General features: G+C 38.6%; 10 protein-coding genes and 2 long non-coding RNA genes across 17 annotated transcripts; 5 read left to right on the top strand and 7 right to left on the bottom strand.

Annotated features, from left to right (window-relative positions):
- Positions 1-353: 353 nt before the first annotated feature.
- LOC122653698 (kinesin-like protein KIN-14C) lies at positions 354-31,710 on the bottom strand. The gene is made up of 23 exons (XM_043847633.1): positions 31,506-31,710; positions 31,333-31,385; positions 26,720-26,976; positions 26,478-26,635; positions 26,257-26,367; positions 25,584-25,866; positions 23,553-23,680; positions 23,374-23,457; positions 23,174-23,251; positions 22,996-23,088; positions 22,841-22,870; positions 19,796-20,137; positions 19,392-19,473; positions 19,208-19,303; positions 18,945-19,124; positions 14,902-15,008; positions 14,577-14,755; positions 14,067-14,231; positions 13,733-13,986; positions 13,449-13,612; positions 7,435-7,970; positions 764-867; positions 354-620 (listed from the first exon to the last, which is right to left on the bottom strand). Exons 3-23 carry the CDS (start codon positions 26,811-26,813, stop codon positions 556-558), a joined length of 3,333 nt encoding a protein of 1,110 aa, XP_043703568.1. The 5' UTR covers positions 26,814-26,976; positions 31,333-31,385; positions 31,506-31,710; the 3' UTR covers positions 354-555.
- A 5,964-nt stretch (positions 31,711-37,674) lies between these two features.
- On the bottom strand, positions 37,675-38,192 carry LOC122653701. The gene is made up of 2 exons (XR_006331847.1): positions 38,012-38,192; positions 37,675-37,971 (listed from the first exon to the last, which is right to left on the bottom strand). It is a non-coding gene; the product is annotated as an uncharacterized LOC122653701 (long non-coding RNA).
- On the top strand, positions 38,054-41,488 carry LOC122653700 (inorganic phosphate transporter 2-1, chloroplastic-like). The gene is made up of 3 exons (XM_043847635.1): positions 38,054-38,821; positions 40,222-40,413; positions 40,555-41,488. The coding sequence occupies exons 1-3, from the start codon at positions 38,084-38,086 to the stop codon at positions 41,374-41,376; spliced, it is 1,752 nt and encodes a 583-aa protein (XP_043703570.1). The 5' UTR covers positions 38,054-38,083; the 3' UTR covers positions 41,377-41,488.
- Positions 41,489-44,970: 3,482 nt separating this feature from the next.
- LOC122654062 lies at positions 44,971-68,379 on the bottom strand. The gene is made up of 17 exons (XM_043848031.1): positions 67,850-68,379; positions 67,382-67,430; positions 63,228-63,683; positions 58,298-58,674; positions 58,018-58,218; positions 57,579-57,776; positions 57,288-57,362; positions 57,134-57,200; positions 55,891-57,022; positions 55,749-55,805; positions 53,512-53,586; positions 53,318-53,357; positions 50,480-50,820; positions 48,002-48,251; positions 47,146-47,919; positions 45,823-46,069; positions 44,971-45,448 (listed from the first exon to the last, which is right to left on the bottom strand). Exons 1-17 carry the CDS (start codon positions 68,249-68,251, stop codon positions 44,979-44,981), a joined length of 5,211 nt encoding a protein of 1,736 aa, XP_043703966.1. The 5' UTR covers positions 68,252-68,379; the 3' UTR covers positions 44,971-44,978.
- LOC122655789 lies at positions 62,269-62,737 on the top strand. Its single transcript, XR_006332005.1, has 2 exons — positions 62,269-62,520; positions 62,641-62,737. It is a non-coding gene; the product is annotated as an uncharacterized LOC122655789 (long non-coding RNA).
- Positions 68,380-70,718: 2,339 nt separating the features above from the next.
- Positions 70,719-81,317, bottom strand: LOC122655788. The gene is made up of 5 exons (XM_043850123.1): positions 80,903-81,317; positions 80,689-80,774; positions 80,271-80,576; positions 79,994-80,077; positions 70,719-71,326 (listed from the first exon to the last, which is right to left on the bottom strand). The coding sequence occupies exons 1-5, from the start codon at positions 81,305-81,307 to the stop codon at positions 70,939-70,941; spliced, it is 1,269 nt and encodes a 422-aa protein (XP_043706058.1). The 5' UTR covers positions 81,308-81,317; the 3' UTR covers positions 70,719-70,938.
- A 6,174-nt stretch (positions 81,318-87,491) lies between these two features.
- LOC122656138 (U-box domain-containing protein 52-like) lies at positions 87,492-88,824 on the top strand. Of its 4 annotated transcripts, none has more exons than XR_006332049.1 (5): positions 87,492-87,814; positions 88,000-88,118; positions 88,210-88,328; positions 88,460-88,747; positions 88,800-88,814. XR_006332049.1 is itself a non-coding variant. In XM_043850588.1 (5 exons), exons 1-4 carry the CDS (start codon positions 87,553-87,555, stop codon positions 88,683-88,685), a joined length of 726 nt encoding a protein of 241 aa, XP_043706523.1. In that variant the 5' UTR covers positions 87,492-87,552; the 3' UTR covers positions 88,686-88,692; positions 88,800-88,824. The 4 variants fall into 4 exon arrangements, 3 of the variants coding, with proteins under 3 accessions (XP_043706523.1, XP_043706522.1, XP_043706524.1); XM_043850588.1 differs by having other exon boundaries at positions 88,460-88,692; positions 88,800-88,824; XM_043850589.1 differs by lacking the exon at positions 88,800-88,814 and having other exon boundaries at positions 87,528-87,573; positions 87,619-87,814; positions 88,460-88,771.
- A 1,701-nt stretch (positions 88,825-90,525) lies between these two features.
- LOC122655877 (serine/threonine-protein kinase D6PK-like) lies at positions 90,526-94,821 on the bottom strand. The gene is made up of 3 exons (XM_043850252.1): positions 94,430-94,821; positions 92,787-94,020; positions 90,526-91,518 (listed from the first exon to the last, which is right to left on the bottom strand). The coding sequence occupies exons 2-3, from the start codon at positions 93,962-93,964 to the stop codon at positions 90,642-90,644; spliced, it is 2,055 nt and encodes a 684-aa protein (XP_043706187.1). The 5' UTR covers positions 93,965-94,020; positions 94,430-94,821; the 3' UTR covers positions 90,526-90,641.
- A 1,488-nt stretch (positions 94,822-96,309) lies between these two features.
- LOC122653869 lies at positions 96,310-100,307 on the bottom strand. The gene is made up of 3 exons (XM_043847824.1): positions 100,224-100,307; positions 99,979-100,095; positions 96,310-96,629 (listed from the first exon to the last, which is right to left on the bottom strand). Exons 1-3 carry the CDS (start codon positions 100,257-100,259, stop codon positions 96,450-96,452), a joined length of 333 nt encoding a protein of 110 aa, XP_043703759.1. The 5' UTR covers positions 100,260-100,307; the 3' UTR covers positions 96,310-96,449.
- A 1,936-nt stretch (positions 100,308-102,243) lies between these two features.
- Positions 102,244-106,076, top strand: LOC122656231 (heterogeneous nuclear ribonucleoprotein 1-like). The gene is made up of 6 exons (XM_043850708.1): positions 102,244-102,393; positions 102,920-102,960; positions 103,058-103,221; positions 103,453-103,552; positions 104,688-104,857; positions 105,232-106,076. The coding sequence occupies exons 1-6, from the start codon at positions 102,272-102,274 to the stop codon at positions 105,748-105,750; spliced, it is 1,116 nt and encodes a 371-aa protein (XP_043706643.1). The 5' UTR covers positions 102,244-102,271; the 3' UTR covers positions 105,751-106,076.
- Positions 106,077-110,575: 4,499 nt separating this feature from the next.
- On the top strand, positions 110,576-118,630 carry LOC122656795 (DEAD-box ATP-dependent RNA helicase 20-like). 2 transcript variants are annotated; one of them, XM_043851447.1, is made up of 11 exons: positions 110,576-110,772; positions 110,876-111,081; positions 111,118-111,522; positions 111,621-111,800; positions 111,895-112,056; positions 112,156-112,310; positions 116,515-116,607; positions 116,738-116,823; positions 116,909-117,135; positions 117,936-118,169; positions 118,381-118,630. In XM_043851447.1, the coding sequence occupies exons 1-11, from the start codon at positions 110,705-110,707 to the stop codon at positions 118,431-118,433; spliced, it is 1,869 nt and encodes a 622-aa protein (XP_043707382.1). In that variant the 5' UTR covers positions 110,576-110,704; the 3' UTR covers positions 118,434-118,630. The 2 variants fall into 2 exon arrangements, with proteins under 2 accessions (XP_043707382.1, XP_043707383.1); XM_043851448.1 differs by having other exon boundaries at positions 117,936-118,151.
- Positions 118,631-120,039: 1,409 nt separating this feature from the next.
- Positions 120,040-137,573, bottom strand: LOC122656090 (ABC transporter B family member 26, chloroplastic). 2 transcript variants are annotated; one of them, XM_043850524.1, is made up of 19 exons: positions 136,878-137,573; positions 136,270-136,397; positions 133,935-133,977; positions 130,605-130,649; positions 130,345-130,467; positions 130,144-130,247; positions 128,594-128,648; positions 128,436-128,506; positions 128,168-128,270; positions 126,726-126,936; positions 125,652-125,725; positions 123,206-123,262; positions 122,678-122,752; positions 121,478-121,552; positions 121,108-121,389; positions 120,959-121,023; positions 120,827-120,887; positions 120,313-120,478; positions 120,040-120,279 (listed from the first exon to the last, which is right to left on the bottom strand). In XM_043850524.1, exons 1-18 carry the CDS (start codon positions 137,337-137,339, stop codon positions 120,398-120,400), a joined length of 2,115 nt encoding a protein of 704 aa, XP_043706459.1. In that variant the 5' UTR covers positions 137,340-137,573; the 3' UTR covers positions 120,040-120,279; positions 120,313-120,397. The 2 variants fall into 2 exon arrangements, with proteins under 2 accessions (XP_043706459.1, XP_043706460.1); XM_043850525.1 differs by lacking the exon at positions 136,878-137,573 and having other exon boundaries at positions 136,259-136,397.
- Between the last annotated feature and the right edge of the window lie 4,877 nt (positions 137,574-142,450).

Here is a 142,450-nt window from a genome sequence, read left to right on the forward strand (position 1 = left end):
AATCTTTTTGAGATATGCAGGGTCTAAATGAGGAATGTATTGCGAGGTGGATTAACTATGTGCCAAGAAATACATTTCCACGTGCCCCTGTAGAGAACAATAAATAAGCACCGCAATCCAGCACAACCACTGTGCACATGTAGTATGGCTCACCAACTCAACCTGTCATATCTTGCTGATGGAGCTGCCTTCTGGACGGTGCATAGTTCATAGCCTGCAGGAGTGAAACTTGGCACCTGATACATTGAGCTGAGTTTCAGTGCCTTACCACCCTTCAAAGAATATAGTGTACGTACTTTGGGAACACAAACACAGAGAACAATGAAGTACACGAAGCCCAGACACAATCAAGAGGAGAAAAACTAATATATTACATGTTGGCATGTAGCCTGCACAAATACAAGGGTGCCCACATAGCAACAAAATGTGGCAGGCAATAAATAAGAATGAGAGGCGAGAAACCTCAGTAGAATAAAATACAAGCTACATGGTGTTGGAAAATCGGTTCAAATCCATGATGACAAGAAAAATTTTCTGTCGGAATGCCTTCTAATTTTACTGCCATCGTTTGGTGGACTTGGCCGTGGAGGGGTTACCACTGGTGGAGATTTTTTTAGAACCTGCCAGGGGCATTCATTAGTAAGCAAAGATGAGGCATGGTCAAATGAGTATCAAATAACCAAAAAGCAAATCCAAAGTGATGGTAGCAAAGTTCTCAATACTGCAAGGATCTATCAGTGTCAAAATATCAAAATGTACATACTTGTTGACACCTTCAAGGTCTCCTTCGATGATGACCGTCGAACTGACCCTGTTTGAACTGGTTTCTGTGCCGGATTAGGAAGTTTGGATGGGTCTGGATTTGACCTGCACTTAGTGATCAAGAACTTTCAGCAAAATAAAATCAGATTTCAGGCTTATTTGTATGGTACAGAAACCATTCATTAGCATGACCAACAATTCCTGTATCCAAGCTAGTGAATCAAAAGAAGCAACATGTAACAACGATTTTGTCAGAATGTTTCCGTATCAAACTCCAGACTTATTTTGATAGTACCGCACAAGTTATTAGCATGACTAGGATTTCCTGTATTAAAGCTTGCGAAAGAAAAGCATCATCATCTGGCAAGGATTTTATCAGAATGTTTCCATAGATCAACTAAATTTCATATTACTCTTGTTGTTACACAGACAGTTATTACAACTCTATTCACTGCAAAGGGGAAAGGAGACCAGCCTCTTCAAGCAGCACTAAAGCTCCCTGTTTCAAGGAAAAAAATAAGCTTATATAACCCAATCACTTATCAATTTATGGGAGGTCGTTTTCAGCTTCTGCGTTTTACAATTCAAATGCTTCCTTACACCAGTACCACACATTATGATATTGGGAGGACTAGACAGTGATAAGAAAGAATTTGAAGTACACTAACCACTAGGTGACATTATAATTTGTAACCCTATCCACTTGGAAGATTAAAATAATATACAATGCTGGATCTCAAAATAGCTCGATTCTAAAAGCAAAACTTCAGTTGCATTTTTCTCATTGAAAAACATAAAATATAAAAGCATGACGAGCAGTGGTCACTAACCATAGCCTTGTGCATGCCATCAAGGGAAAACAAGATCACAAGTGAAGAAGTTGTACTGCCAAAACAATGATGCAGGTAGGACTGGTCAACTGGGCCTGAGTAGGCCTTCTTTTGAGCCCATGTTGGGTCATATGGACCATCAGCTATCTATTTCCGGGACTACTTTTGTAAAGGGCCAGTTTATAAACCCAAATATGTGGGGCGCAAGGCAACTACGAAATTAGTGTTTCTAATTTTTAGTTTCTATTTTGTTAGAGTCTCTATAGGATAGTTTCTATTTTTAAGTTTTAGGATTTAATTCAAGGTTAAAGGAATCGAAATCGGGGTCTAAATCGGCCCCAGCCAATTCCAATTCCAATTCCAATTCCTTTTTGAATCGGGAGTGATCGGTCAAGAAATCAGGCCAACTCGCAGCTTGATACCCCGTTTTGGAACTTGGATGAGAATCGGGCATTTTAATAATAAAAATTTACCAAAAATAAAAATTCTAAAAAACACATCTTCCTCTCTTCTCTCTCCCCAGTCCTCCCTTGCAACCTCACCCTCTCCATCGGATCGACTCTCACCCTCCCCCGATGTCTGCCCCTCTCTCTCTGCGGTACTCCCCCTCCCTCTTCAAGAATTCTTTAGTCCTGAACCTGGTTCTGGTTGGGGTGAGTTGGAACAGAGCATACTCAAGGTGCATCCAAACCCCCAAAGGTCAACAACTCTCTCCTTCTTGTTCTCCTCCTGCCCCCTTTTTGTTTCCCTCTTCCCCTCCTAGCTTCCTTCCCTGCAATTCCCACTACCTCTCTGTTATGTCCACGTGTACTACACGTGAGGGGGTGATTATGTACAATACACCTGCAGACATTGTAGAAGCAGAACTTGCAGGAACACTTGGTGCAACACATAGAAGATCAGAGTTTTCACCATTGCCAATGGGTATCTACTTTGTTATTGGGTTGAGTTTCCCATAAGGGGGAGATTGAAGTATTAAAGTATTGAAGACGTTTGGTTATTGCCTGCCTATATGAGGTTCTACAGTTGGGTTGATTTTTTCCGCTGCTTGATCTTTTCTGCTGCTTGATTCATCTGCTCGCTACCCTAGTTACTTATCTTCAAGATTATCATTCAGAGATTCATCACTGGACAGCAATAGAAGATTGGTGAAAGCTGCCTTTTTTGGAAGACATTCCAGTCCCAATTTGCTGATCAAGTCTGCCCAGGTTTTGAAGATCTATTTTTCAAGTTCTTGAAGGTTTATTTGGGAGCTGCATTCATCTGCCAAGCTGGATTTTGCTATAACTTAGTTTTTTCCCATTTTGCTCAAGTTGGGCATTAGTACCTTGTATGCGCCAACTTGAGAGGGAGTGTTAGAATATGTAATCCAGAATACCATGGGGGTATTCTGGTCTTTTTGCTTATTTGTATAATCCAGCTTGAGGGGGAGTATAGGAATATGTAATCCAGAATACCGTGGGGGTATTTTGGTCTTTTTGGGGTAGTTTTATTCTTCTTATGTTATTAAGTGTAAGTGGGTTATGTGCGTTTTAGGCCCACATCGCCTAGTTTAGTCTCTTTGTAATTTCCCTTCTATTATAAATAGAAGGGCTTACCTATCAATGAAAATAAGTTATTTCCATTCTCTCATTCTCTCTTTCTAACCCACGATTCTGCCAACACTATTGCTGTCCAGAAAGGAAAGGTCTTGTATTCAACATCCTATAGCTCAGGTTGTCTCTTATACTTCACTTTCTCCTTCCTATCGCCTTTGTCCTCTGTTTCTCTTCCTCAAAACTGGCAGGAAGCTCTTGCAGACCCATGGTTGAAAACAACTATGGTTGAATAGATGCAGGCTTTGAAAAAAATGACATGTTGGATTTAGTCAGTCTTGCTCCACATAAGAAGACTGTCAATTGCAAGTGGGTCTCCACAATGAAGCAGAAAGTAGATGGCATAATGGATCGCTATAAAGCCAGGTTTGTTGCCAGGATTTACCCAGACCTATGGGATTGATTATCAGAAGACTTCACTCCAGTTGCTAAGATGAACACTATTCGCATCATACTTTCTTGTGCTATAAATCTGGGATGGGAACTACAACAACTTGATGTTAAGAACGTCTTTCTTCATGGCGAACTTGAAGAAGTGTATATGGAGATTCCCCAAGGTTTTGTGCAGGTCATAAAACTCAAAGAAAGGTATGCAAACTAAAACGAGCATTGTATGAGCTGAAGCAGCCTCCCTGTGCTTGGTTTGGGAGAATTTCACAAGGCTATGGTGTATGTTGGCTGTACCCAGAGCAATATGGATCACACATTGTTCATCAAGCGGTCTGGTGGTAAGATTGCAATTCTCATTGTATATGTTGATGACATTGTCGTCACAGGTGATGATACAAAAGAAATTTCTCATCTCAAGGAATATCTGGGCAAGAAATTTAAGCTTAAAGATCTGGGTCAACTTCGCTACTTCCTTGGCTTAGTCTACTAGAGGATTTTCTCAGTGCAAATATACCCTTGATCTCCTATCAGAGACTGGTATGTTGGGGTGCAAGCCTTCAGATACTCCTTTTGATGTTAATGCTCATCTTTCAAGCAAGGATGGTGAACCTATAGATAAAGGACAATATCAGCGTTTGGTGGGGAGGTTAATCTATCTCTCCCATACTCGGCCAGAAATTCCCTATGTTGTGAGTCTTGTTAGCCCGTACATGCATGATCCATACTCCACCAATATGGAACTTGTGTTTCGTATCCTCCGTTATCTGAAGTCTACTCCAGGAAAAGGGGTTCCTTTCTCTCCCCGTGATCATCTTTAATGTTGAAGCCTCCATAGATGCAAATTGGGCTCGTTCTCCTAATGATCGTAGATCCACAACCGTCTATGACACTTTCGTGGGTGGTAACTTGGTTACCTGGAGAAGCAAGAAACAGGTTGTGGTGGCTATGTCTAGTGTTGAAGCGGAGTTTCGGGCTATGGTCCATGGTATTCGAGAACTATTGTGGCTCCAAAGTCTTTTGACTGATTTGGACGTTCATGTTACTCTTCCTATGATGCTATACTGTGATAGTAAATCAGCTATTTGTATCACTCATAATCCAGTTCAACATGATCAAATGAAGCATGTGGAGATTGATCGTCACTTTCTTAAAAAAGCTGGAATCGGGTCTGATATGGGTTCCATTTGTTTAGTCTGGAACCAATTGGCTGATGTGTTTACCAAAGGTCTCAGTAGTAAAGTTTTCCAACCTATTGTGTGCACGTTGGGCATGTGTGACTTTTATGCACCAACTTGAGGGGGAGTGTTTTAATATGGGTATAAGGGTAGAATTGTCCATAGGGATACTTCTGTGCTTGTACTCCTCTATTCTATTATAAATAAAGCATTGGCTGTGTCTCATTGACATAAACCATATTTCCCCAAACAACACTAGTCAATTTAGGCTACCTTATTAATTAAGGATTAGTTTAGGCCTTTCCTTTTTAGTGCTCGAGTCTGTTTTGGAGTATTTTATATAAGTTTGTAAGGCGATCCAGCATTGTACATGAATTTGATGAATAAAGTTTTGCTCTTGCTTTTGGTTCTGTGGTAATTCAGAATGCTCCTTGTTGTGGTGATTCAACAGGCCCTGTTGTGGTGATTCAAGAAGTGTGAATGGTGGTGAACCCAATCAATACCTTGCAGTAGGAAGCCCAGGTACCATTCTTCTGTTCTTTGATGTTAGTTTGAAGGTTAATAAATTCAATATTCTGTTCTTCCATAACCTGCAATTGAGTTTCGTGCGATATAGCTGTCCTACTCTCACTAGGACTGCTGGAATCAAGGTGATCTACAGTGCTGATTCAAGTTCTGATTTCAACATTCTTATATGGTCAGTATTCTACACACTAATCTGTTGTCAAGTTCTGAATCTGCCGTATGGATACTGCACTCCTACTCAAAGTGGGATTTGGTTCTTGTTACTTTGAGGGCTATTTAATCTCTGATGTTTAATGATCTGTTTCATCTAAACTAATTATCATAGATCATATATCTGATTCCTAGTTTGACTGAATTTGACCTATCTTAGTGTCACTAGGAGTTGTCCACATCAGCAGATCTGACCATTGGATGTAGCTTAGTTTTTCAGCAACTGTTATACCCCTATAAAGGACCACTCGCCCAGCCCTGTGGCTGATCTGAGTTGTTGATCTGGTTTTATGGGACTTCTCTTGAATCTGAATATTTTTCACTGTTATCGATCGATCCTGATTGGTACTGGTTTTCACACTTAAATCAGAACCACATAAGAAAGTTTCAAAGTTTAAGGAGTAGTAAACTCTATAAATATGTGCAATGTAACTATTGATTTGGTGGTTTTCAAAGTGATGTAATTTGAATTCTGGGTGGCTGTTTAGCTAATCTTATAGCAATGTGTTGCTGAAGATTCTTCTTCCTCTTCTAACCAATTTCTTCTCTCTTGTTCTCTTTCAGGTTAGTTTCTCTCTTAGCTCCTCTCTTCTCCTTCATCTATTCTTCCCTAGCTTCTACTTTTTTCCATAAATCCTTAGCCTCTCTCTTTACCCATCGGATGCTCTGTTTCTGAATTAGTTTTAGCTCTTTCTTTTTTGCTCATAACTTCCTATTCAGCACTCCGATTGCTCCCAAACGGCCAAACTTGAGATATCACCCTCAAATATCATTTTCCTCCAGTTCCATTTGAAAGACACCAGTTTAACACATGGTTTGAGGTACCGATCACAGGCCGGTCCCGTATCGGTGGTACGGTATGGACCAAAGGTAAAACTGTCAAAAAACTAAATTTAAAGGAAAACCAGGGGCAAAACCGTCTGATCCAGGCTGATCCGTATCGATCGGTTTCCAGGGCGACCGATCCCCAATCTGATACTGTGCACTTAAACCATGGTTTAACACCCTTTTACACCACCTTCTACCCCCTGCTCTGTTCTATGCGAGAGTTTTTTCCCTCTCTTCTGGCCTAATCTTCTACTATATTCAGTCCTTTTGTTATATCAGGCTACCTCCTCTCCCAACTCTTCAAAAAGATTCAATAGATTCTAGTTTTAGCATTCACCATTATTTGATTTAGTTTTTCTTACATTTATTTTAAATAAGAATAAAATAAAATCTTAGACATAAAATCCTAATCCTGTAACTGTATACAAAAAAATGACTTGAAGATACAGAAAAGAAAAACTTATATTATATAAAATTAATTACTATTATATATAAATTATAAGATAAAAAGGGTAAAATAAATTACATATTTAATTTTAATATAGAATGAAAAGAAAAAAAGATACTCAATTAACCAACCCCTACTCCTAAATCCCAAATCAGGGTTGGGGTTTGTGGGCTACACCAAACAGATAAAGAAACAGAATAAAAGGAATGCCCCTAGAATGAAAGGAGTTTCGTACACAGGTACACCCTTGAAAGGGTCTTACTGCCAAAACAAAGATGTATGACCTTGCACGCGTTAAATACAGGGAAAAAGAAAACCATCTCATATGGCAGAAAATGACAAGGAAAAAGAAAACAAAAAGGTGTTTCTGAAGTGGTCATAAACATTTCCTGGCACAGCAAGAATACAGGCTAGTTTTATTCAGATAAACAAGAAACATGATTCAGTGTCTTGGTCTCATCAGATGGGCAGCTAAAGCTGATCATCACCAATCCATTACTTGCATTAAAGAAATAATGAATGGTAACAGTGCTTTTCTCCAGTACCTTAATGAAAGTATTAGAGAGAGAGAGAGGGTGTTCAGCATTTTATTTGTCTGCAAAATAGTTGCCCAGTAAGCAACCAAACCCTTGAGACAGAAATTGGGGAAACAAAAAGAAAAGTGTACTCACTTCTCTGTGCCCTCAGCTGGCTTTGCACCTTCAGGGAAAAGACTGAACTCAACAACACTTGATATTGAACCATCAGTTTCAGTTCCCATGGACAGGCCACTATCAGATATGTCACTTAATCTCTCCTCAGAGACCGCATCTCCAAACCCTAAGAGCTCAACATCTGCAGAAAAATTTTGTCCTGCATCTGCCACAGCAAGCTTTGACTGACGGAAAAACTCCTTATGGTGCCTAAAGTCATCCATAGATTGCTGAGAACCAGCTTCAGAATGCTTATCACTGTGCTCAGAGGAGTTGTCTTGATCAGATGCTGCTTTCTCAAGTCCTGAGCCTTTCCCACCTGACAGTCTCCGGCTTTGTTGTGCAGCAACCACACTGAGGGACCGTCTGCTTGGAGAGGAAGGCCCATGCCTAAGTGAGCTGGTGCCCCGCTTCTCACCATTGACAGCGGGGGACACCGTTCTGACATCTTTAAGCAGTTGCAACCGCTCTATCTCCTCATCTTTCTTTGCAATTGTATCCTTAAGTGATGCTACCTGAAAAGTCAACACGATTTCAGAAGGTGACTCCTAAAATAGGTTTTGAAAACTAAATAGCAAGATACTATTCTATAAGCATACAGATGCCCCCACGGGCTAAAAATACTCCTAAACTATTTTTAGCAAAGATGTTTTATAATTTCTTTAGTTTGAAGAGAAGGTAATGGATATGATGTATGATATCTCCTTTCTGCCTGGATATCCTTCACAAGTGAACATGATAACATGAGGCAACTTGAAGCTCTAAACATGCATGTCTGCATGAAACAAATGCTGTATATTCTTTCACCACACGTACACAGGAAAGGTGAATATAAAGTACCTGGATGTATGTTTTGCTTCATGTACGTGTACATGGAATAACAAACCAAACATAATGCATCATAACTAAATGGGGTTGGCTAAACAGATCCCGTTTCACCATTCAACAGTTTAAAGACACAATTGTTGTTAACCCATAGCCTTCTTCTCAGGTCACTTTCAGTCACCTACACTCAGCAAGGTTTAGTATCGATGCGCAATTGCGCATCTGTTTTGGCCCGCACCGATACAATAAAGAACCGAAACATAAAATATATTTCTGTATCGAAGTAGAACTACATCAACAGTATCGAACTGATATGGTACGGATATGGATAGAGACAATTCAATCCAGACTGATGCACTTGATGCATAGGCTTCCAAAACCCAAAAATCCCAGTTCTTGAAAGAGAACTTTTATCCTAGTTTTATTTTATTTTTTTTATCAAAACCTAAGTTAAGATCCCATCTACACCCAAAAACAACCTAGAAGAAGCTATTGAACAAACAAAAATTCATATTAAAGCTCATCAAAGTGGAGATTGATCATCGAAGCTGCTGGTTGAATAATGTTAAAATTTTTATTTTTTGCTTGATTCTTAATTTTCTTGCATGTTTTTGCCAAGTGTCACATATAAACTGAAAAACTGACCTACATCTATGGATTATCCTTGAAAAGACCATGAATTTGTGCATCTATTTTTTTATTTTTTCCAAAATCGAAAAATTAGTGAAATTTAGAGAAATAATCAATTTCTTGATTTAAGCAGTACCCTCGATATGTGTTTTGTCTTGCATGAATCTATGGTTCCCATGTTTTTTTTCAATAAAAAATCTATTAATTGCCAGAAATTTTTTTAAAAAAAATTGTAGATAGATAATCTATACTTTTTCAATAAATATGTTCAATAGATAGTCATTTATGATCTTGAATGATTTGTTGACATTCAATTGTTCCCAATCCTTTGAATTATTATATATTGTTGGAAAATTTTTAAAAAAATGTGCACACGTAGGAACTTTTTTGGGTTTTCTCTTCAAATAATATGAATTTGAAAATAAATGCAAAATTAGGTAGATTTGGATAATCTTGAATTATTTGTAACATATAATGTATAATTACATTTGTTGTTAAGAACTTATCAATTACACTTACATATTACTTCAAGATTATTTAATATGTTACTAGTAGAGTAGTACTATGGTTAATGTAAATATACTTAACATATGTTACCTAATACTTAGTAATATGTTCAGTATTTTATACTTACATATTGTTAGCTTGGTTAGGATCATTAGAGTATAATTAAGCTGGCATCCTAATACACAAATAGATTTTAATTTTTCAAATCTTCTTCCTTAATTGCTTCTTATTAACAGGTTTTATATTGCACATGTCAATGAAATTTGAATCAAATAGATGCTGCCAAAATAATGCATAAAAACACTAGTTTTGCATGTATCAAAAGCATATCCATGCATATCCAAGTGTATCTTAAGTGTATCTACCGTCTCTCCAATACAACTCTTAAAATCAGATTTTGGATATGCTGCCCATTTCCGATACTTTAAACCATGCCCCTCAGTTATTTTTAACTAATCTAATGTCCCATTATATCACTCCTCAACAATGTATTCAATGGCCTATGCTGCAAATGATGATACCACCTCAATAAAAGTCACTTTTTATGCCTATATATACGAAGTTGCTTGATTTTTTAAGGTCAAGGGATAAAAATTGCATAAACTCACTTTTGTATTAAATCCCAAATCTCCTTCTTCCTTGATGATGCTGAGGCTTTTATAAGAAACTCTAGGCAATGATTAGTAGTCTACCAATGATGATTATCTTCCCTTCTTGTCTCTTATTATCCACTTTGTTTTCTTTAATATCCCCCCCCCTCTCTCCTTTATACCCTAAGTCACTAGCACATAGTACCAAACACAACAATGTTTTTTTATTTAGACAAGATAGTGAGAATTTCATTAAATAAGCATGAAGAAAGTAATTATAAACTCATATGCTATACTAAGCCTCACAGCCACCAATGGCCATCGAAAAAACTAACAAAAACTTTCCCCTTTACAAGAAGAAAACCCTCCTTTACACAAAACCCAACTCAAACCCTCAGAACAATTAAGCATTCACAAAATCAAATCATCTAAATCCCAAGCCAATAAACTTAGATGGTATCTAGTCTCATTACGTACCTGGATTTGAGGTTTCAATACGGTACACTAAAAAAAATACTGTGTATCAAACCATGTCGATCCATATCAATCAATATGACCCGATATATGGTTGAGATGGCCGATACAGGCAACAGAGCAGTAGCCACTGCCTCCCTCCAGCAGTAGCAGCAGCCACCACCGCCACCGCCCAGCAACAGCAGCAGCAGCCACTGCCGCCACCACCCAGCAGCAGCAGCAGCAGAAGAAGAAGAATCATACATTAGTGGGTCACTGCTGCAAGTTGCCGCTGAAGAGGAGGAAGGAACCTGACTGGTCTACAAATCGACTTGTTTGCCATTGAGGGAGGAAGAAGACACATCTTCAGTCTTCTCAGATTTGATTCGAGCAATGTCCGCCTCCCTTCTATCCTCTTCTTGGGCTCTCAAACCCTAGTCAATAGCAACTCTGTTTTATGTTTAGTAATATGATACTTGCTTATTATACACCAACAAACAAAAAAAGTTTAAGACGGCATCAAGTATACAATGTATCATATACTCTCTTTTTTTTTTGGACTATCCTAATCTAGGGACAATGGCCAACTACAGCTAAGAGGGGGAGGGAAGGCGAAGACAAGCCAACAGATCTACAACTACCAAGGGGGAGGGGGGGAGGAGAAATGGTGCCATAATATGGCACAGTTGGACAAGGAGACTTGAACCCAAGACCTCCTGGGAAGACATGCATGTCAACCGGCAAGCCTCCAACCAACCGAGCTAGCGGCTGTTCACCATATACATTTTTTTTTGTTGAATTATATATCATATACTTATAAAATGATATAATGTATCATATGTACACACAGCAATAATGTACGGTCCAATAAAAAAACAAAGAGGTGAGTATATATATATATATTATACACACACACACACACACACATTTACATATATACATGAGACCAGGGGCATTAGGGTGTACCTGTCCATAAAAATGGGGCCCCATCTGATTTGCCACATGTTAGATTTTTAGGGCTGTTTAAGTAAAGCTTCCTAAATGAAACGTGTAGGAGACTGTTACCTTAATAATTAATAATATGCTAAGAATGTTTATATTTAAATGCTTAGTATGTTTCTTATTACTTCTCAATTATTAATAGGTTTGATAATTGTACTTTCCATTGAGAACTTGAATAAAAAAAAAATGTTGTGGATGGAATTTAAATCCTCTTGACTTATGGTAACATGCTTTAGTGATGAGACCATTATATATTGTTTATTTATGTTGTATTATGCTTAAAAAATGTTACCCATCCTCTTGTTATCCACAATAAAGCTTACACAAGTTTCTAATGGACCATCCTCTTCAAATCAGGTTGTCCATTGTAAGTATCTCTTCTCAAGCACCCCAGCCCATACGAAGAAGCAAACTCTCAGCAGAACACACCTATTCCAAAATCACCTTAAAATATAATTTTACTGAAAAGTTTCCCCTATCACCATTCCCCATACCCTAATATCGACCCCACTTCTTTAGTGTTGGCACTCTCCAATTCTTGCATTTACTGCACCACCCGCTCCACCTCCCAGTCCTTCAGATTCTGTCTGAAATATGGTGGCCACACCCGTCTTCCCTCCACCCACTTTATATACTCATCCACCATCGCATCACCCCTCCCTGCAATTGAGAACAAATCAGAAAAACAGATCCTTTAATGGTGCTTTGCTACACCAATGGTCAAACCAGTATCTCATCCTCTTCCTGTTCGTAACACAATAATGCATTCCGCCTCTAAATACCCGGGAAATCTTCCAAATCCCCTTCCACACACACACACACTGTTGAATAATGTAAACCAGAATACCGTGGGGGTATTCTGGTCTTTTGGGGTTTTATTATGTGTTTTATGTATTGCTTAGCTAAGTTGGCTAAGCTAGGGGTGTTTTGGTCATTAGGATGTAATTCTTAATGCTATTATATAAGGCTTGCTTGATCAAATCGATCATTCAAGCATTCTCCCAATTTTCTGTTTTGTTAACATGGTGTCAGAGTAGGCAAGGGTCACGGTATCGAGTCCCCCTGGGAGCGGGCAGGTGTTGAAAATTATTTATCCACCCGTCTCCCCCTTTGGATAGTCCACCGTGTTAGAGCTCCTGTTTGATATACATATTGTTTCCTCCCTTTCCTACAAGGTCAGCCTTTTAGAGGAAGTAGTTCCAACACACCATAAGACCTGTTCACATCTTGTGTCTCCCAATCCCCTCTTTCAATCCATACTTTACTGAAATCACAACAATATCAATCAGCCTATTACAAGCAACACAACCCCATTAATTGGAGATGAACTTCTGAAAACCAACTTTCTACCCTTTTACTTCAATGGTTCAACTTGTTCAATCCAATCAACTAGCCCATAAATAACCATTTGAATCCAATCAACTAGTCCCATGAGTAATCATTCAAAACCCTTCTAATTGATTCTAATCCAATTTTTCTTTCGAATGAAGAAATTGATAAAACAGAACAACCTCACATGGAAAAGGCCTTTAGCCACGCAGAACAAACTGAAAACAAATACCAACAAGGACCTACAAGGAAGAAGCTGTTCCGACCTATGGTTTAACAAATCCTGTTTAGCCAATTCATGCCAAATCAATTTGCTAATCATACCCTCCAATAAAATATAGAGTTTGCACATTAGCTCTTGTAAGCCATCCCTAAAGAATGATTTCACATCAAATGTTGATGAATACTTGATAGCGTTAAATCACTTTCAAATTTATTGACTTATAAAGGAGATAGCTATAAATGAAGTGAGAAATCTTGGACCATCACCATATAACTGATTGTGTTTCTGTAAAAGATTTTAACCCTATCCAAAAACATGAATATCCAATTTATATTTGTAGTTTCTAACGAGTACTGTTCCATAACCTCTTGCTTTCCAAACTTAAATCTTTTTCCTTGACAAGATAAAAAGCATGGAGAAATGGAGAAATTGACCTGCTCCATCAATTCCCTTACATCCCTGCCCTCCTTGCTACTTCGTGCAGCACCTAGCTCAACTCCTGAGACTCTCTCTGCAAACTTCAAGGTACTTAAAGTCTCAGAATATGAATCTGCATCTGGATTAAGCTGTACAAACATGAGAGTCTTTGCCTGACCACCTGTAGTGTGGGTAAGAAAAAGGAATATTAATTTGGGAGGGAAAAATTACAAGCTAGAAATACCATCTTAAGCAATCGGAAAGATGCTATCACAATCAAAACTAGAAAAAAAGTAATTACCCAAAGAGCTTTGCAGGACTTGAGTAAGTTTGCTATTTCTGTATGGTACATGAGGGCTCTTTTGAGCAAGGGCAAATATGACATCTCCAAGGGCAGATAATGATTTGTTAATATGCTGTGCTTCACGAAGCCTTTCTCCTGTTACCTCAGAGCGATCTACTCTTTCACTTCCAGCAAGGTCTACTAAATGAAGATTGCCACGCAAAGTAGCACCAGTCGCCAAATCCGCCCCACGAACATGGACAGTGACAACACTGCACAAATAAATGAAATGATAAACCAACCCTGAGAAAATAGCTAATTTGAAAATACACAACTACATAAAAAATAAAACCTGTGAGATCGGCTGCTTCTTTCATTCATAGCAGTGGCACCTACAGCCCTATTATTTAGTCCAATTCGCATTAGATCTAGGACATCTCCCGTTGAGTTGACAGGATGCAGGGTTGCATCAGGGATGGCAAGTCCATTTGGTTGAGTAGTATTCTTAATCCCAAGTGTGTGCAAGTCAAGGGAAACAAAGATTCATTGTATCAAGAGAGAGAGAGAAAGGAATCTTCTTTAGTTTCAAAGACAAGCAAAGAAACCAAGAAGTTTACAGACTCATTAATAACCAAGTAAAAACAATGCTATACTACAACACAAGTATGAACTTGACTAACAGAAACAAAAAGTACACCTGGAGACAACATATTTTGCGACCAGTTTAAAAAGAGGCTTATTCAGTCAGACAGAAGAGTTGAAGGTCCAGCCTAAGGAAAATTATATATTATATCCATCGCAATTAGCTGCAGAAAGCATACTTCTTTAATGACCAAAACTAAAATAGATAAGGGAAGGATATTTTTTCTGGGAGTTGTCATTCGCAAGTAAATCACGCACTTGTTCGTTATATATTTCAACCATTTGAACACCAACTTCATATATAAAGGAGCTTCTCCTACTCTGAGAGATATTGAAGAGATCATTTAGAGCTCGGTAATTGACCCCCCAATGCTCTTTAGATGCTCCATCTGGCCCAGTCTGGAACAATGGAATTTAGCTGAATTAATTTTGAAACCAACAAAAAATGCATGGCCTACTAACCAACCAAACAGCATATGACTACCTTGACAAAGGGAACTCACAGATATCAAAATCTTAGAATAAAGATATTAAAGCATGCATACCATTGTATGAGTCTTTCCGGAACCAGTTTGACCATATGCAAAGATACAAACATTGTATCCATCAAGAATAGAGCGTATCAATGGTTGGGTGTCTAAAAATACCTCCTCTGTCAACATTGAACAAGGCTAAGTACAAGAGTATTACCAAAAGGATCGCATCAATTAAATGTGAAACAAATATAACAAGAACAAAAACAATCAACGTCAACCTAATTAAGATATCAATTTAATACTTTTATCCAATCAAGAAAATTTTACTCTTTGAAAGGAATTAAAGAGTTAATCTCAGTACAGAGATACAATTGCAAACTTAAATATACAAGACACTCTTCACACAAGGACAAGAATCCCAACAAAAAAATTGTCACCAAAGTCAGCATGGCCATGAACTCTCCAAAACACTAAAAAGCTAAGCTATTGGATTAGAGGTATGGCATCAAATTACCAAGGCGAAAGTACTGTGCTGCCCCCATGGAAAGGCGGAAATCCCATCCAAGACGATGCTTGCGTGAGTGCTCCTATTGGCCAGCGCGTGCATGCAGGCTCTAGAGGCCCAGGCAGCGATCTCTTTCCCATATAGTAGATATTAATAATATGTATAATGCAAAAGTCGACCTAGAACCAGCAAAACCAGCAAGAGATCGATTGCAGCCAGGATCAACCAAATACCCGCACTTAAGATTAACAATGTCTAGTTATTGTCATTTTACAAGTCTGAATACAGGACACAATCCCCAGCAAAGATAAACCAAGTTAGCCCAAGTCAGCACATTAGATTTGAGTTTGAACTAGTAAGTATATATTTGAGTTCAGCCTGTATTGGTTCTAAACCTAATCCAACGAGCTCGTTTTGCACTCTAAATACAACAACAACAACAACAACAAACTAAGCCTTCTCCCATCTAAATGGGGTCGGTTACATGGATCCCTGCAAATCAAAGTAAGAGAAAAGAAGAAATGAAGACACAAGAGATGAGAAGTGCAAAAAGAGAAATGAAAGTAAGAGAAAATAGGTGCAGCTCAGGAAGTCAAGGAAATCTCAGCTATATGGGGTGTGCAACATGGATCTTTGCCCTCCAAAAGGCTCTATCTGAGGTCATACTTGGTACAAGACCCAGACTACGCATATCATTCTTCACAGTCTCTCCTATGGTCATTTTCGCCCTGCCCTTTGCTCTTTTAGCTCCTTCAATCAGAATCATATCATTCCTCAGTACTGGGGCCACCAAACTCAAACATACACGACGGGCTGCCAAGAGCTGTTTTAGATATCCTTTAAGCACCACTAGCTGGGGCACCCCATTGGCCAGTTACAGTTCATGTGTACCCCGCCTTCCACCAAGACTGGTAAGGCCAACCAGGAGTAACACACCCACTCTGCATACACCACGCACTTCACACAAATAACTAAAGACTATCCACAACACAGGAATTTATGTGGTTCGGCTATAAGCCTACATCCATGGTGCAATACCCAAATGAGGCTTCGTATATGCACTATATGCTCCAAAACTGCAACTACTATAGTGGCTTTAGTCCTTGATCATAAAAAGATGAAGGGCAACAACCCCCAATAACTCATAGCCTCTACTATGAGTACCTAAGTCCATCTAGAATTTTAATCAAAAATCTTGTGAGCAACAACTCACAAGGGTATTACACTGAAATGAAATGATGAGAAATACAATCCCAATCCCAATGTGATTCACTAGGCATACATCATCATTACACAACCTAGGATCTACAAAAGAGAGTTGAGAGAACTCACCAAAGTGGACTAGCCATTTGAAGATTCAAGCCCAATGTCATCTCCATAGCTCAACAATGTTCATACACCTTCAAAGAAGTGATCTAAAGCCATCCTCAAGTCCATCCAAGCATCCAAAGGCATTTGGCATCAAAATCCCTCACAAAACACACTTCTGGGCACACATGAGCTTCTCCAAGCAATCCAAATGTGTAGCTCTTGTTCTTGTGAGAATTCTGCAACTTGAAACACTAAAATCGGACCTAAAATGGCCAAGATTTGGCCAAATGAAGATAGGGGGCAATTTTATAATTTTGGAGGGCTTTTTGTGACACTCTAATGTAGCACTACTTAAAGTCGTGAAGTGCTTCACGTCACAAGTATGTCAGCTGCCACAGAAGCCATTGGATTGAAAAGATTCTGTGCGCCAAATATTCTGGCCATTAGATCGAGACATTTCTTACGCATAAAGGAATGACAACCCACAAGGCATTAAATAGAATCTCGATGTCTGAGCTTTGTGTACGTGCGTTTCACGGAGTCAGGTCTGACTACTGCACATCTGTCTAATGTGACGCCACTTATGATAGCTTAAATGTACCTTTAATTATACGATTCCAACTGGAATCTTACAGAACCACTATCTTCCATGTGCGCTTACCGAAGCACATTTACACGCTCCAATTAAATGACTACCGCAAGCGCATTCCATTGGATCGGAATAAATGCCGATGTGGCTTAATCTTAACCATCCATTTGAAACCATTGGTTTTCTTACAATTGCAACCAGGCCCTTCCACCGATTTGCACTATTTGCTTCGATATCCCTCCGACTTTTCAAATTTTCATTTAAAGGACAACATATGTCTGTTGCACATGATTGCTTCCAGAATGCTTCCAAATAAAACGCCAAAAAAAATGGCTTAGGCATGAAAATCACACCGATACAAGGGCCATGCGGCAGGGACCATGGCTGGCATGCCCCCGCGCACCAGGGCCTCTGCTGGCACACCGCCCAGCATGCTTGGCCGCCAGGCCATGCGCCTGCTGCTCTCATTTTGCTGGCTGATTGTGGCCTTTGCTGCCCATACACCATGGCCTGTGTGGCCCTGTGCCGCCCATGCGCTTGTACCATGGGGGCCTTGTTGCTGCCCAGGCCATGTGGCCTTGATTTTTGCCACATCATCCAACACTAGCCACCTTAACAAACCATGTCATCATGCCCGCTAAGCCCTGGGGGGCCCCACACACATATAAACCAAAAACTTACTCCACATAGTTATGCACACGGAATCACATCCCAACTCAACCGAACACATATCCAATGCATCAATGCGCACCCAAACATGATGCCTATTATACCAAGGCTGGGGAAAATTATGAAAACACCCCTAAGCCATAAAAACACATCGAACATGTACCGAATTAATTTGAAAGCATCCAAAACTCATCAGACACATACTGAACACATCACCAACCATCAAAGCACATCATCTACCACACTGGGGCTAGTGTAAAATTACCAAAATGCCCTTGGGCATCAAAACACAACTAAACACATGCAATTCACCCCAAGCTCATCTCTAACACTTCAAACACATCCTAAAACGCCAACACCATTGTACCGTTGCCAACAATAACAACATATACACTTCAAACACTATCAAAGTTCAACACGTAGAACATGGCCATACCACCTAAAACGACATTCTCGCAACTTGTCGACGGTTGTCGTTGATCGGGGCAACTCCCAAATCAGCTCTAATACGATCATTCCTTACTTTATCCTTCATAGTCTTTCCGCACATCCATCTTAACATCCTCATCTCTGCTACACATAGCTTCTCTATATGAAATTTCTTAACTGCCCAACATTCCGCCCCATACATCATAGCCGGTCGGGCAACAGTCCTATAGAACTTTCCTTTAAGCTTTAAAGGAATACGTCGGTCACACAGTACTCCGGTCGCACCTCTCCACTTCATCCAACCCACCTTCGCACTCTAGTGAATGTAAAGGTGGAAAAAAAATCAACCTTTAAAGTGCCAAAAGTTTAAAACATTGTTTTAAATACTCTTATATTCTTAAATTTAAGGAATAGTACTAATTTACCTTTCTCAATAATGCAGTATTTCCAAATAATAATTTGGTGTTCATCTTGCATGAAAATTTTTAGTAGTTCCATATCATCAGTATAAATACATATGCACAAAAGGTATAAGTTTTCTTGCTACAGATATATAATGGAAAAGAAAATGAAGCATTCCCTAAGATTTAGTGGTATAAAGATGAAAACCTTGAGTGGCTGTTGGACCGAAGACCTTGTTAAACTTGAATACGCGACGACTGTCTTTTCCTTGTTTGAGGGGATTTACAATGATCAACTCACCATTCTCACCAATAAAATCTATGGTAGTTTGTTTTCCGTTTTGTCCAGGAAGGAATGGCCTTGTCCGACAATAGACTCTAATGTTGCCTATCCAAGAATACCAACATTCAGCAGATGAGCAGAAACATCTACAATTTAATGATACAGTTTTGATATGCTAATCATCATACCTTTTAAGTCTTGAACCTCATTATACAGCTTTCGATTTTCTGCAAGAACAATATGATAATTTTCTGCCACCTCTGCTAACCCTTTAAGCTTTACCCCTGAGAAAGGTGAGCACAAAGTAACATATTAGAAATTCCAGTTTAATTCCTGTAAACTAAATGAATCATTCTGAATTATAAGTCCTACCCAACTGACTAAATTCTTCTGAATAGATTCTGTGTGTATTTTGCACCACTTTCTTGATTGACTGAGAAGTGACCCTCAACTCCTGAATAAACAGCAAGTTTATTCATATAACTATGAAAAAAGCAAGTTCAAAATATATATAAAAAAAAGGGGTAAAAGATCCTCATGTCAACAGTGTGGATGCATTTCCACACCCTCCCACATGACCATGAGGGCCCCTCACTGACACTCTCATGTGGGCCCCACAATGACACTCTCTCATGAGGGCGTATTGACGAAACCATCTCCCGCACCCCGATTGGTGTGGCGTGGGAGATTCCCCCCCCCCCCCACCATCTGTGTGGGTAACCTTCTCCCTTAAAATAATAATTAAAAAAGGTAAGAAAATAGTTCAATGAGCAAACCTGCAAAGATTTGAACTGAAAATCTACAAAAGTCTGGTAGCTGTGTTCTTTTGCATTCCAGCTCTGAGCTTTTGATTCAGAAAATGACTCAAGTTCTTCAATTTTCTTCCTAGAACCTTCTAAGAGACCCTCAAGTTCCGTTAATCTCTCCTCTAACCCAACTTTAGTTCCCTTGGCTTGTGTTTCCAATTGCCGGCAACGTTGTTCATATTGCTGTTTTGCTAATTCCAGTTCTTGCTTTAGTGTTGAAATTTCAAGATCAATATGGTCCTTCTCTTTCATCAGTCTAAACATATCCTGCTCCTCAAGTTTCTTCTTCTCCTGTATTTTGGTCTTCTCCATCTGCACAAAACAATGCAAATCCACAATTTACAAGATGACAAAGTCACAAAAACAGAAAAAACAAGATATGAATCATATTATACATAAACTTTGGTTTCCTGGTTGTCACACCAACTTGTGCCACGTGTAGAGATGATGTGATAATTCTGAAAGTTTAATATTTAGAGAATGGACAGGATTGGCCATATGTCAAAATTCAGACCCAAATTCAATTATTTATCCTTCCATAACAGCAAACACTCCCATGTATCTCCATGCATCTCTTCATTAATCCGTATACCCTTTTGAGAGTCCAGAATTTTCTCATGCTTCATTATGCCATGTGGCAAATCTACTCAGGCTGAAACCTGATAAACAAGTAGAGGACTGTGAGGTCTACGTATCCACCAAATTTCAGCCCCATATGACTTGCGGCAGAAATGGGCCTGCAAGCAAGAGATTCCTTCCTGGTTGGGCCAACCAGAAACCTGCTCCCATGTATCCATGCCTTACTGTAGTCAACCTCATTCATTTGCATTCATAGAACAGACTCAACCCAATAAAAACTTATCCCAACTACTGAGGCTGAGCTACAGAAATCTAGTGTCATTACAATTGATAAGATTGAAAACCAGTTTTTAAGATCCAAGTAAAAATAATGGTTCACTTTTGCTCAAACTGGACATGCCATCCTCAAGTATCCAGGCTTGCAATGGCAGTTCCAAAACCTTTGGTCATAATAAGGTGAAGGTACCTCCAAGGCCCTCCTGAGAGGGCTAGCATCCAATGGACCATCAACTAGGAGTTGGCTAGGGATGGGATGGGCATGAATTTCTTGTACTTCGGACACTATGCTACCTATCAGCAGGTTCTAGGCCTTGGCCACTCATATGTCACCTCTCATGTGTTCATTTCTTATTTTATCTGTTCTGGTTTTGCCACTCATCTGGCGCTAAAGAAACAATGTATAAATAAAATTAGTGTAGTTCAGGACCAAAACCCCAATGCTGAGTCGCTATTGAACCACTTAAGTGATAAAACTCCAAATATAAAGAAGCAGTGAAAATTCTTTAAATATTTTGAAGTTCAGGACCAATGAGTAGAGAGAAAAAAGATTCCAGGACTCTACTGAAAAAAAAGAATTGAAGTGGAGGGCATTTCTGAAAATTAAAAGGATGGGGATGAATAAAACAAATTTCAAGAAGGGCCTTTAACAAGTACAAAATTATCTAGCCTGAACTGTAATAAGAATTTATCTTCTTCAACCTCAAAATCTCAAACAGTACGCGAGGAAGCCAGAATCAGAAAATGCATTCAGACTCTCCTCTTGCGTCGAAATCACATAAAGCTGTAGGATAAGGTTCAATCCTCTAACCTTTTGATTTCAACTATTACCAAGCCCAAATAAAAGGTATTAAGATGGGGATAAGCTCTGCAACTGAATCTGGCGGTAGGACACCAAACCAGACCTGAAACCCATTTGCAAGCTAATGGCATCAAACCTTACAGGCTGAGTCACCCTTAGGTGAGGAACCAACATGCACAGTTTCAGGAGGAAAGAACTAGAAATGGGGAGTTCGATCCCAATACAGCTGGGCTGCCTCTACCATCCAGAATAGAGTATGGTGAAAGGGGCACTTAAGAACTAAAACAAAGAAAGTAACAGGAAGAAGAAACAAGAAAGCAAGAGAGATGAAAGAAGGAAAACCTGGAACTAAGGGATTCAGGCTGAATCGAACTAGGGAGAATGAGAGAGAGGGAACAGCATCAGTTGACCACTCCAGCGAACAACATACGCACGTGAAGAAAAGTTTCAAACTTCAATTTTAATATTCAACTCTGCCCAAGGGTAACATGAATATAAATAAAGAGAGAAAAAAAAGAGACTCCTAATCTCATCCTAAAACAGAAATAGAACTCAACTCAAGCTGGGAGACTACTCTCCTATGTTATTATCTATTTTCCAAAAAAAAAATAAAAGATCACAATAATGACCCAAACAAATAATTAAATTCCTAAATACTCCTGTTGGACCAAAATCCAGGTTTGGTTTTGGTATTTCTCGATCTGGGTTTCCAGATCAGGTCATGTCAGTCCAGCCAAGATAATGGTGTACTACATCAAGTTGAGATGGATCATGGATGAGGGATAAAATCTTAAAAGATATAAGACGAATGAACACATTATAGGTAGTTGTTAATTGGAGAAGAAGTCCATTGAGGTGGCATGGACATGTGCAACGAATGTCGTTGAATGAACAGTAAGGAGTGATATGGTTCGGGTTGGAGGAGCTAAAAGGACAAGGGACAGGTGTAAAATTACTTTCAGAGAAGTGGTGAGAGAAGACAAGCATCACTTAGAATCAAGAAGAATGTCTCTAAAAGCGCAATGGGACATGTAGTCAACCCATTTATTGGGATACACTAAATCTACTCCAACCTAACTATTCTTCGAAACCCTAATTTTATCGCTTTTCTCCATAAACCTTAATCTGTTTCTCTCATGAACCAATCCTTTGATGCTTTCTTTTAGGACTGTAGATTCCAGAAGTTCCAGTTGACTCAACAAAGTAGAACACATTCTAAAATACTTCAACACGGATTGTAAAGCATCTAAAGGAACCGGTCCAATGTCACAAGACATTGAATTTTCTCTTTTAAGTTTATGCCACAAAAAATAAAATTAGAGCAGGGAAAAAGAGGGGAGCAACTACTAGAATTGGACCTTTATATGCTGGAACTTGTTCATAGCAACCTGCAAGAAGAGGGTGCAGTTTCAAGAAGTGAATGAATAGATCATTGCCCACCACAAAAAGTTGGGGAATATGTGTATGAAGATAACCTTATCAACTGAAAGATTTAGTGTAATTACTTGAGTACCTGGGTCTCCTCATTAGTCCCAGTTGCAAGAGTCTCGAGTACTCTAAGTCTTGATTGATATTTTTCCTCACGAGCCTTGTAGAGATTATTTTGCTGCAGATATGCAGTAATAGATAAATTATTATAAGTGCCAATTAAAAATTTCCTTTAGAAGAAATTAATTTCTAAAGCATATTACAGTTCTTAGGTGATCCGCTTGAGTTGAAATACGTCGCTCAATCTCTTGTACGACTTTTCTCAATAGACACGCCACACGCTGAGGGAAAGGGAATAAAAGGACTCGTTAGAAATTCTACAAGAAACCCATCCAATTGGATAAAAATGTAAAATCATCAATTCAAGCTTGGAATGACATCCACTGGTTGGTCACTATCATACATGAGGTATTTCCCCATTCTTCCTTTCAATGCTTTCATCTAGAATCCCATTTACAACACTCAGAAGTGATTGAGTTGGAGCATTCTGCAGGGGGGGAAAGAAGAAGATCAGGTTCTAGTTTTCATACAGAAAATTAAGTATGCCGGATATTGGGTCCAATAAGAAGATCAAGAATTTACATCGAAACTGTTAGATTTCATCATTTCAGATATCTTAGCAGCAGGAATATCAGCATAACGTCCTTGTTTTAGTTGAAAAACCTCATGGAACTTATGTCCAACATGATGTATCAATGCAGCCGATGGCTCTACATGAGAAAAGCAAGAGAATAAAATCAACTCTTCAAACAATGAAAACAGAGTTTGGAACTCATCTAACTTAATAAAATCAAACATATGTGGTATCTCTGATAATCATAGACATTTAACATTTAAGCATCATACTTTTATGAACAATGAACCAACATCTAAACCAGACACAGAGGCAGTCCTGAAATAGGTCCAAGGTTGAGTCAACCCAATCCAACCATAGTATCAAGGTAGTTGGCTGATACCATCAGCCTTGAGAACATGTAATCATGTACGCATGTTCCATTAATGTCATTAACAGAAGCTAATTAACAATTATCCTTGTTTTTGGGTTGGCAACTAACAAGTTACACTTTTCTTTTTTTTTTAAGGTAATTAACAAGTTACACTTGATCTTAGTTATTATTACCATTTACCAATATTTTGTTTCTATTAAATAAAAACTTTTGTGTTCCTAATCATGAGAGTGTATTTATCAAAGGGTTGTAAACCTCTGAATATGTGATTGTCTATTAAGGGACTAATTAACACATTCATTAATGAAGGGGCTATTTAATGTGCTCAATTGCAATATCCTCCCTTCTTTACAAAAAAAATAGCAAATAAGAATTATCATGGGCTATAGTAGACCAAACAGCCTCACCATCTAATTGAACGGGCAAACAAAAGAAGAAATTCTCAGCAGTTTTTGGGCTTTAAAATTACTTCAGGTCAATAGCAAAACTAACCCCAAAAGCATGCCAATGGGTACTCCAATCGTCCTGGCTGATCTAGGTTTTAAAGCATTTTGATGTCAAAAGAGTTGACTAAGTAGAATGCTGAAAGCTATGGTCTAGAAAGGAGGAAAGAAAGAAGAGAAACTAGGAAGGGAATTAGAGTGCTGATGTTTGAACTTCCCCACTTCATTCTTTATAATGTATCTAGTGGACCATGATGCCTTCAATAAATAAAAAAGATTACACATTCCCAAAAGCGTTTCCCAACTACATGGGGTCAGCTACACCAATCATTTTTAGCAATTCAATTCTGTTTAAAGCCTTAGCTTGCTCAATATACCATAAAAATATGTCCTCTAGATTCCCAAACGCTCAATCTGTTTCCAGGAAAAAACAGTGATAAAGGAAAATTTTTAGATAAAAATCTGTGTAAAAAGAATAAGATTTTACCTGAGATTTTTTATTTTAGATGGTTTTATCCAAAAATAAATAAATAAATTGGAGCTCACCATGTTAGCCGATACTTTTTCTTTACCCTTTAAGGGAAGTACTGGTGGTAGTGTTTTCAGCTCATTATTTTTTTTTTTTTTTTGGGGGGGGGGGGGGGAGGGGGTTCAGATCAGTTTGGGTCAGTATGATTACACATGTTCTGACATGTTTTACTGTACAAGTCAATGATGTCAAAATGAATATTGAATGGACCTGCAAATCCATTCATGTTTACAGGTATAAACTAAAAGAATTTGTCTAGTTGTATATACAAACAAGATCTACAAATTCCTACATGACAGATTAAATCTCAAATGGAAAACAAAAGATACCCAAATTCAAAATTCACAAAATAAACACTGAAGATATGATCACAGCAATTCTAATCACATTCCATTGCCCTTCCCCCAAAGATGATCAATCCAGTCAGCAATTACCTTTTGTTTGTTATTTAGGAAGAGAGTATGAAAGCCTTGCAGGAAGCCAACTATAGTCACTTTATGTGAAATCAAAATGAAAAGTTAAATCATGTGATAACTAAGCATCTGAAACTCAAGCATCACACTCTCCAATATTTTACATGGCACTCACTTGGATATCTTAGGCTGTCTTATCCCTTTATTTGGGATAAGACTTTGTGCGAATTGAGTATAGCAGTCAGCATTACGAAACTCTAACACTTCAATCAAAGTCATACCTGACATAACAGGACTGCGCAACACACGCTGAAATTTCGAGTCAGTCCAACTCTTTCGCCTCTCTTCTCTAGTTACTGGAGCATCCTGTCCACAAGGAGATACTTCCCCAACAGAACCATTATTTCCCTCCGAACTATCTGCTTCCAACAGTTTCCATCTATTCCTTGGCTGGTTTCCAGCTTTAGCCATTGAATTTGTAATATGAACAGTGTCTCCCCCAGGATTAGAATTAAAACGCTCTTTAAGTGTCAATAGGCACTCTACAACTGTTCCCATAGACCCCTGCACAATATGTCAATCATGAGGTGGAGAGCATAACCTTGCTCAACCCTATACTAAATAAGGACCAAGTATTTTCAGAAAGATACCATATGATGTATGACGGCAGGTGCATGACATGTACCTGTATATCTGTAAATGTATATGCATACACTTAAGTGTGTGAGTATGCAATCACTAGCATGCAGAGGTGCATGAGAGCACACCCTTAAGCCACAAACCAGCATTGCATTCTTTGCATTCTAACTGCTAATAGTTAGCACTTAAGCACATCTCTCCCTTTATATATAATTACCCTAATAACTAAAGATACTATACTTGACCTTAATCAAACTTAAAAGACCAAGAATCCTTAGCAAGAAAAAGAATAAGTTTACAAATAGCTAAGAATACCTGCTCAAGATCCAATAGTCTGAACCTGGGCAACCTCATGTGATCCATAGTTGCCAGAAACCTTTTGACATTCTCCACACGAGGCTCAGAAGAATGATCAGAACCACCCCACTACAGTAAAAAACTCACATTAAAATGAAAATATAAATGTTAAAAATTATTTTCCAATTCAATAAAATTGCTATTTCAAGACAACTAATGGGAAAAAAAAAAAAACAAACCTCATTTATAGCACCAAGTCTAAGCCTGTCTAAAACACTACATAAAACAGTTCCATCAATTAAAAACGCTCTGATTTCTTCTTCCGAAGCTTCCAATGGTAACCTTAAATCAGGAAGCAAGCCATTTAACCACTCCACCAAATCTGCTCTTTGCTTGACTGTGGAACAAATCAATGTTATAAGTGGCCCAAATTGAGAGAGAAGTTAAAACCAAAGAAAAAGGAAAATGCAGCTTTCGATACCCTCATCCTCAAAATTGACATTGGCATTCCTATTACCAGCAGCAGTTGAGCGGTTAATTTCCCCATTTTCTTTTGTGTGAGATTGGGAAGTCATGGTGAGATATTCAGAAGGGATGTCTGCCTTTAGAACTGAAGTTTGAAAACACTGCTAAAATCATACGATTTCATGGCTCTTATATTGAAGGAGAGAGTTGACCTCCTCAATGAAAAATGAACAACAAAACCCTACTGAACAGTCCTCCAAGAATTCAGTATTCCTGAAAATACATGATGGCCAATAGATTGAGCAAGGGGTTAAGACATTAGATTAAGTACAAAAATACAAATAAATAAAGGGAAAATCTAATTGTAACCACATTGGCTTCAATTAGATTTAGAACCATATGTCATACCATATGGAAGAATGATGTGGCAAATTTGACCGTTGGATATTTATGGAATTGCCTAGCTTGGCCACATGTCAAATTTCAGCCTCAAATTCAACCATTTACCCTTTGATCTAATGTCATGCCCTCCTGTTTATATCCATGCACCCTCTTGTAGTCCTGAATTCTGTTTTACCACATGGCAAACTCTGATCAGGCTGAAACTTGACATGTGAATAGACTATAGAGGAACTTGGGATCTACAGGTCCACAAATTTTCACCCCCATCCAAGCTGCCACGTAGCAGAATCAAGGCCATGGTTACAGTCTAACTTGTAAACAATATGGTTACGACTAGAAGCTCCCATAAATAAATGCCTCATATTAAAAGCCAGAATCATTCCTAGAGCATCTGCATCATGAAGAATTGCACCATCAAACTTTGTCCATTTTCCATTTTATGCTGTGGTAAGTAGAATTCTGCATGAAACGTGGATGCTGATAAAGATTCTCAGATGAGTTTCATAGCTTGTATTTTATTCAAATCTACATTTTTTGTTTTTGAAGATAAGGTACGGATTCAATTAATAAATCAGAATAAAAGCAACCTCTGAACTAAGGATGCTGTACAAATAACAATCCAAGCTAATCTTCAAAAAAAATCCATAATTCAAAAGATCATCCCTGACCCATGTACAATTTCATCCCAAGGATCCCATATCCGATGTGTATTAACCCCCAAAATTCCAGGACCACAAAGCCAACAAGAAGTAACTTCTTAGCCCTTCTAACTCCTAGCTGGCTGCTCCCTCTTCAGCTTCAAATCTTGTTGCATTGCTTTCCGTCCAAAACTCCAGCAGATGGCAAATACACACAACTTCCAAATGATGGTGGCCCTACACTCCACTGGACGTCCTTCCAAAATGCTGCCATAACCAACAGCATGGTGTTTAAAACTCCAATCCACACCCACCATAGAAAGGGATTCTCCGCATAATATTAGGATTATGGTTGTAAGAGTATTTTGGGTATGCTTTGTAATCATTTCTAATAGACTGTAATAAATGTAAGGGCACCTATGTAATTGTACATCCTTTAAGTCAATGGCAATATAATATAGAGTAAAGTGGTTTTTACCACTTAACTCATTTTATCTAATATCTCTCTCTCTCCTTTCATTGGCTGATTCTTTGAAGAATTCAGAGGAAATGCTTTTGTTAGTTCCGTTTCAAGTTAGACTGTCCCGTTAAGTATTTTGGGTACGCTTTGTAATCATTTGTAATAGACTGTAATAAATGTAAGGGCACCTATGTAATTGTACATCCTTTAAGTCAATGGCATATAATATAGAGTAAAGTGGTTTACCTTAACTCATTTATCTAATATCTCTCTCCTTTCATGATCAGAGAAATGCTTTGTTAGAGTAAAAGTGGATTTTTGAAGAACGAGAAATGCTTTGTTAACAATCATATTTATCTAATCATTTATCTAATATCTCTCTCTCCTTTCATTGGTTGATTCTTTGAAGAATTCAGAGGAAATGCTTTTGTTAGTTCCGTTTCAAGTTAGACTGTCCCCATTTAAAGACCTTTTGAGTTCTAATGCAGTGGACACCTTATCAATGTTTTCTTTGTTCACATCAAGCCTTTCTTCTGCTGTTTATTTTGTATATCCTAATCACCTATTTGAACCATAGTTCAAAAACTCGTTTCGTCTCGGTCGAAATCTTGAATATTTTGAGTATTTCGGTCGAGTCGAAACGAAACGCAAATTCGAATTGAAAAAATGCAATATTTCGGAAATTTTGGTCATCTCGTTTCGGAAATTTCGGTTATTTCGGCATTTTACACCCACAAATTGCCAAGCAAAACTCATAGAAAGAATACCATATTTCGCCAAAATTTCGGTCAGACTGAAACACCAAAACGAAACGAGATTTTAAACCTTGATTTAAACACAAAGTGTGACCCCCCCCCCAACACACACACACAAAAGAAGCAACAGAGAAAAAAGAAACAATAAAGTAGTCTTATATGTTCCATGAATGGAGGACTTTATGCCCTTTGGGATGGTTGATGAGGACATCAGTCCACCTGGCAGTGGCTTTAGAGTCTACCAGAGGAGGAGACGCAGGCATCAGCCCTCCATGGCATCTCTTTGGATTGATGATGCGTAGGGACTATCATCTTGATAGGACCCAGCTGGTGAGTCCCACGGTGGACCCCACACGTGATGGACAGCAAGCCTAGTCTTAGTATTATTTTCTTACTACTATTTTTGTTTATTATTATTTTAGTATAGCATGTATTTCTTTTCTTTTTTTATTTTGCATGTAATTCACTTTTCATTTTAGTGGTAATATGGTGGGCAGTCATAACCAGCCAATCACAGCAAGTATGTGGGCAGTTATTTCTGTGGCTTTTTTTTTTTTTTTCCTCTTAAAAAGGCTAAGGGAGCCTCTCTCTCTCTCTCTCTTCTTCTTCTTGAATTCTGCTCCCCTGCTTCTCCTTCTTATTCTTCTTCTATTCTCCACTCTAGACTCTATATTTCCCCTTTCCCCCCCACCCCACCTTGTGTACTGTTGCCTTGGCATTTCTCTGCAACACAGTGACTATGAACAGAACCTGCCGTGTATGAAGACTGATTGGAACTTGCATTCTCCAAGTCTGGGCTGATGAATGGGATGCTGAATTAATGGACTGAAGGCTACTGGTGCTCCCTCTCCTTTAATCTTATCTTCTTCTTATTCTCTTCTCTGTCCCTATGTGATATAGGTGGTAAAGTCTGTCTCCCCTCCCTATTATTTTCTTCTTCTCGTAGCCTCTATGTTTCTACTTCAATCCTGTTAGCAAATGTTTCCTACCTTTTACTGTTTTACTTTATATTTTGTTATTGTTATCACCTGACCTGTTAGTACACTGCCATCAGCTTCCACTTCTTAATTCCTTTATATTGAATGTTTGTTGATTCCATATGTTAGTTGACTGGTTAAGTCATTAACAGAGCACAAATCATTTTTATAATATTGAAAGTTCATGCATTCAATTTGATATCTTGCTGCCCATGCTTCCTACCCCCATGTTCCCAATTGATGCCCTGTTAAGTTGATTGCATTCAGCTAGGACTGTTGCTCATTGTTACTTTAATTCTATGTTTTAGTCTCTATGTTCATCATGTATGCTGCTGCAATTCCCTGACTTTAGTCCACTTTTAGGGTTTGAATAGTCTTGCATAGCCTATCCTAGCCAGCCCTTGTAGGAACCCTAGTTTCTAGGTAATCCCCCTACATCAATGGTTCAATATAATAACCGAGTTACAAGTTTCTTCTTATTTATGGTTTGAAGTTTGAACAGTTATACTTGCAGTTCTTTGAGGACCTGTTATTGTTATCAGTTATTAGGGTACTAAGACGCATTGCTATTTGAGTAAGCTGAAGCTTGAGCATGTGGTGAATAGACAAGGGAAGTTCCTGCATGAAACAGCCAACAGTGGTGGACCCAGTAGGCCAGGAGCCAAAGTTGTGTAAATATGTGTAATATCATAAATTTCTGAGCATATAGGTAAAACATATATGACCCTCCCCCCGCCCCTTCTTTCTGAGCCAAAAGAGAAAGACTGAATTGTGACAAAATTTAAGAGGTACGGCAAAAAGAAAAGGCTCTGGAACATCTGTAAGTAGCATAAACAAAAATGCAGTAACAAGTTGAATGGAAAATACTGATCACATTGCTACTAGCTATCTGTCAATAAAGCATACCCGAACATTCCTGAGCTTTAATGAATCAATATTAAAATGAAAAAAGAAGGCCCTTTCTTCACCCACCAAAAGATTGAATTGTGACAAAATTTACACTGAAATATAACGAACAACAGGAAACACAGAGAAGTCTGCCTCTATGGCTTTATCATCATTCTTGAAAATCAATTAATAAGCAGAAATTACAGGTTGGGTTTGTCCAAGCGTGGGAGTATGGAAATGAGACTGGGGATAGCAATAGCATAGAAATTGTTAAAGATTAACAAAAAAACAATAGAAATTTTACATGCTGCTCTCAGAATTGGAAAGAAAAAGAAATGAAAAAAGGAGCATAAGTACAAATATGCTTACCGAAGAGATACGCGGAAATTTCTCTGGCTGACTCGAAACTCTGAAAAATGAGGTCGGACGTAACAGAGCTGTTGAAGAAAGGGGGGAAAAAAAAAACTTCTATAGATTTAAAAAAAAAACAGAGACAATGCTAGTCTTACAGGCGCTTCGTGATGGGAGACGGGATTGTTGTCACCCAAACGAAGCTCTGTTCCTGTTAAACAGAAGAGGGAGGGGAAATACTAAATCGTAATCTCAGCTTTTGTCAGAAAATCTTCTCAAGATAAAATGTACCTCATTATAACCAGAAGAAGCTTGACCTAACAACTCGTACCTAAATGTCGCCTGAAATCTGGCTGGTTTCACGATGTCCGGTGGCAATTGGGATCCTGCGCTTGGCTGAACCTCTGCCACCGCACAAAACATTCTCATGAAAAATAGACAAATCCCGACCGATGCTGATCGGATTTTCCGGTTGGCTTAAATTAGGTTGGTAAGATGGCGGGTTCGTCCGTTCAAGAAACCAATTCAAAAATGAAAAAGTTCGAACGGAGTTTCCCTCTACCCACGGTGAATGGGAACGGTTGGAGAGAGCGGGAATTGATACGGGAGGGTATTTTGGAACATACAACAATCTTAACAGGGGTTTGTGATCCCTATGGTGTGGGTGAAAGAAAACTTTATTTTAAATAATAAATTAAGCTTGATCATTCATGCAAAAATAATCCAACTTATTGCATAAGAAATTCTCTCTTCATTAAAGTCAATGTGGTTCAACAAAGAACATCCAATGTTAGCTCTATTTAGTTACAACTAAAAGAGAATGAAGGAAGTAAAATTAATTTATGATAAAATTATGATTGTATAATTAATTAATCTTATTAAATATAGAAGTTATATTTTTTCGAGGAAAGGTGAAAAGGTTCACCTAGAATCCAAGGTTGCTATTATTCCGCTCTATATGTTGATGGTCCGAAATAACTTTCAGTATTAACATTCATCCAAGCACAATGATGGTTGTCCGCCTTCCTCGTGGTTTAAGGAAAACTCAATTTTACTTTTCAAATAACTTCTTTAGACCTTTTTAGATTTTTTTGGATTGAGTTCTTTGTCAGGCTGCGCACGTCTCGTATATTAGTGCCTTCTTGTGTCTATCTCTCTCCTCCCTCCTATGATATGACATTTTTTGGGTAAGTACTTATGATCTGACTTATCTACCTCTTTATTGCGGAAGGAGAAAGATAGACTAGATGTGTAATAAACTTCCAACACTTATCAAATATTAGTTATATTTTTCCATTAAAATTCAAGTAATCTAATAAAATAAAACAAAAATTAATGCATGTGCAATACATTTATTAACTAGATGAATTAAATACTCAATTTAATCCATTCTTATCCTAATTAAATGAGGTCAAACTATATAGATCTTTCATCTCCAATTAACTCTATTCTAAGTCATATTAGTTATTAATCTTAAATTATGCATGTCTTTCCTCACCCTTTATCCTAGAGTTATCTTTTTAGGCTCTCTTTGGTATAGTTTTTATTTTTTATTTTTGCCTATTTAACAAAAATCATTTGTGAAAACCATTTTTGATAATATAAAAATCATTTGGTAACTAATAGACATAATAGATTGTGTACCCAGGTTTGGTATACCTATTATGTGCAAAATAATTTGCTAGTTTTATTCCTTCTTGGAGGATTCTTTTTGTCTCTGCTTTTGTTGATGATGCTGCAAGTCCAAACCTAGTTGATGCTGCGAAAATGTGAGATCAGACATGAAGATTATTGCAGATTACCCTACTTCTTTCGATTACTCATCCAAGCTACCATCTGTTTGAACCACGGATTTAAAAATTGGAATCGGATTAGGTGAATAGTTGACTCCTAACATTTTGGAGGAGGGTGTCCCATCTGGGTTTCTAGGGTTTAAGTGGGATCTGGCCAATTCCAGCCAATTTCTTACCAATACCAGCAGATCAGAAACTGAATCAGTTCAAAATTGGCTAGACTCATTCAGATCTCGCTTCCTTCTTTTAAATTCCTGGTGCAGACTCTCTTTCAATAATCCAATTTTAATCCAGTCCAATCGAACAATTTAAAAGGCAGGATGGGGTTTTGTGCACCATTGTTGGTTGGTGAAGAACTAATTCCTGATGACAACATATTTTGTTGTGTTTTGAAGAAAAGTTAAGAGTAGTTTTGAAATGATGATTTCCAATTTTGGATCAACGGTTTAAGTCTGGTTGTTGCTTAAGCTAAAGTTTCTGGTTCCTTCCTACCCAAATCTTGTAGGCTAGGACTACTCTAGCTGCAAGAAGGTTTAAGCTTTCTCCTTTTAGAGACATTGTGTGGCAATTTAGTTTGCACTCACACCATACTTTGCTCGCATGATAAGCTTTAGCCCAAAGAGAATTTGTGGCGTGGTACAGTAAAACTTCGAAGATTATTAAAACCATCAAAAAACTTGACAAAACAGAGACGACCGAGAGAGAGGAGGGAAATCGGAGGCCACAGAGAGTTGAGTTTAGGGTTGGAGGCGGAGGCCGCAGAGAGTTGAGTTGAGAGAGACGGTGCTAGGTTCTACCGTCACTGCCGTTTGAGGTGATCAATTCGTAGTTTGATACTCAATACAGAGAGATCGAAAAGAAAAAAAATATGCCGAGCCCTTCCAAGAGTGGGCACCGAAGAGGGATTGAAGAGAATGGGAGAGGAAAGAAATTGTGGAAAGGGCAGCGTCGTTTTACCGGCGAGCCTATCTGACTGAGGTTGAGATTCGCTGGCCAAAGACTTTTCCGGATCTGCTTTCTGCTGGAAAATTACAGAAAATTTAACGAGAGATGCCAGCCAGGCTGACGAAGTTGCTGCTGAGTGTAACAATACAGAGGAGCTTGGGAGCTGTACAGGTGGTGATGTCACCGGAGTCGACTGTTGGAGATCTGATTGCAGCGGCGCTAAGGTTGTATGCCAGGGAGGGGAGAAGGCCTGTGCTGCCCACGACGGACCCTGCGGAAATCCTCCTTTATTCTCAGTTTAGCTTAGAAAGTAAGAAATCTGAAATCAGATAACTTTCTTTCTTTCTTTCTTTTAAGTTTTGGGAAAAATGAATTAGGAATGTTGATACACTTATATTGATTGAAGCAGGTCTGAATTGGGAGGAGAAGCTGAAAGAACTGGGGTAAAGGAATGTTTTCCTGTGCCGTAAGAAGCCAAACGAAGCTGCAGAGAGTTTAGGGTTGGAGGCGCTAGAGAAGAGATGAGAGATGAGGGACGAGAGCGAGAGTGAGAGAGGAGGGTTTTATTTTCTTATTTTGAGTGGGTAATTTATAATTTTAACCACACAATAGAGCCGTTGTTAAGAACCAATTTACACGTGAAACAAATAGCGCAAAACATTTTTCAACCAAAAATCATAAATGGCTTTCATCCTCTTTTTTGTTTCAGATTTTTTTTAATTTTTTTTTAATAGAAACAAGTTTCATAAATGATACCAAATGCAATTAAAAACGTTTAAATCACAAAAAATAAATAAAAACTATATCAAAGATGGACTTAGGTCTATCCCAAGCTCTTTAAGGTCTTTCAATTGAAATCAAAAGTCAAATGAAACCATTTATTTTAGGACTAAGTTTCCCTCCACCCACTCTCATTCACTGTGGGACAGGAGAGGACGGGTGGGTGAACCTATCCTCTATGGGTGAAGGGAAACTTAATTCTTTATTTTATGCAAAAATAGGTTTGATTCTATTAACCTACAATAGGTAATACAACCAAGAGTGTCAATTGCCAACTGCAATGAAACCACCACAATCCATTATTTTACGTAGTTGTGACTTGCGAGGGATTGACTAAAATTTTAAGACACTCTCGATCTCTTATGATATAGTTACGATTCAAATCAACTAGAGGTATAAGCATGCCCACTTTAAATGCCAACCATTGCCCCTATGGTAAATCAGCTGGGCCCAAATTTTGAGTCAACTCACTTGTTCACATGTGTTTTAGCCCTATGTTCATGGTTTTAGTGCATGGTATTGGATCGGGTATCAGTCACCTTCAAAACCGATCACTATTGATGCAGTATCGAACAAGTTTATTATTGGTTTTCCTTAAAAAATGATTTTTTTTTTTTAACTATTTTACCCATTGTCTGTACTGTTTTCACCGATATGGTACCAGTCAGATATTGATTTTGGTCACCTTCAAAACCATGTAGTATCGACCGTATCGGGCGATCTGATACTAATACCTGAAACCATGCCTACATGGCAAAATAGAGCCTTAAAGAGCAAATGTTACAAAAGAATGCACAATAGTGGTTGGAGTACTATAGATATGTATTGACATACAGGAGATGCATACCAATGGTCAAGAGAGCTTTTGGCTGAACTATATATAAAATTCGACATGAAATTAATCAAGATCCTAACACCTCTCTCCCTCTCTCTTACGACCGTGCATGGAACCTTTTGCCTTAATTTTTAATGAGAAAAACTATTACTTTTGATTATTCATAAATAAGGCAGACATAGACAAACATTGATGGGTGTCATTTTCCTTCTCGCAACACCAAAGATACCTTTTACCCAGAAAAAAAAAAAAAAAAACACCAAAGACAGTTCAGAATTATGAACCTTCAACCATAAATTTTATTTTGACCATTACATAGTTAAGGGATTGCTTGCAAATCATGGCGCTGGAATGGGACTTCAGAAACAACACCAAGGACACTTCGGACATTCGTCATATGAGAGGGAGAATTATGAGACATCAATCCGTGGTGGATTTCTCTAAACACCCATGCTGAAAGAAAAGCTTTCTCCTTAAATTATTTACATTCAGTTATTTGATTTACCACATGGATAGCTCTGTTTAACTGAAATTTGATGTTTTACTAATGGATATAGTGGTATACAATAAAAAAAAACAAGGGGCACTGTTCTCTGTGCTGCAGTGCAGGATACGCCTAGACACATGGGGGTGGACGATGACCGCTATGCCCCCCTAAGTAACAGGCTCATATGCTTGCCTGCCTGGACGCAGCCTGCACTGCGGCACAGAGAACATTCTCCCAAAAAAACAAAAAAGAAAAGATAAATTTTCAATTCCTTCCAACCTAAAATCGTGTTCCATTATATGGGAGGTCTGTGATATGTATGTTAAAAAAAAAAGAATAGGATTTCTGATCTATTTTCCTTTTCATTATAGGGGAGGGTTTGTCAAAATACCTTTTGTAATATATGTTGATTTTATTTTTAAATGGTGTGGTATCTTTTGGACTTTTCACCATTTGCCTTCTAATTGTAATTTTAACGAGTACTTTCACATCTTAACAAAGATTGTTACAACAAACATCAAAGAAAAACGAACAAAAACATAGCAAGATGACACAGATTTAAGTGGTTCAAACATCAATACGATGTGCTAGATGTGCTATGTTTACATGCAAAGCTGAAGATATTTCACTATGTAATGAACGAAAATTATAATGTGGAGATCTCCCAAGAACACCCAAAAACGGTGTTGTAGCTCTCTCTTATCAAAACCCTTACACCAAAAACCCCAAAATCTCACTTACTTTACAACAAGACGGTAGAGTATATAAATACTTTTCCATCGGATCAAGTTGAACCGTACCGCAAGGGTTTTGCTCCCGCCCTTCGCTACAATCACAAATCTCAGAAAAAGTCTCATTCAAGTCATCACCAAAAAAATGTCGAAACTGGTTAATCTTTGAAACGGGTCCAAAAATTCATGCCACACATAACAAAGACACATCATTGTAGGGTTTAGATTCAATTCGATTTGGTTCAAATCAAAATCAACGGTTTTTAATCTAAAACCAAAATCGAACCAAAGAAAATTTCATTTTTAAAAAAGATTATTTTTTAACGACCAGTCAAGGTTTCAGTTCCAGTTCTAGATTGACACCTTATCTGGAATACTTCCCCATACACATTAGGACTGAAACGTCTTCCAAACCATCTTCATCTCCTTACCCACGAAGTCCTTCCCTCCCTGTATGTTCCTGTGTTACATTAGTTGCAGAGAAATGGTTTGTGTAATGTGGGTCGAATGCGGCGTCCCCTGAGCCGCATCCAGCGGCGGTGTGACTGTTTCTGTGTTCCTTTCTGGTAATGACGATTACAGCTAACCTTTAGAACAGTGAAGGAGGTCTCAGAGAGAAACCAGCTTTGAAGTAACGATACAAGGTCTCAACCTCGGACTCCCAACTGCCATCGATGCTGAACTATCTGTCTTCCATAACCATTACTTTGCCTGTAGATACAATTGAAGTAATACTTTTCAAATCTTCGACCTATACCTTAACCTGAGGTTGAAGATAGACTTTAATGGTGATCTTTGGATAACTTGGAAGATGGGGACTGGGGGTGCTATGTGGCCCCATGGATTCCAGACCTGCATAAACCATTCGGATGGATGAGTTTAGTTTGTGAGGCATGGAAGCATAGAAATTTTCTTCTTTTTTTTTTTAAGGATAAATTTTATATCACAATCAGAAGTCAGAACCATATATTTATCCTGAAAATAAGAAGAAAACCAAAAGATATTAGAGGCAGTGGTCGTTAGATGAGATCGGTATGGATATACTTCGCGTGTTATTTATTTTCTCTCTTTTGTCTTGGCGGCAGAGTGGTTTTGTGGGTGGAAAGGCTCTTGAAGAAACACAGCCACCACAAGTTTCAGAATCAATCGACCAAAATGCAAATATCATCCAAATTCACATTCATTTCTCTTTCACAGATGTCCATTCTGCTACTCTTCTTCTCCTTCTCTCTCCTTGTCCGGATTCCACGACCAAGAATCCTCCACCTTAGCATTTTATCTTCCACCTTTCCTAAGATCACTCTGTGTTTTCCTCTTACACCAATTAACAGTTAAGACATGTTTTCCTCTTCTTACCTCTCTTCCACGAGACAGTACCGGTTAGCAAGAGACACTGTCCTACTTCACAACTCTCACTTGCTCCATGCACGAAGGCACCAATCACCTTTCCTCAGCTCTCATCAAACTCACTTCTCCACTAGAGATACTATGAACCTCAAACCTCAACCACCCAAATCCTCATCCCCTATACTGAGACTAAAAAATTTCAAATTCTTCCTCCCTTCTGCAACCTTAACTTCTTTTGCTGAAGCTGAGGGTGAAGAAGAAGCATCCCAAGTTCAACAACGCCATGAAGGTGCAAAATCTGATGACTTGCCGGGTATGGCCAAGGCCTTCAACATCTCCTCCAGCACAGCTTCTGCAATTTCTATCTGCATAGCCTTTGCTGCTCTCAGCCTTCCATTTTTCATGACGTCTTTGGGGCGAGGGTTGATGCTGAAGATTAAATTGCTTTCTTATACGACACTGTTGTTTGGGTTTTACATGGCCTGGAACATTGGAGCTAATGATGTTGCCAATGCCATGGGTACTTCTGTGGGTTCGGGTGCTCTAACAATCCGGCAGGCAGTGCTGACTGCAGCAGTGTTGGAGTTCTCTGGGGCACTGTTGATGGGGACCCATGTGTCTGGCACAATGCAGAGCGGAATCCTTGTCGCGAATGTCTTTCAGGGGAAGGATACATTGCTCTTTGCGGGTTTGCTTTCTTCTCTGGCTTCTGCTGGTACCTGGTTGCAGGTCCATTCCATGACTCTGTTTGTTTCTATGTAAAATATTAGATAAACAACTTTCACTTGGAAAATTTGTAGGAGGTAAGATAAGATGTAAAATATCATTGCAAGACTTTAAAAATTTTTTTTGGTCATTTATTTTCCATGATAAAATCATTTAAAATCTACATAAAAATGCCGTTATAACCAAATTTGAATTATGAAAGCTCTATCATATGGTTTTGAGAACCATATATGGATGGGTCCCACAAATACATAGGCAATATGTGATCCAGATATAAAAAGTTTTTTCAAGGGAAGATTTTACTGTCAAATTCCGCATAAAAATTGCTAAGGTGAAATCCGGAAAATGTGTGGTCCCACAAATTTTAAAACAATGGAAAATCAAAATTTTAAGGTAAAATTTTATTTTTTTCAACTATTGTATACCAAAATAAAAGGAGCCTAAACAGCCTTGGAAAATACATAGAAATTGAATCATTCATTTGTTTCTCATAGAAGTGGATCCAAAAGTTCATCTGCGAAAGTACAACCACTGGAAGACAAATATAATGAATCCAATTTTTAGAAATCTTTCAATGAACGAATTGTACATGAGTTTATCTTGACATGAGAAACCCCATCCTTGACTCTCTTCTCTTTGCTGAAGTGCCTTCAAATATGTCATCTTCAGCAAAAAATAGTTTCATATTTATTTTCTGGGTAAACTGGAAATAAATATGTCTGTTACTAGACATATAACCAGAAATAGCGCCTGCAACCAAATTATTCATAAGCTAGTTAGGACAACTATCCGATAAAAGGCTGGACCTCTTGTAGTTCATTTCCATTGGAAGTCTTTGCAGAACATTATTTGGAACTGAGACACAGAAAAAAGAAAGAGCGTCCCAGTGCCCGAGGCTCCCACTACTGTAGGGTCTGGGAGGGGCAAATGTACGCAGCCTTACCCCCACTTCGTGGAGAGGCTGTTTTCATGTTTTGAACCTGCAACCTGATGGTTGCAATAGCGCAACTTAACCATTGCGCCAAGACTCACCCACAGGAACTGAGACATAAATAAGCAAGAATTTCTGAAATGCCACAGGTCACTGACCCGCTTAGACATGGTTTCTTCTAATTCTGACAACACAACTTCATTGAACACATGGTCTTTGTTTAATTTTAAGTCAACTAACTGTGAAAATACAAACACTTACAAGATCTTACCTGTCAAAGAATATCAAATATTAAACAGCTGCCTGTTTCACATCCTGCAAAAGAGCATATTTCAAGGATGGTTAATACTCATAAATGTCCCATACATTTTTAATAACTATGAGAGTCTTCAGCATTTATTGAAGAAGAAAAAAAAGTTTCGCTAGATTCTCTGCTTCCAGTCCAATGCCATTGACAGATTTGCTTGTCCAGGTTGCATCCTACTTTGGTTTGCCTGTTTCCACCACACATTGTATAGTAGGAGCAATGGTTGGATTTGGTCTAGTCTATGAGGGAGTAGGTGCTGTATTCTGGAGTTCACTGGCTAGAGTAACTTCATCATGGGTCATCTCCCCTATCATGGGAGCAGCAGTGTCATTCCTCGTCTACAAATGCATCCGTAGGGTATGCTGTCTATCTGTGTAGGACATCAAACTACAAAAGCTCAAATGCCCTATATTCCACAGCAGATCCTATCCATTTTTTGGGAAATTGATAAAAAATGGAAATTCAAATGCTAACTCTTGCAATTCTTTCCTTTGGTAGTTTGTCTACAGTGCTCCAAACCCAGGGCAGGCAGCTGCTGCAGCCGCACCTATTGGTGTCTTTGTGGGTGTAACTGGAATCTCCTTTGCTGCTTTCCCCCTCAGCAAGAACCTCACTGTGGCTCTGGTGCAGGCCTTAGCCTACGGAACAGCAGGTGCACTCCTGGTCAGTAGGGTTATCCACAGACAGCTCGGCCAACTCCTTAAGTCTGAATCATCACAAGCAGAGCTAAAAGAGGAACCCTCCCAGAATAAGAATCTCAGATTCCTCTCAGATGTTGCAGGCCCCAAAGGGACTCAGCTGGAAATTGTCTATGGTGTCTTTGGCTACATGCAGGTTTTGTCAGCCTGCTTCATGTCATTTGCCCATGGGGCGAATGATGTAGCAAATGCAATAGGCCCATTAGCTGCTGCATTATCTATTCTCCAGGGCAGTGCCAAAGGAACTGAGATTATTATTCCAATTGATGTTCTTGCCTGGGGAGGATTTGGGATTGTAGCAGGACTGATGATGTGGGGGTACAGGGTGATAGCAACCATTGGGGAGAAAATAACAGAGCTGACACCAACAAGGGGATTTGCGGCCGAGTTTGCAGCAGCTTCAGTGGTTCTCTTTGCATCAAAGCTGGGACTGCCTATCTCTGCAACCCACACTCTTGTGGGAGCCGTCATGGGTGTGGGTTTTGCAAGGGGACTTAACAGTGTGCGAGCAGAGACAGTGAGGGAAATTGTGGCTTCTTGGGTCATCACGATTCCAGTTGGTGCATTTCTTTCCATTTTCTACACATGGATCCTGACCAGGCTCTTATCATACATACTTTGAGGTGTACCTTTGACAGATCAGAAGAAGAAAGACAGCTTGATGTTTATATTGATTGCAAGAACTCCTCTATTTTATAATTGAATTCTAGACAATGGAAAATGTTTGTTTTTTATCCAAAAATTTCTCCCTGAAGAGAAGTGAGGGACTAGAAATGAGTAAATTATCTGAGATCACTAGTTCTGAAACTCGAAAAGATTAGGCTTTCCATTCTTCTGTGAATTAAACTCTTCTTTCCTTCATTTAAAACTTGTATGTTCTAGAAATGTACTCCTTGCTGTACAGAAGGATCCAAGTAGTTCAGTATACATCTTGAGGTTACAGAAACCAAGTTTCTTTGTCAGATTCTTCTTTCAAATTATATTTTATAATTTATGTTCAGTGAAAAGTTTCCCATGTAGGAAATTCTTTTATTAATTTATTTTCTCTTAAGATTTTGTTTCATTTTTATTTACGAAGTCTGATGCTGGTGTTCTTTTTAGTAAGCAACTGCAACCTAGATGGTACAGAGCTGCTCCAGTCTAAAGCACCACCTAAAAGATCATATAGACCATTAAGAAGCTGTATTTTCCATCATCACTCACAGACTGCCCAATGGATGCAATCTCTCCAGGTTGGAGATTTCTCTAGTAATTGGATGTACAAGTATGGGACACCTCCTTATTGGGGGATCTATAAGCTTAGTAGGTTCTGAGAGTCTTGTGTTAGTCAAAATGGGATTCATTAAATTCCAGTTACCTACACTGACCTACACTGAAATGTTGAAATAATTATTCAAGTATTATGCTACAAAAGGATATAGGATGAATACCATCTGTGATCTGTGTGTCCAGTTGCATTTACAGAACATAAGGTTCAGATAGGTGTCTGCAGGAAGAGAAGTGATGCCTTCAAGTTTATAAGATTCAATGAATGAAAAAACAAATAAAATGTCAAACCATGAAAAAATATACTAAAGAACTCATGACATTACATTTTTGCAATAAATATAACACCATTCAACCCACAAATTTTCATTTGCACATGTTGAGTTATGTAACCCGATAAGGGTATTTTGGGTTTTTTTCTTTATTTATTCCCTGTTATAAGCATAGTTGGCTATACAGGGACAGTATTGTAATGCTGCCTTAATTTCTGTCTTGGTAACAGCACAGTTAAGATGATGCTAAAGCATTTTGGAACAGAAGTACAGATCTATTCATTTCTAACAAGTACATCACCTGCTAGTTTCCTTTGAAGAAGTGAGTACAAATTCGATGTATAAAATTTTCATGGCAATCGTCACCTTCATCAGTAAAGGACCCATGATTGCTCCCTGTACAAATAAAAAATCCCAGAAACTGTTAATAGATTGGACGAGAGTTTAAATCATTAGGCAGTGACTAGAAGAAGAGTGTATTTATCACCAAAAGTTAAAGATACAAGATAGATTGAGCCAATACTAGAGGGATATGCTATATATGTACCATTTTAAGAAGGCAGCTGAATTTGGTCCAGAGGGAGATTTTGGAGACAACTCGCTTGCTCCTGCAAGCTACAGAATGGAAAGCAGCGAGTGACAATGAATGCTAGAACTGCAGCAGGCCCAATCCGCTTGAAGACCAGAACGAAGAGGGCGAAGGAGATGAGTCATTTTGGAGATTTGAGAAGCCCACCTTTTTGTTGCTTCGACGAACGCGAGAGAGGGAAGGAGGTAGAGGACCACCACGTGTGAACCGACGAGAAATATAGTGGTGGGTTGGAGTACGGCCATGGAAATGGCGATGAGGATGCGGAAGAGACTCTGTTTGAGAGGGCGAGATCAGAAGCAAACAGAGTGTCTTCAAGTTGCTCTCGAAGGGTCATGAAACACCAGACGGCCAATTGGATGGGGTGCCTGTGTTCCTGGAAGTTTGGCGAACAAGAGGGACAAAAATAGAGCGAGGCCAGCGTGAGCCTTGGCTATGTAGATGGTGAGGCATACCTGAGGGTCGCTCGATAATGGCACCCACTTGCCATGTGAAATACATGGTAGTAAGAAACAAGCAATGAAAAACAGGGAAAGCCTTCTCCCAGTCTCTCCCAGGTCCCACCCGCTCTTGGGCACCCAAGATTCCTTGGCTTGTAGTCTATTTCCCCTCTTTGATTTGGTCTGAAACTTGACCATGGGGATTGAAAGAGGATTCTCTGTGATATGAACCCACCCTTGTCAAGCTTATAACAATATGGTGAATGCCTTGGCATAATTTAATTATACTAGAGATTTCACTCACTATGTGGTCTTATCTGTTGCTAGAGAGCATTGGACCCTATTTAAAGATTTCAAATGGAAGAGTGTGAGAAAAGTGAGAGAAGGACATTGTTGGTGCACCATTGCATTGAATCTATCAATTCTATGTGAGCAAACAAACATTGGTGGCATCTCTAGAAGGGTGGGGAAAAAGAAAAAAAAAAAGACAGGAGGATTTTTTAGGTACATGGATAATTTCTCCAAATCCCCACATGTCGGGTCTCTGCAATTAACAAGTATCTCCAAAAAAAAAAAATGATGCTTACTTATTGAATTATTAGGGAAGCAGTCCTTTGCCACATAGGAAAGGGGCACTCAAATTTCCACGACATGCAAGTGTTCCCCTTAAGCAAATTTTGATTTTAGGGCACTGGGGAAAATGATGGCTTATATTTACTGAAAATTGCAAGAGAAAGAGGGGTCACATTTCTAGGAGTGCAACTATGATCAATTGAAAAACTTGCTTGGAAATCAATTACTTAAAATAATAAATGGAAACTTGCCAATTGGCGAATTGCTGACATCAAGTTTGTTTGAGAAATCACTCAACAAATTATGAACCCTACATTTCAAAACCATTTGCCAAATTCACATAAAATTTATTCTGGCAACATAACTACTCAATCTTATGTAGAAAACTAAGCCCTCAATACTTGGACAAATAGCAAGGATTCCCTATTTACTCCAAAATGAAAATACAGTAAACTAGCAGAGCAGTTTAAAGGTCCTAGCCTGTACAACTCACCCGGGTATTTATGTAAGGGTTACCGTACAAGGACTACATAAACTTCCAGACCTGGCAGTAGCTTGTCTTCTGGCAGAACAAGGAACTCATGAGACTTTAAAAACCTCTGGTATGCCAACACAAATCTGAGGTACCCTTGCAATAAAGGAGTTGCATTTTGGTACAGTTCCCTCAGGTATAATTCTTGCACTTGAATCATTCTATTGAAAGTTCAATTTCATTCATATTGAGTTCTTTCTTCCTCCTCAATTCTCTCTGGATGTACTGGACCAGGCTTAAGAAATGAAAAGTGTCTTCAGCATCACTTGCGATCAAAAGAAGCTTGATCCAAGTGCCTTCATCCTATTATCATCACTGGTGCGGAAAAATCCGATGTTGTGTTTGATGTATTTCAAATTTTCAATAGCTTGGGCATTACTCAAGCTGTTTACCAATTTCTTTTTCATTGTCAGCTGTCTCTATCTTAATAATTTTCCCCAAGAAAGGGTTGATAAAGGTAAGGCTTGTTCAGTATGAATTACAGAAGCCAGGGTTTGCTTAGCTTGCAGAGAGGATGCCTGGACTTATTTCCGTACTTCTCCCTGCCAAAGTTCAGAAGGATCCTCTCGGTTTTTTCCTACGCCGACTCTTTGTTTGGCTCCTATCCCAGCCATGAAGGCACATCCTTGTGCTGCTATCATACTCCCATAGACCTGACAGTACCTGGCGTTCAAGTTTCTTGCTTCTTCCACTTATCCAATTGTTATGTACAGTAACACACCCTTTCTTCCTGCAGGCTGCTTTCAAATTTTTCTTATCCCAAAGACCTTGATAAGCCCCATTTGGAAAGAAATTTCTGTCTAGGAAATGAATGGTCAGATTAGTTTCAGGTTCAAGACATCTGTCATCACCAATACGATTGGACCCATCTTCGCCACATAATACATCATAGAAGCTTGGTTGCTCAGATAAGACTGAAGTTGATGCATGCTTCACCACCTTCTCCATTGCAGCAATGGTCATACTGTCAGAATGAGCAAAGTAGAATCCAGAGTTTAAGCGACGAGGAAGGTTTATAGGTCCTGCAAACATGGACACCAATAGAGCCCTATATTAGCAAAAAGAGTGGCAAACTAAGTGAGGAACTACTAAGTTTTAACATTAAATTCCATTCTAACAAATGGAAACTGTGGAATATGAGGGGATCAAAATTGTCAATTTCTGGTCTATGATAGGAAAGAAAGAAGGTCTGCCACTGGAACAGTTGGAACAGCTGCAAGCCTGCAACCAGGGAGCAGCCTAACACAAAAATATTCAACTAGATGGAATCATGTTATCCATCCGATCTAATCCACTTTTCTTCCAATACTTTACCCATTGCATGTACATCATACTAATATTCCATGGAAAGAGAAAATTTCATCATTGGCAAGGATTTTCTGGTTAGAATTAACACCTGTTTCATTGTATTCATCAGACTGTGCTACTAAAACAGCAGGACCGAAAGAGCGAACAAATGGCAATGGATTTTTAAACCAGTAGACATCAACATCGCTCAAGAGCACACTGTAACCCAACTTGAGTATTTCCAAAACCAATCTAGATTTCGCTTTAGTCACCCTCTGAAAGCACTCTGTGCCAAAGTGGCAATCATTGAAGCTGATGTTACCTGGAGCCAGAGGATCATTGAAAACAGGCAAGCCCTAAAAAACACAAGCAGTATTTTAGTGCACATAAACTATTTTAAAAGCATGAAAATAAAATTTCCTAAAATAGAAAAAATCAAAGGGAAACTCTGAAATAGACCACATGGACAATCTACCAATGGCATGGGTGTAAACAAGCAATCAAACAGGATTTAAACCCAGTTTATGGAACATGTTCACGATGCCGCTCATAGAAAAACACCAGACATTTAATGGATGACCACAATCATTCATTTGGACCAGCGTTCTCAAAGTTAAGTCTTACAGGAAAAACTTAAGGATTCAAATTTCAGATTGAAATGAAACTATGACAGGTTCCATAAGTAATATTCACAGGAATAAAGAAATCACTTTTAAAAAAACGTTAGAATGCAATATCTGCTAAAACCTGTCAGACGTTAAAATCTATCACATAACAAGATAGTTTCCTCAGTAAGCCACATGATATTAACATAACTGAGTACCTATAAGGAATATCTTAATCAAGAAAACAAATAATATTAATAAAAAACAACAACAATAATAAAATAAGGGAAAATTGCGTAGATCTACTAGATAAGAAAATAAATAAAAAAACAAGTAGGGTTTGACTTTGTTTTACACCTATTTTTCTTGTAAACTTGTTTTGTAATTGTTGTTTTAATTTAGTAGATCTAAGAAATTGTCCCATAAAATAATCATCATAATATAATAATAAATTTTTTGTCAGAGGTGGTAGCCCCAGTATCAACAGCCTTTCTTGGCTGAATAGAGATGGAAGGGTAACATGATTGAGTCAAGGGAGGCAAGGAATGCATAAGAGTTTCCACTACGGATATTCTAAGGAATCTATTCTGCAACAGATTTGCAAGTGAGAGATACAAGGCATGGGGTTTCTGATAATGTCAAACATAATTGTCATGGTGCTAAGGCAAACCTGCGTTGGCCACCTTGCCACCTAAGCAACTAAGGCGTGCATATACCAAGGGGGTTTTAGATGTAAAATGTGACATAATGATTTAAAAATCAACTAAACAGAACAAAAATTAAGTAAATGGAATCAAAAGTAGCAGATAGAAATGAAACTGATGTACCTGCAATATGGAGAACTGATAGGTTTCTTGATCAAGAGCACAGACCACAAAATTTGTGATCAGTAGCTGGCGTAAGCGGCAAACCCAGCTCATGAGCATGTCCCGGTAGCTATTTCCAGCAACAGCAAGCACAACTGTCTTATCCTTATCTGCAATTACAGAAAGGAGTGATTCTAACGAGAAGGGAAGGATCAGAGGTGTCGATAATTTCAATTGCTCCATAAAAGAGCAATCCATAATTCTGTCCGGTGGCTTGCTACACTCCACACACTCGGTACATTTCTTCTCTCTCCTAGATCTAGAGATCCTTCCCTTCCGTAAACTTAATGAGTTGTGCTCGTCAAAAGGATAAACAACATTTTCTATGGTGTCAATGAAAAGATAATGTCTATCACATTTGACAACTTTTACCAGATTTTTGGAAAAATTAGCTCCATGGAAGTACAACGATCCATATCGTCTCCCAAGATAGGAATTTACGCTGTATTCCCAACTTCTATCTTGGATATCAGCGACACTGAAACCTCTGGGAAACTTGTTAGGCCAATTGCCCAAATTAGCTGGGTAGAAACTTGAGATGGCCTCACTGGCATCAAATACAAATCTAAAATCTGATGACAATGCCTCATTAATCACCCACTGATAGTGAAGTCCCTTCCCATATAAGAAAGGAGGAAGTACTCCGGAATGAAGAGGCTGCTCTCCGGCGTTCCATGCCATGAGCATCCTCCCATCACAATTCCACTCCCGTTTCTGAGCTACTAACTCCTGCAACTGATGGAAGAGGAAGTACAATTTCAAACAAAGCTGTTTCATGCTGAATTACACTTTGAATTAGCACTAACTTCCTTCATACCTTCTGAAATTTAATCCTTTCACCATCTTTTAGCCAGTGTTGTCCTGCTTCTTCCAGTTGAAACATGAAGTGGGAAACATTTGGTGATGCAGCAACAAGGAGCCAATCATGGTCAAGTTTGTAAGCATAGTTCAAGGTGGAGATGAAATCAGGCAGGAGAACAATCTCTGGATCAATAACAACAGAGATGTTTGAAGTGGATACCTTTGATCTTGCTAGCATGGAATGGAAGAAAGGAGTACCAAGGAACCTAGAAACAGAAACGAACAGAGCAGGAGACTTATGATTTATTTGAATTATTTTTTAAGTTGGGTATAGAAAAATAATGAGGGTCATAACAATTATATAATATCAAACATGTGGCACATCATCTGCTTCAGTTAGAAATGTTTTAGCTATAAAATTATATATATATTTTTTTTTGGAAACATAGCATGTGTATGGTGTATTTTGTCTTCTATGAACTCTCATCCCTCTGAATGCTGAACAGTTAGTAAATCTAAAACTGCAACCAAAGTACCAAGGCCTCTAAGTGCCTGAGGCACATGCACTTAACAAAACTACAATACACTTACTTTTTGGCATAATCTTGACTTCTTCAGTACCTTGAATTTGTGTGTGTGTGCATAGTAGCCCAATCTGGTGATTGATTTGAATTCTTTATCAAGTTAGGCAGCAAAAAGCAATAACTTGTATGTATCCAAGAATAATGATGGACAACACAAAAATTATATTGTTTCAAAATGTGTAGCCTATCTTTGTTAGTACTTTTATCTATTCACCATAAGATATATCTTTGGAAGCATACCATGTGTATTGAATACTCATTGTTTATGAGCTCCCATCCCTTGAATCTGTGTTTGAGCATATTTTCACTTTCTTGGTACCTTTAATCTGAGGTTTAGATATGAATCCAGTCAAAAGTTAAGTGGACAACAGAAATATCAATCACCAAAGGGAGAACAATATATCAAAAGTTTCAGGCGCAGTAAACCTGACAATGTTTCATTTACCAAAACTCCCTTTTCAGGTTCATTGCTCTTGGTATCCTTCTGAATAGAGGCATACCCATTTGAAGGTTTCTCTCATCCAACCCACACTGGGCTGGATCCAGTCTCTTAAATTTGCATAGCTTGCATAGCATGCATAGTTGCATTGATTATGCAAACAAAGTGGATGCACTGTTTCTTATCATGTTATTTTGGATAACTGAAAATCTGGTGGATCGTTACCAGAAATCCTAACATCAAAGATCATATTACAGGTTGCTTTAAGTTTTGATAAAGAATTGCAGATGAAACCCTGTGAGAGGTTCATTAGCAGCCACAGAGGATGGAGACAATAACTCTTATCTTTAATAATTATACCATGTATTCAATAGATAGTAACTTTATCATTAACAGTTGTGCCATTTATCCACAAATATTCTTTCAAATTATGGCATCATTCTAAGGGATTCCTGGTTTTCTTTTTCAGTGTTTCTATATATACCTTTGTCAGTTTATTCATTTATTTTCACTCTATCACGTTGATTCCAAATATAAATCTATTTTCTTCTTTTTTTAGAGGGGGAGGAGGAGTTGGCCATATTTTCTCTGAAGAGGAGTGCCCAAAGAAGTAACTAAGCCCATCAGTTGCTCAGTTCCAAAGTCTTTCCAATTTTAAATATAAAGTAAAAATAGGCTTCAGTTCCTCACTTCCTTGACTAATCAAACAGCCAATGCATAATAAATCTTAACTGGATGAATTTTCCAATAGAAGTCTTCCTTTGTAGCTGTTATTTTTGTCATACCAACACCCCCCCCCCCCAAAAAAAAAAAAAAAAAAAACCCAACATTGGACATTAAAAGGCTTCACTGCCTGGGAAACTTCTAAATGTCCTTTGCAATTATAAGCCCTCAAATGCTAATGGTTATACCTAGTGATCCTCATAAAACATAATGTTACACAACATCTGCTATAGCATCCTGCCCGTAAGTTCCCCGTAGGAACTGGATGAGGGCAGAGTATACTGAGCGAAGCGAGACAAATCAGATCAAGAAATCCATCGAATAAGAGTTTTTCAAAAAACATAATTCAAATTCTATGAACTCATTTTGGAGTAAAAAAGAAAACAATCCATAATCTTCACGAACGATCTATCTTTAATTACAACTCCTGGCAGCATAATCTCATTGTTAAGTGTAACTGTTATAAACAGCGAAGTTCTCCCAACTGGCCTTTTTTCATATACTACATAAGCTAATGATAATCTAGAGTGATTGGATCCCGAAGCTGAGAAAACACTGATAAGCAGAACCCTCATTTCCAGGTACCATTAGATTTATAACTTACAGATGAAGCGTTCCCAGCCAAAGAGACCAAAATTGATAAATGAAAAGGGCTTACGGCAATAACTGAGCACTTTACACAAAATCTACTGAAGAGGATGATCCACTACACAGATAATGAAGAGAAGAGATAATGGTAATTGCTTACGTGAAATCAATATTGGGTTCAACTGAAACCCGGGAACCAAGGGTAGCTGCAAGGGAAACAAGATATGGGTCTTGACCAAACAGAACGACCGTGACATGGGGAGACAAAGCTAGCCAGGATCGAACCGCTAGGATCTGCTTCGCCCCGACCGCGCCAATAAAGGGGCTTGGCGCAGAGAAAATAGTTATGCTGGGCCCAGTCACATCTCTTAAACCTTTCCGATAGAGCTTGGGCTTTGTAATCTGATCTCTCAGGGAAGGCAACCTCTGTACAGCGTAGATGGAAAGAGCAATCAAGAGAAACCCAGATAGCCAAACTAACCATAAACCCACCTGAAATGCCTGTTTATCAAATCCATATACGTTAGTACTATTCATTTTATCAGAAGAACATAAGAAGACATGAAGATAAGCTTCTTTGTGGGTTTACTGAGGAGCAATCTGACCTTGTTGTAGCGCAGAAAAGAAGCTTTCATGGTGGGGGCAAATGCAACTGGACTGCTGCAGTGGGTGTATCTTCAATTCCTCAGATGCTTAAGTGCAACGTGAGAGAATGGAGAGAGAAAGAGATCTTAAAGTGGGATTTTAACTGAAAGTAAGGAGGATTTATTAAGTTTGCAATTAAGTTTGCAACAACCTCCTCAGCAGTCAGCACTCAGCAGTCAGCAGAGAAGCTCTCCCTCCCCGAGCCCCACCCAACTTGTGAGTCATGATGAGTAAGACCCAGGTAGCCATCATGTGACTATGTCAAGCTTTGCGTCACAAAGGCGTCATCCGCTCGGATTGGGTTCTCCCTCACTCTCCCCTCCTCGGAAAATTATCCGAGAAACGGGACCGGGCAGGGAACTGGACGGCCCTCCCACATTGAATCCGTATCAGCTACCCACATTCGAATTATAAAGATCTAAGGCAAACAAAACACCCAACGTTCAGAATTTTTCACAAATATTTTCACTTTGTTCTAAATAATGCAGGATACTGAAATGTTTCTGAAAAAAGAATTTCCGTAGAATTTCTAAAAACTATATGCTACATATGCACTAATAATTAGGGGTGTAAATGAATAGTCAAAATTCGTTTCCGTATTCGTATTCGTTTAGCACTATCCGAATCCGTTTGAAAGCTAAACGGATGCAGATACGAATAGGCTATAGTTATCCGAAAAACTATATTTATATGTAAACGGATAAAATATCTGATCCTTATCTGTGTCTGTATCCGTTTAGCATTATCTGAATCCGTCCAATAACTAATTGGATGCGGATATAGCACTATCTGAGCCGAATCCGATCCATTTACAGCCCTACTAATAATACCAGTGCAATAATGGTTAAATCTTTTTTGTCTTTTTTGCCCACTTTTAAACCACAATACTTTTGGATTTGTAGATAAAAAGTATGTTAGGATTAAGAAATTAATTTAATAATTTTCTAAAACTAATTTAAATATTTAATTGACATTTTTTATAAGATAGTTACACAGCATGATTATAAAAGTCGACCAAGTTTCCCACCACCCATGGTAAATAAGTATCAAGAGGATATTTTGGAACATCCGAAAACCCTAGGAAGGTTTTGTGAACCTTCGGATGGTGGGTGAACCATCGTCCTCTATGGGTGGAGAAAAACGTTGTCCTACCAGTTTTTCTTTTTATTTCCTTTCATTTTCCTTTACTTGTAATCATCCAAAGCCAAGGAAGAACAGAAGTTTCAAAAGGGTTTCGGACTATCCTAACAATTTTTCCTCCACTTCTGTTACGAGTTTAGACAATTGGCCCGCTTTACTCAGCATTTTTTTTTTTTGGGGGGTGAAAAGACCTTAGCTGCCTCTAAATTGGGAATCCAGATCCTTTACTACCGAGCTGCTCTGCAGGACTGTGCTGCCCAAACACGATGAGACACAATGATTGCTTTATCCCGCCACTCGAGCAAGGCACTCAAGGAGGGGTAAGGTGATCATTGCACACCTCGCCAAGCCTAAGCAGCACGGTCCTGCTGGACCTCTCAGCAGTAGAGGATCCAAATTGCTAAATTGATGGATAAGGATAGAAATCTGTCCGGGAGTCTCCCTTGGGTATCAGTAGACGCTTAATACTGAATAATATAAAATGCACGTATATTTCCAATTCTTTAGAAATATTTGGATAAAAAACGTTTCTTTTATCTATAAATAAAAGGACATGTCCACTTTCACATATTAAACACGAATTTACTACAACTAAGATGATAACTAATAACTAATCTGATACAAGTTCTGTTTACCACTACAAACGTTCCAATTAACAGTACATTCTCAACGGATCAAGCTAGACACCCAAAACAGTTCCCTTCCTCTCCCACAACCCCCCCCCCCCCCCCCCGGGGGGTCCTTTTGTTATGAGACATTATACTCCATCCCACCACCACCACCCTAGAAATTAATATGTTTCACATCTTTAAGTTTCGCAATGAAAACTGCTGCTTACATCAACTAAAAATTTACAATTTCCAATAACACTAACAAGGTAACTGGCATCACCAAACAACCCGAATAGTATTCCCTCAGTAAAACATTACACAATGATACGGTATTCCACCAAGCACCATTTGCCATAAAAGTTACAAAGTACTGAAATAGAGCATCAAGAGGCGCAAAGTGACTAGTCTTCCGAAACAATCCCAATGAGCAGGCAGGAACCACGAGCCACGCTGACAATTCTCATCTAAAGTAGAAACCTGCAATCCTCCGACACACCAAGAGCCAGTGTCTTTCATTACCAAAATTTTCTCGGTCGGCAAATTCGGAAAAACATAATGGCTTGTCACATTGTATCATCCAAAAGTAGAATTCCACGTCATCTCCTCCTCCGGACTGGTGAATTGGACCTCGACCTCGTTCCCCTGCAATTAGATGAGAATGGTGACTCAACAAAACAAATTTCCATCATATATCCTGTATTCTTATGCTCTTCACCTGAGGTATTTACTGTTATGATGCATGTTTATGCCTCAAAACTTTTGCAATACAATCTAAACTAACTGATTGGCAGCATACCTGGTGGTCTCGAGAGAAGAGTAAGGGGAATGCCTGCGTTGAGAATGCTTGCTATGTGGAGACCGCGAAACTTGTCTAGAGATAAAAACATCCATCATACTGATATGGTGAGTTTAAAAAAGCACAACAGATGCCAACCTCAAAGTCAGTACTGACCTGTTTGCATACATTACACTGCTTCCATTGATAACAAAACAACATATAAAACTAAATACAGACAAATATTCCCAAAAGAAATGAGATCCTGTCAAACCATAGCAAAGATTTCTTTTATTAGATAGGGAGTGCTCCTTCGGAAGAACCCATATTGAAAGGTCATCTGAAGTTGTCCAATCTTTCCCAATTTACTGAATTACAATTATAATACTGGGGCAACATCAGTTGCGGTGCTAGCGTCATGATGAAAAGGTTAAATAAGGAATCCACATTGTTAATCATTAAATGGAACAAACTTCTTGAACCAAACCATCACTGTCAAATCCATAACTATCAAATTCATATGGGACATCTTTTGGTGATTTTAGTGTTGAGCAAACAAGCTTCACAAGAACCTAATATCCTGCCAATCACTAGCCATACAATAGATGCCACACACATGTTGGATTGAACAAGAAACCTTCATCATCCAGCCTTCTGTAATTAAGAATTATGGATGACTCACCATGAAGAGCAAGGCTGATGTCATCATCCACATGCAGTGATAGTCATCAACATCAGGTCATTACCAAAAAAAAATCAAGATCAGGAAGAAAATAGCGCTGCATATGTTCCATCTCAATCGCATGGGACATTTGTATTAGGATTAATAGGAGTGACGTTGGATTCAGGCACTTTACCTTGGTGTACATCGATTTTGATGTTGAGGTAATCTTGCATGCTTCTGAATTACCCTACTAGCTCCTCAATCTTTATAAAGAACAAGGCAAACTTGCTTTACAATGTTATATATATTTGATAAAAGTGTTTCATCAGATTTTGCCAAGCACTTTTTTTCTTCTTAAATCATTCTGACCATACTAGTTTTCAAGTCTTAACTCCAGTTTTATTGTTTTATACAAATTAACAAGTTAGAATTTCGTGATTTTAAGGCTCAGAATAAAGGAGCAAAGAATGAAAATAAAATTCTTTACCACATGGACTAGGAATTATATTCTACAATCACATTCTGTGGAACTGGTTGCTGAAAATTCTAAATAAAAATATTGTAAACATAGAACATAGAGTGTAGATTTCCTTTAGAATTGGAAACATTGATAACTTCATATATCACACCCAGAGCATACTATCAATAGAAGATTTGTAAAATGTTTAAATGAATGGACTAGCAATGGACATTTTAGGCAAACAGGAGTTAATGAAATATCAATAAAATATTAGGAATGCAAATGAAATTAAAACCTAAGCATCCTCTTCAAAATTTATCTGTATAACTAAAATAACAAATCAAAAGAAAGTAGTTACATTTCCATGGCCTCAGTTTATATAGGTCAATTCAAACATGTAAACAGGAAAAAGAGAAGGGGACAAGGATTCAGATGACAGGTTTTGTTTTCTATGAGATTTTCACCACATTGAACAATAACGAGCTAATCAAGTAATCAGTATGGGCTATCTTTCAAGGGAATGTTTAGAATAGAGTGCCCCGTAACATCCAGATCAGCAACAATATGTACTAGAATTGTTCCATGCAAGTTGTATCTGTAAACTTCTATTCTTTTTAAATCACATGAGGGCAATAAAGTAGGCTCTCTGTTTTGTTGCCAATAGTTGTCACAGTTCCAAGGTGAGCCATGGCCGTTGCAAGGTACCTCGGTACCAAGGCAAAAGCTATATTTGAGGAAAATATGCCCCATTCCATGTGCTGATTCCAGTCCAAGGTATGCTCTCTTTTTTAATTATCCCTTTTTTATTATTCTTCTTACTGTCCCCACTCCACCATCCCTTAAAAAAAAAGGGACTAAAATGGTCTGGGTGCATAAACAAATAAGGTTACTAGTCCCCTTGGACGTGTCCGGGTGCCTTAGTGCCTAGGCATCACCTTGCAATTATGTGGTTGCCACATCATTAGTCCATTCGCACAAAATTGGTAAGTGGAATAAGGTGGCAACGCATGTAGTTTTAATTGGTCCTATCACCTCAACTACCACATGTGAAAACCCTGTATTAAAAATAATATAACTCTATGAAATTTCAGTAGCCTCTGCTCAAAATAAATTTTTTAAGGAGAGAAAAAGTACCTCCTCCTAGACCGCGTAGGTGATGGTGACAAACTGCGTCGTTTTGTATGCATCTTCCTGCAGTAGACAACTGATTATGAAGATAACTGAATAACTAAGACACAGAAAAAAATTAAAAGGGAGGATATCTCAAGTAATGAACCTTTGGCCAGACCCTTCAGAAACTTCATCACTTGAATCACTGCAACGGGCACCTGCTGAATTGTCCTTACTATTTTTACCCCTACTGCTAACTGAGGAGGAACGTTGTTTCTTATGCCTGCTAGAGTCTTTTTCAGTTTTTTGTCTTGATCTATCTCCCCTCTCATCTCTTGCCCGTTCTCTTTTCCTATTATTATCTTCTTTACCACTAGCCCTTTTAGTTTTCTCAGTTTCTTTTCTGTCATCCTTACAGTTGACATGAGAAGAACTTTTTCTTGAATCAGATTCCTTTGCTTTTTTGTCAGATTTAGAACCTCTATCTTCCACTCTCTCTTTCAAGGCACTGCGGTCATCTGCCTTTTCCTTTCTTGCATGCCTTTCATCTCGTCTCTTAGTATTAGCAGAATCAAGATGTCTGTCATGTGTTTTGGTTTTATTAGTTTCTCCCTCTTTACCAAAGTCTTTACCCAAAGAACCACCATCATGTCCAAAATTTTTGTCCGACTTTTTTCTGGCTTCTCCACCATGAGTATCATCTGCCACTAACTTCTTAAACTTACTGTTTCCAGGCAACGGCTCAGGTTTTATAGTCTCTCTTTCTCCAACAGCATTCTTTGACTCAAAAGCATCTGAATGCACCATCTTTTCAGTGTCAGCATTGATCTTATCTTCTCCAACCATCCTGAGAGGAGAGGTTCCATCATTCTCATGATCCAATACTTCACCCAGCCCATTCTCTGTAGCACCATGTCGGCTAGTTCCTTTTTGATGACTCTCAATATCCGTTCGACCTTTGATGGGCCCTTCAACTTTTGAACTGCCATTTTTAACTGAGTCAGGATCATCCTCTGCACGCTTACCATTGGTTAATTGCAGACGTTGTGCATCTGTTTGTTTAGAATCTGGTACACTGGAGCTTCGGATTTCATCATCATCATCATCAGAGGCATAACTTCCAAGGCCCAATACATCACCTGGAGAGCTGGAAATAGATTTTCTACTATCATCACCAGCTTCAGCTTCAGCTTCCTTGGCCTTAACTGGAACTAGAACCTTAGCAGAAGCCCTGAGAGTTGGAACTGCTGAAGAAGATGGTGACACCTTACGATTTTGTGGGGAAGAGTCATGATCAACTGGAGCAACAGAGATTAATATCATGCAAAGTGCTTCATGGGAAAATCATAATGAAACTATAACACTTCAACTATTGAAGAGAATAAAACAACTAAAAAAATGCTGTGTACCTTCAACTGAAAGATCATCTTCACTAAGAACTTTTGTAGCAATTTCATCGAAAAGCTCATCAGTGACCTGCTCAAAAAACACAAAGCTCAGCATCATGGAAGATATTGTAGTATAAGACAGCCATCCAATGATCCAATTTCAAGTTATTACAACCTTCAAAAGAACTTCAGTCAAAACACGCTTTATTTCCTGGTTGATTGCAGCTGTTCTTGCCGCTTCCACATCATCCTGTACGGAAAACAAAAAACAGGTGACATTGATCTTATTATGTATGTAGTTAGTTTTTTCTCAACGTGCCATATGAGACAAAGTGATGATATGTCATGGGAAAAGAACTCCATTTAACTACTCTATGAGACCATAAAGGGAATTTCCCTATTCACATAAGAGCATCATAAAGAATGGAAATAAAAAATATATAACCATAAAATAAGGTGAAATAACCTCATCGTCATCCTCATCTTCAGTTGACCTAGAAGAATCAACACTTCGGTTGTCTGCCTGATCACCTCTCTTATATGATCTGTCAACACTTTCATCACCAACAGATTGAAATGAATCTTCTTCTGGATGCTCTTGAACAGAGCTAGGGATAACAGCCTTCTTAATTATTTCCTCTCTGAGCCAATTGGGTACTGAAGCCTGAAATTTTACACAATTCAAAAGTCCAATTAAAGAAAAAAAAAAGAATCAATAAAAGTTTTTTTTTTGTTGTGTGTGTGTGCGTGTGGATGGGTAGGCACCAAGGAGAGTTGAACTCATGACCACTTAATTGTGAGGTGTCGGTCTTTGCCAACTGAGCTACCCCTTTGGGTTAATATAAGTATTTGCCAAGCAACAAACAAGAAGTGTCTCAATCATGAACTGTAGTAGAAGGTTTGACCTTTTTGGGGCGCTCAGAAACATTAAGAACCCCATTTGCATCTCCAGGGAAGGCTCGTGTAGGATGAACTGCAGCTCCAGCACCAAGGCCAAACGGAGCTCCCACAGTTGGAATGGGAGGCCGAAAACTTGGTCCAGGAATTCTCCCAAAGACTGGTGCAGAATGACCAGTAACAGAAGGTGCAACAAAAGAAGATTCAAACTGTAAATGAAGCAGGTATCAGCATTTTCACGCCAAGGCTCTACATATCCAAGAGTACACACATGTAAGAAACAGATACCTGTGGCCCTGGTGGAACTGGAGGATATGCCACTCCTGTAGCAGCTGGTGAAGTCCAAGCATGAATAGAAGACACGCCAACAATAGGATCCACACTCCCTACATGTCCTGCTGGATCAGAATGTGCGTAACCAGCTTGGGGATGTGGATCATTCTCACGAGTAAACCTCGGTGCAAAATCCAGAGGCAGATCACTCGGATCTGCTATAGCATCAGTAGTGTGATTCTCATATGTAAAATGAGGGTGTTCTGCAGAAGATAATCTACCTATAGAAGGCAAGATTGGCTGCAGACGGTGCTGTCCCTCCTGAGCTGATGATTTGGGCAAAGTTGACTGCTGGTGCAGCTGCTCAACTTGTTCTGCAGTCTCCTCTTTACCTGTTGTCAAGAATATAAAGTCAAAGGCTAAAGATTCCAACCAGGAGACTCAAATCAGAGCCCACTCTCTTCAGAACCTATGTAAATGATCTTCACCATCTGCATGGTATGGACACTGTTGCAACTTAATATCAAGAAGCTCACATCAACAAGAAGTATCTGCGCAACATGTTCAAACCACTCCTCCTCCAACCCTAAAAAAATCTACATACAACATTCTTCTAATTACAGATTGTATTCGGTCAAAAGAATGGGACTGCAAACAAAGATACAAGATGAACCCTCATACGCACAAGGGAAACGGACAAATGCAACAGAAGAACAAGAAATACTCGGGGGATAACAATCCATACACTGCACCAAGCCAATTAATGAGCTAGAGACTTGATGCAAAAGCCTAGGTCTCCACAGGAATGAGATGCTCCTATTAGTACAAAGAGTGCCAAAATTCTTCATCAGATCAGAATTTTTTCATATCTCATCTTGATGAGCTAATAAAAAATTTTGAGGTGTTCTATTTCTCTGCCATAAGATCTGTTCCTCTCCCCTTATTAGATCCATATATTATGTTAATTTCCAAACACTGGTAAAAGAAATTGGTTTCCATAACCAAAAATAATAATAATAATTGGATAAAACAGGGGTACACAAATCCCCCATTCACCTTACAAATCCAACAAATATGGGGAAGTAGAAGCTAGATCCAACAAATATAGGGAAGTAGAAACTAGGTTTGTCATCTCTTATGAAGCATATCGCAGGTCACACATTCAGGGCAAACTTCCCAAAACTTTTATTTCGGGCAGAAAGAGGTATCCAGATCACCATACGAGGGAAGACAGGCTGCTGAAAAGCCTAGTCGGTCAGCCACCCATCCTTGGAATTGGGTGTCTAGGAGACACTAGATGTTGGAGGAGGGAATCAAACAAGGCAACACCAACAAGGAGCCTAGGCAACGCCTAGTCAACCAAGGCGCCCTTCCAGCAAAGGTCAACTGGAAACCTAGACGACGCATTGACAATTATGCTGGAGTGTAACCAAGAAGAAATATTTAAGAGAAAAATACTCCATTTTCAGATGTAAGGATCAAGTTCTCATAACTTGGTAAAAAAATGCAGTAAATACAACATCTGAAAGCCAGTGCAAGCAGTAATATCCCCCATTTTGACCCCTTGCATCTCATGCCCAAACCCAAAACCCCATTCCAACCTTAATGGTGCAAAATGATGAACTTATGACCAGTCTATCTTTAGTTTTTAAAGGAATTACTCAAACAAACTATGAGGTTCTTTTCTTACCACAGTAATTAATTTATTAATAGAAAAAGAATATACCCAAGCCCACAAGTACATTAGTTTGATGTAAATTTTGCAGTATTAATGATGACCAAATTTCTAAAACCCTTGTAAAGAGTTCAGTAATTAGTTTCCATTTTTAATTGTGTGCACAACCAATTGGTTCTAACTTGCGCACTATGTAGCAGCTAAACAAAAACAGTCACACCATCTTTACGTGCTAGTAGAGTTCGGGAACCGAAGCAGAGAGCTGTTTTACATGAAATAGTTCAAGCATAGTTAAGACAAGAAGCATTGTCTAAAACAAGATAACTATTGACCACAAGAAAGAAAAAGTAAAATGCTCAAAATGAATACAATGATAAGAGAAAGAGGCTTAAAACTAGAACAAAAGAATGTTTTCCAAGCCTCCAATCCTCAAAAATTTTATTGGTTCAGCCTCTATGGCCAATGTGGCAACGCCAGTTCATTACAATAATTCTTATGGCCCATCCTACCACAAGAACACCATATAGAGTTTCACATTACCATTTATACCTTCAAAGAGAGGGCCAACCTGCATTGTTGGCCCTCAAATTGATGTAATGCATGAAAATGAACCTAACCACAGAATCCCCAAACCCCAATGATTACATCAAACATCTTTTGAGTTCTAAGGAAGATTAAATTTCCAGAAATGGTGTGAGTAGTGTCATCCACACTTAGTAATCATAAGAGTACACATTCCGTTTTAACTGATTAATAAATTCAAGTGAAATTCATTGAGTTATACTCAACATAGTACAAGTCACAAGAACATTTAGAAAAGAAACTAATAAGAACTTAGAAAGTCTCAAAAAAGATAAAAGCAAGCATATATGTCGTGCGTATCTTTGTCTGTTTGTGAATTTTTCTAACAGCAGAGACAAAAACTTGGAGAAGCAATAGCTGCCAATTTTGATCCTAATAAAACCCCTCATGAAACCAATTTAAATAAACCAAGGCCAAAATGAAAAGGCATGATATTGTCGTTTCCCATTCAAAATATCCACTAGTGATTGACCAACAAGAAGTGAGGAGGTACAAAGAAAAGGGACCACATAAGAGTACCCATGAGGAGCTATAAGGAAACAGAGAATGGCATCAAAGGAAGGTATCCCTATCATATTCATATACACTGAATGGAGAGAGAGAGACCAGCGCAAAAAAAAAATTTGTTAGGCGCAGCCCAGAGATTTCATAGACCGGGATTCATGCAGACAAATTAAGTCACACCAACAGAATCTACATTGACGATCAAAGGTTAACATGCGAAGGCAACAGTTGCTTATGAAATAAGAAATTAAGAACAATGCCAGAATCTAAACTTGAATAGTTGAATCTGGCATCCCATGTGGTCAAGTGGAAAAATATCTGCATGCAAAAGTCACTTGGCAACAACTCCAGGTTTGGGAGCTCAGTCTTGGCCAATTGGATAATTCACTTCTTTTTTCCCCTCTTTTTCTTCTTCTACTTTCATTACATGATTTGATGTAAGGTGGATATTACTTTGTGATAGAACCAGGCCTTTTACCCTTCTTATTCCTTGTCTTTGACTGAATCATGAAATGCATGTTCATTCTTTCATGTGAAGTTGGATTCTATATTAATGGACAATGCTAATTATTAACTACTACTCTGTTAATCTGTTAAACCTAGTTCAGCACCCTTGTGTAACATTTACAACTCTAAAAGATTGTGATGCTTCATCCACGTTTGTTTTTTTCTAAGCTTTGTTAAATGTTACACAATTCTTGATGGTCGAATATGCATGCCTCATTCATGTTTGAAGTGTAAGGTTGTAATGTAGTAGTGGCCAGTAGGTATACACGATCATTTTGATTTCCTTGCTTGAACATCAGCATTTTATTTTATTAATTGAGCACTGAACCCATTCTCTGTAGAATTTGTTGTAATTATATGCCTTGTAATATTGTTGCTTTGATGGGCTGTTAATTTATTCATAATTGCTGGAAAATTCTTGAATTTATAGTTTTAATGGGCTGTTGCTAGATATAATGGATACATAAAAAAATTCTAGGGTGCGGAGGCGACGCTTTGTCGCCTAAGTGCTTAGACGGCCCTCCAACGCCTCGGGTCACCTAGGCACCTTGACAACTCTGATCAGCATCCTATGAAGGACAGTCCATTTAGTCAACTTTGCTAATACTACACCATATCCAATTCACATATTGAACACATGCTGGCGCTTCCATTTAGGAAAAAATAAAATATTGTTTTTATCACCTTTCAACTTAGTCTCATTACTTTTTGAAGCCTACAAAACAAACTGGACAACTCTCAAGTTTAGGTTTACCAAAGTTATTGTCTCATATCAGTGTCGGAAATACATTATAAAGCCCTTACAATGACTATTAAAGGTAACTTAACAGAGAGATATGCAACACCTGAACCTGGAAACACCATAAATCAACCCAAAATAGGCATTACTTTTTTTCCTTAAAAAATATACAATATATTGACTATATGCACAAGATTTGTTCCCCAGCCAAGCCTTCGATTCTAAATTCTAGTTGATCAATTTTTATAAGGGACGTACCCAGTGCACGGGGCTCCCACCACTGCGGGGTCTGGGTAGAGTAATAATGTACACAGCCTTACCCCTGTGCTTTCGCAGAGAGGCTGTTTCCAGTAGCTGATCAATTTTTAAGAGAACATACGATCAGGAAAAAAATCCATGAACAAATGTAAAGAAGTGCAAGCACTTCATGATATTCTCAGCAGAAGATCAGAAAGATTTACAAGTCCATTAGTTATTGCAGTGATATCTTTGGTACCATTGGCAGGACGGAATTGCAAGATTTTATGTTTCTCAACTTGAAAAATAAAATGCCCTATACAGATATTGACAAGTGAAATCACAATTCGCTTTGTGAAGCAACCCAGAGAAAGAAACTGCTATATACCATTATAAACTGGATGAAGAACCAAGAATCACTTAAGCATAAACAATACAAAAGCAATGAACCCATAGATTACAATTTAATATTAATGGCAATGCAAAAGCCAAAAGGCATGTTAATATTGAACAGCATAAAGCTGAAACTTGGCAAAGCCCCAACAGACTTTAGAATTCAAAACCAAGGATATTTTTTAATGGATTGGTTTTGCCAGTTTAAAGAATTTACATGTATACTAAATAAGAATAACCAAGTTTGATAGCAGCAAGTCTTGAGCACAAGCTTCACATGCAAATTCAAAATGCTAGTGAAGCATTACCTTGTACAGAAGAATAACTAGAAGGTACCTCCTGCTGATAAATGGATGAACTTGTAGGAGCACTCCCTTGATGAGCAAATACAGGATCTGAATCTGAAAGCAAAGCTCCATCTCTAGCAGTATATGAGATATGCCCATCTGAAACATAAGAAGGTTGTCCAGAGCCAAAGGATGTAGAATCCTGCAGATGATTTACTGGGGACCTATGAAGATTTGTGCCAGAAACAGGATACTGTTGGTGGCTCCATGCAGGAAGTGATGACTGTTGCATTTCCATATAATGAGGATCAACAGTTTGTTGATACTGATCATGGTAGACATTGCTGTGCTCTTCCAATCTTCCTGATGGAGGAAATTGTGACTGTGAATGCTGATTTTCCATGGCAGCTTTGGCAGCTGCCCATTCTCTTGCCCTGGCAGCCCAATCTTCCTCATTGTTATGAGGCATGTTTCTGTCTGTTCAAAAAGTCCATGAAAAATCAAGCCCAGTGATATTGGAACTTCAAAGGAAAACAATTTTTACTACTCCATTAGAATAGGTGCAAAAAGTGTGATTAGATCGAAGCATGAAGAATAAAAGGACCATAACACCGGTCATGCAGTTACTGTTCATGGGGTTACTGTTCACGTGAACAGTGATGTGGAGCCCATATCGACAGCTGGCATGGAAGATTAGATGCTGTCGTATCATTTCCCTAGTTGCTATTTCAGTAGTTTCCATTTTCTTGCATTGTTCTTGAATCTAGTTAGAGCTTCTGTTTTCAGTTTTATTGGCAGCCAAGCAACTATTTTGTAATGACTCTGTATAGAGAAAGGGCTCATATTGCCCACGATTTGAATGAATGAAAAAAATAGGTTTGTTAACCATGACTGCTGTGAGGGGCAATACAATAGGAGAGAGTCCTATGTGAGGTGAGAGGCCTAGGTGCAAGTGAGAGACTCAAACCATCTATCCCCTTCTCTATTTCTGTTTGTTCATCAGTCTTATTTTATTTTCTGTGTTATCCTCCACATCTGAGACACATTTGAAGCCCAGTTGTTTGCTGCTGGACTCACTATTGGATCATAGAAGATTGTTCTATTTCTGTTACTTCAAGTGCTGGCTGGAGAACAAGAAGAATAGCCCCTGCGGCATCAGTTATTGGGAGTTCCACTGCTGTCAATTTTGAATCCAAGAAATTGCAGATCCCTTCATCTGAAGAAGCTCATCTTTTAGTATTAAAACACCCTACCATAGGCCTTCCTTCGATGGTAATCTAAAGCCAATCCAGTGGGCAGTGGCTGGGTTTGTCAATATCAGTTAGTTTTTTTTTTTTTTTTTGGGTGAATGTCAATACCAGTTAGTTACTAATTCTGGACTTCAGTTTCTAATTCTGAGACCTGCTGATATCTCAGCATCTAACCATCACCTGTGGCTAGGATTCAAGGGTTCATTCAACCCAATAAGACTTACCTTCGATTCCAGTATTAGTCCCATCAGAGCAACCTTAGTTGCTAATTTTATTACTGCTTTGTTTCTGGTTGTATTGTCACGTATATGCCTTGCGATAATCCAGAACTTGGTGGTGATTTGGTTGCCTTTTTGTAATTTGTCAGTAGTTTTTCCTGTTTCTGGTTATGTGTTGTGATTTCATGATTTTGAAATAGAGTAATCCTGTTGTAGAGTTGTACCTTGTTGTCTAGTTGAGTAGTGGTTTTAAATTAAAGTGGGCTAATGAAGCAAAGAAGTAAAATCACAAATTTGGAGAAAATGCAAACATATGAAGATGTAGGTCTGTAAGATTCTTCTCTTCACGGCACATCCTTTTGTTATGGAATGAATAGTTTACCTAGAAATAATTCACTCAAACTGCAACGACTAATGAAATTTTGAGCTGACATGTGGTCATATCTCCATTTCCTTCTTATGTTTGGAATAATAATACATGTTATATAGCCTCAGTTATTGAATGATAGAGTAAATGCTAGCCTTTTATATCTTTAAAAAACTCAATTTTATAATTTACAGTCGTGTATAATCTTTCATCCCTATGTCTATAATCAATGATACTGCAATAAAATATACAAAGAAGCCTGAAGAATTAGCTACCTTTGTCCTCTATGAACTAGTGGTCACGGGTTGAGTCCATTGCAACCTAGTGGTCAGGGGTTGAGTCGGTAAACAGCCTCTTCGTGAACTGGGGGTAAGGCTGCGTACATTATGACCCTCCACAGACTCTGCAGTGGCAGGAGCCTCATGCACTGGATACAACCTTTTTTATTCTCTATGAGACGCAAGCTTGACAAGGGGAGAGAACAATCAAGGATCATGATGAGAGAAGAAGTCCAGGTGAGCCGCCACCTTCTTCAAAGCCTTTATTTTGCACTAAAGAAGTCTAGTAGTAATTGGATTCAATCTCAGGAGTTAAACAATGTACAATCTTTCATCCCTATGTCTCCTAGACCCAAGTGCATCTGGGGGAGGCTAATGCAGTTCTAAGCATCCGCAAAAGAAGAAACAGCCCTAGGAGTAGGGCCGATTGTTGGAGCCTTAGTTTTATTTTGCAAGTTTCCATATTTAGTTTATTTTTCCATACTTAGTCTAATTTTGTAAACTTAAATTGAACGGTTCAGACCATGGTTCAATTTAAGTGATTGAATTCTATTGGTAGTTAGGGAATCTTTTATTTTAAGTTGTTTTAGCTTTTAACTTAAGTTGTCCCACCCCTCCACGATTTTTGTAGAGGGGTGATTTATATTTGTAATAGGATTTGGGCCTATGGCCATATTATAAATAAATAAATCGTGGGAGGCTCCCCCTCAATTCAGACTTTAAAAAAATAGTTTTCTGCTTGCTGACATTGTTGCCGCTGCCTTGTGAGTAATATCAAGGTGAAGGGACTGGTGGATCTCCAGTTGACTCCTTGCATCTTGTAGACCTGGAGGATCTACTACTCCTTGCATCTTGTAGATCGGGGGAATCTATCTTCTATCTTCAAATCTGCTGCCATTGAAGTCACCCTTCTTCTTCTAATCCTCTAACCTAAGCTCCATCTACTCCTATTATCATCCCCCCATTAAACCCAATCGAACCTTCAAACCCCAATTCATCTTCAATCTGTCCAGCCTAATTCCACCATCAGAATCACTTCAACTTCACACCACAGCCTTCCTAGATCATCCCCTCCACTCGACCTTAGTTTCAGACCCATCCCAACATTGAAACCCTAATCCCCCTCATCTCCACAAAACCCCAAAATCCTAAAATTCCACCTAGACTAATCCAACCATTAAAACTGTTCTATATTACAACCGAACCATCCCCCCACAGCCCCTAGCACTCGATCCAAAGCCCATCCCAGAATTCCTATCCTAAACCCTAGTTTCACCTATTTTCCTACTTCCCAAAACCCGAAACCCTAGTTTTCTGATTTTTAAATCCTCACTCAAATTTCACTAATCCTAGCTCATTAGACTCCACTAAACCTGCCTATCATTACCATACAAGACTTACCCCCATTACCTAAACCTAACCCTAAATTTGACCTAAATCCTCAAACCTGTCCAATTGGCCAACAATTTGAAAGGTCTTGGTTACTTGGCTCCTAGTAGATCCTTTGTCTATCTAGGACTACATTAGGGGGAGGGGGGAAGGGGAGAGAGAGAGAGAGACACGTGCAGGAACAAATACCAAATATTGTCATGCTTGGCAATATCTCTGACACAGTACAAGGAAAGAAAGAAATTGTTGGTATGCTACTCTACATTCGGTAGATATATTTCTATACTATACTATGTAACTTATTTATGATAAATCTAGCTGTATCATCAATTGACAGGCCTCCTTCACTATTGAGTAAGAAGGTCATTCTACTCACTCCAACAAAAGAATAAAGAAAAGATAAATGAAAGATCATTTCAATATATATAAAGTGAAGGATGATTTTCCCTAAAGTGGAAGTTAGAAGTTAATCATATCGAGATCAAGAATATTACACTACAGAAAGAGAACCATCTGATTCTTTCTCCAGCTCACAAGTTACCAAATATCTCTATTTAAAATCTATATACTTAACACTAAGACATGTACAAACTTGGTATTGAACTGAAGCAATAATACTCGAGCAATGTCAACAAGTGAATAAGGCAGTAGTCAGAGAAAAGAAATAACTGACCAGAATATTCCCAACCTTGGTGGTGAGCCCAACTCGTATTTCCCCATGTCTGCTAGCATTTACAAGTATAAGATCGTAAATACATGTAACAAGTAATGACATAAGGAAGTTATAGCACACATGAAGGAATAAATTACATCTAACGAAAGCAAATTATATTGAAGGCTTTTAAAGTAATCAAATATAAACGAGAAAGGAACATCCTATCCAAAAACTATGAAAGGCACCTAAACCTAGCTCTAAGGGTATACGAGCAATCTATCATTCAAACCCTATTTTGAAGTTTAAACAAAAACCACTTCCTCCAGACTCGAGTAGTAACCAAATTACGAAACACAAAATCAGACTTGAGTGACAGTTTTACAACAAACCCTAACAATTAGAATAAAATAAAGGGGGGGGGGGGAGAGAGAGATAAGCAAACAAGTAAGAATTGTTTATGAGAAAAGGTGAGTATGAGCTCATTACCTGGTTGGATGGAGGGTAAGAGTGATGGACCTGAGGAGCATTAGGATGGGAATGAGGAAGGTGAGAAGGAGGTGGAGGAAGAGGCAAGTGGGGTCGAGGAGGAGGAGGAAGGTACTGATTGTTGTAGGGCTGCGCAGGAGGATAAGGCTGTGCGGCATGTTGGTGGGATTGCAAAGGGTAAGCAGGAGGAATGTGGTTATGGTCAGAATGAGTAACCCATGGCGTCTGTTGTGGGGGAGGAGGAGGAACTTGTGATGTGGGGTACTGAAACTGCGAAGAATACCAAGTTCCCTGAGGCGGTGATGGTCTCAGCTGAGGATCGGCCATTGGAGGTGCTTGTTGTTGTTGTGGTGGTGGTGGTGGTGGTCTCATGAACCTGTGATGCTGTTGAAGAGCGTCCATCCGAGATTATATCTTCCCTGCAAAAGGGTTTGGTTGTTCCACTTCCGAGATGACGGCAACGAATTAGGGACGGTGATGGTGTCTGTCGGCTAGGGATAAATATTAGGAGACACCCCCAGATGCAGACACAGAGAGAGAGAGAGAGAGAATAACAAAGAAACAGAGCTACGAGGCGATGCCCTTAATTTCTATCGGTTCTCGAGACTCGACTCTTGACTGACTCCTTAATTCCTCGTTGAGTTACCCTGCCCTTGACTCGCTATTGATTGATTTTTGTTTGGTGTTTCCATTACATTTCGTTTTCACGGCCCCGCTCTGTTCTGGTAAGCTCATCAGAATGGTCGATCCAATATTTGAACCATTTGGGTTATGGGTGTCAAATCAGCCGGTTTGATCTGGATTTGGATCGTTAATAGGCCAAGTTGAACCAGAGTTCGGTTTGACCCTTGAAATGGCCCAGTTTTATCGATTTCGTTAATAGGATTGTATTGGTTCAATATCAATTTCAATCCTTCGATTTCCCTTGAGAAAATCTTTTTTTTCTTTTGTTTTCGATAATGTTGAGATAGACGAGTGTCAAAATTAGGAAGGATAAAGCAATGAATGATCATATTAGAATTGGTTTGGGAGTAGCTCTAATACATGATAAGCTACACGAAAGTCATATAGGTGGCATGGACTTGAGAGAAGTGGTGAAGAAAGACATCGCATATCTTAGGCCTTGTAACTGATCCTATATAGTTGGGATAAGACTGAGTTGTTATTGAATACCTTATTGTAACCAAAGTTGGTTATAACAAGATTGTTTACCAAAAAAAAAAAAAGTTATAACAAAGTTGTAAAATTATTTTTTTTATCCCTTGTCTTATTTTCATGAAATTATTTTAATCATAGGTGAAAAAAAAAAAGTTTGAAATAAGTTAAATGTGACTTATAATTATAGCATTTTTAAAAGCTACCATTATCCATGTGAAGTGACAAGATTATCCTTGCATTAAATAACTTTTACAAATATGACAATGAGCAAAAGAGTGAAGTTACTTTTTCTTAGTTCACATACTTTGAGAATTCATAGAAAAAATAAAAGATGATATTTTTTCTGATTTTTGAATTATTATTGGTTTTGTTTCCATTTTTTTTTGGAATAAGGAGTTCAGTCTTTTAGATCAGTCCGGCTGTTTTGATATCTAGTGGTTTTGGGACCAATACAGATTTGATTCTTTTCGGTTCAGGCTGAACCAATCGATTTTGGTCGCTCAAATTGATTCGGACTGAAATTTGGCTCCTCTGCCATGGGCATTTTTTTTATGGGAACTCTACTACAGCCTACAGGTAGTTGAAAGTGTTATTTTCTGGTTTTTTTTATTGAGATATCCTTTAAGGTATCAAATAAATTGTAAGTTTATTTTATTATTATCATTGTCTTTCATTATTTTTTTTATGAAAGACAATGCCATCAATTAATTAGTGAAGAAACAAGTTTTCCTCCGCCTATGGTAGAGAGAACCTCTTCAACCACAAAATTGACCCTAGGATCAAAGGATCACATCGCCTGGGTGGGCAAACACTTGACGTGTAGGTCGATGGATCCAAATCAACAAAAGATCCCTGCTTGGTAGAACCCTCTACGCCCTCTCACGGGAGAAACAGATAAGCTATCTCAGCACAGTGGTATCTTGATAGCCCCTGGAGGGGGAGAAAAAAAGATTCTAAGTAATCAAAAAAAAAATTTGAAAAATTAGATCTATGTCCAACGGATTACACCTGCCAAGAAAAAATATTTTGTTTTGGTTCGACCCGTAGTCACATATGAAAGAGCGGACGGAATAAATTTAGCGTGAAATAACACCCCCACCCCTTGGATGGATACCCAGGCATGCTCCCTCATTGGCCCAAATGCTGGTTTAAAGACCATACGATCAAGCAGTGATTTCGTATCCTTTTCATTAACACCCTCTGTGTCTTACCTCTCACTGTTTCCTCTTTGAAATGGCGCCTTAATCCCTCCTGTATGATACCTCATCCCACGGGGTGTGCCTATCGACTCTATCCCTCTCCCTTAATATTATTAGAGTTGCTGTTCTCTGTGCTGCAGCGCAGGCTGTGTCCAGGCAAATGGGGATAGGTGCAATGACCATCCTACTCCCCTGCACAGGCTGCCCATGTGCCTGGGCGCAGCCTACACTGCGGCACAGAACATTCTCCCATATTATTATTAAGCTGGAAAAAAATTGTGAGGCGTGGCCAATTTAGACTAATAGCCCCGTTCGGATTAATGGCAGCAGCAATACAGAGAGAGCAGAGGTTTGGATTCTTGGCACCACCAACAGAGACATTAGAGAGAGAAACTTGATAAGGATGTCTAGGTGGTACCTGTATGTGTCATGTAGGAGAGAGTCATTTTAATTAACCTCTAAATATCTGCTAGATACTTGATAAACAGTGATTTACCAAGAGAAGGAAAAAAGTACAACCATGTGTGGGGTATATTAGTATTTTGAAGTTGTCAATAAGTAAATTAACTGAAGGATAATGGGCATGAAAAGATTACTATCTTCTATATATCCTTCTCAAGAGTGAGATCTACATACTCATCTCCTACAGAAAAGAATAAAGACCAGATAATTATTATAACATTCTCACCAGCCTTGCATAGACACTAATAAAGGAAACATGCCAATAGAATATCAGCCTGACCTCCGATAGAAACTATAAGCCACAGCAACAGATGCCACAGCTCCAATAACAGCAGCTGCTGCGAGAATATCACCTTGCTCCCATGATTGTGCCCAAGCTGTGAGACTGCCAAACTTCTTCTTGCACACATCTGTACCTTGTCTTTCTTTCTTTCCTGCAATTTCACTCTTAACTTCCACCTTTTCATCCCTGCAACAAGTAAACCCATTAGCACCCTGACAACAGCTTCCTCCATCCTTCATATTCCATTCACTGCTATTTTCTTTTGGTTCAGTCTCCCTTTTTTCCAAGTTTGTTCCATTGTAAGCCATTCCACCATTTTCCTGAGGCTTCTGCTCATCTTTATTTTCCTCTTCATTGGATGAACCCATTTGACCCCTGTAATTCATTGAAATTAAATTGGATCTGTTAGTTTGTCTGACACTAAGGAAGACTACTGGTATTATCCCATCCAAAACATTGCCAAGATGAACAAAATCATGAGGCAACAATGTCGCAAATTTGATACTGCCTTTCAACCTGAAAAGAGCTTTAACCCCCAACACCCCCACACCCCCCCCCCCCCAAAAAAAAAATGCGAGCAATTGGCTGCTCAACAAGAATATGGTATAAACAATGGGAATAAGGGAGTGATAGCAATGGGATCCAAGCATCCAACACATTTAACACCAGTGAAACATAAGTCAATAGAATGAAATTATATCCTGTGAGCCATTACAAACCACAGTAAACTCCAATGATCAAGAAGCATGGAGCCCATGAAGAAAATTAAAAAAAAAAAGAAAAGGACAGCTAGGAAGAACAGTCGGGACAAATCAAATGCCATGATGTTTGGTATAAGTCATGGATCTTACTTTCCCATAATAACTCGGTTGATAGAAAGATCATTTTTATTTGATTCACTTCAGAACTGATTTGGGAAGTGCACATCGTCTCTGATCCAGTATTCCTCCCCCCAACCCCCCATTTGAGAGGATCCAGTAGTTCATTTCTTTGGACGAGTAGGAATTTATCATGGGAAGGATAACCTCAAGCCAACAACCAAACATTTGGGAAATGGAGGACTGAATTCAGTCAAATATTTGGTCTACTGTCAGCTCTTTGTTAAAAGATGATGATAACATCCCAGATTGCTAATCACCACAGCACCCAGGATCAAGGACTTGTAGTTGCTTATTTGTTTAAAAACACACTTGTATACTCAACTAATAGTCTTTGCAAACCTCATTGAAAGTAATATATATATATATCTTTTAAAATTCTTAGAACTAGAAATTTTCTTCATTACTTCTATTTTTTCCCAAGTTCTTTAAAATGGGTTCAAAATGATGGTCATTTCCGAGGAGAACCAAAAGGAAGTTCTGCTTCCATTTCCCCAACTGTTAAAAAACAAAAGGGAGAGGGATCTACACACTAGCGGAGTGTAATGGAATTTTACATAGTAGCATCTAATTGACCGTTGGATGAGATGAGAAGCATCTCAACCGTTCAATCCATCCACCGCTGTATCTCTCTCCCTACACCGCCACTGCACCAAGTGCCGTTGTATCTCTCCCTTTCTCTTTTCCCTGCTCACCGCTGCAACCCACTACCCTGCAAATCTCCCCTCACTCCCCTTGCCCCGCTCCTCCCTGCCAGCCCCGCCCCCAACCCTGCTGCCCCCTACCTCCGCCTGCAGTTCCATGAGTGCTGATCAGTTCGGAGCACAGCGAGGGACTCACCCCATGAGCAGCCCATCAGAACACTTTCATGGGGTAGTTCTTGGCCCAGCCACGCAATGAAGGCTGATATTACAAAGACATACGATGGGGAAATGTTTCTTATTACCCCTCCCCTACCAATGTTTGTCTACACATGGATGCCAATCCCCATGTTGTAGAGGTTTATGTTCTCAGCCAAGACGCTGTCTACACTGCTAGAGGTTTCACTTGCAATTGCAATTCCAGCAAAAGGGGATTAGCATGTGACCCGCAAGATAGTGATACTAGAGCTAGGTTGTCCATAATGCAATACCGTGGTCATCCCACCCACTCTTCACCGCTACCAATATCTTCCCCCTGTAGTAATGTAGGAGTCCTCTAAACAAACAATGGTGTTGGAATGTCATCGAGTTCCTCGATTTGCAATTCCTCCATGTAAAGCTCCTTTCTCTGCTCGATTTGAAAGAGGGGTACTACAAGAGTTGTATCAGAGCAAGAGAGGGAGTTGGACAAGGGAGGAGGTAAGCAATGGTGAGCATAGGGGCACCAGGGGCAGGGGGCACGAGGTTGGGGTGGGAGTGAGATGAAGGAGCGGAGGGCAGGTGTGGGTGTAGCTACGGGGAAGTTGTAAAGTAGGGGTGGGGTAAGTCGGGGGCAGTGCAGAGGGGGCGGGAGTGGGGACCATTGGAGAGGTGCTGGGGCGGGGTGGGGAGAGAAAGAGGGAGAGGGAGAGGGAGAGCCGGAGCCAACAAGGGAGGGGTAACCAGAGACAACAAGGAAGGGGAGAGGGAGAGAAGGAGGGGAGTGGGGAGACGCCATGCAGTGGCGGTGGATCATGGGTGCTGCATCAACAACGAGAACGAATGGTTAAAATGCATTCCATTTCATCCAACGGTCAATATGGTGCTAGCACGTAAGGTTCTATTACACCTGTTGGTGTATACATCATTTTCCCAAAACAAAAAATCACTTTCTCTACGTTCTGAGATATATTTACTACCCACTGGAATCTTTGTCTAATGTGCTTTTAATGTGAATTTCTCTATCTCCAATTATTAACTCATACCACTTGGGGAATTGAAGTAGTAAAATACAGACAATAGTTTAGCAATTATTTAAGGAGGCAATACCAGAAATGATCTAAGAAACCAATGGATTATTAACATGCAACTCCTTATTGCTTAAGCAAATAGAATACTATCCCAAGCTTCTGCTATTGCCATTTGTTCATTTTCCACTTTTTACTCCTTTCCCCCTCCTCTCAGATCCAACACTAATCCAGTAAGGAGTACCCATAACTATATTAGATTTGATTAAGAACCAATTACCAATCAATTATAATTTTATTTAGCACTGTATCTCCTAATGTTATCTCATAAAGGTTGGCTCTGAACATAGTCATTATACAGATTATTGTATTACACTGTTTCCTAAAGACGATTGTTATTAATAAAAGCATAATTAATCATGATTACCTATTAACTAGCCCAGTTTTGGGTTCAAAAGATCTAATTATAGCATTACCTCATTTGCACTATGATGGGTATAACAATCGAATCAGAATCCAAGTCTCAACCCATGTTTGAATCTAACATAACCTGAGATCTAGAGATATAAGAGTCCCATCTGAATCTAAGGTTAAAACTGAAACCTTCGGATCCAATAGCTCGTTTACTAAATTCGGCTACCACAGATTTGTAATCAAATAACTATACTATTGATTAAGCCAATGACTATGATCTCAAGTCAAAACTGAAACCTTCGGATCCAATAGCTCGTTTATTGATTTCGGTTACCATAGATTTGTAATCAAATCAAGTTCAGACATAAATGTGTAGATCCAATCCATTCCCAGACCTAAAGATAACATACCGAACATAACTGGCCCTACTCAGATTCGTCAAAAAAATGTTTTTTTTTTAAAGTGAAGTCAGTAGTTGGTACATGAAGACAGGTTTCAAACACAGCTCCAGGAACTGATTTTTTTCACCTCCCTAGACTTTACCAACTTAGCACGATGACATTTTCAAGGAACCATGGGAACTGATTTTCTTCATCTCCATCACAAGCATTTAGACATGGAAACTTATCATATTGAGATGTAAACAAAATTTAATATAATAGAAGTACTCCTACTGTAAAATTATAGCAACCATTGAATACTAAACACTGTTTGCCAACAAGGTTGAATCAAATTATGTCAATAAAGATCATGAAATCAATTAGCCCAGCTGCAATCAGTCAAAGGAACACCCAGGCTGACACTTAGAAGTTTAGGAAATAACCTACACATTAACACTATTGAAAACATTTTGTTCCGTACAGAGAGGGAAAGAAGAAAGAAAATAGAGATAATATAAAGGAAGAGAAATTATAGGAAAGAATGAGTTGGCCTAATTGAAGAAACCTAGCCTCATCTCTTTAGAGATAATTTAGGAATTCAATCGCATCTTCACCATTTCTTAATACCAATAAATAAGGCAACATAAGAGACCATTGCCGGTTACAACTCACTCCATATCTTCCACGTACATACACAGTTATTATAACCACTCACCATCCTTAATTCCTAGTAACTTACTCCACTCAAATAATATAACACCTAAAAACTTATTATAATAACTTACAATAACTGCTCACCACTGAGAAGCATAACCCTCCTACGTAACCACCCATAACTCACATAACATTCCCTCCACCTACAACTCACGTAACATCCCCTCCCCCTTGGTAGTGTCCTTGTCCTCAAGAACAAAGAAACTAAGGGAAGTAACGGTCCCCTGGGATCCAATTTCTTAGTAGGCCAAACCCCAATAAATGAAGTAAAAAGGCATCACTGTCTTGAGCGCTGGCCATCTCACAACATTCGGACCTTGCCGTAGGGAATAACATTACCATTTTTGTTAGTACCTTCTTCATAGACTTTGCACAACCCTTTACAGATTTTGTGGCTTTAGAGATGTGTACTTTGAAGCAATGAAAAAACAAAGAGGCAGATAAATTGTAATAGGATTAAGAAGAGAGACGTATATGAATAGCAGTTTTGATTAACAGAATGCTCTTCCAAGGGTCTTTGGTTGTCAAACATTGTATTGAAGTATTGGCGCGTCTACATTTGCTTAATTATCTTCCTCTTGGCTTTACGGAGGAAGCCATGACTTCCTTTCTCATGAGATAAATTGTAGGAACCCAAGTCAATCAAGTCTATCCAAGACTATCTTGCATTAAACACACACCATGAAGAGAGATTATAACTCTCTTCATAAAACCAGCGTCTCTAACTCTTCCTATTTTCTCTCCTCAATTGTTGCTTCAGCTGGTGGTCTTCTCTTGGCTTAATTGAGGAAACCATGACAACGTTTCTCAAAAGAGAACATATAGAGAATCCACTGGTGGCTTGAGGACAAGGTCCAATCTTAAGGGGGAAGAATTGCTACGGACCAACAATGCATGGTGCATGGCGTTGCTTGCATAGTGTTGCATGGCCCTATAATGATGCATGGAGCTTGCATGGGAAGTAGTTAGTAGAATGTGGAGTCATGGTAGGAAGTTGATAGGACTATAGAAGTTAGTAAGTAGTGGAAGATGTATGGAGACGGGGAAGAGTGGTAACTACTAATTTATCCTATCCTAAGTAATGAAGATAAGTTTTGAACCCCAACAAATTCTCTATAGAGAAAAGAAGCTCAACTACCTCCAAATTAAGCCAATTAGTTCCTAAATCCTTTCCATTGCTTAGCATCCGTGTCTTCTTCAAGATAGCCAAACCGTCCACATATCAATCTAGTATCAGAGCCGGTTATGGATCAAAGGGTGACGAAGCTGGAGGGAGATGTCTGTGCATTTCAAGAAAGACAGCAACAAATTCTCTCGAAACTCGACAACAACAAATTCTTTTGAAACTCAGCGAGTTATTCGAGAGATTGAGTCCTCAACCCCAAACACCGAGTTCGACGTAAATTTGAGAGCATCAACCCATAATCCAGAGCCAAATATGACTAATGAGCAACGTCTTCAACGAATCGAATATCAGATTAGTATTGTAATGGCCAGCCAAGAATGGATGTTCAAGCAAATACAGAGTGCCAACTCTTCAATACAATGTTTGACAACCAACAATCCTTGGAAGAGCGTTCTATAAATCAGAACAGCTATAGACGACTTCCTGAAAATGGAGGTTATGAAGGGCTCCTTGATGTTGTATCCGACAATTTCACGGACAAGAATGATAATTGGGAGAAAATCTATCAATTATTCGGCATGTCCTTCCCATATGATCCTAGACTTAACCTAGTTGTAAAGATAGAACCCCCTTCATTCCAATATTCAGAAGGTGATTCAGTTTCCAAGTTTGTCCTCAAGGACAATGACAATTTCAAAGGGGGAAGGAATGTAACAAACGCACATGCATGGACACCTATGGTGTTTCATGGCAACATAAGGGAAATTCCTATCGGTCAAGGAATAGTGGGGGAGGGTAGTTATATAGTTATGGAGTCTTTGCATGATTAGTGTGAATGAGCTAGCAGTTATTTGTAAATGGTTAGTATGAACATTGGTAGCCATTATTTGTAAGTTGGTTTTAATGTGATCGTGTGTAGCAATTAGTGTGAACATGGGGAAGGATTGTAAACTTATTTATAGTTGTATTATTCAATGAATGGGATGTGTCTTTGAATACTAAATTATCTCTAGAAGTTTTCTTCAGAAGAGGTCAGCTACCTCCCAATAGGCCAAGACACTCTTCTCTTATCATCTAAAAGGGGAATTCACCTAGGTTTGCAAAACTTATGTTGCAGACTTGCAGGTGAGCCAACACTCTTCTCATATCATCTAAAAGGGGAATTCACCTAGCTTTAAAAAACTTATGTTGCAGGTGAGTCAACCCTTCAACAGGGGACCGAACAAGGCTTCTTTCGGCTGTTGAGGATTGCTTTTGCCCAACTCCACTCACTACCTTTTAGCATTTTCGGATAAAGAAAGACCCTCAAAGTGCTCGGTACCAAACAAGTTACGTTTTGTTTCTGTCTTTTCTTTTATTTAAAATAAATAAATTAGCGGAGCAAGAAAATTTGCAGGTGAGACTACTTCAACAGGAGATCGAACAAGGTTTCTTTCGGCGGTTGAGGATCACTTTGTACCCAACAGCACTCACACTACCTTTTTGAGTTTTCGGATAAACAAAGGCCCTCAAAGAGCTCAGTACCAAACAGGTTAAGTTTTGCTTTATGAACGAAGCAACCGTCTTGGCCTATTGAGAGGTAGCCGACCTCTATTCAAGATAACTTCTGAAGATAATTAGGATTCAAAGACACATCCCATTCATTAAATAATACAACTATAAATAAAGTTACAATCCTTCCCCACGATCACATTAAACCAACTTACAAATAATTGCTAACCCGTTCACACTAACCACGTAAAGACTCCATAACTTATATAACTACCCTTCCCTACTATTCCTTGACCGATAGGGATCTCCCTTCTGTTGCCATGCAAGACCATAGACATCTATGCATTTGCGCATCCCCTTGAAATTGTCCTATCAAGCCAACTCGTTCTTTCCTATAATAGGATTACATCAAGAAGACATCAAGAGATATGATAAGGAATTAAGAGAAAATAGGAAGAGAGAGAGAGAGAGGACACAAAATCAATTGGATTACCGTGATAGGAAAAGAGAGATAATAGAGAGAGAGAAAAAAAAATATGATTTAAAATATAAAAGACAAAATAGGCATAAGGAGTTGGCTTTACAGACGAACTTGGCATCCTGGCTTTGATGAGGAAGCCTACCTCACCACTCAATTGAGTAATTGATTGGGATTCAAAGTCAATTTCATTCCTCATACTTACATTAATTAAAGATTACAAATCAGTTTAGATAACTACTAGTTACCCACGTCTCCCATTATATGAGAGAGTCCCAACATAGCCCACTACTTCTAGTTACAATACCAATAACTACTCGTCCATACATAACTTCTATAACTACCCCGTACACAAATCCCTTGCAATGTGGACGATAGGAGAGAGATGATAAACCATGCAACTTTGTACAATGCCCATGCACATAACATTCCCTCTCCCTAGAATTGTCCTTGTCTTCAAGGACAATGAAATTAAGGGAAGTAAAGGTCCCCTAGGATCCCATTTCTTAATAGAGAAAATCCTAATTAACAAAGCAGGAATGGTCATCTCACGGCGTGCCGATCTCATTGCAAGGAATGGTATCACCTTGAAAGAAGTGGTGCATGATCAGCATTGCTTGGGATTCCTCTTCTTCTTGGCCACTACAAGTGCACATGGTTGTTTCAATTAGCAGCAACTCAATTACATTGGTTGCTACCTCTTCCTTTGGTCTACCCATCTGTGTGAAGGAGTCGAATTTCTCGAACAATGTTAACATATTTTTCATGATTTCATCAAACAAAGCAAAATTTCTCATTTGAATATCACAAATATTGTTGAAATTTTGCTTCATAGCGTGTAGGTAATTTGCTCTCTCTGATACCAAATGATACCTACATGATGGGAGAGAGGAGAGATGATAGGACAAGAGGGATAATAGAGAGAGAGAGAATACAAGTTAAAATAGAAGAGATAAAATAGGCATAAGGGGTTGGCTTTACAAACGAAGTTTGGCGTCCTGGCTTTGATGAGGAAGCCTATCTCACTACTCAATTGAGTAATTGATTGGGATTCAAAGTCTACTTTAATCCTCATATTTAACACCATTTAAAGATTACAAAGCAGTTCAGATAACTACTAGTTACCCATGTCTCTCATTAATTGAGAGAGTCCCAACATAACCCACTACTTCTAGTTATAATACTAATAACTACTCGTCCATTCATAACTTCTATAACTGCCATGTATACAGTCCTTATATAAACTACTACTGCTGCCGCATACACAAATCCCTTGCAATGTGGACAATAGAAGAGAGATGATAAGCCATGCAACTTCGTCCGATGCCCATGCAAGGATAGACCAACCGTAAATAACAAATCTTTTATTCAATCAATTGTCATGCTTAGAAGTAGAAAGGCATTAATGACAACCATAAATGGCACTGTCGCTAACCAATTATATCCATAAAAGGTCCACATCTCATTCCACATAGTATGATTCTCTCTTTCAGATAAAATTTTAGGGTATTACTTTGCTCGCATTTCCCTCAAGTCTATCTCCTTAATTGCAATAGCTTTAGTAGCTTCACCAACTTTAGTTTATCAGAAAAATCAGCACTTACTTATTTTCCATTGAATATCAAGATAAAACTCAGACTGGCACTTTGGGACAAAAGAATAGTGCAAAAGTGGATAGACACATTCAAAATTACCTCCATAGCCGTTCTATGATCTCTCCCTTGCCAATATGCTGTTCCAGCAAAATGGGAACATCATCAGGGGTAACATAACCATACCTGGAAGAAAAGAAAAGAAAAGAAAAAAATAACTCAGTCGATCCCTCATCAAACAGCGGTAATATCTGAGAAACTCATCCGGGAATAATAGATAGCAGATTTCGCGTGAATATTTAAAAGCCAAAACACAAGATGGAGGGAGGAGGCGTAAAGGAAAAATAAGTAAAGCAAAAAATTAAGACGTGAATCTTACCAATGACCAGCAACTTTTCCCTCCAAATTCGAACTGAAAATTATCAAGTTTCCAGCATATTTGTGCCCCCCAATGTGAGAGCACGGACTGACGAATACCTGGTCCTTTAGTCCCCGTGATTCAATCTCTTCTTTAAGCTTATCAACAAGAGCAGGCCCACAAACACCGCATCTCCGGTCTCGGCTACCATGACAGCACACGAATATGTGTGAGCCGCTTAAGGCTTCAGGAGCCCCAGAAACCCAAGCCGAGCCTTTTACGAGCACATCCTCAACGAAATTGTCGACGTCAAAGTGTGTCAAACCCCTTTATCAATAAACCCCAAAGAAGGAGACGATCTCAGAAGAAAAAAAAAAACTAGCAGGAATAAAAAACATTGCAACCGGAAACAAAGCCTACTATATTTTCCAGTAGTTACCTATATCGGACCATATCTGGAAAGATCATTATATCTCCGTTGGAAGACTCTGTTCCATCCCGCCCTTCACATATCGTCAAACGAATCTGCCCATGTAAAACACCAGAACCTATCACATATCCTAGCTCTAAACAGCAGATCGTAGCTTTCTGAAATTCACAAGATAAGTAAGCAAGGTACTAAAAAGGACAGTGACTGAAAAAAATAAACCAACCTTTCCTTGAATTTCGTCCTTGCGAGATTTAAGACCGGCAGCGAGAAGTCTGGGAAGTCGATCGAATTCGGCGTCTTCAACTCGAGCAGGCCAGCTCTCGGCATTCTTGTAGCAGAGAAACACATGACGGTCGTAGGGATCGACGGTTCCAGCAAGAGAGCTCTTATACATTTCAGGTCGCTGGAATCCGTACTTCAAGTCATCTGCATCGACGACTGCAACGCCTCCGTCGACTTGAGACTTGGAGGAATCAATTACAGAACCATCAGAGTTGACGGAGAAGGAAGATTGATCTTCTCCAGTTCCAGCCATGGTGGAAACTAGGGTTCGCAGAGAAGTTCGAGAACGAAAATGGAGAGCGCAGAGAAATGAACTTGAGTGAGGGAAACAAATACAAAGTCTCATCCGACCACCAGTGCTGGGTTGAGAAAAGATTTTAAAAGTCAAAACAAACGAAAGTGAAATTAGAGATAGATGAAGTGGCACACATCTCGATGACAATGTTTTATTTCCAATCTTCTGTCGCCATCTTTGTGTACCCAACTGTGCCGCAGCAGTGTATCGTGTAACACGAAGATAGTCCAGCCTTCTAAGTTCTAATACATTTTCAACTCTGATAAATATTGAAATGACATAAATGCCATTCAGGTCAGAGATTTTCTTTAGGTCCAAGTCAGCCGATGTAACATCATCCTCTCTGTCCTACGTTGCTATCATTCCAAAATAGGAGTGTCAAATGCTGGTCTGCACCGGGACCGGTTAAAGCCCCACATTGGACCGACCGATTAGTCGGTGCAGTGCTAGACCTAGCCTGATTATGAAAAAAGGTCAGTAAAAGTGTTTATTGTAGCCTGACGTGCACGGTGCACCTGGCCAACACCATTAATCGATCAATTATAGTTTGCTTAGCCCATTTAGCCCAAGTATGGCCCGTTTCAATTTTAAGGTGAGCAGTCAAATAGCCTATTTGAAGCCCAATTAACCCGATTTCCATGAGCCCTGTTATGGACGGATAACGAAGTGTATCCATTTCCTAACCTATGAGGCCTGATTACCTATACAATTAGTGTAAGGTCTTAAATTGGTGACGACCTATTAGGGTTGATCGAAAGTATCTCAGCTAACCAACTCACATCGTGGTTATAAAAAAAATTTTGGATCAAGCTTATTGGTCGATCTATCGATATCGATTGTGCCCAATACCAATACATGCCAAATCTTGTATCGGTGGAATGATTCTAACCGGAGGTAAATATGTTCAATAACTCAATTTTTAATTGGTATTAAGGGTAAAATCGTCTATACATCAATCCCGTTACCTTTTTTAAAAACATACACTAGATTAAAATCTTCTCCAATTCTTGACATGTGCATTGTGGTATAGGTCTAGGGGTGGGATGTAGTCACTTGGCAAGCGCGGCATCAATAGTCCAAGCTCAATTCATTTATTTTTTGTTTACTTCTCGAACTTGGACAGTTGATGTTGCGCTTACTAGGGGTTGACATCCTAACCCCAAATTACATCGCACTACACACTGCATCTCTAAAGAAATGGAGAGGATTTTTTTTCCCGTTGAGATCCTGCCACATAGAGACAAAAAAATTCTACAAGATGATGGGATTGGGACCCTCCATCATAAACTTGCTTACGTCTCTTACGCCATGACATAATTTTTTTAAACAATCCAAGCCGTCCAATTTCATATAAAAATAAGTAATTCCCGTCTTTGTCCTATTGTTATTCTCTTTATTATTTTTTTAACGGGAGAGGTGCGGAAGAGGGGAAATTATTGGTTGTCCTCATTTCTTGCGATATACTCGGAGAAGTATTGATCTGGTACGTCAGTCTTTACCACATGCATTGTATAAGCCTCCAACCATACTTTGATACGTATTTTCTAAATTCTTCACATGTGACGTATCATATGGTTTCGTACCATGCTAGCAATTTTTTTTTGTTTTGGCAGATTCTCTGACCATCCGTTCAATAACAAATGGATTGAATTCGGTCGGATAGTGGCATTATCATATTCGTATTCGATTATATTCGGACGGATTCGAATAATATCCTATCAATTTTTGGACAGATTCGGATAATCTCCGAATAGTGATTTTTTGAATACAGGTTCTCCTAATTGGATATGAATACGATCGAATACGTTTTTTTTACTATCCGTTGACATATTTACCATTTTTATGATGAGGGCTAGGGTTGAGACTTGAGAGTTTTGTAACTACCCTTTCTTCTACTCTTATTAGTCTTTTATTCTCTTGTTTTTTTACTTTTGATTTTTTAATAGATATGTAATTCCATGTATCACATTGCATAAAATAATATATATAAACCAATAATAAATCTAGAAAAAGAATCACATTATCTTAACTTATTTGTAAAAATAAGATAACAAAATCCAATAAGGTAACTTAAAATGATAGACAAACACAAAGTTATATTTCATATATTTTATTACCGTCGGACTGCCAAATGAATCGGATAATAATTGATCGGATAAGGGGATATCATATTCGTATCCGATTAGTTTCGGATAGATTTGGATTCTCCTAAACGAACAATCCAATTAGTTAGCGTTATATAAATCTTTTACCCATAAAAAAGATATGGCAAAAGTTTTCATGTACAGTCGTGTATGTACACGACCTGCATTAGATGCAGTCAGATTGGCATTTATGCTCATCTGAAATGTCATAAAAACCCTTAGACTTCTTATTTGATGGACTTGATGGGAGAATCTCCCCTGTATGAATACCTTTCCCAAAAAATATAATAAAAAATCTTATGCACCATACGTGGTCCTATCCTCCTTTCACAATAGGGGGTTGAAAAGATTGGCATTTATGCTCATCTGAAATGTCATAAAAACCCTTAGACCCCCTATTTGATGGACTTGATGGGAGAATCTCCCCTGTATGAATACCTTCCCCAAAAGATATAATAAAAAATCTTATGCACCATACGCGGTCCTATCCTCCTTTCACAATAAGGGGTTGAAATGACATAAACAACCTCCTATTTGGCACATCGTAATTCATCTTCTCTCATGCTATATTGAACAAGTAGAAAATCTTAGATGGAGAAATTTTGTATGCATTATTGCTCAATTTGTTTTCATGTTAAAAAAAAAAAAAAAAAAGATAAAAAATTTCCTGTAAAATTATATTCTTGTTGTTTATTTTAATGTAAAATACAAAAATAAAAAAGACATTTTTACCTAAAAGAGAATTTTCATGTCAAATATTATTTGTATAGAAATTTAACCAAAAAAAAAACATGACCATTGGAAATTTTTTATACAGAACCCTTTGCATATTGACTAATCCCTTTCCAGTAAGGATGTTAAATGGTCTGGTCTCGGTATAAATGGTTTCAATAGTTTCAGTTTAAATAGTTTTGGTTTCGATTTTAAATGACTTTAAATGGTTCTAAATGGTTTTCAAAGATCTTTTTAATTCCTTATTCAAACGGATTTTTTCTCTCATAATTTTTTATTGAAATAGATGTAAAGTTAACATTGAATTGCATTGGTTATTTCTACCGAAAAAAATATATAATTGAATTGGTTATTGTTATATATGTTTCTTATAATTACTGTAAGGTTATAATTGTATATATGTTTTAGTTTTTTATTCAAAAATTTTGATTGTCTCTTAATCTTTTAGTATGATTTGTTTTTTCTTACCACGATTGTTTGTTTTAACCATGAATGACTTAATTTACTATGTATATATCAAATAGATTTCAAATTGTTTACATAAACAGTAAAATTCTATTTAAATCGTTTAACTAAACGGTCTCAAATTTGAAATCAAAATCGAACCATTTATTAAACGGTTTTCACAGTTTCAGTGTAAATAATTTGATCCGACTTGAATAAACGGTTTCGATTTGGTTTTGGGACACTTACTTTTCAGACCCCTAATTCTGTTACATGCCCTTTCTTTTCAATGGCAACAACAATTGGTACCCAGCCAAAACTTACAAAAATTCAACTCATTTCTCCTTGTTTAAGGGGGAACTCAGCAAAAGCTCAATTTTTTTCCTTTTGGAATATATTCTCTTCATTGACCTAATTTGAACCGTCAAGAGTGAATGCTTCTCCCAAGTTCCATTCAATTACCTCACTTTTTCTTTTCCATTTTTTTTGGGTGGTTTAGGGTACAATCAATCAATTCTCGCTCTCTATTTCTCTCACTTCAAATCACGTAACTCGACTAAAACTTATCTCAACTAAATGGAGTCAGCTACATAAATCCTTTTTCTCCAATCAATTCTATTCATGAAATTTGATACATGATATCCTATCCATCCAACATCAACAATTCCCAAATCATACTTTTACAAGTCATATATTTAAGTGGATTGAATGGGGTGAGAGATTCATTGGATGGGTAGTCTGGAAGACCTTTTTCCTAATAGGCAAACAACAAGAACATGGACCATGTTAAGCATCTTTATTTGAGAAAAAAAGAAGAAAAACAGAACAAAACCCTTGACTCTTAGGCAAACACCAAATGGAAAAAGATAATGGGATATTGGTTCCTAGTCATTGACATGGATCTCTTTGGTTTTCCACCACTAATGCGTTTTCTTACAAAGATCATACGCAATTCGATTCCTCTACTTTCGTCTGTCCCTACTGCCGTGTGTGCCCCACACATAAACAAGGTGGAATGTATCGCTTTACCCCTGCCCGAGCGTCTTGTCTGAGCAGGGATAAGACGGTACTTTCTGCAGCATTTATGTATGGGAGCGGACGACAGTACTGGACAGGTGGAAGTAGACGAGTGGAATCCGATCATAAGAGGCTTGCAATACCATATAACAAAGATCATAGGAGACTTGCAATACTATATAAAACTCTCAAATCCTGATATGCAGGAATCACAAGAGAAAGTACTCAGAATTTTGCTTCAGTGGTGGTTGTAAATTCCTACAAACCACCAGTAGAATTAGGACAGATCTGTACTAGAAAATAAAGATGGGTTAAATAGTTTGGCTTGTCACACGGCTTTACAATCCATTAGCTTTTGCCGACCAAAATCCAAATCCTACCAAAGAATTATATAAATTTGACTAAGTAATAATAAAATTGGGTTCAATACTTAGCTCTTGCCTTCTTGTTTACTCAACTCAACTCAGCCTTATACAACTAAATGAGATTTATTATATAGTTATATTAGATTAAGTTGTTAGTTCAATACTTAGCTCTTACCTTCTTGTTTACTCAACTCAACTAAGCTTTATACAATTAAATGAGATTTATTATATAGGTTTTTTTTTTTGTTGTTAAGTTTATTCCCTTCAATAATCTCTATTCAAAGTCATACTTGTTACTAGTATATTGCCATGCATATCTTTTCTCACCACTTCTCCTAGAATCATTTTAAACTTATCCTTACATCTCCGTTGATCCGAATCAAATCACTCCTTCATAGTCAATACTGAATTACTCAAACGGCTCCATTGCACATGTCTATGTTGCTTCAAACGAATTTTTCATAACTTAAATTTACATCCAATTTGTTCACTCATTGTTGTATCTTTTATGTTCTTATCACATATCAATCTCAACATCCTCATTTCAGTTACACTAAGTTTGTTTATATTTTGTTTCTTTAACGTCTAACATTTAACTTCATAAATATTATTGATCATATAATTTTCTTATAAAAATTTTCTTTGATTTTTAAAGGAATACCTCAAACACACAACAATCCATACATACCCCTCCATTTTATCCACCCTATTTTAATTCATTGTGCAACATCATTCTCCATTTCTTCTTCTTTATTTAAGATTGAATTAATATATCTAATTCACTTATCTGTAAAACTTAAATTTGGGAGAGGAATAGACACACTGCCCGTATGCGGTAAATTAGCGTGAGATACCAATGGAGCTGCGGAGTGTGATTTCATACAGGAACGGCAAGGGGGTCATTTCAAAAGGGAGAAGAGAGAGAGAGAGACAGTTTTCCCAGCTTATAAATAGCTCAGTAAATATTATTGAGATCAAGACCTACCATAGATTATTCAACAAAATTAACAAACAGGTTAAATTTAGGTAGAGTACAAGTTACAACCCAACCCAGATGTGACCCACTAGTCTTGCTTTAGTAAATTGAGTGCTCTGTTTCTCCACTATACCTAGCTTACAGATGTGGTGGAAGTGGAAAGCAACAGACTTGGTTTATGTATTTGTATGTTTTTAAAGCTTGTGATTCCAATAGTTGGAATGCGAACCATGGCTTCCTTCTAGATGAGTTAATGTAAGTTTATGACTTATAAAGCGGTTCATGGAGAGTAGACCACAACACCACAAGTGGTCCAGACTAGCTTTGGTAGAGTTCATCTCATACTCATCCACTGGCCTGCAAATCTTGACAAAAACAAATCTCTTTCTCTTCTCTTTTTGTGGGTTTACTTTCACAGCACTTTTAGAAAGACTTGGACCCTCATGACATGACAAAGCCATTAAAAAAAGCATAAACTATAAGCCCCCCTCCTCTTTTCTCTCTCTCTCTCTCTCTCTCTCTCTCACACACACACACACATTCAACTGTGATTGAAACAAGTTCTTGGTGTTCTTGATGAACCCACTTGGGGTAGAGAAAGAGTTGAGGAGATAAGAGATGGAAGAAGAAAATTCAGGGTCTCCTGAAGATCAAGCATATGATAGAGGAAGCAAGATGACAACAGAAATCGTAGAGATAGAAGATAACAGTAATAGTACTACAAGCAGCAGAGATGGAGGAGAGACTAAAGATATATATGTTGCTGTTGGCAAAGAAGACTTGGAAGTTTTGAAATGGGCACTTGATCATTCTGCAGGACCTGGAAGTCGTGTGTTCCTTGTTCATGTTTTCCCTCCCATTCATTATATCACCACACCTGGTAAGCTGCAATTTTAGTCTCTCTCTGCTGTAAATTCATCTGCTAAAGCCTACAATTGATGCAAATTTTAGCTAGATAGATTGGTGGCTTGTGTGTTTCCGCAACTAGATCTGAAGCTTCTCTTTGAACTATTAAAGATTTCTAATGAACATTGCTGGTTATGGATTTGTGGTGTTTTGTGTTAGTTGGGAGGCTATCAACAAGCAAACTCAGTCGAGAACAACTAAGGCCTTATATCCAGGAAGAGAATGCCCGGAGACGAAATTTCTTGCAGAAATATATTAACCTGTGCAGCCAAGTAAAGGTGCCTAGTTGTTCTACAAATCCATCATTCACTCCATCCATGTAATTAACAGTGTTTCTGAGCTTTTCTCAGTATTAATTTTGTCACACAGGTAGCTGTAGATACAATACTTATTGAGAGCGATTTCGCCGCCAAGGCAATCCTGGAACTTATTCCTGTTCTCAATATTACCTCTCTTGTTATGGGAACAAAACGGCCACCCTCCTCAAGGTAACCATGCCATAATCTTTGCATTGTTATCAGAAAAATCTAGCTTGGGTTTCAGCAAAGCTTCCTGGGTTTCTGTGTCCTCACATGAGCTATTTTCTTCCTTGTTGCTTCCATTTTGCACCATTTTGCAGACGGTTGAGGAGGGGACTGGGGAAAGGAGAATTTGTTCACAAGAATGCTCCAAACTTCTGCGAGGTTGTCATCGTTTGGGATGGCAGAAAGATTGTAGATAGGCAACAGATAATCGGAGTAAAACCTTCTTCCTCACCAGCATCAAGTAGTCGGAGACCAGAAATAGCAAAAAATACAGAACGGAACTTCTTTGAATGCGTGTGTTTTTCAAGGAAATCCAATTGAGTTCTATGTTACCTGGATTTACTTCAGTGTGTGCTTCCAGGGAAATTCAATTGGGTTTCAAAGTTTCTTGTTACCTTCATTTACTGTAAACACATTCGAGAAGTGCAAAGCTAGCTCTCTCTCTCTCTCTCTTTCTCTCTCAGACATATGGTTAGTGGAATATGTATTGCAAACCAAAGATAAAAGATTGAAGAGTTGAAACCAGTTCTTGGTGTTCTTGAATAAAAGTTGATTAATTGCTGGTTGTTAGGTGCTGAATTATCCAACCCAGTCATGGAGCACAACTTGCAGACAAAAAAGACTTAGCAAGCATAGATAAAATGCAGGAAGCCCTTTGTCAATGTTCTCTCAATAAAATGTCTACATCTGTGATTCGTTTATTTATATATATTTTCAATCAATCATTCATATTAATACACCGACTCTGGAACTCAGAATAAGTTGAGATCAATGTAGCTAGTCATCATCTTAATTGATTAATTTACAGTAGTAGGTCCAACCTATATATTCCCTAGACTGCGACCTGGTAGCAATTGCCCTTACTTGAGGTATATGACAAAGTCTTGCATTGACTAAATTCTCAATCATGTTCATCAAGATGAATGAAGTCTCAAAGATGCATTTAAATAATCCATGTTATAAAAATCAAAGTCGGCCAAGTTCGATCCTGATTCCTGTCATTCCAGAGCGACCAATCCACACTTGACTTCTAGGGTTCAGGCCAGATTCCGGCTGATCCAGAACAAAATCGATTCATAATTGGCTGAACCCGATTCCTTGTTTAAAACCCCGAGACCAAATTGGTTTCCCTCAAAGAAGAAATCTAAGTGCTTGGATCATGATGGCTGTCCAATTAAATGGGACAAAGAATGTTGAGGGACGCCTCTGTGAATGGTCAGCACAGAACACAGAGAAATCACAGGAGATTCGACAACTGAGACCCTGCCTATCAAGTGATACCATCTGGATAATCTAGAAGAACATTTGCCTCAAAAGAATTTACAGGCATTGCAGACAAAATGCAGATTCTACACTGTTTAGTCTTAACCAACTATTGCCTCAAAAGAATCTAGAAGACTTTTGCCTCATCAATGTTAATTACAGACCTTCCTCTGGGCTCTTGACTAGATCCAGAGAACTCCAGTGGTCCTTCAAATCATAAAAATTCTAGGTCATCCTTCATGCGATGCTGCGAAGTGAAACTAACAATGGGAACTCCACTTTGATGACAATAGTAAGTTAAGACTAAACAGTGTAGAACCTTCTCCCTCACCCTCCCACAGGCAAAAATGTTTGTGCCTTGAGCAGAAGATATTATGTCTCAGGCTCATGATAATGGCTCTTGTCCACAAAAAAAATCGCCTTATAAGACCATTACCATGTATAAGAAACAATAGTAGCTACTAGGGTAGCAGACACCATATGCTACCTTGACATGACCCTACCTCATAAGGTATAGAACTAATTTTCGAGTTGCAGAAACAAGTGGGCCTATAGATGGTAGATGCACAAAGCAACTCAATATTGCCTGATTAGTACAAGTGCTGCAGCAACGGATTTTTGGAGTTAAAATTCATGATAGAAAAGCACCCTGAAACACTGATCCCCAATATTTGCTCCAAATCTTCTGTCCATAGATGTTTGCTAAATAGTAAGCATCTCATACTTTTTTTAGTCAATTTTATATTCCATGACAGCATGCAGAAAATCCACATGAATATTCACCAACATTGTTTTCCCCGGTGCGAAGAAATTCACCAATACACACTGCGACTCTTTCCTCATTTTAATGCTTTTTTCAGCAGTGTACGATGCCTAGTATGTGAAAAAGATCAATTACACATGGGGCTTTGAGAAGCAACAATTTCTGCTTTCCTTGTAGTGGGAGAAAAAAATAAATGGTCGAGGACAATATCTTACCATGGAAACTGTTGCAGAAAGATACAACTACAAGAATCAAAAGAAATCAATCTCTAAATAATTACCTGAAGGCTTCACATCAACCCCTGGCATCTTCTCATTTTTGGGTGCTTTTGGCACATCCAATTTTGCTGGTAAGTCCATCATTAATGGCTTTGGCACCTCGGGTGGATTGGTACACCGGATAAGTGCCCAATTCACACTCTGAAAGAATGGATGTTGCTTAACTTCTGTGGCCCCACGCCTATATGCAAGACGATGTAGTGGCTCTTTCACAAGCAAGCCTCTGATCAAGTCCCTTGCAGCAAAGCTCACAGCAGGTGATTCTGGAAATCTTAGGGGCTGCCCCACCACATTGAATAGTGTAGCACGGTTTCCTGACCCCTTAAATGGAGTTTTCCCAAACAACAGCTCATATAGAAAGATACCAAAAGTCCACCAATCTACAGCACTGCCATGTCCTTCACCTTTGATTATCTCTGGAGCTAAGTACTCATGCGTACCCACAAAGGACATTGATCTAGCACTTGTAGGTTCTGCAATAAGTTCTGGGAGTGGACTCACTTGATTATGAATTTCATTCTTTGGTTTTGCTTTCTTTTCTTTCTTGGACTTGCTTGATAAGAAGCGTGGTACAAAACATGTGGGTTGTATGCAAGATGGCTGGATTACACAACTTGGTTCAATGCAAGAAGGTTGAACACAGTAACCAGAGTTCTTTCCCGAGTCCATCTCGGTGTTTGAGGATTTCACTAGAGTAGGGCAAACTGCACATCTTAGAGAAAGATCAAAATCTGACAGCATAATATGGCCATCATCCCTCACTAAAACATTCTCTGGTTTAAGGTCTCTGTAAATGATCCCAAGCATGTGAAGGTACTCCAAAGCTAGGAGAACCTCTGCAACATAAAATCTGCATAATCAAGATTGCAAGATTAGAAACCTAAGGGAAAGCCAATACTTCCTATTCTATTCAATCCTTTAAAAATCCATTTCCATCTTTAATGATGTAATATATCACCACCATTGCTTGTGACAACAAAAAAAATCATGACATCGTTCAGGTTTGGCACATTTAAGATGTAACTTTTTGCAATATGTATGTTTCTGTATATAAGATTATAAGTACATTCATAATAAACCTGCAATCTACCCATCAGGAGCATGACTGTTTTATGATGCTTGCCTTCAAGGGGTCAAAAGGGAAAGGTGAAAGGTATCAATGAAGGACTAAAGCAGATTCCAAGGGCAAAATTCCAGAAAATTTTACTCAACAACATACAGGAATTTACAACTTTTGCAGTTTCCAATCAGGTATCACCAAGGAACTGAAATTCGATCAGCATATGAAAACAAGAATTGTTGATATATTTGAGTATATCAAAATAAGAATTGTTGATATCCCATGTTGGGTTTAAGTATCAGAGAATAGTGAAAGATAGATAAGGGACTATTATAGTCTTTACAAGTATGAAGTAAGCAATGTGCAAATTTGGGGAACATATGTCAAGTACGGTAGGACCAGGGTCAGGAGTGACAGTAGGGCATCTTGTAAGGAGTTCTATAGTGGAGGTTGAATTAAATTAACAATGTTCCTTAGTAAGTTTAGTATGGAGATTGCATAGCATGGACTAAACCTAAGTTAACAGTCTTTCACAGGAAGCAATTTAAAAGAACTAACAAAGAGGTAATTAACATCAGGAATTTAGGAGGGACTTGAAGAAAAGGTCCCAGATGCTTGCAAGAAATTATTTTTTAAGATGAAGTTTTCATCCCTAGCAATGAGAAGAACAACGTAAAAATCATATCAGCTATATCTTGCATAAAAAATTCAGGATCACAGTAGAACCTTTAAGATCTAGGATAGAAATTGGCATGAAGGATCCAGATTAGCAGTTATAGAGGGTCCAATTATATTTCCATCTCATTTTCCTGAGGGCTTTGGTTGCAGAGGGATATTCTTCCTATGCCATCAAATGGACAGACAAATGAAAGTTCATTAAGACTGGGAAAACTCAGACTCATGATAGAATCGACTCAGATTTGCATGTTCGTGGCACATGCCTTCTTCAGCAGAGAGCCACATGATTAGAGAATGACCAATTTTATTTGCTTCAACTCTGTTAACTTTAGCAGCAAAATGATAAATAATCATAATGAAACGAGGACTTAGGATTATACCTAGCTGCATGCTCGGGAAAATATTTCCCTGGTTGTCTCTGCCGGAGTGCATGCAGATCACCTCCAGGACAGAACTCCATGACCAAGCAGGAAAATTTCTCTGTCTCAAAGTGTGTATACAAAGTGGGAAGGAAAGGATGATCCAGGGACTGCAATATTTCTCTTTCCGTCTGAGCCCGCAGAAGCTTCTTCCGACTTGCTAGTGCAGCTTTATCCATTACCTTCATGGCAAAATAACTTCTAGTCCCACTCAACTCCGATAGGTAAACGCTACCTATATCTCCACAACCCAACTTCCTCAAAAGCCTGAAGTGGTTCAACCCCAACACCCCATCACGAGATCGAACAGCTTGAATTGCTTCCCATCTCGTATCGTTTGCTTTGTGAGGTTTACTTATGACACTGCTAAAGTTACTTGAGCTACTCTCCTCACTAACATCACTGCCGGTGCTGCCTCTGCATATACTGGTCTTTCTACTCTCCAGGAAATCACATGAATTGCTGACGTTAGCACTTCCGCAAGATTTCTCGGTACTGCTGACACCGTCGCTAATTTCCGTGGCTGCAGAACTGTCCTCGGCATCTGGTTGTTGGATCGCCGACGCCGAGTGGAAACTGTTATCACGACTAGGGCAGTAGGCGATGCGTGTCTGCGATGTTAATGGTTCGTTTGCTTGCTCCATACTTTGTTTGCAAGGGACTGAAACAAAACCTACTGGATTCGACGAAGAACAGTTACACACACAACTCTCAGGATCATCAATGGGGTGTTTGATACACGGTTCTTGCTCCGTGGATGTTTCAGTTAATACCTTCTCCGGAGATGTTTTCACCGGTCCGGTAAGACCATCGTTCAAGCCGACGACTACAGGTTGCTCCTTTTTCAATCTGTGAGGTTTTTTCAAAGAAGAAGATAACTCTTCCTTTGAAGGCTCGTAACTCGAAGCCTTTGAATGGCCAAGAGTAGTCATGCCATACCTAGAATTTGTGGACTGCTTTGAAGAAAGTGGCGGAGGTTGAACACGGCGAGAATTTTCGGACAAACTTGTAGCAGAAGCCGAATCGTGAGGCTTCGACAAAGAACCAATTCCTTCACCAACCGATTCTCTTGAGCAATTCAATGGGGCACTGAGACGTTCCGGGCAGGTTGCGGTCGATACCTCCGAAGTTGTAGCCATCAATCGAAGTAAACTCAAGCTGTCTTCCGACCAGAAGAATCAATACAAGGATTGTGCTGGGAGCAAGACCAATCCAACGCTAGAATACAGACTAAAGAAAACAAATCAAATCAAAGATTCTCCTCGAAATTTAATTCTTTGAAATCGCAGAGACTCGTCAGAGACCTCACCATTAAGTCAAACAGTGAAGTAAAAAATCCCAAAGTTAACGCCACCAAAATCTCTAACCAAAACAGGACAAAAAAATATGCAAAGGAACAATTAAGTGAAGATGAAAAACCAAAAGTCCCAGACAAACAAGAAAACCCAAAAAGGAAAACGGAAAGAAGATATTTTTCCAGTTGCAACAAGCACAGCGAGGACAGAGATATAGAAGGAAACAAACATTAAGAGAAACTTAAAGAAATCAAGGAAAACAAAGTAGTTCACAAAGGAGAGAAGACGGAAGAAAATAAAAAAATTTACCTGATCAAAGCACCGATCATAAAATGCGGAGTGGGCGATCTTTCATGACTGGAAAAGCAATGAAACCCTTTAGAGCTCCGTGAAAAAGTGAAATAGAGAGAGGGAAAGAGGGAGAGACAAAGAGGTTTTGTTATATTTAAGTTTCTGAGATCCAATCGAAGCAAGGGAAAGGAACTGCTGAAGGTCTCGAAATTTCTGCTACTTCGTCGTTTATCGTGTCGTAGTTGTGGAGTTGAGTTGAGAAGAGAAGCCAAACTGAAGCTCGCAAGCAAAGCAACCCGTCTTTTTCATGGATATTCTCTTCTTCTCACTTATCTCTATTCGACACCTTTTCATTGTTTCCCCCTTCTTTTCCGCTTCTCCTATCCTTCACTTCTCAATTGGGAAAAAACTTAAACTAAAGCAAACCAAGACCAGAGAAGAGAGAGAGAGAGACTTGGTGATGGCCATGGAAGCTATCAGGGAAGGACTGTTAAAAAGTTAAAGCACTGCGTTTGGAATCTCTTTCTCTGTTTTTACGTTTCTTTTCAAGGGATTGGTGGAAAACTGAATCTACTCTGTCTAAAGAGCCGGGATTTGTGGTGTTAGAAAGATTCAGATCCAACGGTTTAGATTAGATAGAGAATGGAATATAAGAAGACAGACAAGAGTAAATAACGGTCAACAGATTTGATTTGATTGGTTATAGTTTTTCGTTTTTAGTAAAATTAATAATTTACCTTAATTTAATCCTCTCTTTTTTATTATTTTTGGGGTTTTTCGGGGGGTGGAGGTGGGTCACATGCGTGCACATGAACAGGAAGGCGTGCATGTGGGTGTGGAGTCTGTGGACTGCTGTCATGGGTTGGTGCACGATGATATCTTACGCTCCCAGTGTTAACTGAAACTCCTCCCACCCTATTTAGAATCTTTAGAAATTAGGAACTGATAGAATGTAACACGTACTATGATTCAGCATGTGCTATCCTTTTATTAAGTCTCACTCAGACCATAGGATGGTACTTGGGAGATAGAAAACCAAAACTGTGTACACGTGTCAGAATATATTTGCTTGGTGATTAAAGTACTCAATCTTTTCCTCGTAAACAACCCTGATTGTTCTTTGTAGTAGGGACTGGGTCGTTGGATGGGAACAATAATCAGACAATCAGATAATCTGAATATTGTACTTGCGCTCTGTTTGTATCGATATTGATCGGACCAATCCCGATCCAACGTTATTAAACTCGGAATCGGGATTAGTATCGAGTCCAACCAATTTCAATCCAACCCATTCTAAACCGGTCAGGACTCAGGAATCAGTTAAAATCTGAACCCCAGAAACGGCATGTGAATCGACCGTTCCGCAATGAGAGGAATTGGGATCAGAATCAGTCCAATTCGGCTGATCCGATTCGTTCAAGTCTTCTTGTTCAATAGAACCACACAGAACGGTTTGACAGTTAGACCACCTGGTTTGAACAAATCTAAGGTTCTTTGACTAGTCAAAAGTTTTTTTTTTTACTTCCAATTGGCCAACACCTTGAAATGGACCATCCTATCAAAATATGGATGACCGGATCACCGTTCGGCCCAACGGTCTGCAAAAACATTGAAAGTCTAATTGATGAAGCAAAATGAAATGAAAATAGAAAACTCCAATTTGTTGCAAGTAAAGTGGAAAATTAAAATGGATGATTTTGCTTCACTTCCATCCAAACACGAACTTGGGAAAACTAGCCTTCAGGATGTTACAAACAGAGCCAAGCCCTTGCTTCAACTAGCTCTAAGTAAATTGTACATGCAATATTTTTATATATTCCTTAATCCAATTTCAGCTACTTAAACTTCTCAAGCAACAAATCTGGCTAGGAGCAGAAGAAGCTGAATTGAGCTAAAAGTGACATGATATTCCTATATTCTTACATTTCTACATCAACTAGGGGAAACATAGCAAAGAATTATTAACAAATATGAAGAGAATGGGCACTTTGGATGGTTACAATGGTATTCTGTTAAGAGTTTTGGTGAATAATCAGAATCATGATTGTTCTAATAGATTCTCCAGGTACAAGTTCAGTATATATCTCCCAGTCGACTGCACATCAAGCCTCTTCTCACTGGGTTCATACTTTCCCTTGCGAAGCTGGTACCGGTGGATTACTGCTGAAACAGTGTATGCTTGGCCTTCTATTGTCACACTCTCCCCACACTGCATGTTCTGGGACAAAGGAACAAGACATCAGCAACAAAGTATCATATAAATGCCATAGTTTTCTCTCTCAACACCATATTCCTCTTTTTATTTGTGAGTAAGGGTTATCGGAGGGCAGGTGAGTGTGTGATTCAGCAAGATACCTAACAAACAATATCATTAAATCTGCAAGACATAAAAACACAAAGTGTGTTCTTGGATGATGCCAATAAGCTCAAAGAAAATTAAACTCAAAAAGAATGGTAAGAGAGATGCTTGGGGTGCTCTGGAGCTCTTTTGGTTTCCCACTAGTGATAGACTGATAGTAAGAACCACATTATGTGTATAGTGAAATGTTCCATTGCTATTACTCGCTTTGTTAGCATTAGACATTTGAGTTCTTCACTCATACCATAAACATAACCAAGGAGACGTCAATATAAGTCATTCAACCAGAGACAAAACTTGGGTAAACTAATTCATGATCTTAACTGTTAGATATAGTGTTACAAATTGCATGATTCAACAAAATTTAAGCCTTTCCCTATCTAGATGGGGTTGGCTATACAATTCCAGTTTCCCATTCGCTCTACTAAATGTCATATTTTCTGTTAACCTGAAGTTATCCATAAATTTCTTTGGGACAATGACCCTGGTCAACATAATGATGAAAGAAATTCCAGAGCGGAATTCTGACACGACGTATTAACTACAACCCACCCCTAAACTAAATAATGACTAAATCACCAAACTGATGTAAGGATTTCAGTCAGCCATAAAAATTTCTGCAAAAAATACCCCTGTTTGTACATTCAAATTTAAACAACCTAAAGCATTCCACTTTACCAGGAAACCAGGTCCTTGGTTTCTGGTTTTCTGGTCCTCACAATGGGAGATTCTTTTTTCCCCCTTTTTACCTCCAGTTTCATTTCTGTCTCTACCCATACAAAAACGGGCAGATGTAAAATCTCTACCTTTTATGGCAGCAGTTCGGACATCATGATCAAAGAACATCTCCATCAATGCTCCCCAGATGAATGACTTCCAACAACAAGCATTATACCCTTCTTTCTAAGTGAAATAAGACTTACTTCCAAGTCCAAACTGATGCTTAAATCATTTTGTACGAAGAAAATTTTAAAACATGAGAGAGAGGTTGGGGAAAGGAAGAAAAGAGGCACCCAGTTCATCAAGTTTAAGAGAGGAGGGAAGAGAGGGCAATTGAGCCCTCTTTTTATCAAGTTTCAAGCCATTAGAGATAGATAAGGGGTAGAAGATAGGGAATGGATGAATTTTTTTATTTTCAAATCAAGATTCCAGCAAGGGGAGAGGAGGGAGGAGTAGAGCCCCTATCCACATCAATTGTAATTGTTTTTAGAGAGTTGGTGGCACTTTCAGCGAAATTTTAATATACAATGGTAATTTTGAACAAAAATCCATTCTGGGTAATGAATACAGCCGCTTGACACAGAAGTTGTGAATTTTATTTCAAATGTAGGCTCTGTTTGGTAGCAAGGGAAATGTAAATATTTCCCTGTGAAGTGAAATATATTTTACAGGAAAAGTCATTTTCGGTGTTTGGTTGCAAGGGAAATGCAAATATTTCCCTAGGAAGTGAAATATATTTTACAGGAAATACAAATATCTCCCTTCACTTCCCTTTCCCCACTTCCCTTACGACCAAACAGAGATGTAAAGAAAGAGGGCCAATAAATATTTTTGTGTCAGAATCCATTCCGGGCATTACATTTCTCATCATGTAGATCAGGGTAATTATCCCACTCTTTTCTGCTATCATACTATAAGGTTTGGCAATCAGTTTTCATGATGCCATCTATAAACCTGACATGCCAACCCCGTCCTTTATTTGGGCTTGGGACTTGTAATACAGAAACCTCTGGCAGAGTTCTACAAATTGCATACATTGGGATGTTTGGAACAGAAGAATAAAAAAGATGATCAAGTTTTACATGATCGATGTTTATAATACCAGAGTCTTAAAACTGATTTGAAATATGTCATCAGCTTCAAATACAACCAGTCTATCAGCAAAAGAAGCTAATGGATCCTGAAATCAATTGCATAGTGCATTTCTTCTTTTATAACTTCATTATGAAACATTCTTCAGCAGTTGGAAACAAAGCTAGCCTAATAAAAGTGCAATACTAACTGAGTTTTCAGCTAGAAGTATGAGGTCATAAGGCTAAAAAGTAATATTACAAGACTCAGAAGGGAAGATTTATATGACCCAGGATTGGAGGAGGAGGATCCAGATCATGCAAGCATGCAGAGTTGTCCTCCATTAGGAAATGGTGGAAGTTATACACCACTTCACTGAAGTAAACAATCCAAGATCTATGATAATGAATTCTGAACATCCTGAGAAGCAAAAGATGCAAATGTAGGAGCAGTGTGGCAAGCTCAGCAGTAAAATGTCAGTTTAGGAGAGGAAATGTAGGAGACAACAATTGAGTATGCAAGCCCAAATGGAAAGAAATTTGATATCCATGCTTCACCAAAAAACCCAGTAGGAGCATATTAACAAATATTAACTTAGGAATGTTGCGAACAATTGCCATTAAAAAAGGTAAAATTGAAATGGAAGTTCAAGTTTTTTATTTGGATAAGTAAATTATGTTGAAAAAAAGAAAAAGAAAAAAATAACTATACAAAAAAACAGGAAGCCACCTAGAACCTCTTTAAAATATGCTTAAAGAGGGAAATGGGAGGCCCCTAACTAAAACGGGACAGGCCCTGTATCAACCAAAGTGCCAAAAACAAGGAAGTTACAACCGATCGTAGATAAAATGGAAGTTCAAGTTGATAAAATGTGCACTGCAAGGACCACTAACAATTCAAATAGTTTGGCTGTTGGTTTCTAATGGAGATGGAATCAATTCTTATAAGCTAATTGCGTCTCACAAATTAAACAGAGAATCATGTGGAGCACTTGCTGGGTGTTTTCATATTCAACCCCAAACCTTAGTCATTGTTGCCCATCTTGAGACTACGCCTAGGTCAAGCAGTGATAAATCTGAGGGAAACATTTGGTTAAAACCTGTAATCAGAGTAATCAGTCAAATGTTATTAGAATTAGGGAATTTTATTGTCAAACTGTCTAATATACGCCATCAAAACGCCCCTCGCCGCCCCCCCCCCCCCCCCTTTTCCCCATCTCTCTCCCTCTCTAAATAAGTGTTAAAATGACACTGCTTGCGGCTTGAAGTATAAATTTGATTTATGCGAGTATTATTACCAAAACAAAGCATAATTTCGAACAATTACAGAGAAAAGAAAGAATAGAGTACCCACAACAGAACGAATTGGCAAATATCTGGTCAATTTAGACGTGTTAGGGCGTAGTCAATTCACTTACAGGGGGGAAGCAGCGAACACCGAGGTTCTTGGGCGGTGGCGTGATTTCAATGACCTTGTAGGGGTACTGATCTCTGTCTCTTTCTTTCTTTCTGCAAGAGACCTGAAGCCCCTGCGACTGTCAAAAACGAAAAATGATTTAGTGCATGGAAATCGAAATATCAAATTTAAACTTTAAATTTAGAGATTAGAATGAAATCGTCGGTTTCGTAAAAGAAACCCAACAAGAGGTGCCTCGCTTCCCACCTTCTGAAATGTAACCAGGTTTAACGCCATCGCCATCCTCTGTGTTCTCTACTCCTCTCGGACCGCGCAACCTGTGGAGGTCGATGGTCACTGACACCAAGAAAAATCTATAACATGTGATTTACGTTTCATATGTTCCATGTATTTATGCGGTGAACGTGATGGTATACATCTCGGTTCTATATACAACAGTAGACCTTATGTACCATCCTTCCGATCAGTCAACAGATCTAACGGTAATTCGAGGCCCTCCAAGTGTCAAGTGTCGTATGTGTCCTGTGAGAGCGACGATTCGCAAACTCCTATTTCCCGATTGGATCCAGATCTTCTACGGCCCAACAGCCCGAGCGGCCATAGCAACGCAGACCATGTGAGGCGTGCATTTACCATCTTACCCTTGCCCGAGCAGGGATAAGGCGGTCATTGCACGTCTCGTTGTGCCTACGCTGCTATGGCCGCTCGGGCAGTTGCGTCGTAGAGGATCTGTTTCCTTCCCGATTGACAAAATGTTGAGCATGTTGTCACACGAGTCTGGATGTCTATAATGGTTTGGTCACTTCACTTATAACGTGCCACGTCTCCTCAAGACCATATCACATAACACAGCTGTTCAGATGGAATCCACTCTGGGGGACCCACATGAAGTGGATTCCATTTGAACAGCTGTGAGCCGTTTTCGTACGTTAACGTGAGCCCAACTCTGTCTCCTCGTCATTGTTCTAGGTGGAAGGGTTATCTGGTAATTTTCACATTTCGTTTGATTTATATAGGGATTTTCAAATTTAATTTCGATCATATGCCTTCTTCCTATGTATGTATGTATTAAATCATAAGGTTAAGTATGGGTATCATATAAATGTATATGGTTGATTTGTATCAATATCAACCAAAATTGATAGAATACTGATACTAATATCTATAACCTTGATTAACATGTACTTTTTCTCTTTCAATACAAGTATTAACATGAAACAACTCCTCAATCTTATAAAATAAATGAAGTCTACATGAATCCTTGACCTCAAATTAGTTCTATTCAAGGTCATATTTGATTCAATGATTAAGCTATGCATGTTTTTCATCAACATTTTTCCTAAGGTCATTTTAGATCGGTCTCTGGCTCTTTTAGTTCATTAGATTTGAGTCAAATCATTCCTCCATGGTGGAGCATCCAAGATCTCTATTGAACATGACCATTCCACCTCAAATGACTTTCTCCTAGTTTATCATGTGTTATAGTTACTCCCAAATCAATTCTAATATGTTTATTCCTTACTTTATCCTTCATAGTTTTGCCACTCATCTATCTTAACATCCTCATATCAGTTCCACTAAATTTATCTATATGATGCTTCTTAACTGTTGAACATTTTGCACCATATAAAAACATGGGCAGTGACATCTTTGTATCGTTTCAAGTGTTCGACAGTAGGATTCCAAGTGTGATGTACTGGACAGTGTGCATCACTTGAGAGGATAAATTTTCCACGAAAGACAGTCAAAGAGGGTGATCACCAGCCAAAAGGGGAGGAGAGGATAAATAAGAATGTTTAACATCCAATAGAGAGAGAATCCAACTAGCGACCTCTTCGTTGGATTTAGTTCACCACCACGCCAAGCAAAGAGGCGCTTCCCTAAGTCTGGATTTAGGTCATCACCACGCCAAGCTCGGGGGTAAGGCGATCATTACACACCTTATTGTGTGTAGGGCGCACACGAAAGTAGGGGCAACGGAAGTAGAGGATGTCAATTCTCCCTACAACACTGGGAGTTCATATGCGAAGCCATGCAGGCAAAGATTCTCGAGTCCACGGAGGAGGGTACCTCTAACTCCACGCCGCCTATCACGTGAAATAACCGTTCTGCCCCTCATGATCAAATTCCTCGCTCCTCATAGGTGCGCACTCCCCTTGATAATGTTGGCTAGGGCTACGTTTGGTTCAATTTCTCCTCTTCGAAGCTGCCCTGCTTGGCTCTTTATTTCTGTGTCATCCTCACCCCTCCGTCGCCGTTAGCCCTTTTCGGGGCTTAGCAGACTACTAAAATCGATGGCTACAGATTCGAAGGCAATGGATGCTTCTTCCGACGGAGAAGCTCTCGAAGTAAAAAACTCGGATCACAATGAAGAAGAGAACTTTCAGCCTCAAACAGGAGAAGGAGCCAGTCCTGGGTAACTAATTAACTCTCTCTCTCTGCTCCCTTCACCCACCTTCATCTATTAGTTCCGTGGTTCTAAACTCGTTCATGACCTCGTGACCTTAAAAAAAAATGATCTTGACTTCCCCTTACTTCCAGTATTCCATTTTTATGTTTTATTGTTCCTTTTCCTGTTTATATGTTTCTTATCTGTGAACCCATTTATTGTTTTCTTAATATATGCTTTCTTCATTTCTTATTTCTCAATTGTACCCCGTTGTTGTAGTCTCTCGATTTCTATTAACTAAACTTGTTAAGGAGCAGATTTGCGTCATTGATTGACATGTTAGTTATGTACCTCTGCTATCTTAATTCTCAAAATTTGTTTTTGGCTCCTGCTTCATAAATGAAGTTAGTTCCTGTATGCCATTTTTCCCTTCTGATGTTTTCTTCGTTTGCTTATATTCTTTGCCTTTTTATAAGCCTTTTTCTGCTATGTAGAGCTTAATATCATGACTTGCCATTGCTCTACTTCTAATTTATTACATATTTACTTGCAGAAAGATATTCATTGGAGGTTTAGCAAAAGAGACAACTTCTGGTTGGTTAATGATCTTATACTATCTAATTTCGTATTACCAGCATTTTTGTTTTACGTTTCCGATTTTGCTTTCATTTGTAAATGAGTGCTCCTGCAGTACAATTCACCAAGCATTTTGGTAAATATGGTGAAATGACGGATTCCGTCATAATGAAAGATCGAAGAACAGGGCAACCACGTGGGTTTGGATTTGTGACTTATGCAGATCCTTCCGTGGTAGATAAAGTCATTCAGGACACTCATATTATCAATGGGAAACAGGTAAGGTTTAATTTAGATTCAAATGTTTTATTTGGTGTTTGTTGTTTCATGTCGGTTCTTTCATCTTGAAGGTGGACCTTAGATTGTTGTGGCCAGGTCTTGGAATGGAATCCTGTTGTCACCCTTCTTCTAATCCTCGAGTGACACACTCCTTAAAAGATATTTCAGATGTTTATCTTCAGTTGTTGACCTGGGCTTGCGCTGCTTTGGTGTCTGTGCTGGAAAATTTAGGTTGAAATCAAGCGGACCATACCAAAGGGAGCCATTGGCTCTAAGGATTTTAGGACGAAGAAGATCTTTGTGGGTGGAGTTCCTACAACTGTAACAGAAGGTTTTTTTCCCCCTATTTTCCTTGTCTTAGTTTCTTTATTACTAGTTATGGTCTATGCTAGTGGACTTTCATTACGGGGATCACCTTTGTAGGGATCGAGTGCTTCTGATCTTTTCCTCTAAAATTTTAGATAAATGTCAATTAAGTGACAGTCTGATTATGATTAAGGATTTTGTCATTTAAGGACTTGTTGACACTGTATTCACATCTGTATATGATGATAGTAACACCCCCCCCACCAACAAAAAAAAAAGGAGTCTGAATTAGATAATTACTTAGAAATTTGTAAATGTTTGAAGGTCCTGCTTTTAAGTTCAATTCAGTTAATTTGAGAAGGTTAGAGACTGATTATTGTGGTTGAGTGACCCAGATAGCTTTAAACTGGCCCTAGTACAGACTAGTCTGGCTCTGAAAAATGTTGGACCTATCAAGAACTCTGCTGTTGCTCTTTATCTTATTAGATGTTGTCTTCTTCTTCCTTTTTTTTGGGTGGGGGGGGGGGGATTAGATTGAGGTGCATCTCTTAGCAAGCTGAGCATAGTACAGCTGCATCTTTTCTTGTGATTATTGGGTTCAGTTGGCGTGTCCCAGTCTTGTTATGAGCCCCAAATAAGAAGCTTAGAATTGGGTCATTCAGGTTTTGTGGGTTGGCCGTGGATCTGCTTACCTAAACTTGGTTGCAGTTTGACCTAGTCAGTCCCAAAGAGCATAGTACAGCTGCATCTTTTCTTGTGATTATGGGGTTCGGTTGGCGTGTCCCAGTCTTGTTATGAGCCCCAAATAAGAAGCTTAGAATTGGGTCATTCAGGTTTTGTGGGTTGGCCATGGATCTGCTTACCTAAACTTGGTTGCAGTTTGACCTAGTCAGTCCCAAAGTTTGCCAGTCCATAAGCTTTATAGAAGTATGGAATTCTGTCACAAGTGTTATGACTGAACCAATCCAAGCCTTAATGAGAAAGGCATGTTCAGCTGATGTACTGGGCTTTGAGGGTCTTGCTTGGCTTGTAAGCTGCATACCTGAACTCAGGCGTAGGTCATGGTGGGCTATGCAAGCTTTGCTTGTTGACAGCATGATTGGTTCAGTTGTATTCTGTAATTCCAGGTATTAATGATCTACTTTTCTTGAATGGTGCAGATGAGTTTAAGGACTTCTTTGCAAAGTTTGGAGAGGTCAAGGAGCACCAGATCATGCGGGACCATGCCACCAGTCGTTCTCGTGGCTTTGGATTTATTACGTTTGACACTGAGAAAGATGTTGATGATCTCTTGGCCAAGGGGAATAAACTTGACCTAGCCGGAGCTCAGGTGAGTGCAGAGCTTACTAGAAGGATAATCAGAATTCATTGTAGCACTATTGCTATTATGTTGTTGGTCCGAAAGATAATGGATTCTTTCCAACATGTTCTTTGACATGAATTGGCAATAAATTGGTGCAATTTATGCTATATATTTAGGTTTGTTTGTGAAGAGGGCTCCAAGAAAACCTGTTAAATTGGAGCTTATTATACCTTCTTGACTAATGTTGCTGTTAGTAGATTATCACACTCTTTTGCTGATGACATAAGTTCATGAATGATGGTCCTTCCATCTTAATATGGTCTCGCTGCACTATAACTGAAAGAGTCTTGTAGAGGTTCTGAAGAATAACAGTCTAGGTTGCTACTTCTCTTTTGTTGTAGGTGGAAATCAAGAAGGCTGAACCAAAGAAAGGATCGAATGTGCCTCCATCAGTACCCAAGCGTTTTAACGATCCTAGGCCCACTTTTGGTGGTGGGTTTGGAGATGGTTATGGTGGATTTGGTGGTGGCAGCGGTGGCTTCGGTGCTAGTTCTTATAGGTCAGGAGGGGGTTATGGGGGTAGACCCAGTGCATTTGGTGGATATGGTGGAACTGAGTTTGGTGGTGGTTATGGAGGATATGGTGGTAGTGGCTTAGGATCTTATAGGGGAGATCCCTCCCTAGGATACTCTGGCGGCTATGGTGGAAGCTTTGGTAGAGGTTATGATTTAGTAGGTGCTTATGGTAGTGCAGCTGATGGCTATGGAGGATACGGAAGTGGTGCCAGTGGTGGCTATGGCAGTGCTTATGATTCCAGCCTTGCAGGTGGTTATGGAGGTAGCAGTGGAGGGTCGTTATATGGGAATAGAGGGGCTTATGGAGGTAGTGGAGGTGGTCGTTACCATCCTTATGCGAGGTAGCTGAGGGCCATGAAGCAAGGCCATTGTGATCATCCAGTGCAATATTAAGATTTCAGTCTGTAGATTGAAGCCATCTTACTCCACTGCGATATGAGAAGACACTTTCTTACTCTGCAGGGAGGCAAGGAAGCAAGGCCTTTGGTTATGCGGATGGTTACCCTTAAGTTTTTTTCTGTCTGATTACAGTTTGTCTCTCTGAAGGGAGAGTTACTTCAGCCGTTTCTTCATTGTTTCTCACTCTTTCTCCCTGGGGACTACCAGGATGGGCCTTTATTTGTATCTCTTTTTCTTCTTTTTTTACAACTGCCATAAAGGAGAAAATAGATGTTCCCCCTTTAAAATTTTTTTTTGGGTTCTTTAATGTACTCTCTTTTTTGTTTTTCCTGTGGCAGCTATTTCACTTTTTTATAGGAACCTGAACATATTTTTGGAACATCTTGAGTTAATGATGAGTAGCATGGTCTCTAAGTTGAGTAAAATCCGGTTTCAAAATTACAGATTTGTTTTATTATCATTGTACATGCATCCCTGGCTATGCATGCCATTATCATTTGATGTGTTTCTGCATGGAAAATATTAGGTACAATCTCTCAATCATTCATGGCATTGGCATGATTTCCATTGTGCTTTCTAATTTTTTTTTTTTTGTTTCTGGTTGGATTTCTGTTCTTTAATTCTTAGTCAGCTAGCCTGATGGTTTGCTTGTGTGACATAGCCATGGTTGAGGTATGTCCATGGAACTTTGATAAGATTATGGTCTCTGTTATCATCAACTTTGTTACAGTCAGAATCCCTCTTAACTTCCAGGACTACAACAGTCTATATAATCAAAATTGACATCTTCTGCATTGATCCATTTACCCCTCCTGATAATCTTAAGAAAAAGGAGCTAATTTGAATCTACAACATATTTGAGATAATGAGTGCAGTCCATTTAACAGAGGATGCTGACCACTGTTCAGGAGGTCTTCCCCCCCCCCCCCTCTCACAAATGTTCTACTGTCCTTTTTTTTTGTAATCTCGTAATGTTTATTGTCAAGCTGATTTCCTTCCAACAAAGCAACTACGTAAATTGTATTCCCTTGATACAATGCGTGTAGAACTTATTAGCATGTGTCATGATTCGTTATGTATGGAGTTTTCTCCCTTGTTTTATAATATAATGTTTACATGTCTTTATAATTCAAAAAGAATTGAATTCATATTGATTTACTGAACTTTCAAAACTTCTAAGTTTTCACGTTTAACATGTCTGCCCAATCAAATTAAGACATCTAGAATCTTTAATGCTTGAAGCGTCGAAACCTATAAGTATGCAAGAGTGATTTTTTTTGGGCTTATGTATTAAAGATTCCAAATATAATATCTCAAATGCTCTTTAGAATATGCACTTGGTAAGTTTTAGACTAAATATGATTGGATGATGATATGGAAAACATGTCCTCAAAGTTTGAACATCGGCTAATTTTAGCATGCGGCATGATTAGTCAACCATGAGTAAATATATTATCGGTTTAGGTTCTAGGAAATCATATACTAATATCTTAATGGTTCCTCATCAGCTCAACTATTCACCCAAATAAACTTTCACATACAGCTCCATATACTTTGCGCACATCGAGACATCTAACGGATGGGTGCGTTGAACACCATACAGGATACGAGACGTAAGATATGCATATCTTCCCTCACTATTTCACTTATAAAGTTAATTTAAACAATGCCCTTAGCTCTTTTAGTTCCTTTAGTCCAAATCAAATCGTACGACTTTCTTTGTAGCTTACCATGTATCAAAGTTACTTCCAACTTAGCTCTAATGTGGTAATTCATTACTTTATCCTACTTAGTTTTGCCACACATCCGTCTCAACATCCTCATTTCTATATACTTATTTTTATCTACATGACACTTCTTAACTATCCAATATTTTGCACCATACATCATAGCCGACCAGTATAGCAGTTCTATAAGTAAATACCAATTACACAATACTCCATATGCATATCTTCACTTCATCTATCCTATTTTAATTCTCTGAGTAACATCATCCACTATATCATTGTTTTTATTTATGATAGAACCAAATGCTTAAATTATTCTCATTGAGGAATCTCTCTCTCGTCAACATTAGCCACTACGTCAACCTTTTTAGTGTGACAAAAAATTACACACCTTGTACTCGTTCTTTAAATTACACAACATGTACTCGTTCTTTATTCTACTCATCTTAAGACATTTTGATTCTAAGGTTGCGCTCCATAATTTTACCTTGATGTTAATCTCTGCTTTTGGCTCATTGTAACACAATATCACCAACAAAAAACATATGCTAAGCGGAGGAGGGATAAAAATCCTCTCCAATTCTTTAATTTGGCAATTCTCCACAATTCCACCTTCCCTATATGACACGTGGCACAAACGCAGGAAGAAGAAGAAGAAAAAAAACGCAAGAAACCCTTTCAAATCACAGTTTTCCTCTCTCGTTCATCTTCTTCCCTTCTTCCCACCATTGGAGCTGCACTAATCTTGGTCTCTCTTTCTGTCTCCTAATTTCTTTTGGTGTTTAATCGTCTTTGTGTTCCACTTGATCTGTGCTTGTTTCTTGCTTGTCTTCCCAGTCAGATATTTGAAACTCATAGAAAATTGAAGGTCAAATTATCTTTTTTTTGCTCAAATTCAGTTAAAATGCTTCGTTCTTTGATGTGCTGTTCAACTCCTTTTTTTTTTCTCTCCCTGTTTTACTTTTGAAGCTTTTAGAATTTTATTGGATAATTAGATCTTCTATCATCTCTGCTGCTATTTTTTTTTACAGAAAATAGTGTTGAAAATAGAATTATATGACTACAAAGCCAAGCAAAAGGCCATGAAGGCTGTCGAAGTGCTCGAAAAGATGGACGGAGAGAGGGAAATCTGCCGATTTGAAAACCTCTCATTCTTTCTGCGCTTGTTTTCTATGATGTATTCAAATGTAAAATCCTTGCACGCAGAAAGTTGGTCTGGTGTAACCTCTGCAGTTCCAATGGTGGGAAGAAGGGAAGAAGATGAACCGAGAGATGCAATGAGAAAGGTTTCCTTCTCTCTTCTCTGCGTTTTTTTTTTTCTTTTACCGATTTTCTGTGTTCTAGGGTTTACATTCTAATCGGGTTGAGAGGATCCGATTGTTAAAATGAGTTCGGCTTCATGAAATGGTTCAAAGCAATCTCCAATTCTTTAGAATTGGAGAGGATTTTTATCCGTGGGGAAGCAGGATTTTTAACGTTTTTTATTGGGTTATTTCCAAATGGCCCCTGAAAATGGCCAAACTTATATTTGCCCCCCTAAATTTTGACTAATTTCATGTACACCTTTACTTTTCAAACTAAGTACCAATATAGTCTCTCCCGTTAATCAGAGACGTTATGTTATAACGGATCCTAGTTTTTGAAAATTTATGGATCATTCTGCCCCTTGATTGGATAGAATGACAAAAATACCCTTATTTGAAAAAAACAAAAAAAAAGAAAAAAAAACCCTGCAACCCATCTTCTCCAAATCGTTTAGGATTTGGGGAAGATGAGTTTTTAAATCTGAAATGGAACAATTTCCTGCACACTTACCCAGTAATTTACCCTTGCATTTCTTGCTAACCCTGTTGGTGTTTATCTCTGCTGAAGAGGAAGAGCTACTGAGTAAAGGAGTTAAGAGAGGGATGCCTTCGATTGGGTATTTATTGCTTGATCCACCATCCATTCTCTTTTACTTTAAAATCTGAAAAAAGAAATAGTGAGAATCGAACCCAGGTAGCCTCGTTCTTTGTAATGGATTGATTAATCGATGTGAAGGGTCAAGTCTGCAAGTTTTGAGACTTGGTTTTCTATCTTGTGGGTGTCAAGGGCGGTGGTCATAATTCTTTTTTTGTTTCTTTTTTCTTCTCTCTTCCTTCCTCGGGTGGCCTGGCCTAACAGGTTTGGTTGATGAGCTTAGCAGAAGAAGCAGGCCGAAATTACCGAATCAGAGAGGCTTAGATTATAGTATTTTAAAGTGAAAAAATTTTAGGTTGTGTTTTGATGTGTCGTCGTCGTTGTCCATTTTTTGGTCCATTCCGCTTCTTTCAATGACGGAGCTGCTCTCTCCCTCTCTCTCTCTCTGTATGTGGTTGGTCACTCAGAAGGAGGTGTTGCTTTGGTAGAAAGTAAAGTCTGTTCTGCAAACTTGGAATGAGCGACATGCACTGATGCAGAGCAAGTTCCACAAAGACTACTTGCAGATTTTGGGGTCGTGAATTTGTGATAGCTTGCGTGACACAAACTCATCTCGTCCAATTACTGGGTAAGCGTGCAGGAAATTGTTCCATTCAGATTCAAAAACTCATCTTCCCCAAACCCTAAACGATTTGGGGGAGATGACTTGAAGGGTTTTTTTTTCTTTTCAAATAAGGGTATTTTTGTCATTCTACTCTTATAAGGTAGAATGGTCCATAAATTTTCAAAAACTAAGATCCATTGTAACATAATGTCTCTGACTAACGAAAGGGACTTATTGATAATTAGTTTGGAAAATAAAGGTTCATGTGAAATTAATGAAAGTTCAAGAGAGCCACTGTAAGTTTGGCCATTTTCAGGAGGCATTTGGAAATAACCCTTTTTTATTTGGTAAACTATATATACGTCTTAATGGTTGGTTAGTTAGGTCAAAGTTGGTATCCTTTGATTTTTGATTGTATTTTTTTTTCGCTCTCCTTGGATAAACGCTGTCGAAGCGGATTCCCCTTTGTAAACTTTTATTTGTTCTTTGTTGAATCCAAGCAGCAACACTCGTTGAGTCGTCGTCGTCGTCTTCTTCTTCGACAGGGCTAGGGTTTTAAAGAGAGATCTTTCCCTGTTTGAAATTGTGCGCCCTGTTTCAGAGTAGAAAAGGATCCTTACGCCTTTACCCATATACTTATCAGCTAGCGCACAGTTCTTCACCATCTTCAATGGCGGCGATGACGAACCCTTACGATCCTAGATACGTTGATCCTAATTCCTACAGGGAGAGGAGAAGGTAAGCAAGCAGTTAAGACGTTGATTATTTCAGTGTCTCATGCAGTGGCTTAAGTAGTTTTTATTAACTTTTGTGCTTAAAATATTTATGGATTTTGTTGCAGTGGCCTAATGTCGCCACAGAAACCGATGCCACCCATGATGGGCGGAGTAGGTGGTGGACCAGCCGCTTACGGAGAACTCTCTTCAGGTTTCGCCAGCGGAAGAGGGGTTGGAGGTGTTGGGGCTGCTGCCGGCAGGCCGGATAGGTTTGACAGGTTTCCGCTCTTCCAACCTAGTGTCGGGAGAGAATTTGTCACTGGCCAAGGTGGTGGGGGAAGGGATTTCGGAGGCGGTAGAAGTGATGGTGGAGAGCGTGGAGGTAGGGTTTCCATTTCAGACCGTAACGGCAGTGTATCTGCTGCAGACCGTGGTGGGAGTGGCATTAGAGGAGGCTGGGATAGAGGACGCGGGCGTGGTGGTGGTAGAGGTTTTAATGCTGGTCGTGGCGGAGGTAGAGCGAGCAGCGGTCGTGGTGGCGGTAGAGGTAGAGACGGTGGGAATTCTAAAGGGGATTTGAACAGCATAGCTCTTCCGAAGCAGGATTTTGGAGGCTTGGTACCGTTTGAGAAAAGTTTTTATGTAGAAAGCCCTTCAGTTCACGCAATGACGGATCAAGAGGTTGGACTGTACCGTACAAGGCGTGAGATCACCGTTGAAGGCTACGATGTCCCAAAGCCGATCAGACTATTTCAAGAGGCGAACTTTCCGGGTAATCTTGTAACACCAAAACGCCTTCTGAACAATATTCATATCTATCCTGTCGCCTTTCTTCCTGACTGATTATTATTGCACATTTGCACTACACAGCACACTGCCTCGAGGTGATAGCTAAACTGGGTTTTGTTGAACCCACACCCATTCAATCTCAAGGATGGCCGATGGCTTTAAAAGGTAGAGATTTGATCGGTATTGCTGAGACAGGTTCTGGGAAGACGTTGGCATATCTGTTGCCTGCGTTACTACATGTCAGTGCACAGCCCCGACTGGGTTAGTTTCTTTCTCTACTTATCTGTTCGTTAGATTTATGTTCATTTCCCGGCCTTCGTTATTTATTTATTTATTTTTATTCTACCAATTTCAGTACGAGGTGAAGGACCCATTGTATTGGTTTTAGCTCCTACAAGAGAATTGGCTGTTCAGATACAAGAAGAAGTAGCCAAATTCGCGTCACGTTCAAATATCAGGAGGACTTGTATATATGGTGGTGCCCCGAAGGGCCCACAGATTCGTGATCTCCAAGCAGGTTCATATTTTATTTTCAGTTGAATATTTTGTTTGCTCCTTAAATCTTTTTATGTTCAATCCTGATCACTGCCGTAGTTGATTGATGTGCTTCTGGTAGGAGTTGAGATTGTCATTGCAACACCTGGTCGACTGATTGATATGTTGGAAGCTCGAAACACGAACTTGCGGAGAGTAACATACCTTGTTTTGGATGAGGCTGACCGAATGTTGGACATGGGGTTTGAGCCACAGATTCGGAAAATTGTAACCCAAGTAGGATTCATCCTTCTGACTCTTGTTTAATTTATATTACTGTAGACGTACCTTTTTTTTTTTCTATCCACTATTCAATCTTACGACCACCTAGAGCATAGTTTTCTTTCTAGCTTTCCAATTTCTTAATGGGCTAGTGATTATATCGCCGATGTATATGATATTATTTTCTTATTTCCTTGGATGTTTCGTTTGGTTTAGTTGCAGATCAACACTGTGGATCATGAAAATTGCTTGGCATTGCATCATATGTTGTGATTAGTTGTTTAAAGTCGATCAATCATTTTAAAGGCATCTCTTTTACTGTCGTATTGTTTCGGTTTCCAATGCAAGTGGCAATTTGGAATACATCATCTTTTAGGCGTATGTAACTGAACAATGACACATTGGCAAAAGCTTGCTTTGCTCTTTGTTATTACTCATGTAACGAAACCAGTACCTGCAAAATAGAAGAGAGAGGATAGAATAGAAAGAGAACACTGAGAGAGAGGATGTGCTAAACCACGATAGATTCAGACTTGGTCAATCATGGTGATGCTCTGTTCTATTTATAGGAAAATAAACAGACTCTTAGTAGGAATTCTACTAAGAGTCAAAATACAGTTGCAAACTTACAATAGGAAATAAAATAAGATTCTTCTTCTATCAACTAAGGTTTCATAGGTGGCTGTACACCACAAACCAAAGAACGCTGAACGACTCGCAAACCAGCTATCAAGGAGAAGGCAAATATTGGTTACAACTTTGATACCATGTAACGAAACCAGGACTTGAAACCAGTACCTGCAAAGTAGAAGACAGAGGAAAGAATAGAGAGAGAGCAATGGGAGAGAGGATGTGCTGAACCATGATAGATTCAAACTTTGTCTGTCGTGGTGATGCTCTGTTCTATTTATAGGAAAGTAAACGGACTCTTAATAGAAATTCTACTAACATTCAATGTACAGTTACACTTGGAAATAAAATAAGACTCAACTTAGATTTAACCTAATACTCAATTGCTAAATAAACTAAGCCACAATACGATAGGGACAATCCCCCTTATCATGACAGCCACTTACTAACTCCTAACGTGCGGTACATATCTTAACCACTCATTTATCCCTTTTCAGTAGTTTGTCATGCTGGTTTCTTCTTGTCTTGGACTCTGGTTTTGATTGTAGCAGCTTTTGTGTTGGTTTTAGCATAGTAACTCATCAACATTGCTTTGTGTTGTTATATGTGGCTATGGATTATTCAAATTTTTTACTCTTAATTTTTGGAACCTTGTTTCTGTAAATCCCATGTACAATTTCCACCTAAATTTTGGCGAAATTTTTCGATTTCGACAAAGGTTGAAGCAAAACCATGTACGATACCTCGGTCTTACCAAGTTTTGGTTGAAATTTCAATCATGTTTTGGGTTTCGATATATATATATATATATATATATTTTTTTTGATGGGAAGAAAAACATATATTAAAACCAAAAAGGGATTACAGTGAGTTTAGATCCTGACTATCGCTCCTATACATATGGAAGGTTAATTTAAGAAAGTTCTCCGTAACATTAGCAAGACTAAGGAATATAGGTTGTAAGGTCCAAGAGATAGGGGATTGGGATTGGACAGTTAGCAAGTTAAAAACTGTACTATTGTTTAGCCATATATCTCTAATCTCTAATCCTACACGGCGTGCCTTATGCCAGCCCTCCCAAAAAGCCATCAGTTCCACCTTCTGTACATCCTTTGTGTCACAGCTACCTGCATCTGTTAGAACACTTTGACCATTCACCAAATTATAATAAGTCCACCGGGCTAACTTAAGATCTGGTTCAAAAATTCCTGCGATCAGCAAGCCAGGTATTTTGAAATTAATAGAAGGTAATAAAAGATTATTAAAACTTAATGGGGAGGAGGTAGTAGGATGTTGCTGTTCAGGTGGGGTGATACCCATATCCAATAACCATCTTGAAACATTGTTTAAGACCATCAACATTGTACATCCTTTGTGTCACATCATTGTTTTGGGTTTCGATATTGTTTCAGCCGAATTGATATAAACCCTTTGTATTAAATGCATGATTTTGATCGAAATATCGACCCATATTGCTAGTTTCGACTTTAAAGAGGGAAACTTAATAGAAAACCTCGATTTTTGTGCTTTTGGCCTAAGGACTCCCATATCTTTGTGGAACAAGGTGTTGGGCAGTACTAGAATGCATTGATAGCGTTGATATGCTGCATGTCTGGAAGTTTTTTGTAGGTTCAAAGTTGAAGGTATATCACTTTTCCCAAAAATGAATTATTGCAAAAAACATGGTAAATACTTGGTGGTTGGCCTTAAACTTTTTATACATTAGACACCGTAGGCCGATCTAGGATTACACGGAGTCGGATTTAATTTTTTGTTTTAAAATGTTTTTAAAATTTTTGAAAAAAAATTGATTTTCTTATAATACATTTTAGAAAAAAAAAAAGGGTTAATACTTGGTGATTATGGTAGATATCTAAGATCTATCATCAGTAAGGAAGGTGATGTCGAAGAGAGAATTAAAATAGGGTGGATAAAGTGGAGAGGGGCATCCAAAGTATTTTGTGTTCAACCAATTCCTTTAAAGCTTAAAGGAAAATTTTATAGGATAGTCATAACTCATAAGACCGGCTATGATGTATGGTGCGGAGTGTTGGGCGGTTAAGAAGCGTCATATAAATAGGCTAAGTGTGGCGGAGATGAGGATGTTGAGATGGATGAGTGACAAAACCAGGAAGGATAAAATAATAAGAAATGATCATATTAGAGCCGATTTAGGAGTAGACCCGATTCAAGATAAGCGATGTGAATGTTGTTTGAGGTGGCATGGCCATGTTCAACAGAGGCCTTCAGATGCTCCAGTTCGGAGGAGTGACCTAATCCAGATTGAGGGTACTAAGAGAGCTAGGGGCAGGCCTAAAATGACCATAGGAGAAGTGGTGTGGAAAGACATGCATAGTTTAGGCCTTGTCTCAAGCATGACGTTAAATAGAGTTGACTGGAGGGCAAGGATCCGTGCACCTTGAAGGCTATAAATGAATCTAAGGATCACTTTCGCATTATCTGTAGCAAAACCTCCGATCTTTACTGTCTGCAGTTTCTCAAAATGATGATAACATTCTGAATGCAATAATTCACTTTGTAGTATTTTGTTCTTTTGGGGTGGAGGGTTCTGTGGAATTAAAACGGTCACAGATTTTGTGTGGATTTTGATAGCATAAGGTTAGAAAAATTCATTCAAGGCTAGGATGTAAGTACCTAGTATGGGTTGAGTCTGTGTTCAAATATTCCAACAAGGTTGAATCGAGATTTTTTATATTCCTTCTTGACAGTATATAAACAATGAATACATGTAAAACAGAAAAGGCATGTGTGACTTGCAAGTGGCTTCTAGACTAGGTTTTAAGACTAGATCATGGTGTAGGATGGATTGGAGAGTTTTATGTACAGGAATATAGTCAGACACAAGCAGCATGTAATCACTGTACTATTGAAAGGAAAATGGATCAGGTGTAGTATCAACAGAGAACTTGCAATCATAGTTGTCAAAGCGTCCAGGTGCATTGCCCTCGCCTTGAATTCTGGTGTCGACTTGCTGGTGTCGCCTTGTTTTTTAACCCCCTCGACCGCCTTGATTCGCCTAGGCGCCTTAACAACTATGCTTGCAATAGAGCAGTCTTGGACAATGTGGAAGGAAGAATTAAGAATTTAAGACTTTAAAATCTCACTTGTATAATCAGTCAATTATGGTTCACCACTTGGTTTCTAGGAATTCAGGACTCTAGGGAACATGAGCCAATGCCCTTGTTCATACTTGAGATAGCTTTAGACATAACCTACAATCATTCGGGAAAGAGAGCCAATATGGTTGCCTTCTTGTTGGTTGAGTGTTCTATGAAGCAATTGATTCTGTAAGGAGCTCTGATTTGTTCCTTCAACACTGGACTTTCTACCTTGCCCATAAGAATAATGTAGTGATTATATGGATTGACAATAACATCTGATGTGTGATTTCCTCCATTCCAATAATTAGGCACTTATTTCCATGGCCACTTTCCATTCTAAGTTCTAACGTTATATAATATAATTGTTACAGAAGCATTATTTTACATTCTTCTCATCCGATCTTGCTAGTAATTATTTGTGGAAATAATTGGATGAAAGCATCAGGCCTGAACTCCGTTAATTTCAGATTCGGCCAGATAGACAGACCTTATATTGGAGTGCCACGTGGCCCAGGCAGGTGGAGGCATTGGCTAGGCAGTTCTTATGTGATCCCTACAAGGTGCGTTCCTGCATAAGTGTGTATGTTGTGTGTGTCCTTGGCTCCTTGCTTGTGGGTGTGTTACATGAATGATTTGTAGTGATAGATGATAAATACTAATGAATTGCCTTGTAAAATTAATTGTCTTCAGGTCATAATTGGATCTCCGAATTTGAAGGCAAATCAATCTATAAACCAGGTTGTCGAAGTTATGACAGAGATGGAGAAGTATAATAGGTGTGTTGTAATCGACCATAGCAGCCAAAAATGCTGATATTCTAAAATCTGTTGTTGATCTTGATTTATTCATATGTTCATCCAGGCTGATCAAACTGCTTACAGAAATGATGGATGGAAGCCGGATTCTTGTATTCCTGCAGACGAAAAAAGGATGTGATCAGGTCACACGGAAGCTGAGGATGGATGGATGGCCAGCTCTATCCATCCATGGTGATAAAAATCAGGCCGAAAGGGATCGGGTTCTAGCTGAGTTCAAAAGTGGCAGAAGTCCTATAATGACTGCCACTGATGTAGCTGCACGTGGTCTTGGTAGGATCACTATGTGTTTGGGAATCTTACCTGTCTTCATTTAGTTGTTTGGCGAGTCGGCAGGCTGCTGTCCAGTTTCCCGAGTGTAATTTTGTTGTTTGGTGGGTGTGAGGGGAATCCATCTCATATAGAGATTGTATTATGTTCTTGTTATTTCAGTCTGCGAGCATGAGCATTTCCCTTCACCAGGGCATCCACCAATCTCTCCTCTTCCAGCAGAGTGTTCCATGAAATACCTCTGGTATCTCAATGTCGCAGCTCATGTTACATGGACACAGGGAGCATGGGTTCACAAAAATATAGCCATTTCAATGTGCTATTTTCTAGATTTTGGGAGGACCAATGGAATATTTGTAGCATCAACGATGAAGATGTTACTGTATTTTATGTTTACATGGTTACATATGGAGTAAAAAAGATTAAAGAGTAGAATTCTGGGTTTGATCCATATTCACAAGTGTCTTGACATTGGCATGCCCCCTATCGTTAAAGTTTCTAAGTAACATGGTTGAAATTTGTCGTTGCCCATCCACGGTTTTGGAGATGGTGGTTGTGGCAGCCAGTCGACTCAAGCAAGCTTATTCATTGTTAGGGGTTGAACCGGGTGCTGGTGCTGGTCCTTATCCCTGAAAGGTCAAGGTGGGCACATTTACTTGTTGAATGTGTTTCTTATTTTTGAACCAAAGTAGGGGCGTGCAGGGATAAGGGGGCAGTTGCATTTTTTTTCCCTCATTTGTGAATATTGCTACAGAGTGTACATGTTGATCCATCTGTATTAATTTTGTCTATAATGTTTGCAGATGTGAAGGACATAAAATGTGTGATAAATTATGATTTCCCAACGAGCCTTGAAGATTATGTTCACAGGATTGGACGAACTGGCCGTGCAGGTGCTAAAGGAACTGCATTTACCTTTTTCACGCATGCAAATGCAAAGTTTGTGAAGGATCTCGTTAAGATCCTACAGGAAGCTGGCCAGGTCGTGACTCCGGCATTGACTACCTTAGCTCATTCTGGTGGTTATCGTGGGGGAGGTGCATATTTTCTTGTGCCATGTTTCCATGTTTCATCTTAGTTGTTACTGGTATTTTACCTAACATTGATATGCTGATACATTTTGATGTTCAGGTGGTAATCGTGGGGGAGGTGCATATTTTCTTGTGCCACGTTTCCTTGTTTCATCGTAGTCGTTACTGGTATTTTACCCTAACATTGATATGCTGATACATTTTGATGTTTTGGCAGGGTTTGGAGGGGGCTTCCGCTTCAGCGGACGAGGAGGTCTAGGTAAATGGTAACCGAGCTTTAACTTTAGGTTCCAACATTCACCCTCTAGGGTCAAAGAGGCCATGGTAGCCTCTATTTTATGGCTGCAATGGACTGAAGTTGAACTAACGAGTGTACGCAAGATTTTATACTTTATATGTTCTGTATATGTTCTGCTCAATAGTTCTATGATGGAAATCATCATAACATGATAAAACTGTAACATTGAGATCTTCTGTTCTAGTTTATTTTTTTGGCTAATGAAATTCATAAATTGTACAATATTTGGTTGAACGGCATCAATGATTTTACCCTATTGCTTTGTACACTCAATCCGACTTGTGGATATTCTACTTTCGTAAGTCATTGGGCACAGTAAACTCATTTTCAGGTTTCCTTGGCCCTAATCCCTGATGGTCGTCAATATTTGAACATTCCACACAGGATGTCACACACTGGAAACTCAGAATTAATTGAATCAAGTGGTATTTATTATAGCTGATTTGACAGGATTTCCTTAGTTGTGAGTGTCAGGTTGGTCTCCTTATATATGTAGAGCAATTTTTGAGTTTCTGCATAGAAGTTAAAAAACCCTTGAGTTCTATTGAATTTTGGCGAGGCTTAGTTCCTGACCAGTGGATCCATTGAACTTGATGATGATTTACCCAAAAAATAAGAGAACCTGAAAATGCAATGCTGAGAGTACAGGTAGTAAGATGTCCTAATGAATAACGACTACAGATTACACAGCCACAGAGCTTTAGGGGGGAGGGAATTGAAAGTTAGCAGCAACTGATCCTGATTCCCTGCTTGTATTCGAATTAGCCTTTTTGTACATCTAGGGTTCTACATGTTCTCGGCTGATTTTGGCAGGTTCCACGCCAAATTCATTTCAATCTGATTCCAATATTTTGAAACCTTGATCAAGGTTGACTCTTTTTTTTCCCTTCCCTGCTGTCTGTCACATTACATTGTGTCTAGCAAAATGCTCCATTCAACATCTTGTGTCATTGTCCGGTGTAGATGTTCAGTAAGCATTCGATGTGGAAATTGGAATCACTGTATCATGGACTACGATGGTCTTTGCATTTTTAGGTCTTAAAAGAAAGAAAATGGGTCATCTTCACCAGATGGGCTGGAACCGGAGCTAGAGCACCAAGTAATACCATGGCCAGAAGGAAAACACATCCATAGACCCGCCGTCAGTCTGTAATGGAGATCCCAACCTCTGTTGCTGGGCTTGGCCTTACCAAGTCTATTATCCGGGCTTCCCATCAAATTTGGTGGTTTTCTCCAAAATGCAACTTTTCCCATAGCTTTTTCCACGGTCCTTATTCACCATAAATTTCATGGTTTATCATGGGTTTCATGTTTCAGGATTCATGGTTTTAAGATAAAAAAATTTGATGTTTCATTTTTCAAAATTTTAAAAATAGCGAACTCCAAGTTTTTTGAGTTAAACTTTCATGTTTTCAAGTTACAGGCTTTAATGGCATTTTTTGAAACCCCTGCACTTCGTGTGTGATTCTTGCCAGCTTTTTTCCTCTCTTAAAGTTATGCTGGAGATTATTGGAATTAAGGCACTTCAGACTCAAGTCCACATCCATCCTCAATTGTAAACAAGAGGGACAACCAATATACACTGGAATGCAATGCATTATGAATAAGCCAATTATGTTGTATATAGTTACATCAGACGACTGGTAAAATGTAATTTATGTTTGTGTCGTCTTTAGGAAAACCCTCGCAGTATTTGGAGGTATTTGAGAATGGAATAGCAAAGAATGCACATACTTTACAAATTGGGAATGCTCTCTCTCCATCTCTCCCCAGTGTATGTAATCCCCTGCATCCACATGAATGAAGGAATACAGAACAGAGAAAAGATAGCAATGGAATTTCTGAAAAATAAAATTGTCTGAATTTGTGGGTTGTTCCGTCATTAAAAAATTGTAGAACGAACCCTGAGCTCCATAACTCTACTGCATGAGCATGCTCATGCAAAGGCATCAGTCTGCCTTTTGGTGAGTCTAGCATACAATCCATCCCTATTGAGAAGCTCACTGTGGCTTCCAATCTGCACACATGCACAAAAAAGTGTTATACAGTTTCTGGGCATAATTATGTATTCCACTGCATCCACAACTTCTTTTATAACTTTATTATCCATTATTAAGTTTTTTAAATATCCACAATTTGTTGAACTATTCAATTTGTGAATATAACATAGGTTTCGGCTAGTAACTGTAACATTAATGAATGGTGTTAAAGGTCAAGCACCATTGCCCTATTGTTCTTGTTACTTCAAGCCTAAGGGAAATTGAGATTTTAAGCAATCTAAGCTCCATCAAACTACACAACAATAACATCTTCAGGTTTAAACTAGAAACATCTGTTTTGATCTGATGTGTTGAGTTTTACCCACCTCAACAACTTGACCACCATCCATCACCACTATTTTGTCGGCAGCTTGTATTGTAGATAGCCTGCAAATGTGGGTCATCAAGATTAGCATCTTCGTCTAAAACAGGAAAAAGGAGGAGTGGCAAGGCCTTACCTGTGTGCAATGACAATAACAGTTCTCTTTGCCTTGGAATCATTTCTGACAGCACGAAGAACCTCCTGAAGATAAAAACAGAAACAAATCAGCAGCAGTATTAACTGACCCTTAATGTTCTATGTCATTGTTTATGGCAAAATATGTACCTTAACATAGTATTCACTCTCTGCATCCAATGCACTTGTGGCTTCATCAAGGATCAAAATATCAGGGTCCCTAAGAATGGCCCTGGCAATGGCAATCCGCTGCTTTTGTCCTCCACTGAGCAGATCATCATCAACAAGAGTTTCATACCCATCAGGAAGTGACAAGATGAAGTCATGAGCATAGGCCTGCTTAGCAGCCAATTCTACGTCTTCCTGTTTGGTATCTCGAGTGCATCCATATCTTATATTTGAAATGATATTCATTCGAAAAAGAGGAGGCTCCTGCACAAAATGGAACGTCATGAAAAATAATCTTGCATAAATGTTGGTTCTTGTTAATTTCATGTATGCTTTGAAGTGTATGGATAACCTGTCCCACAAACCCAATTCTTTCTCTCAGCCACTTGATGTCCAATTCTCTCAGAGAGAAACCATCAATTAGTATCTGCAGTAAAAAAACAATTACTAACGCAAGAGCCAATCAACAAACTCCCAACAAAGTATTGGATCAGTGCTCATTAGTATGTTGAGGATTTTGAATGATAGTACTTAAAATTGAGCCCAGCAAAGTACAAAAAAGTTATGCTAGGAACATAGGAAACAAATGAGTTCCCTTAAAGGATATGCTAAGATAAAGATTAGAAGAGAGAAAGATGGAAAAGGAGAGGAGATATGCATGTGGGGGGGGGGGGGGGGATAGAAATCAACTTGGAGGTTGCATACAGATTTTATACATATGGGGAAAATAAGCCTGAAAGGCAGTGTGGCCCCTGTGCCCAGGCATGGGAGGGGCTAAACTGACCGTCCTGCCTCCCATGAAAGGTGAAAATCTCGCTATTGTTGATGCTTCAGCACGCACTCCCATTGGCCCCCATGCTGGCGCAGAGACTACACTGCCTTTTAGGGAACTCTCTCCCTATATATATGTGTGTGTGTGTGATCCAACCTACTAGTAATACAGATACTAGGCCGCACATATCTGTTTCACACCATGTGGAAACTGAGTGCAGAAGTTTTGCTTTCACCCTCATTCATCTGGTAAGTTCCAGCCCAATCCAGAGTTCATAATGCAGCAATATAAAACTTCGGAACATTGTTGAAAAGTCGATATTTGGAAAGATAGTACACCTAATAGTACAAAGGAATAAGTCCAATAAATGGTGGGCCATGCAATTGAGTTGGACCACCAAATTTGACAAATGGCTAAAATATTCAGTGACCTCATATTCTACAATGCAGACCCAAACAGCCCAGTGTTGAGACAAATCCAATTAATCACATTACATGTTTTTACATATAGGTCCATGTAAAGATTATGGAACTCAGAGTTGATATGCGTGTTGTGTCAGTGTATGTTTGTGTATGTGTGAGAGAGAGTGAGAGAGAGAAGGGAGAAGTAGTTGTCAATTAACACAATATAAGCTTAGTGCTGCTGCTTTGATATGTTTTTCATGTGATCATCTGTATAAATCAATTATTTAAAAAAAACACTAGTTCCTTCAATGCAAGTAATTGCAATTACATTTAATCCAAGATAATGTTGTCTAGATAAGACTAAATGCCACCATACCTGACCTTCTGTTGGCTCATACAACCGTAGCAGGAGATTAACTATTGTACTTTTCCCACTACCACTGAGACCAACCTAATCAAAACAGAAAATATCCATTATTCCAATCTTTGTAGCACCAGGAAAACAGAGCAGATGTTTCAAGAAGTCAACTTGCTTTGTCAAGTTTGCAAATGTAGACAACAAACCTAGGGTAGAACCACTTTCACCCTCTAATCTACCAATACTGTCCCACTATATATATATATATATATAGGGATCAACTTGTTGTCACCAAAGTGGTGAACTAAGAAGTCGTAACCTCCTTTTAATTGCCACTTAACTTATTCCCAAAAATTATTTAACGCAGGTGTAAAAAAGGGTTTTCAAAAAAAATTGTTATGTAATGCAGTTTTTATGTGAAATGACAGGATTTACCCTCATTGAAAAAAAAGTGGGTTATACTAAAAGGGCAAAATACACACACACCCCTATATATATATATATATAGAGAGAGAGAGAGAGAGAGAGAGAGAGAGGTTCTCTTACAATGGCAACCACCTCACTTGAGCATATTGAAACGTTTAAATGTTGTAGAACAGGTACCTGTGCAAATATCAAGTTGAAGATGGATGACTTCTTTACCAGGTACTATCAAACTTATTTAGAGCAATATCTAAGAATTGAAGAGTATAATCATACAAAACAAACGACATAATATAGGGACAAACAGGTCCCCATTCTAGAATAGCATAATATGTTTTTCTTGTTTCTTAGTCTCTTCCTAAGACTTGCATCAAACTCTGTAAGCAAAATCAAGGTGTCAAGTATCAGTATTGGTCAGCGTATCAGAAAGGTGGTTTTAAGAGACATCTCAGAGACGTATCAGAGAGAGACTACGAGATGGAAGATTTGCTAAAGATACACATGGACGCGCTTAAGATATACATGGATAAGATTAGAAGGACAAACAGGTCCCCATTCTAGAATAGCACAATATGTTTTTCTTGTTTCTTAGTCTCTTCCTAAGAGTTGCATCAAACTCTGTAAGCAGAATCAAGGTGTCAAGTATCAATATCGGTCAGAGTATCAGAAAGGATGCTGTGAAGATTCAAAACATTTTAAAAAGTAAATGGATGGCTAAAAGTACAAGTGAAACAAGCCAACACAAGGGGGTTAAATGAATAAATGATTGAGTTTTGCTGTGAAAATTGATATGTGACCAATGTAGAGCATGCTCTTCCTACTCAATGGATGGATTTGCTAAATCATCCTTCCATGTGGCACATTAGGTGGTTTGAATATTGAAGCTTTCACAGGTGGACTGAGCACAAGAAACTTAAATGTTTTATATTACTACTAAAGAGGAAAGAGGAGGGGTAGGGTCTAGGGCTTTTCCTCCGTGCTGTCACCGCTGCCGCTATTGCTGTCGCCATCTTCCTTGCTGCCGTCGCATGCATCAGGTGCGGTTTCCCCCCTTCCTCTTTTCCATTCATCCTCTTTTTCTTCTCCTCCTTTCCATTTGTCCATCTTCTTCTTCTTCCTTCCTTCCTTCTGCTGCTGCTGATGCTAGGCATAGGCAATGGTGGTGGCTGCTGCTCTTTCGGTTGTATTGGCCATCTCGACCATGTATTGGTTCGTAAGGACTGATACGGTCAACATAGTTTGATACACAATATTTTTTTTCCAGTGCTCAATTTGGGTGTGCTTCATATCAAGGCCTTGTTTAGTACTACATTATGGTTCAATATGGATAGATCTCATTATGAGGTACAAGCAGAATCATAGTCATGTACCATAGGACAATCACCCCTGAACAATTGAGTCATTGTGAGGTACCTAGGTGAGTATTTATCAAGGCAATTATGTTGCATCAAATGAATGAATTTATATTTTGCTGATTTAATGATATTCCTTTTTGCAAATAGCATTTCTTGGACGTCACAACTTTCTTTTCTTTTCTTTTTTTTTGGGGGGGGGGGGGGGGAGTATTTTGCACTACTATACAACTACTTTTGAGGTGAGAAGAAAATAAGATGAGATAAACGTGAATGCTATTCAAGACACTGGAAACAACTCCATCTCAGTTACTATCCATTAAGACACTAATTATCCATTTAACTGGTTGACATACTGCATTGCAGCCTGAGGGTGTGTTCAAATCCAATCCAATTTACCTACCATTGTATAAAGTTTTCATTTGGTTGGTTGTGCAAGACACAGTTGCCATGCAATTTAGAATAAGCAAGGCCTGCACTTGCCTTGGTCACCAAAGCATTGCCTTGATCAAGGTTCAAGAACTCAGTTTCAGCCCTTGTTTCGACCAGCCGAGATATGGTCAAAACCTGGTCGAAACCATTTACTTTTTCCCAGCCAACTCGAGGTGGTGGTTTCGAGTCCCAGAAATGCTTTTTTGCTCTGGTTTTTTCTATACAACCTATTTTTGACATTTTAAACACAATACATGAATTATTTTCACACAAAAAAACACTCAAAATGGTACATGTGGTTATTGACCCAAGTTTACTAGTGTACGCACAGTGTACTAAGAATCATAGTTGTCAAAGGAGGCACTTATTTATGCCAAATATCATTTAAGTAAGACTTCAGAGTACTCATCCATTAAAGAGGGAATTCTTTCACAGTAGAAAAATTTTATGACGACTTGATTATCCATCAGATCATTTTGAAAAACAGAGAGAATGTGAGACTGCAGAATAATGAAATTTTAAATCCTAGTCATTGTGATTGACAAGCAATTTTGTCATTTTAGAGAGACATTTGGTGCCATCAGTTGCAAAAGATACTCATAAGACAGCATATCTGTCACATGCATCTTCTGCTAACCAATCCAATTTGTGCATGTGAACAGTAGATGCAATAAAGTGCTTGTAATATATATTACATAAACCAAATGAGGGACAGAAAAGATAACAGAGAAAAGGAAATCTTATGCGTGAGAATTTGAGCTTAAAGGAAGACATAGTAACCATACCATTACTCTGGAGGGATAATGAAATGATACATCCATAAACTCAATGTGTCCCATCAGCCTTTGCAATTTAATTCCTGTAATCAAGTGGCATGCCACATTCAAAATAATTCAACAAACATTTACATGATAATACAAGAATCTGCAGTCAGAGAAGAACTATCTTTTTTCAGCAGAAGCAGTCACTAGAGGGGGAAAAAGGTATGTCCTTCCAAATCTACAAATGAAACTTTGGTGTTGTTGAGAAGCATTTTATATTTTTTTAAAGATAACCAAGAGGCTTGATTGCATAAAGAGCATCCCAGTGCATGAGGCTCCCGCTATTGCAGGGTATGGGAGGGGCAAATGTACGCAGCCTTACCCCCTGCTTCACAAGAGAGGCTGTTTCAAAAAACAGCCTTAGGTTACAACAACAAGAACAACAAGAAATTGTAACACTTTAATCAGAAGCAACTGGTCCTTGGATATTTTTTTTAGCAACTTTTCTTTTTATTTTTGGTGTTATTGCCTGTTGGCAAGGTTCTAAGAATCAGTATCGGGCACCGCATCGGAAGGTTGATTTTAGGAGGCATATTGTATCGTATCGGTGAGACGCAAAATAGCCAAAGATATGCATAGAAATGTAAGGATACATGCAAAATACAGTTTTGAAGCATCAAACCCTATAATAAAAAAATAATAATATGTAAAATATATCATATTTAAAAAGGAGAACAAAGTACAATGGGATAAATTGCATTACTCCTAAAGGGATTGTAACTTTATTAAACATCCTAAGAAATTCAAGTGTTTAAATTTATAAGTTGCATTACTCTTAAAGGTATTGTAACTTGTACATGCCTTTAGATGGACAGATGGGATGGAAGTTTCAACATCTACAAAAGTTGAATGGATCTCAAGAACCACAAAAGGCCAATCCAGAAGGTATCCTCACACCCAAAAATGAAAAATTGATGAAAAATGTAACAATGATACTTCATGCCAAGAGAAGTATGATGCTCAATGGAATATTTGAGTACCCATAAATTTCTAGAAAAAATAAACAGAATTGATATCAATTTGAATATAAGTGCTTGCCTTTTGATAAGAATTGGTCACCAGGTGCAAGATCCATCAACTGGAAGACTTTTTCACTTGCCCCAACAGACTGCATCAGTGATGACAAATTGTCTCCTATCCGCCATGTTGAATAGATTAACCATTCACAATACATTATAAACTTTGTTAGTTGCTCCGCTGTTAAATGACCAGTCATAATTGACATTCCTCCTACCAGCACAGCAATAACCTATGAAAATTTAATAGCCAAACAAAGAAGAAATTAACTTATTGATCTTATGTACGCAAGTCACTAAGTAGCCTTGAATTGAAAGAAATTCATAAGCTCTATCTGTCAATGGTTCAACAACAAAAAAGGACGCTTGATTTTTCTTGGCATTATAGTTCAAGATTAAACTTCAACATGCCTTATGCAACACTATTGCGAGTCATGACTCAAGTATTGGATTCAGGCCACGTGTTTTTCATGGTCATCTTGCCCGTCAAGGAAAAAGAGATGATATCAATAATTAATAAGAGGACAAGGGTTCAATAGAACTATAGTAGCACGTAAAAGAATACAAATATTTCTTGAATATTCAAAAGAAGAAATAAAACTGGCCAATAATAATTTCAATAATAATATTAATAGGTACCCTTATGTTATGGGGAGAACGTTAGAATACTAAAGTTTGTCAAAGATAATTTCATAGGATATAAAAAGAAATTTCAATATTATATGAAGGACAAGAGCTTTCTTGGGGAGAGGAGTTACTGGAAGTAACAATAGCTTGGCTGGTAAAATTTATGCGCATTTATGAAGCAACAAAATTGAAACAACAATAAGAACAATGCCTTGAGATATTGCAGTTTTTATGAGCAAATAGAAGATGTATGCCAAAAAAAAATGTAATAATTAAAGTTAGGAAAATCGTTGTCACCATGCATCGGCACAAATGCATTGCAACCATGACCACTGGAAGAATGATATGGCAAATCTGACTGTTTGATATCTAGGGAATGGTCTAGATTGAGCATATATGAACTTTCAGCCTTAATTTCAATCACTTACCCTTCCATGTAATGCCATACCCTACCATGTGTAATCCATGCACCCCCTTTGCAATACTGAATTTTTAAATGATTTGTTTTGCCATATGGCCAACTCCAATTGGGCTGAAAGCTGACGTGAGTAGAGAACCTTGGGGTCCACCCGTCCACAAAATTTGAGGCCCATCTCAGCTACCACATGGCAAAACAAATGTACATGGTTGCAAATCATTTGCCACCATTATGGGGACAACAAGTTGCTCCCTTTATTTAAAATGCTAAAGTTTGTAATTTCTCCCAAAGAATAATTTAACAAATGCAATAGTAGCCCCATTTTTTATCACCAATATATACATCAGCAATAGAACTAATTAGCTGTCTTAGAACAAATATAGATGTTGTAGCTCTAATAACCTTGGAAAGAGCCAGACCTGTGTTGAATGGTAGAGGATGCCAAAGCTCGTATTCCAACATCCATAAGCCGCACTTTGTCGTAAGCTTATATCTGCTAATTTCATCAGCCATTGCTCGTACCTGTCAACCATTGCCGGAAAACTCAAATAGTTCCAACAAAACCACAACTACACAAACAAGAGAATCCATTTCTATCATTTTCCCATCACTTGATGTGCCTATGGAAGAAAAATATTAGAACATAAATAATTAAAATGAGTCAGCATCACTAATAGAGATTATTGCCTTCCAAATTCCTGTTTCTCTGTTCCGTAAACTCGGATTGTTCTCATCAAAGAAAATGTCTCCTGTGCAACCTGCATTTAGGTAAGAAAAAATAAATGCTTATAGCATATGCAGGCTACAGAATTTAATTGAGTTACAAACAAGTAATCTGAAATTACTTCGTTGGCACAAGCAGTGAATTCTTGGGTTAATTTTGCTGCTCTCTTTATGTACCTGTCCAAGAAAAAGGTTGGAACTTAGCATTTCTTTTCTTTTTTCCTTTTTTATAAATAACAAATTATATTGAAAAGATACTAGAAATACAATGCTACAATACAAGAAAACCACCGCCAACCGACCAATGTGGGGAACCATTAACAGAAATTAGTTAGCCGAAAACAACTTCCACACAAATAAAAATCTCTATTGGTACATAAGGCTCTAGCTTAATCTCCAAAGACCTCCTGTCCCCACATGAAGTCATCCAATCATCATTTCAGATTCACCTTCTACGATCACCTTCTACGATCAAATGTCCCCATTCATATAGAAGATTAGAAGGCAATCTTAATACCCAGATTAGGCATTTTTTACTCTGAAGTAGTCGTTTTTTACTCTGACATAATCGAGTCACAATACCCAATAGGACCAGAAAAAATCAGCAGCACTGACCCCTCATGGTCTCTGACCCCCTGTCCCCCCAAAAACCCCAGTTGGCCCTATATCACCAATGGAGTTGCCATCAATATTGAAGCTTAATCGCATTATTATGGAGAGGATTCCATACATGCAGGAAGTGGACTGATGAGCAGCAGACAATGCCACTAACTCCCAATTCCCCAAGATATCGGTGATTTACCCCCGAATGGCTTTGATGCAACAGCCCACCAAAAGGTTCTCAATTAATGAATTCATTAACTGTCAGTGATACTCGCGAATGCCAAAAACAGTATATATAGAATGAATGTATAGAATGAAAGTTGTATCTAGAAGCACCAAACATCTTTTCCCCATGGGAGGGGGGATATATAACAGATTTTATCAAAACGAAGAAACACATCTAAAATGGAACCAACCAAAACTGGTCAGAAACCCTCAAAGAGGAACTACACAATAGGGAAAGGACCAAAATACAAAGAATCCCTAGAAAACTCCACCCCAATCGGGCAAACAATATCCAGAAGCCTAGAAATTTAAAACCATGCAAACATTGTCCATAATCCTTCATGGTGGCTGCAGCATGGAGTTTCAATGTGATAGTCTTGCAGACAATCTCTTTATTTACAAAGATCAATAAAGTTTCCACCATAGTCAGCACATTCCTCATAACAACATAATTGAAAATTTAAAAGTAGGCAATAAAACATTAAATTCTTGAAAGTGCACATGGCACAAGCAATCTGATCAAAAGGAAAGAGAACTCAAATAAAAAACAATTAGAAATATAAACATCTCAATCTTTAGGGGGTGGACCTCAGCGCAACAGTAAGCTTGCTCCATTGCGACCTAGTGGTCGCGGATTCGAGGTGGGAAACAGCCTCTCCGCAAAGCAGGGGTAAGGCTGCGTAAATTATGACCCTCCCCAGACCCCACAGTGGCGGGAGCCTCATGCACTGGGTACGCCCTTTTAATCTTTACTTGATGCTAATATTAGATTTAGCTGGAAACAGAATTCAAGCTTAGCACATGCAAACTAATAAGCATGTCAGACAGTAATGCACGCACTTACCGGCCAAAAAGCAGCATAATTATTGCTAGAGCACAGCAGATCACCATTGTAAACAATGTGAGATGCCAAGATAAAGATAGCAAATATATTAGAGCACCTGTCCCCTGATATAGGTTAATACAGTTACAAATTAAATCCCCAAAAGTGGTTTCATATTCCAACAGGGGAAAGGAAGGAAGAGTGTATGACAAGGAAAGCAACCTGGACAACATCGCGTAATATCATATTAAGATCATTTCCTATAACACGAGACACTTGCTGACAGTCTGCTCCTAGCCTACTTGTCAAATCACCCACTGTTTCAGCGTCAAAAAAGGATATTTCCTACATAAGAAGTAAAACAGAAATGGAGCATCCTATTAAAGCAAGTAGTACATGCCAAGACATCCTTTTAGACAAAGCTCACTTGAGATGTGTAAAATGCAGCAGATCTATAACACTATTTTTAGTAAATCAAAAACCTGAAAAAGGAGAGCTGAATAGAGTCTTTCCCTCAGACGCTTAACCTGGAGAATAATAGAAACAATAGTCTAGTCAAGCATACTGAAGTTCCAGAAAATGATTGACAAGGAGAAGCTAAAAAGGAAGGAAACAACAATGTATCAAGTAATGCTAAACTGGCCCAGAACCATGGCTTAACAGGGTGCTCAGATTGGATACTGTTCCCCAGCTTCTGAAATTCAAGATCCACTAATAAACTAGCTGGGGTACACAAGGATCCTAGTACCAGCATAGCATTAAAATTTTGGAGTTGTGAAGGAAATAAAATAATTGCAAACTTAACAACATAACATATGCTTGCCACAGCCATGAATCGATCCAGAATCCAATATGTGGACTTGAGTTTTTGATTTTCCTCTTAAATGGATAGCCATGTCACCTTTATAATCCAGGAATATGGCAAATCCAAAGAGGTGCCACAGATATATGAAAAGAATAGTTGTGAAGGCATCACAAAAGTGATGCTTGGGTGAGAAGCACCCCTTGAGGTCCAAGGCAACCATGTGGCAAGGCACCCAAAACCAAAACCAAAACCTGATGAACTTCCCCTCATGTTATATATTTCAATCGTTTTACATTTCTGCCCTTTTATTTTTCCTGTAATTTCACTCTTACCATCCTTGAGATCTGGGATAACATATGGTGCTTGCCTTGGGTGCCAAATCAAAGCTGTCGCCTAGGTGTCAAAGTGGCTGATCACTGCTGTCACTCACCTTGACATAGGGGTGGCAATACCCAAGAGGCACTTCCCTTGGGCCAAGACCAAGCTGTCACCTTGGTGCCAAAGCAGCTGGTCACTGCTGTGGCTCACCTTGAGATAGGGGTGGCAATACCCATCACAACACGCCAACCCGACAAGAACACAAGCTGTAAATCCGTGTCCAGGTTGGGTGGTTTTGGTTTGGGTCAATTTTAGGTTGACAGGAAAATGACCCAGGTGGCTAGTGTCATTTTTGTGTTAAACCAACTAACCCGAAAAATAACCCCGTAACCATTTTATTAAGAAATTTTCTCATTTATCATTTGTATATGGGTTAAATTAAATACGCATGCACCCCCTAAGTCGTCCAAAAATTCCACCTGCACCCCCTGATCTTCTGACAATTCCACACCCCCCCTTACTTTTCAAATTAATCCATATTTGAGTCCCTGCCGTTAATATCAGGCGTTAAATGCTAACGGATCTGAAATTGAAGAATGTAATGTACAATTATACCCTCGCTAGAGCATAATTACCACAATGCCCTTATGAGTAAATAGTGTTTTAGTTGACCAAATTGCCCTCATCTTCTTCCCCAAATCGTTTAGGGTTTGAAACCCTTCAAATAAGGAACCAGAACGGAAAACAGGGGAAAATCCCCTTTGACCGTTGCTTACCGGCGCCAGCTGCGGCACCACCAATAGTGGAATCTCCCTTGCTGAGGGCAGCATGAGCGTCAGAAAGGGTGGAAAGTTCAGTATTGACACTACTAGCACCACCAGTAGTGGTGGCGAAGCGGTTAGAGGGTTTGTGATGGGTTCTACTGTGGAAGGTGAAGGGAAGATTAGTAAACCAATGATTGAAGTGGGTGTGAAGCATGTGATGTGCATTGCTGATGCTGCACTCTTTATTGCATTATCTGCTGCCATTGACCTTAGCATGGATGCTTGTAGGCTTTTCTCTCATAAAGTTAGAAAAGAATTTTGGCCTGACCAGCAAGATTATGTATCTTAGAATTTTGCTCTCCTATATGGTGAGACTCCAAATATTACAGGTTTGAGCTAGTATGGGAGAGCCGTTTCATACCCTATTTCAAAACCATTCTAATTCTTTTCTCTTAATTCTTTCTTCCATACTTGTAATTTTGTTAGGGTGAGTTGCTTCTGGTTTGTTTGTTAGGCTAACTGTTTGATTGATAATTCTTGAGTTTGGGTTTCTCCAATACATGAGATCAGAGGTTAGAGAATCAAAGTCTGTCATTTGAGAGAGAGAGAGAGAGAGTCACTATCAAGAGCTCCTCCCTCAATCTTTGTCCTTGTCTTCACTCTTTGATTGTGGCTCTTTGAAATCTTATGGCTTCTTCTGATCCTCCCCTTGTCTCTTCCTCTTTCTCGTGGTCCCCTCTCCTTCCTCTATGGATGTCGAAGCTGTCATTCCGTTTCCAAACCTCAAATTCTGACCCCTTTGGGGAAGTGGAGAGTCCAATGATGAGGGGATTTCTGTCGATCCATCAATTCCAGTACCAGTCCCATGTAAATCTACAAACAAGCTCCATAGATGTTAGATCTCTGTTTTACTAAAACATCTGTTTAGCAGAAACACGGATTTGGGGTTTGTTATTAGAAACCCTAGACAATGGAATTGGAGTTTTCTGATTTGAATTAGTCAAAACCCTAGAACAATGGAATTGGGAGGAAGGAGTAGACAAAGATTTTCACAGATTTGGAGGATGGTGTGGTGGGTATCTACATTTGTAAAAGAAGAAGACGAAGAGGGCAATAGTGTCATTTTACCCCATAAAGGGTATATTGGTCATAACAGGACTTAAAAATTCCTAGGTGGGTATGCAACGGTAACATAGGTTGGGTGGGGTTAATTTCTTAATAACAAACAGGGAAGGGCAAAAATGTCTCACAGGGGTGGTTAGAAGAAAGGGTAGTTGGGCCAACAAACAAAATTTTTAACGTCTAACACCTAATATTAACAGCAGGGACTAAAACATGGATTAATTTGAAAACCAGGGGGGTGCCTGTGGAATTGTCAGAAGAGCAGGGGGTGCAGGTGGAATTTTTGGACGACTTAGGGGGTGCATACGTATTTAACCCTTTTTATATTGTTTCATTTCATGTCAACTTGTACATGGTATACGTAGTAACCGTGTCGTGTCATATTGAGTTTGGGTTGACCCACACAGTCTGTTTAATTTTTGGGACGTGTTCAGGTCAAGCTATTCTGTGTTATATTCTTTGCTCCCCTACTTTGTTGCCATGACAATTCTGATACAAAGAATCATTTCAAGAGACATATCGTATTGCATCAGAGAAACGAAAGATACACTAAAGAACAAATGGAAATGATCAAGAAATGTATGTACATGCTTAGGATATATGCAAAATACATTTTCGAAGCATAAACACTATAAATAAATTATATGTAAAATATATCATGTACAAAAAGGAGAACAAAGTACGACAAGACAAGTGCATTCCCTGTGCATATATGTACAGACCCACAATCATCATATAGAAATATGACCAGAAAAGTCAAGCTTCATATTTGGTAAACAATTAAATGTCAGTAAGGAACTCACCAGGATCATATTAGCAATGCCGAAGCAGAAACCACGCAGGCCACTGAATTTCACAAAAAGGGTACATCATCAGCAACTCAATTAATACTACATTCATTAATCATACAAATGTAGGAGTGATAGATGGCTACTTAATCATTAGCATAGAACTTACACTTTTATTTGTTACTGTAGATGGATGAATTAACACATATTAGCATATCCTTTTGGAATAGCAGCCATAAACTGAGACTGCTCGTTATTTAACAGTATCTGCACAAATTGCACTAGATCCTCTCCTTGTTTTCATGTTCAATAGTAACTTGCACAAATCCATACCCTAGACATGGATGTGTTAAAATAAATGGTCCTGTCCTGGAAATAGCATTTCGTTCACTAAGCATAATTTTGTGACCATTCTCTTTTTACCAATCATCCGATTATTTGGAAGGGTTAAAATTGGAAATTTTGTCTTCAAAAGAATTTAGAGATATTGGCTAGTTGCCAATCCAAGTATCTTGACCAAATCTAAGTATGCAACTCAACTCAATTCAACAAAACCTTATCCAAAATAATTGGAACTGGATATATGAATCCTGAATTCTAATCAGCAATTGCACCCTATCTAAGGCCATATCTTTTGTTTGAAACACAAGCAATCGTTCTTTTCTCACTAGTCTTCTAATAACTTCAAGGCTTCAAACAGCATAGTACCACTTGTTCTAACTGGTAACAAAACCATCTCAATCGAATTTCCCTCATGTTATCAGTTATCACCTATGAGTGCTACTTTAATTTCCCATCAATGCGTTATATCTTTCCCAGTCTTACCGCTCATCCATCTCAACAGTCATCCCTCAGCTGCACTAATTTATGTATTTATTGTTTCTCAAACATGAGTATAAAGTAGAAGAAAGCTATCATTTTTTACCATGTTTACTTCTTCATCATTATGTGAAGATTCTCTTACTCATTTTCATAAATCAATTAAGGTGCTACTCATTCTGCTCACCGTAAAGAACCTATTTGCAATTTCCAGGATGGATGAAGAAATGAAAAAAAGGAAAAAAGTGAACAAATAAAAACCATAAGAAAAAAATAGTTTCTTTGCTTCCTTTCATTCAATGAATAACAGGATTTTATTAATAGAAGGACAAAGAGAAAGAATATATCTAACATAAAATGGATCATGAGACCACAGCCAAAAAAATAGAAATAACACCCTAATTGTATTGATAATATCCGTTGTTAAATCCCACCAATTCAAAAATGAATCTTACAATTCAAAGTGAATCAGTGCCACAGTAATTCACGGACCTTATTGAGATATATTTTAGAAGAATTCTTTTAATCTCTTTTGTCGGTTCAGTGATTCAGTCACCGATACGATACGGTAGGTTCTTGCTATTTCTTACGGATCAGAACTGAGTCACCTTATTGAGTTGATTCAGTTGAAACATGTCAAACTCGGTCATGTGAAGATTACTTTTCTTGAACTCTTCTAACACTTCTCGAAGGGTTTTTAAAACCCTCTTTGTGTCTCTCACTTCCTATGTCCAAAATATTAAGGATTTTGGAGTTTTTCTTCTTCACAAACCAATGAGAATCTCATAAAAATGGATATGCTTCCAGGTCTACATTACATAATTTTGAGTTACTTGAGGTGCACTTAATTAGATGGATAATTAGTTTTTTCTTTATGTATGGTTTTTATAAAAAATTTCTGTTTCTCCCCTATTGTTTTGTAAAATTGTTATGAATCCTACGATTCACGACTTGAATCCCAACTCCACGTTTTGTAAGAGCATTTATTATCACTAGTCAGTAATTCAAGTTTGAAAAGTTGAAATATGTTTGAAAACACATATCATTCATGAACTCCATACGGAAAGTCACAGCTCCAGGAACTCTACCAACACAAACCACGACAAGTCTATGGAAATTTCCCATCTGTACATTTATGGAATTCTCTACATAAAAGGAAGCGGGGAAAAAGATAAAATATGGCAAAAGACAGTCCAAGATTGCATAACCTTTCCTCTTATAGGTGACAAGTAATATTTTCATGTAGGAGATAAACAACAAAAGTACAAGGACATGCTGTAATTTTAATCTGGCTTCAATCCACATAAAATCTTATATTTTTCAAAAGAAAAAAGATCTAATAAAGCTCCCTTCTCTTGCACATAATTCATTGGCAGCAATGGTGCATAATTATTGAAAAACACCACATGAGCATGTTCCTATATAGTTTATGAAAAATATGATCGTTAGGAAAGACATGAGAACTCAAGAGAGGTATGCTTTAATCAAGAATGCTATGGCAGCAGGGAACTTTGACATACAAGATTTTGACCTGCATATTCCTGAAGTAAAACACAAGAGAACCAAGATCCGTGCATTACGATGGAACACCATGGTCTCACCACCCTGTGCAGAGAAAATAGATGCCGCCAAAAAATGTGGGGTTGATATCTCAGAGAGCTGCAGGTAATGAATTTAAATATTTCACTTACAAGATTGTCGCCAAAGTTAATTGAAATAAACATATCAGAAATTTCAAACAAAGGGTCAATCTTTAGAGCATATTGCTGTGGAGATGAAATAAAATGATTACTATGAAAAGGTATATAATATTTCCAGTTTCTAGGAAGATGAGGTCCTAGATACTTTGACTGCACTGTTATGCTTCAGATGTTTCCTGTTTATCCTCTTGGGATTGTTTTGAATGAAAATGTGATAGACAGACATTATTGCAGGGTCACGCAAATACAAATTACTGAAGTAAACTACAGACTGGCTACTAAGCGAATTTCAAAATACTCAAAGTAACAAGGTGAAGAAGTGAGAATTATACAGTAATGACTCCAAGACCTGCTAATTCAACTTTCCTACTTCGTAGTCCTAGCTAGTTATACTTTCAAGCTTATACGAATTGAAGTGAATCAATCAATTTTTACGCACCGCTGCAATAACTAGGGCAGCAACAGCAGTGGATATAACCAATTTATCATTGGAAACCAGCTCCCACATCCGACGCAGCGCGGAGAATACACTGACCGGCTTCGCTGTAATAACTACCTCCATGTCGTCGGAGAAACTCCACCAACTCCCACCCGGCATAATTGAGCGAAGGAAGACAACCCATCTATGAAGCGTCTCCGTAAAATTAAAATTAGCACCCTTCTCTTCATCTTCACGCTTTCCTGTGGTACTCCACACAGAGAATCCATTAATGGAAGCCGATTTAGGAGGAGATAAAGAATTGCCTCTGCCTTTTCGGGTAACTATAGAAGGATAAAATCGGAGCCTATTGCTAGCAGAGAATTGAATTCTGTTTTGATGAAATAGAAAGGGAGGATTTTGACGGGGCAGAGTAAGATGGATTCGAGGTTGCACTTGAAAGCTCGGAAGAAGCAAAGCCATTGGTGATCTTGATGGAAATCAATTAGAGCAGAGAGAAGTCCCGTTGTTACGAATAAATTAAAGCTGCGGAAGTGGAAGAGTGGACGTGTCTACTATGCAACCTCAAGCTGTGAGTTTTGTGGTCCACCTGGTTTCGGATTGTCTGTAACAGTTCACCCCAAGCATGCATCACCCAGCATGAGCCCTCTCAGGTCGACGACGGCACAGTGGCACGATCCACTCCGCCGCTGCCAGTGACGGAAACGGTGAAGTGGGGAGGAAGACTTTCACGTACACTGACCGGACCAAATACAGAAAACGGATTGTCTGAAACTTCCTTTTTATTTTGGGTTAAATACACATACCCCATCAAATGTATCCTATATTCCTCATGCACCCCTAAAGTTCTGACAATTCCACACCCACCTTTTAAAAATTTTACATACACCCTTTACTTTTCAACCTAAAGCATTTAAGTCCATTCCGTTAATATAAGGCGTTAGACGTTAAAAATATTTTTTTATTGACCAAACTACCCTTTCTTCTAACCACCTCCTACAATTTCAAAAAAAACATTTTTGCCCATCCCTCATCTTCCTCAAATCATCATCTTCTTCTACAATTGTAGATACTCAATACCACCATCACCTATCACCACCACCACTACGAATCCGGATCAGCTACCCACATAGGGACGGGTGGGGACAAATCTGACCCCTCCATGGGGCATGGGTCTCACACCCCCATGGAGGGTTCAGATCTGTCACCACCCATCCCCATGTGGGTAGGAGATCTGAACTCCACCACTACCACCAACCACCATTGCCCAAGTCCCCACCACCATCCACCAGTCCAGAAATTGAATCCTGATTTGGGAGCAAGAAAAAACATAGATAGGGCTTCCCCAAATTTATAAATGATTCTTCTCTGAGAAGAGATGGAAAACAGTTTAGAATTTATTGGAAATGAACGAATGGAAAGACGGAGAGCCAAATTGGTAAAGGGCGTCCTTTAAAGGCCACGGATTTCAAAGTGGCATTCATTTTCGGTAAGAAAAGTATAGAAAACGATCTATAGAATTGAGAGGAGGACCAACTAAATAAGATACTGTAATCTGTGCAACTAAAGACTCGGAGAATGCCATTACTCACTTCTCTTTTCTTCCTTTCACTTAAGGAAGAAAGAAACCCAGATCAATGGAACAGCCATCTGTGTTCGTGCAAGTCTTGCGAAGCCTTCCTCAATTCTTGCCCTGTTGCAAAACCCTAGCCCCTGCCCTCTTCTTCTTCTCCGTTCTAATTGCGGTAACCATTAGCGAGCAAAACCCTAGCCTCTGCCCTCTTCTTCTTCTCCGTTCTTAATCGATTGCAGCGGCCGCTGGTAAGTCTCTATCTAAGGGTATTTAGGTATAGGGTCAATGTTTCAGAAATAGAAGATGGATTTTGGGGAAACGATTTGGAGAAGATGAGGGCATTTTGGTAATTATGCCTTAGTAAGGATATAATTGTACATTACATTTTTCAATTTCAGATCTGTTAACATTTAAACGGTTGATATTAAGTGGACTTAAATGACTTTAAGTTGAAAAGTAAGAAATGCATGTGGAATTTTTAAGGGATACATGTGGAATTATCAAAATCTTAAGGGCGCATGAGAAATATTGGATACATTTTAAGTGGTATGTGTATTTAACCTTTTTATTTTTTTTAATCAAAAAAGATAATAATTCAACCCCAGCCACGCCCAACCCAAGTGACATTACACGATTACACAAAACTAAGATTTAATTTACCAAACTACCCGATTACGTTTTCATTTAACAAGATTACACAAAATTGAATTTTAATTTACAAAACTATCCAATTCAATGTTCATCCTTCAACCGTGTACATTTTTTTACAGTTTTACCCTTGACTTCCCTCCACCTCCACCTCCACCTCCTCTTCTCCGATCAATTACCGAAAGGAAAAAAAATGTCCATCATGATCACCATGTCCTACTTGAGTCCAATTCCTTTGCACGTTCATGCACCTGAGAGACTAAATCAGTTAGAGAAGTAGTTCCGTAGAGAAACTTATTGTAAAAGAGATTAAATTAGGCACATTAAAACTACCTTCTAACAAGGTTTGTTTGATATTCAAAAACTGTTCAATAACATTTGAACATGTGAGTAATGTTGAGGTGAAATAGAAAAATTTGGGAAAAGCCGAATCTAAGAATTGGCACAGAAGATAAGCAAAAACGTGCTAATATAATTCGATTGAATAGTTGACTCAACTTGTTATTGTTTAAAGAAACCTTCACTTTAGTTGGTCTTTTTTCAAGAAAACTTCACGGATGAAACTTGCCGAGGAACCTTTTTAGATTTTTGGGACATGAGATCTCACCTACTCTCTTTTATATGACTGCACAAATATTGCAAATGAAAATTTTTCTCTCTTTTCTCCTTTTTTTTACTTTTTTATTTCATTTAAGAAATCAATCAAACACACCCTGAATTGGTGCATATCAAGTCATCAACTAAATCTAAATTTAATTATTTATTGAGATGAGTCACATGCACATAAACTAATCATGACCTCCATTATAGTTTTTATCATATTATTTATTTATTTATTTATTTATTTTACTTGAGAAATCAACCAAACACAGATTTTTATCCGTAACTGTAACGCTGCTATACTTATTGTGTGATGCTATAGGTGTCATGTGTGTCATGTGGGATCCATTGTACACACATGACACCTACACCGCCGCATTATGAGTAGAACAACAGATTAAGGGTGCGTTTGGTTGCGTAAATCCTTTGGATGTTGTCTGATTGGAGATTATCATCTATTTGAGTTACCATCAAATGAATCGTAATTCCGTAAAATAAAATGTTTGGTTACCATGATTCTGTGACATGATTCTTTTGGATAAACTGTTTGGTTACCCTGAGTCTGTCACTTGGATTCACCCCTGAATCTATACGAAATCTTGTTTGGTTATCCCGAGTCGTGAGTTAGAATCAATTTAAATCTATCTCGAAATCTTGTTTGGTTACCCTCACTATGTCAGTTGGAATTATGTTTGTTTTTTTTTTTTGTTTTTTTTGTTTTTGTTGATTTTAATACATGGCCCTCTTTTCTTACCTTTTTAAATTTAAAATTAAAATGCCTAGACTAAGAAAAATAGAAACGAAATGAGCATAGATGGAAAACCAGTGGCCAAGAGAAATCTAAAATCACTTGATACTTTGGAGATAAAAAAAAAAAAAGAAAAAAAGCTCCTATATTAACAGGGGAGAGATGCACTTTTGCTTCATTGTTCCACCTACACCACTTCAACTACAGCCTAATGGTTTGGTCTTTCATGCTAAGGTCCTAAAGAAAAATGAGATAATTTCTTCTAACTTCCCATAGTTGATGAGTTAAATTTCTGAGTTTGCAATTGAATCAAATACGTACCAGATAAATATGCACGCAATTAAATGCCCATTAAGCTACCACGATTACACAAAACAATTAACATAAAAGACCATCAAAATACCACCCATCCATCCTCTATTCGGTTAGACCCATTCAATCTAGGGTTACAAATATAGAGATACATTGTTTCACAAATTTTAATTTAATTACATGAGTCACATGTTTTGGGCATACACCCCCTCTCAACCCCCTCCCATACTATTTCACTTGTTAAGATTAAGTGTTTTGACAGCATCAAGTAGCTCCTCCCATGTCTTAGTATGTTGTTTGGCATCTTTAATTTTTGCTGTGAGGTATCCCATCAGATAGTCCTTGGATTGACATGGTGTTGGTGAGATGGTTGGTGCATCCATGACATTATTCCTTGGTACCTGATTTGAAGATGAAGATTCTCCCTCATCTATGAATTTAAACCACCCACAACCATTATTTTTGCCCTATATACAAAAAAAAATGATATTTGTAAATATACGGAGACCAACTGTGTTACAAATGAAAATTAAGAAAATAAATGATGAGACACCATACCGAGGTGGAACGTGGGCAACACCAGAAATCTCGTCCTCAGAAGGGCCTCTAGTGCATCTTCTAACCTTGCACCGCCCTTTGCCACAGTCACACATTCGGAAGTGGTTGGCCCACATAAAAAATGATTGGTGGATAGGGCACTTGTAGAAACTTCGCCCGGATTAGTTTTGGTTTTGGAAATTAATATTATACATTGCTCACCACAAATGTCACATCTAGCCACAATGTCCATCTAGCCAGTTGATCAATATCCCACTAGATCTTGATGGCATTCGACGCTAGAATCAGTGCATGAGATTGTAACAATTAAAAAAATGGGCATTTTTTGGGAAATGTAATGAGTTAATGGATTACAGATGACTATAAAATGATGTGCCGTTAAAGTTTGGTAAATTACAGTGAAAGTACATGGGAGGAGAGAAGAGTATCTGTCTTCCCTAGTCTTCACATTTGGTCGCCTACTTCCTTATGAGTATTCATTTTGAAACACAACAGCCCACATGTACAAAGCACGGCATGAGTTGCCCAAGAAACCCAAAAGAGAGAGAAAAGAGAGAAGGACAGAGAGTGACCATACAATTGGGCTCCACCTCAAAATCATAGATTAAGTAAAATGGGGAAATAGGAGACAAGGTTTCAATGACTCATTAATTCCTACTAACTGTTGAAGAAATCTCCATTAATGTTTAGATTCTATTTTGAAGATATTGGATCCATGAAAATAGAACCTTCAAACTCATGCCAAAAAGTTAAAAATTAATATAATATGCATAGAAACTCCAAAGTATTTGAAAAACAATTCTAGCAATGTCACCAGAGACAGATCACCGAAAATCCATACCTGCAGAGAAATATTCTAAAACACATCTTTAATACAGAAAAGTGTGGGTTAGGCTTATCTATGACCCTTCTTAATATAGAAAAGTGTGGGTAGACGAACTAACATGGACCAAAAACTGAACATATACCAAGTTTCAATGCATCCAAACTTAGTGAGCTGTAAATTACCACAATTTAATGGAATGCCCATTAAACCACAGAAGCTATATCTTATAACAAAATTCACAGAAAATATAATTAAAACAACAAAATTGCATCCATAAGTATGAGGTGAAATTAGTCTAAATGCAAAGG

Source organism: Telopea speciosissima, chromosome 3 (assembly GCF_018873765.1).
Source record: "Telopea speciosissima isolate NSW1024214 ecotype Mountain lineage chromosome 3, Tspe_v1, whole genome shotgun sequence".
Classification (NCBI taxonomy): Eukaryota; Viridiplantae; Streptophyta; class Magnoliopsida; order Proteales; family Proteaceae; genus Telopea; species Telopea speciosissima.

Coding starts and splice junctions, on each gene's coding strand:
- LOC122653698 (XM_043847633.1), bottom strand. CDS start 26,813: ATGACTTCCCAATCTCACACAAAAGAAAATGGGGAAATTAACCGCTCA. Junction 23,681..25,583: donor GCGCAGTCCTGTTATGTCAG/GTATGACTTTGA, acceptor TTTCTCATGTAG/AGCCATCGGCTGCATTGATA. Junction 13,987..14,066: donor AGAAGCAGCCGATCTCACAG/GTTTTATTTTTT, acceptor TTATTTGTGCAG/TGTTGTCACTGTCCATGTTC.
- LOC122653700 (XM_043847635.1), top strand. CDS start 38,084: ATGTTTTCCTCTTCTTACCTCTCTTCCACGAGACAGTACCGGTTAGCA. Junction 38,822..40,221: donor CTGCTGGTACCTGGTTGCAG/GTCCATTCCATG, acceptor TTGCTTGTCCAG/GTTGCATCCTACTTTGGTTT. Junction 40,414..40,554: donor TCTACAAATGCATCCGTAGG/GTATGCTGTCTA, acceptor TTCCTTTGGTAG/TTTGTCTACAGTGCTCCAAA.
- LOC122654062 (XM_043848031.1), bottom strand. CDS start 68,251: ATGGACGCTCTTCAACAGCATCACAGGTTCATGAGACCACCACCACCA. Junction 63,684..67,381: donor CCAAGGTTGGGAATATTCTG/GTCAGTTATTTC, acceptor CTTTTTGAACAG/ACAGAAACATGCCTCATAAC. Junction 55,806..55,890: donor TCTGAAGGGTCTGGCCAAAG/GTTCATTACTTG, acceptor TGTCTACTGCAG/GAAGATGCATACAAAACGAC.
- LOC122655788 (XM_043850123.1), bottom strand. CDS start 81,307: ATGAGACTTTGTATTTGTTTCCCTCACTCAAGTTCATTTCTCTGCGCT. Junction 80,775..80,902: donor AGGACGAAATTCAAGGAAAG/GTTGGTTTATTT, acceptor TTACATGGGCAG/ATTCGTTTGACGATATGTGA. Junction 71,327..79,993: donor ATCATAGAACGGCTATGGAG/GTAATTTTGAAT, acceptor AATGAATTACAG/GGGTCAAATGGGTTCATCCA.
- LOC122656138 (XM_043850588.1), top strand. CDS start 87,553: ATGGAAGAAGAAAATTCAGGGTCTCCTGAAGATCAAGCATATGATAGA. Junction 88,119..88,209: donor ACCTGTGCAGCCAAGTAAAG/GTGCCTAGTTGT, acceptor TTTGTCACACAG/GTAGCTGTAGATACAATACT. Junction 88,329..88,459: donor AAACGGCCACCCTCCTCAAG/GTAACCATGCCA, acceptor ACCATTTTGCAG/ACGGTTGAGGAGGGGACTGG.
- LOC122655877 (XM_043850252.1), bottom strand. CDS start 93,964: ATGGCTACAACTTCGGAGGTATCGACCGCAACCTGCCCGGAACGTCTC. Junction 91,519..92,786: donor TTTCCCGAGCATGCAGCTAG/GTATAATCCTAA, acceptor TTGATTATGCAG/ATTTTATGTTGCAGAGGTTC.
- LOC122653869 (XM_043847824.1), bottom strand. CDS start 100,259: ATGGCGATGGCGTTAAACCTGGTTACATTTCAGAAG. Junction 100,096..100,223: donor ACCTGGTTACATTTCAGAAG/GTGGGAAGCGAG, acceptor CGTTTTTGACAG/TCGCAGGGGCTTCAGGTCTC. Junction 96,630..99,978: donor GTGTTCGCTGCTTCCCCCCT/GTAAGTGAATTG, acceptor CCTTTGTCCCAG/AACATGCAGTGTGGGGAGAG.
- LOC122656231 (XM_043850708.1), top strand. CDS start 102,272: ATGGCTACAGATTCGAAGGCAATGGATGCTTCTTCCGACGGAGAAGCT. Junction 102,961..103,057: donor AGCAAAAGAGACAACTTCTG/GTTGGTTAATGA, acceptor GTGCTCCTGCAG/TACAATTCACCAAGCATTTT. Junction 103,553..104,687: donor TCCTACAACTGTAACAGAAG/GTTTTTTTCCCC, acceptor TGAATGGTGCAG/ATGAGTTTAAGGACTTCTTT.
- LOC122656795 (XM_043851447.1), top strand. CDS start 110,705: ATGGCGGCGATGACGAACCCTTACGATCCTAGATACGTTGATCCTAAT. Junction 116,608..116,737: donor TCTTATGTGATCCCTACAAG/GTGCGTTCCTGC, acceptor AATTGTCTTCAG/GTCATAATTGGATCTCCGAA. Junction 117,136..117,935: donor TGTAGCTGCACGTGGTCTTG/GTAGGATCACTA, acceptor TAATGTTTGCAG/ATGTGAAGGACATAAAATGT.
- LOC122656090 (XM_043850524.1), bottom strand. CDS start 137,339: ATGGCTTTGCTTCTTCCGAGCTTTCAAGTGCAACCTCGAATCCATCTT. Junction 136,398..136,877: donor CTGCCCTAGTTATTGCAGCG/GTGCGTAAAAAT, acceptor CATTACCTGCAG/CTCTCTGAGATATCAACCCC. Junction 130,650..133,934: donor GCATTGCTAATATGATCCTG/GTGAGTTCCTTA, acceptor ATTATTCTCCAG/GTTAAGCGTCTGAGGGAAAG.